Source organism: Hetaerina americana, unplaced genomic scaffold (genome assembly GCF_022747635.1).
Source record: "Hetaerina americana unplaced genomic scaffold, ioHetAmer1.1.p SCAF_13, whole genome shotgun sequence".
NCBI classification, from domain to species: Eukaryota; Metazoa; Arthropoda; class Insecta; order Odonata; family Calopterygidae; genus Hetaerina; species Hetaerina americana.
Genome location: NW_027286403.1, coordinates 3159575 through 3303753, shown reverse-complemented (window position 1 = coordinate 3303753; position 144179 = coordinate 3159575). Strand labels below are relative to the sequence as shown.

Sequence of the window (144179 nt, the reverse complement as noted above, 5' to 3'; positions counted from 1 at the left end):
CTAATTCAAAACAGAAGTCATGATAAAAGTGGTTAAGAATCTTGTGAAATATGAACCACTGAAGTGATGCACATTCATATTTGGTGGTTTAAGAATGTACTGTTGTTTTAATTTTTATATTTTATGCATTGATTTAAAAGAATATTTTAGCGATTGGAAAATGTCTTAAGGATATGTATATCTTCAAATACCTGTGAGAAAATAAAAAAAATTGCACGAGATCTATAAACACAAATCATTCATTAACCAATTAATATTAACAACCTGGTTATTTACAATTACTCCACAGCCAATAAAAAATAGTGTCCAAAATTACTAATAGCACTTTCTAATTATGAACGGCCGTTAACATATCAAGTGTCAGAAATTGTCCACCTTCACCATGTGATTTCAGACTCTGTTTATGAGCTAAGGATGAGCTTTCTTCTATAATTATAATTTTTGCAGTATGGCATGCATTGCTGTGCAATGAAGAAACTCAAATTCTTCCACCAAAAAACCTTTTTATGACTGAAAACGTTCTCTTATGGTACTTGTACACAGATGGGCTCTCTTTTATTCCTAGTATTATTCCTATTACTTTATGCCCAGCCCTCATACAAATGTAATGCATGATATATCCTAGGTCGTGCCGTCAGGACTAGGCTATGCTTTAGCATCAAACCTACAAAAACTGCCCTTTTTGAAAAGTTCTGGGCACTGGCTTACAAGTGTCAGCTTCAATTCAGACAGATGTCTTTCAAATATATATCACATTTCAATGTGAAGCTAAAGTAGTATTATACCAGCAGTCAATTATTATGTAAAATATATCAATTATTTTTCTACTATAAAATATCATCTAAATAAATTTACCTGAGGATGATTGGGCATTGACGTCAGCTTTATGGCTAATGAGTAGCCTGACAACTTCCACATGGCCCGCAGAGGAAGCCTCCATCAGTGGGGTACAGTCCCCCTTCATACCTCTGTCTTCTACATTTGCGCTCATTGCTAACAGGACCTAATTAAAATAAAGCCACATGTATGAGCTAAGATACAAATTTGAAAAAAATTATTTTAAGGAGTTACACCATCCTTGAGCTAAATTAAAAATCACTCTTTTATAGCAGCCAGTATTTACAATGAATACTGCAACAATGAGAATACTTAGTGCTCTTATTAATGCACACCCATATTAAGTTAACTATTTGGTTATTGCAGAAATGACATTTTCCAAAATGTACATGTCAAAACGTTCACTTTAATCAATTTATACGGAAATGAAAGTTAAATTCAATTAATTAAATTTTGATTGAAGCCCCATCAAGCTAAATATGTATATAAATATATTATAAGGCTTCTTGCTAGTTATTTTGAGGGAAATCTTCTACAGGACTGCAAGAAATTTGTGATTTGAATAAATTATAATTTCATGCTAGCAAGCAATGTTTGCAAAATTAAACTGATATCCCTTAAAGTCTAAAAATAGACATCGAGCAAATGCAGGAGATTAATTCTAATAAATAAATCATAAATGTAAGGAGCCAAAAAATACTAAGATATGCATGCCTGGTTGATATGCAAAAACAATTCATCTGCTATTCAAAAATTACCACCTTTTAATTTGAATGAGTGTCAATATGAGTAAATATCAAAATGAATAAAACTCCATTGTCTAGGATGACGATCCTCAACTATTTTTCATACAAAAATCCTCATTCAACAACTCATAGTAGGCATTACAAAGTATATCACCAACATATTAGGCATAAAAAAATAACCCAACAAATGAAACCGTTAAATTACCAGATATGAAGCATTACAATAGAATAATGAACACATTACGTAACAAATAACAAATGAAAGATTCCTTATTGACATGAATCTGAACCAGTACTGATAAGGATTGCCTTTGTTAGTTAACATAAAGTTGATTTTATATCTATATACAATATTCCTGCTATTAATGACCATAGAAATAAAATTGACAGCAGATTTGTGACACCTCCAGGGCTAATTGGTCACTCAAGCAAACTGAGATGATTTTTTTACATTGAATAAGAATGTGCTGGGCTTCCTTAAGAACCTGGGACATAAAGCAGTGGAACCAAAAGTGGGGATAAGTAATTTGTCAGAGAACAAAACTACCACTTCTACTCTGATTAACATTAAAATACAAACCAACATTACTACTTATAAATAAATTAGTTCCACATTAGCAGGCACAAACAACTGATAGCAAACATTCAGCTCTGCCATTTGATCCATGACGTCAGAGAGGGACCATATCACATAGAACACAATTTTTACTGCCGAACTTAACATACAGACAAAAATAAGCGGGAATAAAAACAATGGTGCGACCTTTTTTAAAGTGAACTGGTAAATTTTTTTCAAAACATTCAATGCACCATAAGTCACAAAAAGTGAACTTCAAACAAAAGGATCATATCCTAAAAAAAAAGACATGAACTCATCAAATAACACAAACTAATAAATTGCATACCTGTGCCAGCTCAAAATATCCTGCCGAACATGCAAGTGAAAGGAGACTTTCACCTTCCTCAGTAGTCTCATGAACACTTCGTCCTTCCCCTAGGAGTTTCCTTACAGTCCCGACATCACCATCAGTGCAAGCTTCTACTAATGACCTGAAAATTTTCAAAATTTTCAAATCTATTAACACCTCAACATTTCATAAAAAATGCAGCATTACTTGTCAAAGAAGTTAGTACATAAGAGATTTGTCACAAGTTTCTTTGAGTGACATATTCGCCTGCCACCATGTTGGTTAAATGGAAGAAGGGACCATTTGGTCTCAATTTCGCCCAAATAAAGACCACTATCTATCCATCTATCTATCTATCATGTTGGGTAAGGAGCTTTCAATGTCATGACAGATGACTCTGCTAGCACTCCATTGTAGCAAGTAAAGAAATGAGCCATCAAAACATCAAAAGCATCCTCGACGAGGCCCCACCACAACGTTTTCACTCACAGCATACACAGGGAAAGCACTAACTCCTCACACATTCTTTTAATGTTGCTATTTGACTTGAAAAATTATGCCAAATAAAAGACAGCATATCAGAACACTATGACTTCGTAATCAGTGAGCAGGAAAATTGCAAATGATGCATAAAAGATACAATCTACATGCCAAAGGTTGGGAATCTTAAAGGAAAGTGGATCACGTGTAGCAATCCCTTACAACATCAACGCTTTAAACAGTTTCCCCTAGTGCTCAATTCTGGATGCAACCATATCATTTCTTTAGATATTTTTCTATCATTCAAATGCAACCATTTCTCTATTTGAAGAATGATACGATCAATCTATCAATCAAGGAATTCTCTATCTATTTCATGTTTAAGTTTTGGATAGTCCCTAATGATTACCTTTTTCAAAGCATAGCTTGTGGTTTTTTTTATTTCTTCAAACCTTTTTTCTGCCTGGCTCCTCGCTGACTAAAAAGCCCACACTCTTCCTTCCTCTAGTTCCCCTTTCCCAAGATTTTGCCCCCTTCATCATGGCCTTCAACATCCCGCTACCTTTTAGGCCTTCCTCCATCAACCACCACCACCTTTTCTGAACAGTACCCAGCAAATTCCTTTCTTTGCCCACCATATTTGTATCCTCAGCATTTGTCTCCCTCTAACCCAATCAAGATGTGTTGAGAAAAAGAAGGATATTAGATTTTGTGACTTTATAATCCATCGCGCCAGGATATTTTGCCCTACTTGAAAATCAATCAGGTCTCCATTTAAGCTGAGAGGTGTCATGTTTTATGCATCTCTGAAAATATGCAACCTCACCTCTGAGCAGTCCAATTTCAATGCCAAGAATTTCCTGATTACAAAGGAGATAACTGTAATAAAACCTGTGAAAAACTATCATATGTATGGAGACAAAATTGTCAAGGATTATGAATACAAATTGCTTAAACAGGAACACTGGGTAAAAGAGGAATTCCACATCAAACATTCCAAAATCCCTCCTCTTTAATTATAGATGGAAATATTTTCCATTTTGCAGGGCAAACTTGGAGATAAGGGATTTGAAAATTTTAGTAATTTGCATATGACTACAGCAATAAAATATTAGAATTTTATGAAAGCATACATTTGTCTTCTACAAGTATCATTACAAATCACTCTAAAACAGAACATTACAAAAGAATATTCAACTTCAAAAGATAATCCAGGTTTTCTCCATTCCAAAAACATATTGCATCATTGCTTCACAGCATAGGGGTAAATTGTTTTCCCTGTTGATCTCAAAAAGCAACCAGAAAACTGCAATATATATTAACAGAGATGATGACTGTTACTATTTTCCACTTAAAAAGATTTATTCCAGACTAGTGTCAATGTACTACATCATTTTCATGCAATATATATTCCTTGAATAAGACTTTACAATATGGCAGCATTTAAAGGAATTTCAGCTATCATGCCTGTCCAATGATACATTTGTCTAATGCTGTACCCTAAAACCAGGTCAATGTCCAGCTTAACCAAATACCTTAAAGAAGATTATATCATATATGTTCAACATTTAGAGCACATTTTCATTTCTACTCATGTCATCCCCCACCCATGCCATAGCCCACCTGTTATCCCATTCCTACTCATCCCATCCTACGTACAGCCACTAAACTATTTCATTTATCAAACAAAGACAGTAACAACTAAGGATTAAAAATAATTTAAATGAACCATTCTGGACTACACTAATGCATTATGCTACTCAGTAAGCACAAAAAAATTATTGTTAACTTATATGAAAATACTGAAGATGCGCTTTCATCAATTTGATACTTCCTGAGTCAAATTTATAATACTATTACTGTCATTTTTTGTTTCCTCAACACTTGTCAATTCTTGCATTTTTGTGTGACTTGGCTAATATGTCATTCCTTGGCATCAATCACACATTCTCAGTTGATTATCTCCCATTATCCCATTTTTCATTATTTTCACAATTGCCTGAGAATTTTTAGCAAGAAACTTAGGTCAATTAAATCAATAATTTTAAATTTAGCCCTTCATTTTGTTTTGAGATTTTACTGTCAAGTTCATTCAACAGGATGGAAATAAGTTCATTTTTCATTAATGAAATCATGCATGGCCACGACAAGAACATTACCAATTATGTATAACATCTAAACTATAGAATGTAATGACTTTCCAAAAACCCTACTACCAATGGCCTTATTTCACAAATATATTTCCTTACACATGGCCAGTTAAAAATTGACTTCTGAAAAGCTTACTTACATTTTGAGAGCTACCCATTATTAAAATATTATAATTTATCTTCAATTTATTCACATAAGTAGAGCTTTATACTCAACTAACAGCATATAAGTTAGCAGCATAGGGTAACCCTTAATTACTAAGCTTGACCTAAATTTTAAGAGCTTATATTTTAAGGCCAAACATTTACAGGCTAGAATAGTACTCCCTTATAATAATCAACCTTTATGCTATATGTCCTAGCTTTTATGCTCAACATTCGTTTTCTTTTCAACCATTGGATTAAAATTTGTGATGACTTTATGTAACAACTTGGTATAAACTACCATGGGCATGAATCCACAAATCAAAAGATGTTAAAGGCTTATTGAAATGATTTCCACATCATAAGGGATGTCAATGTTATATCCATGAGTTCAGCATGAAATTACAGAATGTTTTGAATTGATCAAACATGAAACTATTTTTGTAACAATATGAATAACTACACAAATCAGGAATTCCAACATAAATTTGGGGGAGAGGTCTATAAGACACGCAAAACATTCACAACAAAAAATCAGATATTTTACTAAGCAACAGAGAACTCTTCCAGTGCAAAATAAAATTCTTTTGAAGGCTCAGAATCACTTTACTGAGTTTTCTCCTAAGTTTTAATGTAGGCTACTTTCTAAAAAAAATAACAGATGGCAATTAACTCATGTAATAGTTAAATAACAGAGACCCGTAATATCATACAATTAGGAATGAGGCTACCTTACAAAAAATTAGGACTTTGTAGCTCAAAGGAACAGCTAAATGAAGAGAAGAGAATATAAGTTTTTGACTGAAATCAAGTCAAACATTGAAAAGTTATTCAGATGTCAATTTTTAATTGCTCCCAAGAAACAAAACTGCCCTTTCTCCTAATTCACATTCTTAGAATAAATATTTTTCTAACTGCAAGGTCTGACAGCATGTTCCTGATATAATCCATCAATTGTTAAAAAATGGAAACAGAATGCAAACACTCATACATATTTGTAAGCACATTTGCGAGAATAAACATTATTTTCTGCACAATTATGGCATTTTAATAAGTTGTCACTATTTTTGTTAAAATTGCAATCACTACCAATTATAAGCAATTCTTCCTATATCCTAAATGAATTAAATTTACGGCTTTTAATGCAGGAGAGAAAAAGTTGCTACTCTAAAGGATGAATGGTAGTTCCCTTATAATGATGGCATTGACAGGAATTAACAACATGCCTTTGGCTCTTGAAATTATCCCTTATAACATCTCTGAGCAAGAATAAGTATATTTTATTCAGTCAATAGTTACAGGGGTGACAGCCAGATCAGAAAGGCAGGAATTCTGTATCACTTCACTAAAATATGTAACTGAGATTAGTGCTAAGTGGTTGCACTTTTCAGGCAAAACTGCTATAGCACAACAGTTTCACAATACTGTCTCCCTTTATTGCTACCACATAATTCAAAAGTATTCTAAGAAAATATTCTCTCGGTTTATCCTCCATACCAAAACATAACTACACAACAAATGCATTGCAGCATTTATTTTTCTCAGTGCAGAAAATATCAGTGCCAGAATATGGAAAATAAATGAGCAGACAGAAATGATTGATTATTGAGACTGTCATTTACCCTATCCATGATGAGCTGTAGTTTGAATATTTGAAAATGTGTGCCAATATTGAGGATGCCACACCTGGTAAACCAAGAAATCAATATGCATTCCTGAATGAACACTTAGTAAATAAATGCCAATGGCCCCCAATAGTTCATATCGCAAGCTATATTTTTATTTACGTGTTAAACAAAATTCTTTGATGCCAACCAAATAAGATATGGTTCAAGATTAACCAAATTTTGGGAATGGTGGCAGCACCTTCCAGTTATAGGATACAAATTACGAGAAATGAGAAGGTGGCTAACCTTGAGCCACCCACCCCTTAGAGCCATATTCAATGGAGATGGCCGATAGGGTAAAAACATTGAGGCAGGGCCTGGCACAGTTTGATTCAATAGGCAGTTTAGCAACCCCAATATAAATTAGCGTGATAAGTTTTAAAAGCATTAAGCATCATAGGTAACATAAGTAAATTCACTGGACTGGTTCTGCTGGAGGCTATGGTGTTCACTTTGCAAAGCATATCTAGTCATCTGACTATTTCTTTCTTCAAACTAAATTATTCCAGCTGTAAGTTTTAAGGAAATAGTAAAATATAAAATTACTCAGATTAAAAAGAAAATATTTCATCAGCTACTGAGGTAGGAATGCTGCTAAGATTTTCACATTTAGTAATCAAAATTTACCTCACATCCCTCAGTATTCACCACAGATGACAGCAAATGAAATAAACTAACCTGGTTTCTGCTTGAGAGCGAGGGTTTTCGTTTCGCATTCGGGTGAGAGCAGCCGCAGCTTCGTCCAGGGCACAGGATACACTTGAAGTGAGACGCCTCAACACCTCCGGATCAGCCAGATGCTTCCCGTCTCCTGTTGACAACTTTCCTATTCCTAAAAGAACATTTTTTAAATGCATATGAGCACATTTGAAGATTAGAGCTCATCTTCAAAACATTACACAGAATTTGCCCATTCCCCAAAAAAACATTATACATCTCTTACCTGCAGCTTCTAGGAGGGCCTCCAGTCTTGCCTGGGTTTCCGGACCAACGGAGTGCTCAGCATCCTCAGAAGAGAGAAGAAATTTAGAGGTTTCAAGGCGGGCCTCCTCATCCAATTCATTTTGGTCGATGACGAAGGACTCCACCTTAAGTGACACATTTGCAATTGGAACATTAAAATTATTAATTTCTCTTATGAACTAAGGGCTGCGTGTTTAAGACCTAAAAGGAAAGAATTAAAACTGTAAAGGAACTTCTTTCTTGTCTCTTTAAGCTATCCAATTGATCGAACTTTTCTTTACTTTCTTCTCACTCTTATCATTTAAAAATCTTTCCAAGCCTCGGCTGTGTGCTCCAAAAATAAAATGAAAACGATGCTAATCAAACAAAATATGGTAAATAAAATCGCTTCAACCAAAATGCGCATTTGTATGTATTGGGATCTAATTTGCTGGTCGAATTTCTATAGGAATCAATTATTAATTAAAAATTTAAAAGCCAAAACCAAGTCTCAAGCATAAAATTTTACATTTAGCCGGGCATTAAATATAAAGTCATACAAATGGAGCAACCAAACAACGAAAATGAAGTAGCTCCACATGATTTACGAGACCGAATCATTTTCAACTATAAATTTAAATATTTGCACTATCCTAACATCCTCCTCACTCGATTTATTATATTTGAACAAAACATTTCATGCAAATTGCGTATGCCCTGACCCTACAGTAAGTTAATCCTACTCATCTCCACATATTGGCTAAGGGTTATTCCTTATCAAAGTAAAACCCACGGTTTTCATGCACACTGATTTTAACTATGGAAATATTATTCCATTAGAATCTAAAACACATCACAATCAATTCGCTATTGCTCAGACTGGTTTTATCACTAGAGCTCAATGTTTTCATTCCTCGCCCTATTTCGACAAGAGTACAAGAAATACAACAGTCGAACTCACCGGAGAATTCAGGGAAAACATCTATTATGGAAATTTAAATCTTTCAACGAAACCTGTAAAATGAGCTGTAAAAACCACAGTAAAAATTATAGAGCCTTTAAACAACATACAATGACTTAACGTTTTAAAGTGAATGCTACGAGTTTTAATGTAATTTGTTGATCAAACGTTGTAATAGACCAACGGCATTTTCACATAAAATTATACAAAATTACGTACTATATGCACGAATTCAGGATGTACAGTGCAACCAATTCAGTCCAATTCACGGGCTACGAGAACGATATTTTTCACAGCTGTGGCAATGTAATCATAACATTTTCCGCACGCAGTCATAACATCACTCCATTAAGAGTGAAAATAGTATCAGCACTACTTGGAATCTAATCGTGCGACAGCACGGAGATAGTTTTCTCCTGCAATAATTCCAACAATGTAACTAGCCCGGAAGTGGAGCCTATAGCCATTTAAATGTCCTCTGTTATAAATTACTTCCTGCACAAATCAGCTTCAAAACAAACAATATGAAACAATAACTTAAAATCCATGAAATCAACATAAGTGGATGTCTGTTAGCATAGATCTTTGAAACCTGGATACCCTCGAGGCCACACGTAATACACTACGTGTTTTAAGTATTCATTCCTACCTCCGATCCGGAGACGTCATCTTCTTCATTGCCTGATGAGTCAGACATGAACCTCGGCTGTAACTCCGAATATGTTTCAGTTTCGGACTTTGTAGGGCTGGAGTTCGAGGATTGTGGGGTCGAAGACTCACCCAAATCGTGTTGCACATTACTTCTACCTAATTTCTTGCTATCCGAAGTCGAAGTTTGTGACACGTTCTGCATCTCTATACGTTTCAAATTTAATATACCATTTGTTTAATAAGTATCTTGCACAAAAGAGCACTTTGAGCACCAGTAATTTGAAATTACTTCATCAGGTTTACGGTCATTGATGAACACTGAGGACCGCCATATCTAATGTGGTGCAAGATACCCGGATGTTCAGAACCAGAACTTGAATCCCGTCCGCTAGCGATATCTGCCGCTTACGCCTTTTACCTCTTCGAAATATGAAAAGGAATAAGTACGAAAGGCTCCATCTACTCTAAAAATTGCCAACTTATAACAAAATTATATAGCCCGGTGTCGGTTAAGGACATCACTCTTTTCAGAAGAGGGAAAATACGGATTGAAATAATTACTAACTCGGGCCCAAGTGTCGTTGCTGTAGCAGTGACGAAGGCAAAAATTTTGCGCCGCCGTTATTTTGCATCAATATTAGCACCTACGCCGAAATCAAGCTTTCACTTCTGCCACTACCCTTATGCACAAAGTTAACGAATGAAAACTTGTTTATTCTAAGTGCTTTTAAATTCCTAAAGAAAGTTTAACACTGGATTAAAACTGTATGTATTTCCATTTGCGACGGTTATTTTATCTTAAGCATAGATATTGTAATAAAAGCTTTCATTCAAAATCCGTCAACGCGTGGAACAATGTAATACAATAAATATTAATGCTTCCATGCAAGGAGAAAAATTGTTCAAAACTCAACTCTTAATTGATAATCCAAAAAGAAAAATGATCTCTTGAAAACAACGTCCATTGTAAAGAACAGAGGTAATTATTACTTGGATCAGGAGAGATTTTAAACATAAATACAAATAAAAAAGTTGCTGTAGATATCAGGAGAGTGGACCTGCGGCACGAAGTAAGGCAGGGTCACTCACTTCAACTGTGTCTTATAACAAATACTTCACTTTTTAACTGAGAATGATGTTACCAAGTTTAACTGCATAGAAATATTTAATAAAAAGGTGTCATCTAAGAATCAATTATAAATGGAAATTTAATTTTGCTATTGTTATATAATAATTTAAATATTGCCTTAATTTCTCCCTCTTGGCTTCCTTTCTAATGCAAGTGTGAATATAAATAGAAAAAATACTACTCTCCTGTAGTAAATTACTACTTAGTAGTCACAGTAAGAATTTGCCCCCATAGAAATGCATTTTCCATAAATGACAATGAAATCTGTCCAACGAAAATTAACATATATCTTTATATATCTTTGAAATTCAAACGCTCGTTCCCCCAATCACATTGACCAATCAAATATCATGCAGAACCTTTCCAACATTCAGCTGTCTCCCTATTTCTGATCGACTGCGCATTGAATGTCGTAAAAAATATGACTCCGCGGGTATCTAAGAAATACATAGGATTTAAATTTCAAACCGGAGAGTAACTCGCTTTCAGGCCATTAGTGTTAAACTGAGTTCTAAAAAACCTACATGGAAGAAAATAGTGCCATTAATGCATGAACATCAAAGAACTTCCTCAGAGACATAGATACACCCGGACGAAACGATTAAGAGGCTTAAAAGCAACTTACTAAGAAGCCCTAATTGGTTTGGCTGAAGGATTGAGGTCGAGCATTGACCCGTGTCCAGAATGTCCGCAACTAGAGATTTTTTAAAGTTTAATTTGATAGGTATATCCATTATGACCCGGTAGGGCAAATCTATTAATAGTTCCACGAACATTAAAACCATTATCGGGGAAAGATAGAAATTCCATGCCAACCTGACAACAATCATCCAGATATAAGAGAAAATAGATCAAAATTCACTCAAATGTTATAGCTCCTTAAATGCCACCACCTGCCACACGATCGCCGTACTTCATCCCGAGTACGGACCTAACTAGCCTCACGTCAAGTACAGACCTGGGTCCCGAAGCACCCGGACAGATACAATCGATTTCTAGCTACAATATTTTCTACCCAACTGAGAAATGAATGAATATTGAATAAGGATAATAATTTATACAAAATATAGCGTTAAAATTGTTTATATTCCATAAACGAAATAAATAATTTTACATTGAAATAAAAAGTGAAATATTTATTTTCAAGGATAATATTTGAATTAAAAACATAAATTTTTGAAATATTGAAAATACAAAATTCAGTTAGTATGATTAAGTTAACTTCAAGTTAGTTTGATGCACTCGAGTTTGAAATGCAATTAATACACATTTTCGAGTTTCATGGCGTGGTTTTTGCATACAAAACTGCTGCATTTGTCACAATTTGAAATGTATTTATTGAATTCACCAGGGCAGAATCGAATCTAAAACTTTCTTTTTTCACCTTTAATTTCTTCAGGCTCCTCTCATACCGTATAAACGTTTTTACCTGTCAACTCAATACCCCGAATAATGGTTTTCTGGTTATTTTTAACTTTGAGATTTTCGATACACCTAGCACGTCTTATCAATTTTTTCTTTGATCAATGCCATTCCTATGGTTTCCAAAAATTATTTTCTGGACTTGAATGGAACTTCACTGGAATGAGATTATCTAACATATCAACACTAATCTTGCAAATATTGTAGAAGGGGATCGAGATGGTGCGGGGGCTAACGTACTGGCTTCCCACCCTGAGGGCCTGGGTTCAAATTCCGGCGGTGTTGAATATTTTTCAGAGGCATCTCGATCCCTACCTGAGGTGCTTTGTGGAGGGCACTTTGAGTGAGTACGCCGTCTGTCGGATGGGACGTTAAGCTGCGGACCCCTTGGCGCCTTTCGTAAAGAGTAAGCTAATTCCGACGCCGGGTTTCTCTCCACCCTTCATCCCTTCCTGTCCATCCCCTATGGCGCAAATGACCTCCGCTGTCGGTCTCCTCCCCTAAATACTACTACTACTATTTTGTAGAACACATTTATTGCAGGCTTGAAGCTAGTTTCCTCGACTGAAATATCATGCTCATGATGCATGGACGACAAAAGTAAGACACACTTTTTTGATTTCGGAATATATGAAACCTAGTTTAGGTATTTGGTTAATGAGAACATAAAAGAATTCACTTCTCTGCCACAAGTTGAAGTCAACGATGGGGGCAAGACTTTCCTATTTTTTCTCACAATTCCAAGCATTGTTTATTTCTTTTTCCAAAGTTCTTTTGCTAGAGACAAGTTCGTAAAGAAAGTGTCAGTGGTAACGTTAAGGTCATTTCCATTCCAAAACTCGCACAGTTACCTCACTACTCGCTGTGACTGTTGCTTTTCCGCCCCATTACCAACCTTGCCTAGGTAAACATCAAAAGTAAAACAATACAATTTTTCTACATTGCACGCACAATACCCAAATTTTTATTCCATACTTTTTGAGTTTGTTTTGCATATAGACTCTGAAAGGACACCGTCCACGGAAGGTCAAAAGCTGTTCGTCGGTGGCGCAAATCCTGACGCATCAACGCTTTTCGACAATGCTCTGCAAACATATTGGAAACTTCACGAAAGGGAACAAATTTATCTTTTTGATCTCGTGTCTTTCGGGTGTTGGTACCGTCGAAACGAATGAACTTCATAATAGCAATGAAGTGATCATTAGACATGCCCGCTAGATATACGGGTCTTTGTTCCACAAATTTGAACGTCTTCATTGGATTCACGAAATCGTCCTGTCAATAACAAAATGCGAATGAACGCTTTCACTTCAACACTTTCAATATCAGTCCAAGCCTTTTGATGTTCCGTACGTGGTTGGTTGCCGAAATGTACTCTTGATCTTATACAGGTATTGGCATTGGCTAAAATCAAATTTGTGATATCATTTGAAATAAATGGTTCAAAAGTTTCCAAATGTGTTTTAGCGTCTTTTCTGTAGTCAGTTACCTTACTAATATTTCGAACTAAATTTTCGGGTCTCGTTCTTGCAAATTGTGGGGAAAGGTACCTCCGAAGCCTCCCTTCTGCTTCTTCATTACGGCCAACCGTTACATCTTCATCCCTTTCACACACAGGGATCACATCTAAGTCGAATTCGTCCTCTATATCACACACTTCAATATCGATATTAGCTAGTTCTTAATCACTTTCATCAATATTGATTCCAAAATCCTCACAAGCTTCTTCCATTCCTTGGCGGATAAATTCTGCAAATATTTCTTTTTCACTTGTAACTATATCTGTCCCCCATTTCAGAATAATTAGGGCCAAAACAGATAAAAATTATGTTCCAATAAGATTCGGGAGGAATTCAACGATGTGAACGGTGGAGACACAACGTTAAGACTGAAAACCGTGGCGTCTATAATTCGAGAACATTTACAATGTGTTACAGTGGCGAGCTAACTATGTCTGCACCTTGAACTGTCCCGTCAAAGCAGCGATGAAAAATGCAAGACATTGAGTACGCATCTGGGTCCCCGAGGACCCTCAGTGCTGTGAAGCCCGGTGATTCCTATTAGTTAAATTTCGTTATACGTTTGTTTTAGACTTTTAACTCCAAATTTAATTCTCAAGGAACACGTGAATCATTAATTACAGGAAAACATCGAAAAAAATATTTTCGAAAATGTATTTCTTGAGTTTCTGGAAAAGCTTATGGGGCTATATGCTGAAGCTGTGGCAATAAGTACGTGGCCACTATCAGTAACCTTTATATTTATAAGGGAAGATATTAAAATCCTGGATGATAATTGGACATGATTATCAATTTCAGATAAACACAGAAGCAGGCAAATGTAAAAATGTTAAACATGGAAGACAAATGCATCAACCTAACAAAAAGGTTTATTTCTGATATGCTCATAAGATTTTTAAATTTTTTATTACAAATATTAAAATATTAAATATTCTTTTCGAATGGCTTGCGGAAAAATGTTTCTGCGGATATGGATATCCAGTGGACTCCGGGAATGCGGTTTGTAAACTTGCCATTTAGGGATGGATGCTATTTCATTTGAGCGCGGGGGCAACTCTCTATGACGTGTAGCAGAGGGAGGGGAAGGTCTCTCCTGCTTTCCTACCGAGTTCAAACCTCATTAAAGCATATTATATATTCGTGTTCCTTCCTATTGATCTCATATCTCCCGGTTCGCATCGTTCCAGGTTGCGTTTCCAGCTAAGTATTGGAGAGATGATGCCAGGGAGACTGGAAGTATGAGATAAGATGAGAATAGAGTAGATATTCCGGAAATGAAGCAGGGCTTGGGGGACAACATCAGCTAAAAACTCAAATTAAAAACTGTGCAAACGAATAGAACTTGAAGTAAAACGATGCAAGGTAAAGGATGACTCGCATCCCTTGGTTCTAAATAAATTGTCGATTCTCAAGGAAGAGCATGACGAAAGGTGTAGGCATAGGTACGTTCTTGCCTGAGCAGAACGGACTTTTGATATCATCAAGCTCAAGCTGGTCAGTTTCAGGCACGAATCGATTCCCAAGAGGCTCGTGGGAGCCCTTGAGACCAATTTGAGCGAGCGGAGGGGCGATGGGAAACCTCTAGATTCCCGCGTTTGCTGAATCATTGCGCTTAACTTGTGGTTAGAATAGTTAATACGGAACTTGACTGTCCATATGACATATATTTCGACGAGGAAAGCCTCTCGGAGGAGAGGGGGGGGTCGGAAAATTCTTCCCCCATGAACCTTCTCATGGTCCCTTACCGACATATTATTATTTCAATAAAAGAAGGTCGGCGATATTTAAGCGGCCATAACCACTATTATGTATTCAAAGATGAATTTCCACCTAACAAGAATCCTTTGCATCCATTGGGTCTAGAATACCAATCCCAAGGGCCATTATTTTGACGGACGTGGGAGGTGTCATCTCTCTGGGATTTTCGGTTTTTCCCGGTTGGCCCTCGATCGCGTTCCGCTACTTTTGACAAAGCCATATAAGCATATGGGTGTTCTTTCAGGAAAAATGGCTGCTTTATAATTCTTTTTTGATCAAATTATCGCTCCTGGAAATTATTAAAATCAGAGTCATATTCTCAGCTGGCTCGGTGAGACATGTTAGAAAGAGTATATCCTCTAGATTTACTGTGAATTGAAAATTGGTATGACGAGAGTGAAGAGCCCATCAAAAACTCTTAGTTACTTTCCACGAGATAGTAAATCAATGAAATTGGTAATTATCAAAGCCAAACCAAATTATTTATGAGCGACCTGTGAACAGCGATCAGTAGGGCTATTCAGAAACTCGTTTGGTCGCGCCTTAAGTTTAAATCGTCGTTACATAACGCCTCGGAATGATCATATTGGCCTCTGCCGATTCCAGGTAGGTGGCGGGCTTAACGTTTGGAGCTTCGAAGGCCGCAGAACGTATGACCAACAATGAGGGGAGCAAAAAGTTGGGCCTTACGAATAACAAGCATGGAACGAGAGCTTAGGAGAATGAAGTGAGCACATATTAATAATAGGGAAGGCTAATTATGGAGCGACGAACGTTGAGAGACACTCAAGATCATTTTGTAATGATTGCTCATGTTTTTATGTTATATTTTCGAGTCTTATAAGCCGCTTTGTGAAGCGTTGAAGCAGATGCTGAAGAGAAAACTAACAAGAGGTCTTGGCAGTCATACATATAACGTGTGATTTAGAGTTTCAAGAAGTTAATTAAAATTCTTTTTGGTAATATCAGCTGCCCAAGGTAGTTAGGCCTTCAAAGAAAGTTAGTCTTTCACACCTTATTCTCAAGTACGTGAAGTATCAAATAAAGAAAATGAATCGATATTTTACATATGCATAGATATGCTGAAAATGTATCGATACACTGCAACAGGTATGTGGAATTGAAGAGGGACTTATTGCAGTCCTCGATTTCAGGTTGTGGTTTTTGTTAAGAGAAGCAAGTAAATATATTTTTCTACAATTGTTTAGGTTGTGTCCATCCAAAACCTACCCTACCTTGTAGAATACCAATAAAAATAATAATCTACAATATTTGAGTCCTTGACGGATTTTGTGATCATGTCCGACCTGGAACCCTCGCGAGATCCAGATCTGTTCTATTCCGCTGAGGATTCGAGCAACAGACTAACATCATAATGCCAAAAATTTACATTCGTCAGTTCTAGCAATAAGAAATGATGTCCGGCGTCATTTGTTGGAAGCTTTCTTCAATCAATACGAAGAGTTAAAAGCACTAGGTAGACTTCCTTGGTATACTCGGAAGTTTACCAAATGGCTTAAAATATTCATTTGATTTCTAATTACCCCTGAGTATTGCATCGGTCATTCGAAATCACCCGCAATATAAAATTTTGTCATCCTAGAAGAGAAGTTAATGTCATTACATAAACAGAGATACAAATTATTTTCTCTGTGAAACTTCCGGCACAAGGGGTGCACGGTTCAAGAAGAGCATTGGCGAACTTCACCTGAAAAGAAGGCATAAATGGTCGCGGATTGTGGCTGCGGTAAATCTAAACTTCCGTCCACCCCCGGCAAGCCAAATGCGAATTGCGGTTGATGCGGTTGCAGTTCGCAATTAAGGCTGGAAGCAAATTTACATTAAGCGAACAGGAATTAAGTATAGCTGAATGAGATATCTTCTTGAGAAACTATCAAGATAAAAGTTTTATCCTGAGATAAATGTAATGGGATAGTGCACAGCAAAACTGCTGTAAAGCATGTTCTGAGGTAGCTGGCGTCAAATGAGATAATACGCCATCTTAAAATGAGATACTCCACTTCCAATGCAGTAAAAGAATGAACTGTTAATTTAAATTACTTACATCTTTTTCAATGATATCCAACATGTGTTCCATTTTCTCCAGCTCCTTTCTCACGGCATCAAGGCGTTTAAGCGGATTCAGTTCTTCGCCTCCAAAAGCTTTCCCATCACCTCCCACCACGAAGAATGGATCTTTCTTAGAGCGCTGATACCCCTTTTTGGACACTTGTTTTCCCACTTTGAGGGGTGCCCCTTTGACCTCGCCAGAATTAGTCTCATCAACAGCAGGAGTACTGTCAGGGATGTTTGAGGTGGAGCTTCCCGTTTGCACACCAGAAGGCCCAGGTATTAATCTTTTATATATATTGACTGATGTCCTAACATTTCGCTTTATCGATTTTTTCAGCCTTCTCTGCTGGCGTTCCAGATCAATTCGCACATAGTCAATCTCCATGGAGTGAGTGTAGATACTCTCCAGACGCACGAGTGCCTCCTCTAGCTTCTTCTTGATGCCCCTGATGTGCTTATTCTTTCCTCGCGCCATCGCTCCCGCTTGGTTGCAGAATGTGCAAAAAAAAGAAAAGAAAAGCATTAGTTGCACCAGGGGAAAGAAGTTCATAATTCTTATTCAAAATGATTACACTAAAACGAAGTTGATACACCAAAATAGCGGGGAACACACACACCATGGGGGCCCATTGGGACTGTTGTCTTGGTGTGGTCAGGGGTGGGGAGCAGGAGCTGAAGAGAGGAGGGAGAAAAGGGGGGAAGGGGATATCAGTTGAAGGGCAGAGGAAGTGTAAGGTATTTTAGGTTTTATTTTGAGCCAAAATCCATCAAAGTGGTCGACCCTTGTCCAAAGGCGCATACAATTCGCATCCTCAGGTGAAGTTCCTTTCCCTAGGGGACCTCCGGTTTCCCAGAAAGTTCTGGTGCACGGAATACCATATCACCTAGCATGGTGTCCTCAGGGATCACCTAAACTTGAACCCAGGACCTTTCGGATGATAGCCAAACGCTCTATTCAGTAGGCTACCATTCCGCATGAGCACAAATTTTAATAATTGATGGCCACGGTTAGGGTAAGTATGCATGCTGCCCTAGGCCAGCTGGCAGCCTTACACTCGAATAATAATATTAACTCATTACTGAGTACTAGGTTATCAGGCGAAGATTGTGAATGCTTGGCGTACGATGATCTAAATTTATTATTATTATTTTATTTAACTCTTGGTAGGGTCGTTCATCCTGGATGCATAGGTTGAAGGGTAGAAGCGAGACGAAAGATAGTGCAGCTTGCAGTGTCTGTTCCTCAGTGATGCGGCTGAAAAGGCGCCAGACCCCAGTGGGGCGGCCATCTGAGAGATGACGTCGTATGTAAAACATAATTGAGGAAGGTAACGGGAAGTGAACTGAATTAATTATCCCATGCACATTTTTTTCATGAAATAAACAGACATATATTTCGAATGTAAATTAGAGTTAGGATAGCCACGAGCAAAGTTACCACGGGAAAGGATACCTTACGAGCAAATTCAGCTATCAAGGGTTTTACAACTTAGACGAAGGGAACGCACAATGACATATGCTTCTGAGGTTTTTAAGACTCCTCGCGCTGAGAGGAGAGACTATTCGATACGTAAGTTACTCGAGCCCTCTGTTCCCCACAAATTATTCACATTTCATTAATGTGCTTAGTGATTCTACTCTCATCCATCCCCTGTATATGATCAGACCAGTAGAGCATCTATTTGCTCAACATTTTAACATTTAGCACTCTACTGCAATTGCTATTGTAATTTCGCCATTTAAGATCTCTACTTATCTTTTTTTGAACGTGTAACCTTAATTTTATTCTCTCTGTTACATCACAGAAGCTATCCCGTAATTCCTGGACCTGTTTGCCTCTCAGCCAGCAACACTACATCGCTTGTTAAGCATTTATCTCTATAAAGCTTCAACTTTTTAGATATTATTTGTAAGTGATTGCGCAATTTGACAAAAACTCTGTAATTTAAATATCACAGGGTATAATTCTAATAAATAACTCCTTAGCCAACAGGAATTTTCCACTATGCTATTTGGCAAAAATCGATTAATCCTTGAATTCTCGTCCTCTTCAATTGCTTAATTGTTCTGTAACGGCATTTAAATCCTCCACAAAAACTAAATCACTGATGCTAGAAAAATTCAAACAAACAGGTATAACAAAAACTCACAAGAAATTTCATCTAAGTAACAATTCCACCGATCAAAATGGATATTAATTCCAAGAGATAGGGTCGAATGTGCAATAGACAACTACCTTGTAGCAGAAGAGAAGAGAGAACTTGGATGGTGGATCTCGACTTTACTGCATTCAGAATGAAAGAACGATATCATTAAGTATATACCTGTATGAATCCAGTTTGCCTAGAAAAAGAGATGAAAACCACTTCTTTTCTAAATTTTACATTTCGCATCTCACCGTAGTGTTAATCATCGAAAGGATACTTCATTTTATAGATAGAGTAGGCGTCTGGGATTGCGTGCGTTGGGAGCTTTCATTCCTACAGTCTGTGTTTTTTCTGCATTCCTCCAGAGGATAGGTTATTCGAGTTCTTCTGTGGAACATCAGTTATGTGTAGAGGGCAGGTTATTCAAATACCGTTGGTCCTTTTAGAAAAGAAAGTAAGCCATTGTGTAGGTAAATGCGCATATCAAATAGCAGGTCTCTAAAGCCCTCGTTACCAAATTATTTAGCTTTAAATGAAGTGAGGGTCAATGCAAGAGATGTACGCAATAAGTGAATAACGTTAATTATATCGCGTCGGAAGGAAATCTATATACGGAATTCAATAATAATAAGAAAATATTATAATTAAGCACTCAAGCTACCGTAATGACAAGGAAATAATGTCCGATTTAGTAATAAAACTGCCGAGGTTTCAAAAAATAAAACCGCTGAATATCATCACCTCATCCAAAGCACCGGCGCAGGCATGATTATTGGAAGTGAAAGCAAGTTGTCCACTGAAATTGCCGATTATTAATTTTCCCAAATTCATTTCTATTTATGACAGCCGATGCGATGGTGCTCTCATCCGACAGCAACTGGCACTGGTTTTCGCGGGGATGTGGTCTGCCTCCGCACATTCCAACACCTGACGTAGCGAAAACTTGCTTTTTCTGCAATAAATTATTCCTCAGTCGTTCGATTTGCAGAAAGGCGATACTCTTTAATTGGGAGATGATTGTCAGATAGTTCTGCGATGGCCCAGCCACTTCTGGTGTTCGGTTGAATCCGTATGCTCAGCCCTACGTATTGACACGGCGGGCTTTTGAATTACCACCCCGAGGCCAACCCCCCTGGGAGTGGAAAACCCGTCATCGACCTGGGATCGTGGATTATAAGAGCCTCAAATGTATTACAAAAGTTTGTTTTAAGTTTTACAGACTTCATTCGTCAATTTAAAAAATTTGGCATACAGCGGAATACTAAGAATATGTAGAGGCATTCACATTGCATCATTCACTTCACGGTCAACAGGTCCGTTCCAATTAAATGTATAAAAGATAATACGGAACCGAAATGGTTCGTAAAAAACACAAGAGTTAGGTAATTGTTAAGACGTAAGAGGCATTGTCAAGCCAAGATGAAGAACACACATACACAGAATAATATATATATATATATATATATATATATATATATATATATATATATATATATATATATATATATATATAGCGACGAATAGAATGAGATTATTCAAAATTATAAGACATCTACGGTGAATGCCAAGAAATAGTTTTTAAAGGTGTTTAGCGAATTCGAAAAAAAGCTTAAACTGAAAATTTAAACAAGAATTAAGAAGCATTTGGATCCTATACCAGGGAGGTTTAGGATAATAAATCAACAGTTTATTCACTGAAAAACGATATATCTGAAAAGATTGCCATCAGTGCAGAAAGTTCGACTTATTAAATTCCTTCTTTCAAAGCGTTTTCACAATTTCTCACCGAATGCCTCGTTGAAATTTCGCATAGTGAAATAAAATATTTGCTGAAAAACATTAACCTAAAAAATCCTACAGGCTTGAATACCAGCTTACATATCTAAGGAACTACCTTAGGAAATTGAACCGTTCCGACAGATTTTATTTAAGAAGACCTTAATAGACCAAGAGGCTACCAATAACGAAAATAGCTAATGCAACAAATATGTTTAATAGTTACGACAGGGACGAACTGAGTAATTACAGAACTATCACCCTTAATTCCATTTAATGCAAGAAAATGGAAAGTATATTTGTAAGGTCGATAGTGAAGCACCTCAATCAAAGAGTTATTGATGAAATACCAGGACGGTTAGATCCTGCGAGAAACTACTTGAACGTTTTTCATGATATTTTGGATTCGGGAGAAAATAAAGTAAGGTTAACCTTACTCACGACCTCTCCTGGTTACGACATATGTTACATACGCCTATATGGAGAATATGGGGACGATCCAGCAATAGATTAGGATTGATGTGAAGAAGAAGAAGAGATGAGTCTAGAAGGTCAAAGAGCAATATTATTTTTCGCTAATTAGTCCTCATTTAGAACATACTGCTAGTATATGGGATCGCAATGAAGTTCATTTGATTGGCGAATTAGATCGCGTGCTTCGTATAGGAGCTAGATTTGAAAGACGTTGTTATGATGAGTTGCGTATCTACATTCTTAGAGGAGCTATGTTTGGATTCACTGAAGAGCGAAATCTCTAGCATACTACCTTGATCAAAAAGTTCCCGGAATAACCACCGTGTGGCGCTCCCATCGTTCCGATTTGAGTTCTGTTTTTTTTGTTAAATTGATACATCTGTTGTTGATATTCCCTTTAAATCTTAGTGTCATAACTTGACATTTGCAAAAGTTACGTAGGCAAGAGTACATCTATCTCTGTGTGTGTTGGCGATTTTTTACAATTTCAGAAATGGATTTAAATTTGCAACAACGAACTTGTATTAAATTTTGCGTAAAAAACGGATTTAGTGGCGCACGGACGTTGGAAATGTTGGAAAAGTGTTTCGGCAACGATTCTCTAAAAAAACGGTCGTTTACCAGTGGCACGAGCGGTTCAGAAGTGGTCGTGAGTCAATCGAAGATGATGAACGCAGTGGCAGACCATCGACATCGAAAGTCGGTGAAAAAATTGATAAAGTAAAAGAAATGTTGGTCAATAACCGCAAATTAACCATCAGAGAAATAGCGGAGGACTTGAACATTGCCTATGGATCCGCCCAAGACATTGTGGTTAATGATTTGGGTTTCCGTCGTGTAGCAGCAAAGTTGGTGCCAAAATACCTCAATTTCATGCAAAAAAGAGACCGTGTTGACGTCGCAAAAGACATGATTTGCGAGGCTGAATCCGATCCCACATTCATCAAAAGGATCATTACTGGAGACGAGACGTGGGTTTATGAGTACGACACGCAATCCAGACATCAGGCAAGTGAATGGCGTTCACCAAATGAGCCGAGACCAAAAAAACCACGTCGTTTTCAGTCAAAAAAGAAGGCAATGCTGACGGTTTTCATGGATTACAACGGTGTAGTGCATCATGAATTTTTGCCACAAGGCCAGACAGTAAACAAAGAGTATTATTTGGGCGTTATGAGACGTTTGCGTGAAGCAATTCGCCGAAAGAGACCAGAAATGTGGGCAGAAAACTCGTGGATTTTGCACCATGATAACGCACCGTCGCACAGTGCTATCATTATTCGTAATTTTTTGACGAAAAATGCAACAAATACCATCCAACAGCCACCGAATTCACCTGATTTGGCTCCCTGTGACTTCTTTCTGTTCAATCGAGTTAAAAAACCATTACGGGGAACGCGTTTTAGCAGCCGAGAGGAAGTAATGGAAAAATCGCAGGAAGCACTGATGGACATACCGAAAACCGAATATAAAAAATGTTTCGAGGATTGGATCAAGCGCTGGCATAAGTGTGTTGCAGTCGATGGGGATTACTTTGAAGGGGACAATATAGATTTAGATGAATAAACTTGTATTTTTAATTTTCTGAATAAATTCCGGGAAATTTTTGATCAAGGTAGTATATCGTAAACAGGCCTTTTTAGCGTTGATGTCGGCGATGTAGCTTTAGCCCCGTCGTTCTACGGAAGGAGAGGTCATGACAATAAAATTAGAGATCAAACGTAAAATTAATAGATTTGAGATGTAGTTTTTTCCAAAAACGATAAGGGTAATGACATGACAAACTGTAAGCATCCGCACTTCTAAAAAGTATTTTACTTTTATATTATAAGTAGGCTAATATGCTGTCTTGTTCCATCCAGCCTTAGTTTGCAGTCCTTCTTAGTAGCAGTTCGTCTCTTAAGTATAGGAAAGTGTATTACTCTTAGATGCCCTAGTTCATGTGCCTGTAGTTACCATGACCTACGTCATGTGAATTACTTTATTCATATATTGTGAATAAAAATTAAGAAAAACTTAATTTTTGATGTTTTATGTCTGGTGTTCATTCACCATTCCACACACCCTAGTGGTGGCTTGCAGGGCGTTCAAATTCATCATCTGTCGGTTTGAAAATATTGATCTTTCCGTCTGATAGATGAGAAATTTGAACTTCACTTATTTTTATTTTTTCCACTGATTCATGTTCTGTGGATAAAGAGCCGGCCGATTGAACCGGTGGTGAACGTGAGAAGTCAGAGAACTTTGAAATGATGTGATAAAATAACATGCATCTTTAGGCATGGATATACTGCTCTCAGAAGCATTGTTTGATTTGTAATCATTAGCATTATCTTACTTGCTAAAGTCAATTGAAATATTAGGTTTGAAAATTTGGCGTTACAGCAATGTTTAAGTTCGGAAACGGGTAACATTTTTATATTAGGTCTACTTGGGAATTGTGAGCATCAATCCAGAACACACATGGGGCGAAGTTGCATTTCTTTTACAATTTCTGGAAATGACCAAACGACTGCCAACAAAAACATGTCTCTGGGCTGCACTGCAACTGAATTTAGGTCCACTTATTGAGGGAGAAATTTCTATTTTGCCAGAACAATGGAATCTCATGGACCCATGGCGAAAGAATATAATTATTCAAAGGCGATCATCAACTGCATATACAAATGCCACAAATATGTTACTTGATTTGATACATCTGTTTCGCAAAGTCACTGACACGGCCATTGACTGGAATGAGCACAACCCTATGTGGGAATACAGACCGTTACCATATTCAAAAAAGTCAAATTACTGAGTTCAAGTCAGCGTGCGGACAGTACAGTCTACGAAATAGTATATGAGTACAGTAAACGCAAAATTCATTATGTGGGAATCCACCTTTATTATGCATCAAGTATCTGACGAAAAAATCTCCCAAATTCCTTTTTTTCCCGTCAAATGAAGCCTAATATTTTATTAAATTCTGTACAACCTTTCTGCGCGAGTTATCAACTTAGGAGTCGTGATTTTTGCTACGTTAAACATGTTATCTATAGGTTAATATCGTCATAAAATTCACAGTCGTTTCACAGGGTCCTCGATCTTTAGTTAAAATTATGGTAGGATAAAATTATTTAATAACTTCTGTTTTACAGCAATCGGGTTTAAGAACAGGTCTTACAGTGTCGTTTTCTTGACAGGTACATCTACATCAATGCCCTGCGAGCCACCAAAAAGGTGTGGAAGGGGTTTCAGCACCATGAGGAAACGGTAAGGGATGAGGGGGTTAGGGTTTTTCAATTGGGTGGGGGAAGGTGATGGGAACGTACTAAATATATATATATATATATTTATTTATTTATTTATTTATTTAAATTTACGTAAACTGTTCTACCTGCAAAAACTAGAGCAGGTAGAACAGTTTACATATCTCGGTAGTGTTTTGGACAAACACGGTCAAAGTAGTAGGGACGTAAGGAGAAGAATTGCGCTAGGCAAAGAGGCTTTCACAAGGAGGAGGGAGTTGATGACGGGGACGTTGAGTAAGGATGTTAAGAAAAGACTCGTAAAAACTTTGATATGGAGCGTAGCTATGTACGGAGCGGAAACGTGGTCATTGAAGCAGGAGGATAGACGTAGACTGGAGACTTTTGAAATGTGGGTGTGGAGAAGAATGGAGAAGGTAATGGACAGAGACGAAAACAAATGAGGAAGTACTTCGTATGGTGGGCGAAGAGATGGGTTTGTTGGGAGAAATCCTATGGAGGCAGGAGAAGTGGATGAAGGGGGTATTGACCGGCAGTGGGATGTTGAAGACTGTAATTGAGGGGAGAATGTTAGGCAAACGAGGAAAGGGAAGGAACAGGATAGGGATGTTGGACGGGATGAAGGGAGGAAGAAAGTACTCAGAGATAAAGAGGGACCTGATATAGAGTAGGATGATGGATTTTGTGTTTTGTTGGGAGTAATAAAATGTTTGTTTGGTAGTTGTGTCCATCCAAAAACCTACCTTAACCGGTAGATTACCTTAAAAAATATATATATATATATATTTAAATAAATATTATATTATATAAATATATTATATATTATATTATATATATATTATATTATAAAAATTATAAATATATATATATATTATATAAATATATTATATTATATATATATATGTTATATTATATATATATTATATTATAAAAATTATAAATATATATATATATATTATATAAATATATTATATATTATATATATAAACTATATACACAGTAATCAAGCCAAAGGTCGGTTTGGCAGGTGATGGTAGGATTCACCCAGTACGAAGCCCGACGGCGCGTGGCATTCACACATCAGGGTAGGGGGGGGGCAGTTATCCTGTGCCGGTTTACTTTTCCCAGGAAGACCTGGTACCCGAAAACTCACATAGCTTGGGTGGAGCCCAAAGTGTCTTACCCAGGAATCGAACCCGGGTCCCTCCGGTCAGCAGTCCAACGCTCTACCCCCTGGACTACCGCGACCGACTGGACTTCCTAAAATCTTGGTCGGGTAATAGGTTTTTCTCATTGAGAATTTTCACTAATTTTTATAATACTTTGCGGTCAGTCATCACAAAGTTAGCTAGAGGATAGAACGTATAGTTAGAAAATACATTTAATTATATTTATGGAATTTATGTCCAAAATGCATTACCGAAGTTGGATAAAGATATGCACAAAGCATTGTGGACTATTTCAGTCAGGGAACACAAAAGGTTCTGATTTAAAATCCTGAATTAAAATTTTTTCACTGACTAGTCGTTCAGTTAGCAATAAAAGCCTCAGATTCTTCGTCACACCCCCTCCGAAATCTGCCAGCAGCTGAGTCGGTAAGCGTCATAGAGTGCAAGTTGGCGAAGAAATGGTCGCGGGCCCAAAAAGAGCGGGAAAGGCGAATGGAAGGGGGAAAGGTCTAGGAGGAGGAGGGAAGAGAAAAGATTGGGCTCAGAAGTGGGTGCTGTATTGGCTTCAGGAAGGAGGGAGAGCAGATAAGAATGATGGCGTGATCGAGAGCTTGATGGCTGGCCCCTACTAGAATGTTCTCTCCTGCCGCCCCTCCGGCCAGGCTCTCCGCGGTGATGGTCGGAGGGGAGGAAGCGTCGGGCGTGTGTGTGGTCCCCCCCTTCCCTCTCTCTCTCTCTCAAGGCGTCAGAACCTCACTGCGTATTCGCCACCGCGTCTTTAACGATGCTCATCCACTTCAAAAGCTATCCCGCGAAAGTCATCTCGCCATTTCACGACTCCTGCGATTCCTGAAAGCTACCGACTGATTCGGAAAGGATTTCAAGCAATAAAATATGGAAACAACTCTCAAAATAAATGGCTAAGGGAAACAATGTTTGGGGACATGATCTCTGTTCCATAAAGAGTGAGCCTAAAGTTTATATTCTCGTCATTGTGCAAAAATTTAATCGTAGTTTGTGAAGGCGGACTGATGTTGGTTGTTAATTCGGAATGATAGGGTGACGGCCTTATAAAATACAGCCCAGCAGTCTATTCCCTATGGTTTTAGAATTTCCTTTCATCATCACCATTAATATTTCAATTTGAAAATTGGTTTACTGCAGCCCTTTATTTTTCTCTAGTCAGTGTTCATTCCCTTCCTCCTGTTGGCTTCTCTGTATTACGTCCTTCAGAATTTGCCCTATTTTCTTGTCTCCTTTCCTTCCTCGCAGGATCTTCCCCTCAAATGTCCCTTCTGCTGTGCTTCTAACTAATCCATAATACCTCAAAGAGTGTCCAAGCCATCCAGTTCTTCTTTGAAGAACTTGATATATTTCTCCTAATGACCTCTTCTACTCATCTCATTCCTAACGTTTTTAGTCCATTTAATCTTCAACATTCTCCTCCTGCACCATTTCTTTGCTGGTTCACTTTTTAATGTTCCATGGCTACAATCCGTAGAGTGCCATGCACCACGCGAATGTTTGAAGTTCCCTTATACACAGTAAAATGCAAAATGCTTGTTTGGGTTTTCATTAAGTTTACCATCAACTGCAAGTAGTTGATGAAAAACAAATGAGTTGACAGAATACACAGATTAGTCGTCACCGCTTTTTAAAGCAGGTTCGAAATTCCCCCAAACTTGAGCATACAGTTATTTTGGACTATTCAATAACTCGTTTCCCTAATATTCCTAACGTCTTCATTGAGCTTACTCAAATTAGTACTAATTCTCTGAATTGCCGAAACCGGGCAAAACAGGGAGAGAGACACATGAAATGCTCGAGGCAGCTTATAGTGATAACGCAATTGGTAGATCGGGGGTTTATAGTGGCACAAGCTGTTTCGAGAGGGTACAGATGATGTTGAATAGGCCGTCAAGACGCCCTTCGCCTCAAAAAGTGACGAAACTGTTGCAAAAGCAAAGGATTTGCTGGAGATGGATCGCAAATTACGTATTCGTAGGGTTTCTTATGAACTTGGCATCCTTAAAAGTGATATGCGTGGACTTGCGACCAAAATTATGGGCATGAGAAAGATGTGTGAGAAGTTGGTGTCGCGAGTGCCCTCGGACGAACAAAAGGAAACTCGCACGCAGATCTGCTAAGAGCTTCTCGGCCCTGCCTCCGCCACCCTACAGCCCTGACGTTGCCCCACCAGACTTCTTCGTCTTCACCCGTCCAAATCTGTCTTGTTAGGACGCCACCATGGCTCGGCGGAAGTGTTATAGCGGGCCGTGACGGGGGGGCTTAGTTGTATCCCAGGCGCCGCCTTCCAGAAGGCGTACGAGGCGCGGGAAACCCGCTGGCAGCGGTGTGGGGACGCAGAAGGGTTCTACTTCGAAGACGTTTGAGTGAATGTACCAATTCTGGCAATAAATTGTTTTTAATCAACTCAGTTTTACTATTTGGGGACACACTTTGTACTCCTCGGTTCTGGCATTAGCCATTATCCGGCTACCATGTCTTCAATGTTTGAATAAAAATCATTTATAAAGTTAAGAAATCCTAAACTAAGAATCATTTTTCCTATGATCAGAACTTGCTCAGAGCAGCGTTTATTTACTAAAATAAGTTGCCAACTCTGAATAACAGGAATATTACTTTTATGCACCTAATGAACTTTGGGTCTTTTTAAACCTAAAGTTAAGTCACGTTCCTACGATATGAATTTTCACAACTTTTGCATGTGCATGTATATTCCGTGTTTCGGGGACATGCCTAATACCAGACATTGCATTTTGTATTATTTTAATGAACCTTAGGAATTTTGAGAAAATCAGGGAATATAATTAAAAAAATAAAAATACACATGGGTGTACGTCATATCGGAATCGCTTTTCCCGTAAGTTAAACCAGGGTCATGGTCTATGACGCAGCAGTCTGCCTTTTAGGGTACGTTTGGGATGGACTCATACTGAATATCATTACACTTGTCCGTCTCGCCCAAAAACACTCACCACTACAGTGAGCTGCTCTTTCATTCCGCGTTATTTCTGCCCCTCTTAAATGCGAGAAACATTTCTTAGTTTTTTGCATCTCCCTGCTTCGCCTGTCTAACGCACTCCTCTGCCAGTCTTCAGCAGTCCAGTTACTATTAAAACACTCTGCACCCACCTTTCCTGCCCCCTTTCCTTTCTCCCAACTATCCTCTTCCCGCCCCTCACTATGCCAAAAGTTCCTTTGTTTTTCATTCCATTCATGTCGCCTTTTCCAACCTTCCATTTTTACCCAGCACACAACTCAAAAATCATCAACCTACAGGGTTCGTCCGGAAAATAAGTGTACTGACTCCTGGGCTGGGCGCGCCGCTCCAGGCGCGCCCAGCACCGCTCTGACGGGCTGCGATTGGAGGGGGGTATGTTGGCAAGCGACGCTGAAACAGGCAGTCGGCTCTGAGCTGTGGTGTAGTGAGGAGCTCTGTTAACGCGAACCTCCACGCTCGACCCACGTCACGGAACGCGATGCCGAAGTTTTTGGAGCAGCGTTATTCCATCAAATTTGCGGTAAAGCTTGAGAAATCGTCTACCGAAACTGTCGGTATGATTAACCAGGCTTACGGGGAGTCAGCCATGTCCAGAAACATGATCTTTCGGTGGCACAAGATGTTCGTGGAGGGCAGAGAAGAGGTCGACGACGAGTCTTCGAGAGGTTCCCGATGATGCCTTCGCGGGAGCGTTCCAGGAATGGGAACGCCGCTGGAACAAGTGTATCGACTCACAAGGGTCCTATTTTGAGGAATATTAGCTTAAGATATGTAAAAGTGTAATAAAATTTTTTTCCTGAGCTCAGTACACTTATTTTCCGGACGAACCCTGTACGTCTGCTTTCATGCTTCAAAGAACTTTTTCAGTGCCGTTCCAAAGAGCGTTCTAATCAAAGTTTACCGTTTAGTTAAACAAACAAATATTTATAAATTTTGCAGTAGCATTTTAAAATGGCAAGTAGAAATATATTTTTTTATTTACATCCATGCATATAAAATAAATATAACGGGAAATTAATGCTGATCAGACAGCGCTGTTTAGCTCAATAACAGGCAAAAAACATTTCCTATGTCTTACACACACGACCGGCGTAAATGACTTGTAAGTAACAAATTTCACGATAAAGTATTGATTCCAATTTATTATTATGTTCAAATTACTTGACTCCTATGTATCTACAGAAGGCCGGTGCGTAAAATATACCGTTACTACTTTGATATACTGTTCAATTTATATACTACCCCGGGTCGTAAGTCTGGAAGCAGAGAGTTGAAAAGGTTGGCGGGGATGTTTGCAAAATTAAAAGAGACACAGATTTTCATTACAAAATATGAAACATTCACAATTTATGGCTGTATATGGAGCTTCATATAACGTGATATAATATAGGTTGGACTGCATGCGCAGAGCATTTTATTGAAATTCTATAAATTTGTATGAGAATCGAAATCAATCTTTGGCATTTTGTCAATCTTATTCGCTGTTGTTACTATCGAACGCGCAACCTCGTTCAATAATTTGAACTTTTCATATTGAAGTAATCGTGGTGCTGCGTATGGATTACGTAGGTTTAAACTGGATCAGTAGCAGCGATTCTAAAATTATTCTTTAAAATCTTGACGACTTCTTCCATGAAAGCTTGTCACGTGTTTGATGTGCCGATTATGATTTACAAAAATCCAGAATTACACAAGTTATTTGCGAAAGCGATGACTGCCCGTATTGTAAGGGATTTTTGGAACTATTAAGATAAGAATAAAGTAGTAATTTATTTCCGCAGAACAAGCCAATGGTTCATTCCATGCTAAATTTATTTCAATATCTATCCGTTACGTATCCCCTTGTCAAGACAAGATGCGACAGCATTAAAAAAAATTTTTTGAATATGACTTCGCGTACCCCTAAATTTACTGCATAATCATAGGTAGTTGTAAAAAAACTCGGATATTTTGGCAATGACCAAAAAAGGCCACCTGGGATCGAAATCAGAGAGAGGAAAACTGAAACATTGGAATTGGTATTTCATAAAAATAGTCAAACAGAAACAACACTATGGAAGATAATATGGAACATGAAGGTACAATTAAAGGGTGTCATGGAAACATTGAGGAAGTTTCAGCAACTTCACAATTTGTAAAAATACATTAAGGGAATATTTTACATAATGAACTTCCACCGGTCTCAGCATCGCAGCCTCCTTCCTATTCCCCCTAAACTTTCAACTTCAACCCTTCAGCTGTCTTTAGACCCTGTAAAAATGCAGGTTAATCAAGGTTGAAAATTGAGTAGGAGCTGATCACTGAAGGACAGGTAATTCAGCAGTACACGGGTAAGCGGTGAAAAGTTGGAAAGAAAGGGTTCTTTGTAAACCTTGTCGCATCTTCCTTTTTGGTGCAAAGATTAAATTATATTTGTAATTAATGGATTTGATGACAGTTAGCAGTGGTTCATGTAAAATGAAGAAAAACGAAAAACATGATATTTACTAGACTTGTTAATTTTTCATCAACATCCATCTCGAGGTACGCCTTCATTTTCAATTAAAGCAACAAACTTCCGTTTAATTAGAAAAATGGAAAAGTTGAGCTTCTTGCGGTTATTAAAAACTTCTTTTTAAAATTCTTTACACGGAAAAAGATCAAAGCCGAGTTGAATGAAGTTCATTGAACATCTACTCCTGTGTTCCCGACGGTTTGCAAATGGGTAAATGAGTTTAAGCACATTCACAAATGATGAGCATCGTGGCCAATGAAAGTGATTCCCTCTCAAGCGATTGACGAAATCCACAGTTTCGACTAATCCAAAATTCACGGTATAGTTGATACTGCAAGCATATTAAATAAGTGTTGAAAGACAAAGTGAGGAAAAAATCTCGACTAGTTAGGTGCCGCTCTCAGTGAAGAATAAACGCAATCTTGTGGTAGATTTGGAATTTGGTTTTGCGCTACTGCATCGCAATGATAACGGATTTCTGCGTCGATGCATAACTGTGGACGAAACATGGATACAACACTTCAGAGACGAAGTAACACTGACTTTCTAAAGGAAATCCGGTTTCGAAGTTGCCGAAGAAATTAAAATCGGCCGACAACGTGATGGTCACTTTTTTTTGGGATGCACGAGGAATCATGTACACCAATCACTCTGAAAAATGACGAACGAAAAATGGAGGATTCGCGTTATGCGTCGCTATTCTACCTATTGAGCAAAGAAATCAAGAAAAAACTACCTCATTTGGCAAAGAAAATCTCTTCCACCAAGACAAAGCATACACACGCATTTTCGATGGCGAAAATTATGGAACTTAGGTTTAAATTATTACAACATTCACCATAATCAACACATTTAGCCCCTAGTCACTTTTTTATTTCCATACTTGGGAAAATGGATCAGGGAAAAATGATTCACGCTCCACGAGTAAGTCCTAGTCAACACAGAATCCTATTTTGTGGAACTTCCGAAATCCTACATTTTGAAGAGCTCCAAAAAGTTGGGGCCATGCGGGGAAAAGTGTAAAGAGCTAAAAGGAAAGCCTGTTGAAATATAAATACAATCTGCCAAATTGACATTTTCACCATTCATCCCAATCAACTTATTGAACGACCGAAGTATCTTACGTGATATTAAGGAAAAATGGAACAAATATTGGAAGATTGATCAAGTTTTCCTAACGTTGGTAACGAAGACTATGTAATGTTTGAATTGACTCTCAAGACTGTACAGGAAATCCACCTGGACATTTTTAAATGTCGTGGCAAACAAGGCAATATAACTAATATGGCTGGTGTTCGGGTCTCTAGCCAACAACACTCGAAGTTTGTCCCCTTTTATCTTCCATGCTCTCTGCAGGACACTGGCTTATACATTAGCGGAAGATTCATGTTGTTGACTGTTGCATCGAATTAACATTTTTTCAATTTAACTCAAGTTTCTTATGATTACTTCATGCATCACACTGAGGTGGAACATATTAAAGAAGCACTTACCACAAGGCGCCTCTCCACTAAAAGATTGACGGCAAGATCAGCGTGTGGGTCACTGAAAGAAAATTGGTTCAGTCATTAGAGATGCCCGAAAGTACCTCAAGAATAACAAAAGATAAAAATTTATAAATTGAGCAGAAGCTACATGTACAATCGTCAAACTGTGAAGACTAAATAACGCGTAAATTGCAAAGCTTTAAGGAACATTTCTGCTCAAGTTACATCCAGAGAACATGAACGTACAAAACATAACGATTGACAGTTTTCACGAGAAAAATGAGTAAAGCATTTTATTAAAACTTATAATTTGTTATTATGAATAACTGTCTGAACACCAGTAACGAATTCCTCCATTGAATATGCTTTACTTTCTCTGAAAAGAATCAATTATCATTCATGATCCAAGAAGCAGCAAAATAAGCCATACAGGTATGTCGCTGGACTTTTTTATGGATAGAGACATACATTTATTTAATATAAACTGTGGGCTTTTATGACATAGCTGAAAATTTGCCATGGACAAAAGCGAGAAGGAAGATATTTTGGTAGGTACATAAGAAAACGATGAAATCCGTTGGTACATCTTTTTGTTGACGTTAACGTTATCACATGTCATAAGTAGCGCCCTTTCGAAACAAAATATATTGTTATGCAAAGAAAATATATGTATTTCGTTTTAAGTGCTTTTCTGTAACACATTTACCTATTATACATAAAAATGAAAATTGTAGATCAATATTTTGAGGCGGATAGGGGCGCATAATTATGCACTTTGGACCAGGGTGTACAAATGTGTAAATACACCCTGAGCACTTAAATTTTCTTTTATCTCGTCGTCGTCAAGACTTTCGTGCTGCAGTGGAAGCGCATTCCCTTCCAGTCTCAAACCTTGACCGGAGTTTTCTAAAAAAAAGGCCATCAATGGAGATGAGTCATGGGTCTACGGCTATTACCCTGAAACAAAAGCTCAGTCTTCCTAACAGTCGGTTGACGAGATTAAGGAGGATGCGACGAGGCAGCGGACCGTGTGTGTGTGTATGCAATCAAGGTCTTTTAAAAAAGTGACGCGACTCGTGTGTTATTTCAAAAATTATAAATTTGTTCATAAATGTCTATTTTGTCCCCTTCAAAGTAATCCCCATTAGATGTTATACACTTGTTCTATTGTTTCAGGCTTCAATTCGTGGAAGTATTTAATATCCATACTAAAAAGAAAAACTCGTACTTTTCCACAGATTTTATTATACGGTACAACGCGTTTCAACGGCATCATTAGTGTGTTGTTTCTGGCCAAATATTCGCGCACAAGTAACTAATGTGTGAGCAGAGGCGTTGTCATGGTGCAAAAGCCAATTTTTGTTTTTCCAGACATCCGGACGTTTGTGGCGGATTTCTTCGCGCAAATTGCCCATAACTTGAAGGTAATATTCCTTATTTACCGTTATACCCTGTGGCAAGAATTCATGTTGCACCACGTCCCTGCAATCGAAGAAAACTCTGAGCAAATCTTTCACATTCGACCGAACTTGGCGCACTTTTTTCGGTCTTGGCTCGTGCTGCAGCTTCCATTGGGATGATTGAGCTTTAGTTTCCACGTTATAACCAAAGACCCATGATTCGTCACCAATTATGACCCTCTGAAGCAAATTTGGGTCGTCGCGGACAGTCCAACCCCTCATTAGCAATGTTTTCATAGCGTTGCAGTTTTTGGTCGGAATTGAGCAATTTTGGTACGAATTCCGCGGCGACCAGTGCCATGGCCATTGGTAAATATCGAATGGCACGAGCCAATTGATATGTTTAGGTCCTCGGCAACTTCTCTAACGGTGATTCGACGATTGGCGAATCCTATTTTCTTCACTTTATCAATGTTTTCGTCTGTTATTGACGTTCTCGGGCGTCCGGTACGCTCTTGGTCCTTCACATCTTCTCGGCCCTCTGAGAACATTTTTTACCACCGATAAACGTTGATTCGATCCAAGGTAGCTTCTCCATATGCCACAGTCAACATTCGGAATGCATACGCGTACTTAATTTCGCTTTCACACAAAAGTTGATACAGATTCTTTGATCCATTTTTGGGAACAGACAAAAATCGAAGACAAGCCAAAACACGTCCAAGCAAAACAGCTGTCAACCATTAACTGAACGTTCAAACTGGCCGAACTTTTCGGCATAAGTGAGAGACATAAGTACCAACATAACGTCACAAAAAAATCAAATATACGTAACCCGCGAAAATTCAAAATTTGCGATACTCTTGGGACAGAGCTTGTACATGGTCTGTCCCAAAAAGTAAAACGATTTTTCGTAACGAAGCGGGCGACTAGAGTGGGACGATTTGTGGAGGAAAAAATGGTGAGAGGTTTTGGGAAAGAAAAACGACCCGCGTCGGTTGTCTTTGGGCCGTTACAGTCTGCGGATCGCTGCTACACTGAAACCCTGTTCAGGGGTCGCGTCACAAATTCACGATTCCAATTTCTATGGAGCAATGATATGCGATAAAAATTTTGTGTTAAACTTGATATCATAGTTAATTAAGATACTTATGGAGATGGACAAATGTCCAAAGTGATGGTTTTCTGCTTGCACAGAATGTTCTGGGAGGGTAACGTGGAGGTTGACGATGAGGAGTGCCCTGCATATCAATCAAGAACACAGTGCGATGAAAATGTGCAAAAAGTGAGACACATGCTCAATTCTGATTGAACCCCAAGCTTTGTGATTTTTCGGGCACCAGGTCTTCCTAGGAATCCATAACTGGCACAGGGAAAGGAACTGGCTCCCTACCCTGATGTGAGAATTTCACACGCCGGATGGGGCTTAGTACCGGGTGAACTCTACCATCACCTACCAAACCGACCTTCGGGTTGATTATTGTGTTTATGGTTATATTAATATATATATGTATGTATGTATGTATGTATATATATATATATTAATATATATATTTGTATATAAAATTAATATGTATATGTATATTAATATATATTATTACAATGTATTATATATTAATGAATATTTTTTTAAGGTAATCTACCGGTTAAGGTAGGTTTTTGGATGGACACAACTACCAAACAAACATTTTATTATTCCTAACAAAACAAAAAATCCATCATCCTACTCTATATCAGGTCCCTCTTCATCTCTGAGTACTTTCTTCCTCCCTTCATCCCGTCCAACATCCCTATCCTGTTCCTTCCCTTTCCTCGTTTGCCTAACATTCTCCCCTCAATTACAGTCTTCAACATCCCACTGCCGGTCAATACCCCCTTCAGCCACTTTTCCTGCCGCCATAGGATTGCTCCCAACAAACCCCTCTCTTCGCCCACCATACCAAGTACTTCCTCGTTTGTTTTCTTCTCTGTCCATTTCACCTTCTCCATTCTTCTCCACACCCACATTTCAAAAGTCTCCAGTCTACGTCTATCCTCCTGCTTCAATGACCACGTTTCCGCGCCGTACATAGTAGCTACGCTCCATTTCCAAATTTTTACGAGTCTTTTCTTAACATCCTTACTCAACTTCCCCGTCATTATCACCCTCCTCCTTGTGAAAGCCTCTTTGCCTAGGGCAATTCTTCGCCTTACGTCCCTACTACTTTGACCGTGTTGGTCCAAAACACTACCGAGATACCTAAACTGTTCTACCTGCTCTAGTTTTTGCCCTCCTACTTTAATGTTAAGCTTAGCCTTTTTCTTTCTAGAAAATCGTATAACCTTTGTTTTATTAATATTGATTCTCATCCCATACCTGTCGCACTGAATTTCCAATTCACTCAGCAATGCTTGCAGCCCCTTGGCTGACTGACAAACTAAAGCTTGGTCATCAGCAAACCTAACAGATTTTACGAATTCCCCGCCCACTTTCATTCCTACCTCCAGTTCTTCCCATGCCTCTTTAATCATTTCCTCTGCATACAGGTTGAACAGCAACGGTGATAATGGGCAACCCTGCCTTACACCTCTTCCTAACACTGCCCATCCGGACTCCCCGTTCCCCACCCGCACCTGAGCAGTCTGAGACATGTACAGGTTGCGGATTAGCCTCCTTTCCCTCCAATCTATTCCTATTTTCTGGTATATACTCATTAGGTTTTCCCAATTCACTCTATCAAACGCTTTTTCGAAATCTACGAAACAGGCAAATGCCTCCTGGTTGTATTCTATATTCCTTTCGATTATTGATCTTATTACTGCAATGGCATCACGCGTACCTCTCCCCTTCCTAAAACCAAGCTGATCCTCCCCTAAGTAATCATTTGCCCTACTCTCTATCCTTTTGTTTATAATCCTGAGAACAAGTTTAGCTGCAAGGGATATCAAAATTATTGTCCTGAAGTCCTCATATGATGTAGCCTTTACCTTTTTTCGGAATAGGAACTAACACTGATCTCACAAAGTCTTCCGTCCAGATTCCCTATATGTGGGTCGCGGTAGTCCAGTGGGCAGAGCGTTGGACTGCTGACCGGAGGGTCCCGGGTTCAATTCCCGGGCAAGGCACTCTGGGCACCTTCAGCTCCACCCAAGCTAAAGTGATTTTTCGGGTACCAGGTCTTCCTGGGGAACCATAACCGGCACAGGGAAAGGAACTACCCCCCTACCCTGATGTGTGAATTTTCACACGCTGTTTAGGGCTTAGTACTGGGTGATCTCTACCATCACCTACTAAACCGACCTTCGGGTTGATTACTGTGTTTATGGTTTTATATATATATATATATATATATATATTATATATATGTTTTATATATATAAAATATATATAACATATTTATGTATATATATATATATATATGTATACATATTTATATTTCATACATATATATATATATATATATATATATATATATATATACATATATATATATATATATATGTATAAAACATATATTATATATATATATATGTTATATATATATATTTTTTATAAATATATATATATGTTTTATACATATATATATTATGGTTTACAGTTCCTTTCCCTGAGCCGGTTATGGTTTCCCAGGAAGACCTGGTACCCGAAAAATCACATACTGTAGCTTGGGTAGAGCTGTAGGTGCCCAGAGTGCCTTGCCCGCGATTCGAACCCGGGACCCTCCTTTCAGTAGTACAACGCTCTACCCCTTGGGGTACCGCGACCCACCCACACACACACACACACACACACATATATATATATATATATATATATATATATATATATATATATATATATATATATATATATATGATTTCGTCGAAGTAACAAGGAAGTGTTGAATAAAAAAACTTGGACAGCAACAAACAATATAAGAACGTATAAAAAGAACACTCACGGGTATGAAAACGAACTTAACACTGAAATCACTACAACCAACACACATAACGTCGGGGTCACCAAACGTAGTGGTTTTTGTGCCATATATAACGCAGGTCAACTGCTAATACGTTACACGTTAATTTCACTTCGAGTCGATTAGTAATTGGTCCGTCTTCTCTTCCTGCTCTCTAACACCCCTTAACCTTATGCCCGTCTGGATGCTATTTGGCGAGACCTCTGCCGGCTGGAAGATGAAAGCATCCAAGGTGGTCCCCGAGCGACCAACTAAGATGGTGGCATATACTCTACGGTTTCAAGACTTCACTTCGTGGAAGTATTTCATTTTTATATTAAATGAATTTGTACTTCACCACAGGCTTTAAGATACAACTGGATCCGCCGACTTACGGCATCATCGGGTGCAAATTTCGTAGCAGCACTGAAATATATGTATTCGCTTTAGATGGAGGAAAAGGGGAAAAATACGTCAACGGCACAATTATCTTCCTTGATTCGTCAATTAACATAAGGCAAAATAAGTACGAGTTCTCAACTTACAGGAAAGCAACCTGTGCTGGTCACGTATTTCCCAATGATTCCGCCCGTCACTTTTGCCACAAACACCCAGCCCTCCACTCGATGAGCCACCGGCTCTTACAAACCCCTTTCTCCCCCATATATTTCAATAGGGAACTTCGGAAAATAACTATGGGGACAACCCAATCCTGGTTGAAAAAATACTTCGGAAAAACAAGACACAATGGCCATAAATAGAATGCCCTCCTCTCAACCCGCAAAATTGAACTATTTCGAGCGGTGCTTGATCCTATCCCACAGAGATGTCTACTCTACGATCTCTAATCATCTACGTACCTCACTTCAAGCAGCCTTTCACCCACCCCTTACTCTCTCCAAACTCATAGCTAATTACAAAGACGAACAGGAAATACTTCTCAAATCAGGCATTAATAAACTGAAATGCGATAGTTGCAAAATATCTTATATCAGTCAGACAGGAAGGAATTTCTGGACAAGCACCAAAGAATACCATAAGTTACACAAAAATCAGAATTCCGATTCCCTCTTTAAAAAACATCTCATAGAGTTAAACGAAAACAGTAATTTTACCCCGAAATACGGCGTATCCTCCGTAAAGGATTAAAAAGGATGCTCTCGACCAAATCGAGGTAAGAAGGCAATTGGCAGACCCCATAAAGATCGTTTTAACGAGCAATTGTACACGCAACCCTCCCCACTCATCTCCGAGAAACAAACTTTGAGGAGAAAAAACAAAATCCAACCCATCTGCGCACCTATTCGCGCCCACCCTTCCCATGACCTTCACCCCACCCATGCCACGTCACAGCCACGGCAACACCGCCCCCTCCACTGACCCAGATAAGCCTGACTCCAACCTTCAGGATCCCACCCTTCCTCACCCCCCAACCATAGTCTATCCTCTGCACCTCACCTCCCCTCTGTCCTAAGCGTATCCTATATTCCAGGGCTGCACGCGTATGGTATTTGTGCCTGATGACACCGCAAGTCGGTGAAATGCGTCATATCTTAAAATAGTTTCAGTGGAAAAGAACAAAATCTTTTCATATGGCTAAGGTTGTAGCCGTGCGCTATATCACCCTCTGGCAGTGGTTTCCTACGTGAAAAAAAATAAAAATTAAGAAAAGAGATTAAAGTAGGGGAGTGAGAGAGGATTGGAAAAAGGTTAGGGGATGCATTGGCTATGTGTGCGGGAAAGTGGACTCGCCTCCAGAAGCGGCTGGTTCTTCCTGGTTCATCAAAGTTGGTGACCACTGGTGCTCCTTGGTACCTCTCCGGTGTTTCCTTGGGCTGGGTAAGGAACTCACTGGAAGCTGTTGGAGATTTTGGATCTGTTTGTCCAGCAAAGTAATGGCCTAGTTTAAGGCGGTCAATGAACACTGTGGCGTCACAGCCCCTTACCCGCACCACAAATTACCTCTCGTTCCGGTGGAGGACTTGAAAGGGCCCTTCGCATGGCGGCTCTTATGCGGTTTGACAAATGTCTACAAATGAAGACGTGGGTTGAGAGAGTCAAATCCTTAAGCATGAAAGTGGGTGCCTACCCATGCTGCATATTCCCGTCATGTAGATTCGGGCGGTAAACTCAAGAAATGGTTCCTCAGTCGCTCGGCCAAACTGGTAGGGTTCCTATTGGCGCCCGGAGATGGTACAAGAAATTCCCCGGGAAGTGGTAATAGCTACCCGTAAAGGAGCCCAGCTGGTGAGATTTGCACGTCCTTCTTCCATGCAGACCGAAGCTTTAAGAGTACAACGGGAAGGATTCCAACCCATTAGTCCGTGTTGTGGCACAAGAAGGAAGCTTTCAAATGCCAGTGGAACAGTTCCACTAAGCCGTCGGTAGTAGATGGGGGGCAAGCTGTTGTGCGCAGGTATTGACTTGGGGTCATTCGAGCGAGCTGGTGGAATAGCAGTGACTGCGTGGGAAAGGGGCCCTGGTCTGTTTTAATGCGCAATGGTATGGCTAGCCATGCTACCCAACCCCAGAGAGCCCTACAAGTCAGTTTCCACTGTGAGTCCTTCTATGGGTAATTCCTCCGCTAAATCTGAGAATCGGTCTACACACGTGAGGCAATATATTTTACCTAAAGACACAGTGACGGGGCAAAAAAGGTCGAGGTGAATGTGGTAAAACTGCTACTCGGGTAAGGTAAATTTGCCTACAGGGACGATACTATGGCTCACAATTTTCGACAATTGGATCGGGATGCATTCTCTTACCCACTTTTTCAGTCGCTGCTCTCACGGCTTGGTACAAGTTGAAGAACGTAACGCGCCCGTACTCTGGGAAGAGATCTGTAGTACGGACGCTTCTCTCTTGCTGTTCCCGTGAAGTGATTTGTGAAGGCGGCAAAAATTGAGATTCGAACAGTGATTAAAAACTTCGTAAGGCAAAGTATGAAAGCAAAGGAAATTCATGCCGAAATTAATAACACTCTGGGGGGCTCTGCTTCTTCATATTCAACTAATGCCAAGTGGACAAACGAGTTAAAGTTTGACCGGGACTGCTTAGATGACGATCTGCATAGTGATCGGCCAAAATGTGCCACTATCACAGGAATTATTGAAAAGTGGAAAAAATTGACATGGAGGATCGAAGACTGAAAGAGCGAGAAATCGCTGATGATGTAGGGATACCATCTGAACGGGCATATCACTTTTTAGCAGTGGAATTGGATATGACAAAATCAGCTGTTAGATGGATGCCGCGACTCTTGACGCAGGATCAAAAACGCATCAGGATGGAAATTTCCGGACAATGTTCAACCCGTTTTAATAGCAACCAACAAGATTTTCGGTACCGGCTTGTGACCACAGATGAAACTTGGATGAAAACAATTGAAAAATTACTATCCCCAGAAACAAAACAGCAGTCAAAGCAGTGGAAACATGTTGATTCACCACCACCAAAGAAAACAAATACAATACGGTCGGCCGGCATCTCAGTTTTCTGGGAAGCGAGAGGGATTCTGTTGATAGATTATCTTTCCATTGGTCAAACAATTACTTGATAATTCTGCGCTAACCTTCTGGACCAACTACAGCAAAAGATACACGAAAAAAGGCCAGGTTTGCAAGGAATTAAGTCATATTTCATCGAGACAATACACGCCCTGACACAAGAGCCGTTGCCTTAGCAAAAATAAGTGAACCAAGATACAAATTGTTGCCATATTCGCCTTATTAGCCTGATTTGGCTACATCAGATTTCCATCTCTTCGCCAAGCTAAAAATTTTCCTCGATGGACGGAGATTCTCTTCAGACAAAGAACGAACAGCCGAAGTAAACGGGTATTTTGCAGGTCCGAAGGAATCTAGTTTTTGAGATGGGTTCAAGGCATCGGAACACAGCTGGACCAAATGCATTAGTGTATGTACAGGGAGACTACATTGAAAAAGAAAAAAGTTTCACAGAGGTCAGTCATACAATCCCATCTCGAGAATTTATCAAATAACACTCGTATCTATCAAGGCACTTCGAATTGCCGGCAAGACCCTTGACGTGGTTGCCTGGTCCGCGAGCGATGATTCCTGAGGAAGAAATGGTAGTGGCGCTATTAATGAGGCGAATATTACGCATGCCGATAAGGAGATCAAAATACTTGATGAAACCGTCTCTCACTATTGGCGCACATCCTCGACGACCAAACGCCAGATGAATTACCGCCGGACACCGAAATTTAATATCAGCATCAATCAAACGTAAGTACTGATAGGGGTGTCGTTAGCCGCGCACAGTTCGTAAGACTTTTTACTCCTGGGTCCTTTTACCCGGGACCGCTGAAAAACGCACAAATCCGGCCCGGTGTCCACGAGGAACGACAACTTAGACGTCGAGTCGGTCACGAAAAGTCCTTCCCGCACAACCGCATACGGCTATCATATAATTAACATTATTCACGTTACAATATTCCCTACTCGTTTTTTACTGTTTTTTCATACTTCCCATTCCATCCCTCGCCCTCCTCTGTGGGGGTGACGCCTCACCCCGTCCGCTGCCTACAGCGGGGGTCACACTCTCTACCTGTGACTTAAGGGGGTGGGGACCATGAGTTGCTAATCCATGAATTAATAGATATCCCCCCTTCTTACTTCCAATTTTCGCATGATCTGTCTTGAAATGGTGGAGATCTGTCATAGAAATATTTCAATCATTTGCCAATCATTTTCAATCCCTAATTTTTCGTATGACAAAATAAGTATGTTATTTGGTGAATTTAAAACTAGTATTAACAAAGTATTTCGCCAGCACTTATATAAATTTGCACTTTGGTTGAGGTTTTCAGCGAACATTTTTTTCCCTTTTCTCTTCCTCTCCCTTACCCCTTACCCATACCAGCTGATGCTTGCACTAGTACCACACACCTTATTGATGGATCAAGGCGTATTCATGTAAAAATTGCGGCTGGTGAGCGGGCTGGAGCCGTATGCCGCGCCCACCGACCGCCCGTTTGGTTTCCAGCCGATTTTAACATGGGTAAACACACTCGCGTGCCGCGACGCCATAAAAACCAAGAGTGTCTGCCGGGCGTCTAGGGGACTCTTAAGGCTGGCGACTGCAGGATCGCGTGCGGGGTCAGTTGGATGAGCGGGCGACGGAATCTCCGAGGTTGCTAGGTGCCTGATGAGATCATCAACGCGTTGAGTCATGGCGTCCATGGCAGCGGAGCAGACGCGAGCTACAGGGGGCTAGGGGGTCACTTCATGTACTCGAGGGACCACTTTGTTGGCCCGGTAGGCGAGCACTGGCAAAGCACTGAGGTCACTTCCACCTAAAGCCGTTAAAATGGCGTGCATGCGGTTGGGAAGTCGAGGTAGCCACAGCCAGCGAAGGAATTCGTCAAGGACTGATGCGTCAGCAATATTAAACAAATGGCGTACACATTTTCGATGAACGTACGGAGGACGTACACGGGTTTCCAGTCCCCCAGTTCCTTATTTTCTAATAGGAGCTTACTGAGGTTTAGTTCATTACTTAGTAATGTAATAAACTTTAGTTTAGCGAACCACGGGGCTGGCTTCTCCGGCCATAATGGCGGAACGCGCACTGAAATACGATGAACGTCGAGCGGCGCACTGTGGAGAATTCCAGGGTCAGCCATCTTTGAAATTACACTGTTATAATTATAATTGGGAGCACTTCACAATGCGAGCGTGCCAAAACGAACGAAGCCCGAATGGGCGCAGTATGGGTGCGGCGGAATGAAAACGAACTTTCCACTGAAATCACTATAACCAAAACACATGACGTCGGAGTCACCAAATGTAGTGGCTTTTGTGCCATAAATAACGAAGGCCAACTGCTTACACGTAGCACGTTAATTTTTCCTAGGGTCAATTAAAAATTTATGCTCAGCTATACAGACGTCTTGGCGATGCACACCGTCCCTCCCCACAGCCTGTCCCTCGTCGTCTTCCGCCCCTCAACCTTATGCCCGTCTGAATGCTGCTTGGCAAGACCTCTACCGGCTGGAAGGTGAAAGCATGAAAGGGGTCGCCGAGCGACAATCTAAGATGGTAACAATGCGCAATATGTTCTTTATTCTCTCAAGATACTTTTGCAATCTATTTGCACAATGTAGAGCCGTGACTGGTTCGTCCAATTATTTTAAAATGGAGCAATAAAGAGAGATTGATTAAAAGCGTTTGCAGACGCGCGATGCATATTAGAGATGTTAAAGCTACAAGTACTGGAATAAAGTACGTATACGACTTTCAAAGGTACAAATTAGAAAAAAAATATCGTAACATTCGAGGTAATATGGTATTTTTCTCGTGGAATTCTCAAAACTTTTATTGCTCTCTTAAACTGTTTGAATACTTTTAAAAGTGTATCTATTTCATTCTGTGCACTTATATCTGAATCGCATAAATTAATAACTAATAATTTATCCAATACCTAAGAAAGGAGGGAAACATCCGCTAGTAACCAAATATGGCATGCATTACTACATGGCGATTCAACGGATACTCAACTTTATGAAAATAATGTTAGATTTTAGAAAATTGAGTACATAAAAACTAGTTTTTATAAATAACCTGTTAAATTTTAAATAGTATTAACCGAAAAGATAAGAAAGTAGTATAGGCAGGTTGTAGCTAAAATATATATAAGGAAAGGAAGTTGGATACCATTTGAGAAAAGTATATTATGCATGGTACACTGCAAGACACCGCTAGGGTTTGTGGCAGGGGGTGATTAGATACCAAGCTACTTTGACAAAAAATACTCTCCCCGTGGCACAGTCAGGCAACGTTTTTCTGATCCCTAATCGTTCGTGGGAAAAATTACATCTTAAAGCTATCAGTTCTACACCTAATCTCCCTAATTTTATTTACGTGATTTCTCCTACCGTAGCACGATGGAGCTTATAATACATTTTCAATATCAACGCTAAAGAGATATCCATCGAATTTACACAAGAGATTAAAGATATTAATAAACTTTTGCTCCGTGAGTGCTTTGTCCTTTTCCAAAAAAAATGGGAAAGGAGTATAATTTGAGGATTATATGGCATAATATGGCTCTAATATGGCGCAATACGTTTGATTAAGAGCGAATCAAGAGTGAGTCTCAGAATCTTCAATACATTTATAATTTTAATAGAGATCGGGGAAAATATTTTTTTGAAGAGAATGGGAGGAAGCCGACATTTTTGAAGAAGGGTGGGAGTAGGATATGAGGGGAAGAGCCGAGGAGTATGAAGAGGAGGTATGGTGAGTATTTCAGGTTTTATTTTAGGTCAAAATCCGTAACCGGGATAGGCCCGCGTCTTAGCCCAATAGCGCATCAAATCCACATATTTGGGGGAACTTCCTTTCGTTAGGGACTCTCCGGTTTCCCAGAATGTTCTGATGCATGGAATATCATATCACTAGGAATTTCTCTGAGGATGTCCTCTGGGATCACCTAGACTTAAACTCGGAACCTTTCGGGTAATAGCCAAGGACATTATTTATTAGGTTATCATTCCGCTTGAGCACGCATTTCAATTCATTCTGGCAAGGGTTTGTGCAAGTGTGCATGCATCTCCAAGTCAGCTGGCAGCCTTACTCCCCAATAATAATAATATTTATTCATTTCTGAAAACTGAGTTCTCTGGCTAAGGTAATGAACGTTCGACGCGCGAAAACCTACCCAAAACGATTTTCTATTATTCTGAATGCAATAATGAGGGCTGCTTTCAAAGAAATACTTTTCTTCATCTAGTCCAATGTTAATTCCAAATTGTGTACATGGTACAGTAATTTTTGCCATCCACAGCTCTCAAAGAGTGCCTTGATAAAGCGTCTCTACTGAATGTGGGGTCCACCCAACTGACCAATTGTAGATGAGGGTTTTTTCTCGAAATCCTTCACGCAGTATCGCACAAATTTGAAAAAAAGATCAAACTACTTTTTAAAAAATTTGATGTAGGTCAGCACTTAAATTACCTACATGGCGTGTGAGTTCGCAGGACGGGGGGAGCATAAAAAAACGCGATTTTCCGACTAATCGGCGCGATTCATGTCAATAGGTACCATAAGCAGGGCTAAAATCATAGGTTTTTAATTTTAGATTTGTAGGATTCAATTATAGCTTCTAGAATAAAGTCATACTAGTCCTCAAATCCGTTCAACTCAAATCTGTCTTAAATCGTACCTATTTCTAATGAATATTTGTTTTTTATTTAAGTCGTGTGTTCTAAAATAATTCTATTAAAATTAAATAAAATAGCAAACTCACCACAAGGCAAGTCTCCACTAAAAGATTGCCGGCACAATCTGCGTGCGGGCCACTGAAAGAAAATTGGTGAACCATTAGAAATGCTCGAAAGTATCTCAAGAATGTCAAAATACAAATATCAGGAAATCGGACAGAAATTGCACGTACACTCATCAAGCTGCGTAGTCTAAAAAACAGCGTTAGTTGCACAGTTTTACGTGAATTTCTGGTGAAGTTACACCATAGGAACATGTACACGGTGTGATAAAAAAAAGAACGGACTGATTTTATTCTGCGCAAACCGTTCAACAGATCGAAACGAGACACGGTGCGCCATCTAGCGACACATTTGACGACTAAAACGAGAGGTGTTGCTTTTGTTTACGTCCAGTCGTTACGCAGCAGCAGCGGTGCGTGTTTTAACCTGTTCGTCATCGCGTGTAACGGCAGCAATGAAGGAGCTAGAGGAGTAGCGCTCACACGGCGCTGATCGTGACAGTTTTTCGCCAGAACCGTAACCTTCGTGATCCCGCAGCAACCCTAATCTCCGAACGTGACTCCATCTGACTTTTTTTTATCCCTAGGTTAAAATTAACTTTGAAAGGGACCAGATTCAACTCTATTACGGACATTAAAACTAACTGTACGGCGGACCTGAAGAGGATACTTATGGCGGCTTACCAGGCAGGGTTCAAGAGCTGGAAGAAACTTTGGAAAAGGTGTGTCGTCAGCCAAGGCATGTGCTTGGAGGGCGACAAGTTCGATTGAGCTGTATCCGTGGAAATAAACAAATTTTAAAATCAGTCCTGTCTTTTTTTGATCACACCTTGTACTATTAAAAATGAAACCTGAAAGTGACCCCAAGAAAAACGACAAACGAAATTTTAACTAACTAAAATATTTTTGGAATTCAATGCCGCACCTGAGCGACGAATTCTTCCTTTGAAGATGTTTTTTTTTCTCTGAAGAGAAAAAGTATCATTCTATTTTCACGGAGCCGAATTCCCCTGCAACTTTTTGCGCATGAATACCTGTATATTTATCATGAACTGTTGATTCAATGAATTAGCTGGATCTCAACCATATGCAACAGGTGGACGAAAGAAATTCTCGCAGGCATATCCGAAGGAAGGTGTTTTGGTAATTTCAGAATAGCAAGAACCTTGAATAATTCAATGGTTTCATGCCCAAATTTCTAAAAAATCATGATCACTGAAAAAGCAAACTTTGTATTTTTTTCTCAGAGGGTGCCCGCAGCAGTCCAGTGGGTAGAGCGTTGGACTACTGGCCGGAGGGGCCCGGGCTCGATTCCCAGGCAAGGCACTCTGGGCACATGCGGCTCCACCCAAGTTAAGTGATTTTTCGGGTAGCAGATCTTCCTGGGAAACCATAACCGGCACAGGGAAAGGAACTGGCCCCCCGACCCTGATTTGTGAATTTCACACGCCGTCGGGCTTAGTACTCGGTGAACTCTACCGACATCTGCCTAACCGACCTTCGGGTTGATTACTGGGTTTATATATATAATCATATATCTATATACTATTTTTTTATAGAATTTTGCTACTCTAATGTAATTAATAATCATTATATTAACCGTTTTCTAGGGAATCGTAGATCTGACAGAATCTTTTGAATCATAGTTCAAAGAATTCGCTGACACTTAATTCCTTCAGTGAAACAACATTTCCATTTTGGTCTCACTTTTGCATTTGAAGAGCAAAACTATTTCTTATTTGTTAACATAGAGACGCTATTCACAATTCGTCAGATATCCAAAAAAACTTGCTAAGGCACACGCGTTTCATTTTCTGCGTTTTCCTATTTTAATATGACCACAATGACTATTCCTATTTAATAACTATGATTAAAAATGTTAAAAAATAATTTACAGCGTTTTTTTGTTTAAGTGAGTGAAGATATCTAAGGAGACGTTTTCACTCAACAAGCAAGACCATAGACATAAATATTTTGAAAAACACACACTTCGGAAGTTACTGCTTTTCTTCTTTTTGAACTCGTAAAGAAAACATTCGGAGAAAGAAAACAAATATCACACAAGATAAAGGTAGATGCATAAGATGAGAGAAATACATCTTGAATCTCTATAAAGGGCCCATGCCAATTGAATATTGCTTTAAGAAAGAAGATACCTTAAAAAACAAGAAGACCCCGCAATGATAGTTTGAAAGACCCGTGTAAATCCTTTCACTGCTGATACAACCTCATCTACACTTCTATCAATTCCCATGTATTTAATTGCCCTACCTATCCATTTAAACACTATTTTAAATTCCCATACGCCTGAAACTATTTCAGCCTTCAAATATTCCCTGTTGATACAATTTCACGCACACGTATGTCAATGTTCACGCATTTATTACCACCACCAAACTATTGCGACTCACACCTTCACAATCTACAACAGTCTTATAATAATCCCTCCCTCCGAAAATTTACTTTAACCAAAGGAAAATGTAAGCACTCCCTGCCATACACCCTAGTGTTGGAATAAAGTAGCAGTAAAGATAGATAAAAAAAAGGAAAATAGCAATCTGATCACTCAATCTGATTAAACCGGACGAAACAAAAACAGTCTTATTCCTCACGTGAAAAACGGACCAAACGTTTACATTCAGTAAATATATAATTAATATTAATAATTTCGTCATTTAAAAAATGCGCGTTAGCTTCATTAAACCTAATGACTTTACCCAGCTAAAAGCGAAATTTTCTCTAAACACGTATCCATGATTATGAAATGTCCTTAAGGGCTACATACCTGTAATACTCTGCTCTCCGCCACCACTTCCCCTAAAGCTGGCAGGATAATTCGAATAGACGTTGAAAGAGAGGGACCACAACGATGTACCTACACCCGCGATGCGGGCGGCGAGGGATAAATCACCCCCTGGCGTTCCAGAAGAGAACCCGCGGAATGAAAACTGCACAGAAATTCCAATAGGATAAAAATCAAAACGGGGACCGGGAGGGGTTGTGACCGGGCACTTACACCCGCGACGCAGGTGGGGAGGGATAAAATACTAGCAGCCGTTCCATAGACCACACGCGGAATCAAAACCCAGCACAAAAATTCCAATGAACTACACTGACCACAGTCTCAACGTAAAATCGTCCACGGAGACCCACAAGTATCAACGTGTTCCGCCAAAGATTCATCACGAACTGCTCGATGCCAGCGACGCCAACCTTCTAGCTGTGCCTCCCCCACGCCGACTGTCATCGGGGAGGGGTCGACCGGACGCTCGCTCTCCCCTGCCGTGGAAAGAATGATATCACCCTTAGCTGCTCGCGAGGGTTCGAAGAAAAACAAATAACCAGAAGCCCGGTCCCTGCGATTTCGTTGTCACTTTCGGTTACGACCGCAGTGGGTATGGGACAAAGACAAAGAGGTCTCTGATATGGTCCCTTTAAATAAAGAAAAAACGGGGCGCTTGCAAAGAGATACCATTTGATAACTGTTACCCTCAGAGCGAGTCGCTGCTTAACTGTTGAATCGTGACTTCACCTCTTCCAGGGTCCGTGATTATCATCAGCCATATCTATTCGCTCCTCTCTTTAATCGGCCTTTTTGAATGACTAGAATTAAATCTTAGTTAAGCCCATCGTAGCACAATTTCAATTCCAAATGCTAACTCGTTCGAATATGAGAAGATATCTGGTATACATAAATTAATTAAGATGAATCTTAAGGGAACAAAACGTTTTTATCTAATGAAGAGCTACTCCGAATGATACGCAACCTATTAAAGAAGAATTCAGTACGTAATAAATCGAAAATAAAGCATTAGAAAAGCTTTCAAAACCAGAATGAGTTAATATAGTGATAATCAAGATGGCAGTTACAAGAATGTAAGTAATATTTTATTGGACATTAATAAATATAAATTAACAATCACGTTTGAAATAAAATTTAAAATACCACTTCAAGCTGCATTGACGGTACGAGTTCTCAAAGCAATGCGAAAATCATGCGACTTGACCAATGTCCATCACATTGTAAGTGGACAACGAACAGCCGGGGAAAATCAAAAATGTTCACATTGTATTCGGAATTCAACGCTGTATTGCAAGTATGAACAGTATTAACCCATGCGACAAAGGATAACATGAAAAACTCTTCAAATTTCCAACAAATAATCCCCTAAATACCATCTATTAACCAGTTTTTAATTCATTCTAGTTTCCTTCCACCTTCCGACCCATCACCCGGCGAAAATAGGAATAGCACAAAAGTGAACGAGGACGCACACCGATAATTCCAGACGGAAGCGCGCGATCGAAGTGCTGTGTCTCTTGAAAAACCGCGTATTTGTGGAAATGGCAGGTGGTACTGTGGCGCGAATCGTAGCGGTGACACCAATTGTTACGCAATCGCTGCTAATAAGGGTCAGTTCCCGCACCTTTCCCTGGGTAAGTGGAGGGGAATCTAAACAAAATGAACCGGGCATTTTCGAAATGCTCGACTTAATGCTGGTTAAAAAGGGTGGAGCCCTAGATTAAATGGATTAGAATAAGGCATAAACAAATTTATTTTTGGATCATTGCACTTTTAATATGGTCTCTAGTTAAATATAAGATCTCTTCAAAGAGTATTGACAGCGTTATTTCATTATAGTGACAACAGATAACTCATGAGAAGTTTTCAATTGACAAACGAACATTGAAATGCACCCATTTATAAAATACTCTTATCTTATTATCTAAATATTTTAAAATTATTATATGATTTAGCAAATTTTGCTACATTACTTGATAAACACCTTTCCTCCATTAATGGAATAAAAAACGACAAATTTGCAGTAAAATAAACGGGAAATAAAATAAGTATATGTTTGGGCGGGTAAATTTTTTTTCACAACCGAGACTCGATTTTACATATTCACATTAGAAGAGGATGAAACTGCATTCATAAAATGTTGAGTAACCATGTCGTGTTAGAGTGCAAGAACTCCAAGTAAGTGCGGATTGAAATCTGTTGCGAGGATTAAAATCATAAAATCAGAAAAACGAGAGAAAAAAACGGAAAAAGCGGTTCGGGGGATAAAATGGCAATGAGAAAATTCGGACTAAGATAAAATAATACCAACACGTTCAAGATACAAATGCAAGAAACAAATGGATTATGATGGATATTGGAAATAGATAGAAGGAATACAAAAAGTACTTGTTGACCCTACCGACGTACTAATCTCCCAAACCACTTAGTAGTAATATTATGAAAGTAAAAATCTGGCAGAAGAATAAGATCTTGCCCGGAGGACACTGTGAACCGAATTCGAGGGATCCGTGAACAACATAACAAAACTGATATAAATTCGTGTACAATTGTCGATCTCCACATATTCATCATCACCACCTAACGATTTGCACATGACTTCATACACCACTATCATACAAATCTCTCACTCCGAATATTTCAGATTTCTACTTCAACTAATTTTAGACCCAGTAAAAAATTCAGGTAAATCAAGGATGAAAAGGGAGGAGGAGGTTTTCATTGAAGGTTACTTCATCCGTACATTAGTAAACGGTGAAACGGTGGACCAAGGTTGGCTAGTTGACACTGAAAAGAAAGGAAGGGTAATTTGTGACCCCCGTCAAATCATCCATTTTGATGCAATGACTGATATATCTTTTGTAATAAATGTAATGAATGACAGAGGGCAGCGGTTCAATCTAAAATGAAGGATAACGAAAATTATCAAAGCCAATTGACTGTTGTTAATTTTCCAGCTACAATCGTCACGTGGCTACACTTTCATAATCGATAGAAGCAGCAAAATTTTGTTTATTTTTATAAAAAAAGTTAAAGAGATGAGCTATTAGCGGTTTTTAAAAACTTCTTTTCAAAAGGTCATACACGGAAAGAGATGAAAGTCAAGTTGGATTAAATTCATTTCATATCTAGTCCTGTGTTTCCGACTGTTTACAGCTAAGTTTAAGAGTTTAAACATGGCCGTGCATCCACAAATGGTGAACATAGTCCGGTACATCAGTGGAAGTGCCCTCCACGGAGATTATTGCTAATATCCATGATAAATTCCAAGAAACTGCGGGAGATGCCGCAACAGTAACTTTTAACGAAGTCGACCGCTAATATGTATTTCAATGCTCCAATTTCAAAGTGTAAACATTATTCGCATTGACCGGAATACGAACCTTGACCCCTCGATGTCCGGCCGAGTATTTTGACCAGTTAAGCTATCGAGGGGTCCTCTCAAACTATAAAAGTTTGGGGACTTTCAAGGAACAAGATGTTGTGACGAAATACATGATTACAAAGATGGATGAGCGGAGAAAATGGAAGAATGTAAATACAGAATTAGGCAAAAGGAAGTACAAAGAATTAAACAATAAATTGAGGCGGGCAACAAATAAGGCAAAAGAAGCATGGTGGAAGACGCAGTGCGAGGATTTAGGAAGTCTGCAGAGGAAGGGTGAAATCGGTGCGCTGTACAGCAAAGTTAAATCTCAATCGGGGAGTGGAAAAGGAAGATCTATGCTAACCATTAGAGATAAGGCGGGTGTGGGAATACTTGACGCAGGAAAGATCCAAGAGAGATGGAAGGAATACATAGAAGAACTGTATAGTAAAGAACTTTGGCCAATAAAGTTAGACATACAAAAGGAACATGATGGAGAAGAAGATGGCTTAGGTCCAGGCATACTCGACGATGAGATAGAAAGGGCACTAAGGGAGATGAAACTAAATAAGGCCGTGGGGGTGGATAACATTCCCGCGGAACTATTAAAATGCTTACGAAAATGTGGGAAGAAGAGGCTATATGGGCTGATCCGTAGTATTTATGAGGGAGGAATCTGGCCGGAAGACTTTGTGAGATCAGTGTTAGTTCCTATTCCGAAAAAGGTAAAGGCTATATCATATGAGGACTTCAGGACAATAAGTTTGATATCCCTTGCAGCTAAACTTGTTCTCAGGATCATAAACAAAAGGATAGAGGGTAGGGCAAATGATTTGTTACGGGATGTTCAGTTTGGTTTTAGGAAGGGGAGAGGTACGCGTGATGCCATTGCAGTAATGTGATCACTAATCGAGAGGAATACAGAATACAACCAGGAGGTATTTGCCTGTTTCGTTGATTTCGAAAAAGCGTTTTATAGAGTGCATTGGAAAAAATAATGAGCATATTGAAGAAAATAGGAATAGATTGGAGGGAAAGGAGGCTAATCCGCAACCTGTACATGTCTCAGACATCTCAGGTGCGGGTGGGGAACGGGGAGTCCGGATGGGCAGTATTAGGAAGAGGTGTAAGGCAGGGTTGACCATTATCACCGTTGCTGTTCAACCTGTATGCAAAGGAAATGATTAAAGAAGCATGGGAAGAACTGGAGGTAGGAATGAAAGTGGGCGGGGAATTCGTAAAATCAGTTAGGTTTGCTGATGACCAAGCTTTAGTTTGTCAGTCAGCCAAGGGGTTGCAAGCATTGCTGAGTGAATTGGAAATCCTGTGCGACAGGTATGGGATGGGAATCAATATTACTAAAACAAAGGTTATGCGATTTTCTAGAAAGAAAAAGGCTAAGCTTAACATTAGAATAGGAGGGCAAAAACTAGAGCAGGTAGAACAGTTTACATATCTCGGTAATGTTTTGGACCAACACGGTCAAAGTAGTAGGGACGTAAGGAGAAGAATTGCGCTGGGCAAAGAGGCTTTCACAAGGAGGGAGTTGATGACGGGGACGTTGAGTAAGGATGTTAAGAAAAGACTCGTAAAAACTTTGATATGGAGCGTAGCAATGTACGGCGCGAAAACGTGGTCATTGAAGCAGGAGGATAGACGTAGACTGGAGGCTTTTGAAATGTGGTTGTGGAGAAGAATGGAAAAGGTGAAATGGACCGAGAAGAAAACTAGTGAGGAAGTACTTGGTATGGTGGACGAAGAGAGGGGTTTGTCGGGAGCAATCCTATGGAGGCAGGAAAAGTGGATGGAGGGGGTATTGACCGGCAGTGGGATGTTGAAGATTGTAATAGAGGGGAGAATGTTAAACAAACGAGGAAAGGGCAGGAACAGGATAGGGATGTTGGACGGGATGAAGGGAGAAAGAAAGTACTCAAAGCTGAAGAGGGACCTGATGTAGAGTAGGATGGTGGATGTTTTTTTTGCTAGGAGTCACAAAATATTTAATTAGTAATTATGTCCATCCAAAAAACTACCTTAACTGGTAGATTACCTAATAATAATAATAATGTCACAGGCACTCGTGTATACGTATATATATATATATATATATATATATATATATATATATATATATATATATATATATATATATATATATATGTATATATATATGTATATGTATATATATATGTATATGTATATATATGTATATATATATATATATATATATATATAGTGTATATATATATATATATATATATATATATGAGTCGCGGTAGTCCAGGGGATAAAGCGTTGGACAACTGACCGGAGGGTCCCGGGTTCGATCCGCGGGCAAGGCACACTGGGCGCCTGCAGCTCCACCCAAGTTATGTGATTTTTCGGGTACCAGGTCTTCCTGGGAAACCATAACCGGCACAGGGAAAGGAACTGGCCCCCCTACCCTTATGTGTGAATTTCACACGCCGTCGGGCTTAGTACTGGGTGAACTCTACCATCACCTACCAAACCGACCTTCGGGTTGATTACTGTGTTTGCGAGCTTTACCCAGCTGAAAGCGAAATTTTCTCTAAACAGTATCTATCATAATGAAATGTCACTAAGGGCTACATACCTGCAATACTCTACTATCCGCCACTTCTTACTCTTAAGCTGGCAGGATAATTCGAATGGACGTCGAACGAGAGGGACCGCAACGAGGCACCTACACCCGCGACGCGGGCGGCGGGGGATAAATCACCCCCTGGCGTTCCAGAAGAGAACCCGCGGAATGAAAACTCTGCACAGAAATTCCAATAAGATAAAAATCAAAACGGGGACCGGGAAGGGCTGTAACCGGGCACTTACACCCACGACGTGGGCGGAGAGGTGCACTTCATTTACCCTCGTTCCATAGGGATACACCAGTAATAAAAACCCTCCACAGAAATTACAGTATACTAAAAATCAGGACACGGACCCGGAGGGGCTGCTGTGAGACACCTACACTCGCGGCAGATGCGGCGAGGAATAAATCACTCACCCGCCTTACAATAGAGCAAACGCGGAATCAATATCCTGCACAGAAATAACAGTAAACTAAAAATAAGAATGACGACCGGGAGGGGCTACAAAGAGTCACCTACACCCGCGACGCGTCTGTGACAGTGGTCTGAAAGACACGTTAAGTGGCGGAAACCCCCCCGAAAAATTTTCAGTTTTCCCCGTTCCGACTCCCCAGTCCCATTTGTAGCGGTCCCTGGTGTATTTTTCTGATTGGAAGGGTTACCTTTTACTTAAAACTGCGCGTTTAAGTCATCTCAAAAGTGAACTCATGACTGGCTAGGTGTAATATCTCTGTTGCTCCGTAAATGTTTGGCCGAAGAATAAGACTACAAAATCCCAAACCCCCTAGATTATTATTTATGCATAAGATTTTGGCAAATAAAATCAGTTAACCAGTACAAAAAGTCCAAAAACTTTAGCTACTCATTATAGTTAATTAAAATTAATAATGGCTTGTTAAAGCCATAACTTTTAGCTTTAATTTAAAAAGTAACTGCTTGCGACTGCAACTTTGGCTCTATGGCAAGTGATTTCGGCAAATGATTTTGAATAGCTGTTTTATAAGCAGGAGGATCCGCGCGGCGGTTCGGCTCGTCCGTGGGGCCCGTGATCATCAACCGCCATTTTTTTACGTCATCTCTTTAATTGGCAATTTTGAATGACAAGAATTTATTCCAAGTTTTCCAAAAGTTAATACGATTTGAATTTTAAACGCCCGAGTATTTGAAATTAAACATAAAGCAAACGCACATAAAATAATAAAAAAACATCATCAGAGGAGGGAGCATATATATGTATGTATGTATATATATATATATATATATATATATATATATTATATATAATATATATATATATTATATATATATATATATAATATATATATAATATATATATTATATATATATATATATATATCTATTAAGTTGCTACTCCAAACGCAACACACCCTATGCAAGAAGGCCATTGTGTATAAACATCGAAAATAAATTAGTAGATGAGCTTTGTAAACCAGGACAAGTAACCAAAGTGCTAATCAAAACGGCAGGTACACAAATGTCCGGGATATTTTCTTGACACTAAAAAATGAAAATTAACTAACAATTAAAAATACAAATTCATTACAAACAACACTCGCGATACAAGTACTCGGAGCAATGAGGGAAACATGCGACTTGAACAATGTCATTACATAGTGAGTTAAATCCAGCAGCTGGAGAAACTCAAAAATGTTTGCTTTCAATTCGAAATTCAATGGAATATTGCATATATTTACAGTGCTAACCTATGCGATAATAAAAACATGAAAATGTTTTCGATTTTCCAACTAATATCCACGAAATACCATCTATGGATCATTTTTCCACTCATTCAAGTTTCCTTCCGCCTTCCGGCCTTTCACCCGGCGTCCAAGAGAATGGAACAGGGAACAAGGGAGACAGGGAACGCGGACGCACATCGATAATTCCTAATGGAAACGCGCGCTCGAAATATTATCTTTGTTGAAAAACCGCGCATTTGTGGAAATGTCAGGCGGTATTGTGGCGCGAATTCGATCGGTGACACTAATTGTTTTGAAATCCCTGCTCTTGAGGGTCAGTTGACGGACCTTTTCATGGGCAAGTGGCGTCCATGCAGAGGTATCTAAATAAAGTGAACGGGGTAGTTTCGTAATGCTCCACCAAATGCTGCTTCAAAAACGGGTAACCCTAGATAGCAAAAACGAATCAGGGTGAATTACCTGTTGGTTGCTCCCAAAAAGTAAATTTATTTTATTTACTTATTTACCGAGTTAATTGGTCAAGATTAGGACATGTAGTCACTTCTTCCATCTAAGCAGGGAAACAAAGAGTCAGTCAATTGCAGGAATGTGAGAGCTCTATAGCCTAACTGGCTAAAGCACTCGGCCAAATATCAAATGATCAGCATGCGAATAATTTTTACACTCTGTAATTCCTGCATTGCAATGCACATTTCGCGTATGATTCCGTTAAAAGTTACTTTCGCGGCATCTCCCAAAGAAAGAATTCATCAAGATGGTTGCCACGTTGGCTCTTAGTGGAGAATAAATGCCAGCGTGTGAACGATTTTGAGACTGGTCTGGTAATTTTCAACTGCATTTCTAATTATTTTTTGCGTCAATATGTAACAGTGAACAAAACATGGATGCACTCATACAAGTAAGGTAAAAGGATATTGAACTGAAATGAAATTATTGACTTTATAATTTCACACACTTTATTTACAAAATGATCCAGGTTTCGACGTTGAACGTCATCATCAGTGGTCCTATAGAAGCCAACTTGGGATAAATACCTTCTGATCGAGGGAGGGGGGTTGGTCAGAGAGGTAGGGTAAGGAAGGGTGGAGGGGTAAAAAATATTGAAATGTAGATGGGAGAAAAAAAGAATCACATCTTTCGGCGTCATTCGTTGACTTCGAAGAATGGTAGGTCTAGATGTGGGAGTGGGAAATTGGAAAGATACAAAATTTCGTTGGCAAGTTCATCCTTGCAACGGACACATTTCAACATTTCCAACTGCTCTAGAGCATCGGGGCTTTGACCTTTATTTTCAAAATGAAGAATTTTAATCACGAAGTCACGTTTGTGGTCACTTTCGATGAGGTGCTTCACAAATAGGGATGTTCTGTTCTTATTTTTTTACATTTGTCTGGTGTCCTTTCCTTAATCCTTTCCTTAATTTTCGTCCTGTTTGCCCAAAATACTTCGTGTTACATTCCGAGCACTTTAATTCATACACTTCACCCCCTCTCGTTTTTGGGAACTTTGTCTTCAGTGTGAAAGATCAGGTTCTTTAGGCATGAACCACTGTAAAAGGCATATTTAATTTTTTCCTTAGGTAAAATTTTGATTGCTTTTTAAAAAATAATCCCTAGATAGAGTATTCTCCGCTATTTGGCAGTGGGATCTTTTAAATATTCGGGGTTGTAAATGTAACTTAAGATTATTTTCGTAAGTTTCTTTCGGTTAAGTTTATTAATTAGATCTTCTGACTAACCATTGTTTACTGCTAACGTTTTAATTACATTAGGTTTCTTATATATATTGAATTTTGACATAGGGATAGAGTCTAATCGGTGGATCATTGCATGAAATGCCGAAAGCTTTTGGGCGAAGCAATGCCTTGAAGAAATTGCCATGCAAATTTTGAAATGCGTCCGTTGCGAGGACGAACTTGCAAACGAAATTTAGTATCCCTCCCACTTCTCACTCCTAGACTTGCCATTCTACCAAGTCAACGATTGACACTGAAAGATGTAATTCTTTTTTCCTCCCAGCTAAAGTTTAACTTATTTTCCCCTCCACCCTCCCTTACTCAACCTCTCTGACCAACTCCCTTCCTCGATGAGAAGGTATATATGCCAAGTTTGCTCCTATGAGGACTACCTGATGATGGCGTTCAACGTCGAAACCTGGGTCGTTTTTTAAATAAAGTGTGTGGAATTAAAAAGCCAATAATTTCATTTAATTTCAATATTTTATGCAAATTTCATAAATTTACGCCGGAGACAACAAGAAAGATACAAATAAACGAAGTAAACATTGGGCTTCTAAAGGTAACTCGACTCGGGATAAGCAAAGAGAGTGAAATCAAGGACAAAGTGATCGCCACGATTATTTGTAATGCATGAGAAATCATCTACATTGTATAGTTGCAATAAAGACAAACGATAGATGTAAAGTACACCTAATGCGTTGTTATTGCACCGGTTGAGCAAAAAAATCAACAAAAAACGTCTTCATTTAACAAAGAAAAAACTTCTCTTAAACAAACTTATTCTCAGTAAATGTTACCCTAGTTTCTTTTCCATATCCGCATTCCCAAGCCGATAACAGATTCAAGCAACAAACAAATATTTGTACAATATTCGTAAATTTACAATTATAGCTTTAAAACTTAAAGATATTAATCTTAAGGCCTCCACGACGTCTATCTGTTGAAAGTTCCATGTTACTCCCGGGAATGACCGTCGCGAAGGTTGCCTTGTTAGACAACAGTTGTCTAACAAACCAACCTACGCGACGGTCATTCCCGGAAGCAGAATGAAACCTTCACTTAAAGATATTGATTGCCTACCCTACAAAGAGTCCCGATATATCTTAGATATAAAAAATATTATGGGAATTGGAGCCCTCATGATAGAAAATGTGATATTTACCCTGTACCGGAGTCGGAAATGAGATTACCGAAAGAAAAAAACAAAATTGTTCAAAGAAGATAATTACGATGAATTAAAGCGCGTGTTACAGGTTTACATTTAAAATTTCTACACCAGGAATTCTACAAGAGAAAATGTAAGCCTCATTTAATACATCAGGCGTTACCCTCACTCATGACTTCTCCTGTGTAAAATGTATTCGGGGACTATGTGGACAAGCTAAAAATTACTAGCATTTATTGGAAAGCTATTGCGTGTACTTTCAGAAAAAGTTAAAAACAATGTTATTTTTACTGGTTAAGCCATTAATCCAGGTATTTTTACTGGTTGCTAGTCTTTTCGATTCTCATCAAGGTGCATCGATTGCCAAATTAGATCACCTGCGACGTAGAGCAGCTAGGTTTCTAAAATATTTTCAATTATAATCCGAGTAGTGTACCAGGATTATTACAGAAGCTTGGTTGATGACCACTCATGGAACGAGGGTAAGATTTCGGACATATTTGCATAAAATGAAGGGATACATCTTTTGCAATTATGTTGGAAATATATTATTTGCCCCGTCGTCATACCGTGGAAGATTCAATTTTTTTAAATTTTAGAGGCCATATGAGCAAGTGATTTATGCCATTTTTCTCACGATGAATAAAAACTCAAAATAAGGTTGACCGACCACGCTGATAGGTGGGAGAATTTTGTGTAAAAAACCTAGTGTATGATCACCCACGGCCACAAGTCCTAGCGGTTGATTGTAAGGAGTTATGTATGCAATGCTGTAATTATAAATACATACGCTATACATAAATTCCTTTTTTACCGTAAGCATAGATCATGGTAATAACCTTTGTTCTGATGTCGTTAATAGAATATTTTTAATAATGGCTCAAATGATTGTCTGTAAATTCTTTCCATCACTGTAAAACGTTTCCTTTTCGGAGTCACGTTCGCAAAAATATTTCTAGCTTGTCCATTCCAAGAAAAAACGTGCTTTCACAATTTGGAGACATTCACAAGACTTAGTAAGGCACACTTGTTTAAAAATCTTCGTTTTCCTATTTTAATATAGTTTCTAACTAAATATAAGCATATGACGCAAAATTTACAACATTTTTTTTCATTTAAGCGCGTAAAGACATCTTAGACCTCACCCAACAAAAGAGAGGTTAACTATAATTATTTGGAAAATTACACACTTCTGAAGCTATGGCTTATCTTGGTGCTGACTCCGTGAAAAGGCAATTTGGAGAAAGTAAACCCAAGCCATTCAAGATAAAAATTGATTAAAAATATGGAATAAATACATTTTTTTATTTAAAATGGGCTAAAGCCACTTGAATATGACTTCTTGAAAGAAGAAGAAGAACGGGGCTCGAAGTCATTAGGGCACTAATTCGAAAGACCCATGACATACATTCCACTGCTCATACAACCTCATGTACAATTTTATCGATGACCATACATTCACTGTTGCTACCTAAACATTTCGTCACTCTTTTACATTCTAATTCGTGTAAATGAGTCCCTCGCAACTCATCATTTTGCTTAACATATCAACAACGCCTGCCACATTTTTAATCCTCAAAACAAACACAGTTAATACTACTTCACGTAAACATGTATTCATTTTTAGGCATTCACTGCCACCACACAACAATCGGGACCCACCTTTACACTCTGCATCAGTATGGCACAAATCCCTCCATCCAACCAATTTACATTTATAATAGGAATGATAATCATACCATGCCATACTCCCTAGCAGGCAGCCATGAAGGTAGATGAAAGGACAAAATTCTCATAACCCATTCTTATTCCATTGGAGGAAAACTGAAAATAATTGTATTACTTACGTGAAAGACGGACAAACATTTTCATATTTTTTCATTATTCAGGCATATTTAATTGTTTCTTCGTTTAAAAAATGCAACTGAATGTCAATAATGCTAATATGTTCACTCAAATTCATGAGAGAACGTGTTTCCCGTAGTTGCAGTCGAAAGAAAACTATTGGAGCACTCACTTGGAAAAGATTCCGCGTTTCTTAAGTTAACTAAAAGTTGTTCTCGGCTAATAACGATTCGTAATGGCATGTTACTCAAGACTACATACCTGTAACACTTCACCATCCACCACTTCTTCCTCTCGTAATAGCAGGAAAGCTCGGATGAAGAGGAGTACGAGAACCACCGGCGACGCGGGCGGTGAGGTATGAATCTCTCACCGGCCTTCGAAAAATCACACGCGGAATCAAAACTCGGTACAGTAATTCCAATGAATTACACTGATCACCTTCTCCGCGTTGGATCGCCCATAGAGTATCAACGTGTTCCCCTGAGGATTCACAGCGAAATGATCGATGCCAGCGACTCCAACCTTACGGCTGCGCCTCCCCTATCACGACTGACATCCAGGGGGGGTCGACCGGACGCTCGCTCTCCCCTGCCGTGGAAAGAATGATGTCATCCTGAGCTGCTGGCTAGGATTCGAAGAAAACAAACAACAAGCAGCCCGGTCACCACGATTTTGTTTTGACATTTGGTCTCGGCCGCAGTGTACATTCGCAAAGACAAAAGAGTTGTCTGATATGGTCCTTTTAAAGAAAGAAGGGGCCGGGGCTTGAGAAGAGATAGCATTTGATAACTTTCACGCTCAGAGCAATTCGCTGCGCAATTGTTGCTTCGAATTCGTACCTGTTCCAGTGCCCGTGATGATCAACTGCCATATTAATACGCTTCCCTCTTTCGGAAAAATTAAATAACTTGAAATAAATCTGAGGTTAGATAAAAGTGACCAAATTTCAATTCCAAATGCCCTGTATCCCTTACGTTAAAGACAGACACCCACAGTGACAACTCACCCACCGGCGTTCTAAAAGACCTCACGCGGAATCAAAATTCTATACAGAAATTCCAATTAACTAAAAATTAGAAAAGGCACAGGGAGGGCTGCAACGAGACACCTACACCCGCGACGCAGTCGGCGAGTGATATATCACCCACCAGCGTTCTAAAAGAGCACATGCGGAATGAAAACAAAAATCACGCTGATTTGTAAAACTAACTAGCTAAACTTAAACTAAAATGCAATGCCGGAGTTTTTTTTTCTAAATTAAGTTACAAACAAAAAATGCACGCGCTTATAAACATCGAATAGACTTAACACTTTAGAGTTTGCTTTTCATAAATACGTCATTACGCTGTGACATCATTACTTAGATGGCAACAGCATGCCATTTCTCTCGAAACATCTCGCTGAAAGCTGACACTCGAAGGGAAAAGCCGGAATTTTTCGCAATCGAGTTGCAAACAAAAAGAAATACACCATATATATTTTCGAATATATTTATCGATTACGGGTTTGCTTTTCACAAATAATTCGACGCGCAGTGACGTCATTATTTATATGGAGATAAAATCTAAGCGCTCCAACAACCATAATGTGCCTCCACTCACATGTGCCAAGGCGATCTCATTTCGGAATTAGATATGCTTATCATTGGATTGATACCGTTAATTCTTACAACGAGGAGTTGTGAATCATATATTTTTATCTGTTATCCATATCATTCGCATTTGCAAACACCAACAAATATATACACGTTCCGCAATACAATGTTGCGAGAAACTTTTCCACCCCCCTTGAATGGTGGAAATAGTCAAATTACAGGGTCGCACCCAAAAGTGGTAGGACTGATTTTTTTACAAGAATTTTATTGACGATATACTTACATCGACTTAATAATCTTCAAAGCATGCTCCTTGAGCTGCTACACACTTAGTATAACGTTGCTCCCATTCCCCGTACGCCCGCTGGAAATTTTCTTTGGGGATGCCGTTGATGACCCTCGTCGAAGCCTCTTGAACGGCCTTTATCGAGTCAAAACGTCGTCCCTTGAGCTGTCTTTTCATCAGGGGGAAGAAGAAGAAGTCCGGTGGTGCCAGATCGGGAGAATAGGGCGGGTGCGGCAACGTGGCAACGCCATATTTGGCCAGGAGCTTTCTGACGACGAGCGCGCCATGGCAGAATTTTCGGCATTATCTTGGCGCACACCTTGCGCAAGGCCAAATCCTGTGAAATAATGCGTTGGACGTTGGATGCAGACATACCCAACTGGTCTGCAATTTCTTCACTGGTTAAGCGTCGGTCTGTGTTCAGCAGTGTCCTCACTCTGTCCACATTCGTGTCGGCCGTCCGGAGCGATGGTCGTCTTCAACGAGTTTCGCACAAAACTTCACGGAATAACGTTGCTCTAAATTCAGATTCATTTTGTTTTTCGACGCGGACAAAAAACTTGCTTCACTAAAAATGGTGCCCTCACTCAACGCCAGCCCGCAGGCGACTGAGGTTGGTGTCGGTCTGTTGCTAAGAGCCCCCTCCACCTTACCCTGCCAGGCAGACCCCCCTCCACCGCTCCGTTCGCGCCAGAGAAAATCAGTCCTACCACTTTTGGGTGCGCCACTGTATATGCATTGTGGGCGGCGTTTTGCCCCTGTAGTTTCGTTTGAACCTTTCCTTGGGTTACTTGGAGCACTAAATGACTGGATACTTTGTCAGAACCAAGAGTACTTGCAGGGATGTTTTTTCTTAACTAGTTAGCAAAATAAAATGATATTCAATCATTTTCTATCATATTTATAAAAAAAAATTTGAAATATTTATTGCGAAATGGGAAAACCTCTCTTTCTTTTTGTGTAATTCAACTATTGTGATGACAAGGACGTCCTTTGAGGCCATGTCATGCGATTCGGTATCATAGTTTTCGTGACTCTAGTGGGTAGACTAGTTGTTCTCAGGATCATAAACAAAAGGATAGAGGGTAGGGCAAATGATTTGTTACGGGATGTTCAGTTTAGGTTTAGGAAGGGAAGTTGTACGCGTGATGCCATTGCAGTAATTAGATTATTAATCGAGAGGAATATAGAATACAACTAGGAGGTATTTGTTATTTTATATGTATATATAAAAGAAAGTCGTAAATCGTGTTAGTTACACCATTTATAACTCGAGAGCGGCTGAACCGATTTTAATGATGCTTGGTTTTTTCGATACGACTTATTCCAGAATAGCAAAATGACCATTAAAATATCGTACCGTAAAATATCGTATCGTATCGTCTATTTTAACGGTACATGGTTTTTTGGATTCATATCACCCCAGAATAGCAGAATAACCATTAAAATATCGTGAAAGTATCGGATCGTAATATCGTATCGTAAAATCCTATCATATCGTAATAACGTATCGTAAAATATGTCATGGTAACGCTTCATTAAAGAAATTTCAACGTCGGAAGCAAGGTGACGCGGTTCATGGTGATCCCGGGGTGCGTTCTACTGACGCTCGTCTTTTGCATCATTCGTCTCGGAATGAGAACTAAATTTGTTGTGATGGTTTGTGGGAAAAGAAATTGCACGACAGTGGCTGACCACAACCTCTCAAACAGAATTATATTCTGTCGTAGTTTGCGGGAATACTACTTCCTCGCCTGTGACCAACTACAGGTACAAACACTCAAACCCAAAGTGGAATCCCTCACGGGGTTACAGGGACTCCGTGAAGGATATCTGGGTTAATGAACACATTAGAAGTGTCGTATCGTAAAAGTCAGATACGCACATAATTTGCTATCATCCTTTCGACATGCTTCCCATCCAATTCACGTGACCTGTCAGAAAACGTTTTACATCGAATTCGTGTAGGTTCAAGAAATCTTGGTATGGAGTAAAATAAGGAGATGCATAACCAGGCTTTGCTGTTGATTGAAGACATGTATTATCTCATGAGGGGCAGTTTATTAGTGGAGTTAGAATGGCTGTACTGATTTCAATTATATTTGTTTTTTTTTGGATTCGTCTCAGCCCAGAATAGCAGAATAACTGTTAAAATATCGTAAAAGTATCGTATCGTAATATCGTATCAATGATTTGTTTTGTTTTTACCAATTTAATGACTGAGCTTCGTAACAATATTATAAACATAAAGAGAATTGTTGAGAATTCAACTCGAGAAAATTCGAGCTAATCCCAGCTCGAGTTGACACGCCACTATAGTGTCTGTAAACAAATCACAGACAACAAACAAGCATTTAGGTTACCGGTCAATTTGTTTGCTTCATATTATTATGCCGCGACGCAGATGATCTAACCTTCCCAGCAAACCCATAATGCAATTAGGCTTCGGAACATAATCAGCTCAAACGAATATACCCCTGCTGATCCCCCAGCGGAAGGAAGTATATGATACATTAATGAAGGCAATTGATGATGAAACTGGTGGCTTATTTTTCCTGGATGCCCCTGGTGGAACTGGGAAGGCATTCATCATATCATTGCTTTTGAACACTGTTCTTGCGAGATTGGACATTATCGTAGCAGTTGCTTCTCCTGGCATAGCGGCCACATTGTTGGAAGGATGCCGTAAGGCTCATTCAGCGTTAAAGTTACCGTTAAACCTACACAATTCTGAACAAGTGACATGTAACATTTCGAAACAGTCCGCAATGGCCAAAATTTTAGTAGCATCTAAAATTATATGGGAGGAATGCACGATGGCGCACAAACGCGCATTGGAATCACTTGACTGGACATTGAATGATCTGCGCAATGACTCGAGATGCTTTGGTGGCGCCATTATTTTACTGTCTGGCGATTTCGGCCAAACACTACTATTCATTCCAAGATCAACTGCTGCCGATGAAATAAATGAATGCATTAAATCATCAAATCTGTGGCGCTATGTGAAGAAACTTCAACTGAGAACAAACATGAGAGTTGCATTGCTGAACGATCCATCTGCTGATGATTTCTCCAAGCAATTGCTGTCTATCGGTAATGGCCGTCTTCCTGTCGACGAATCGAGCGGATTGATTTCATTTCCTCGGAATTTTTTCAATGTCGTTTCATCGAAAGATGAGCTCATCAACAAAGTGTTGCTAACATCATTGATAACCACAAAAATCACAAATGGTTGAGGGAGTGAGCAATTTTGGCGGCTAAGAACAAAGATGTGGATGACTTAAACTTCGTAATTCACTACAAATCGTTGGTCCTTTGCATTCATTCAAATCTATTGACTTTGTAACAGACGAATACGAAGTCACCAAGTATCCACTTGAATTTTTAAACTCCTTGAATGTGCCTGGCTTACCAAAGCTCAATTTAGAGCTGAAGATTGGCTTGATGGTCATGATGCTTCGAAACCTAAGCCAACCAAAACTATGCAATGGAACGCGTTAGGTGATTAAAAAAACTGATGATCAATGTTATTTACGCTACTTTACTCAAAGGAAAATCCAACGATGAAAAAGTTCTCATTCCGAGGATTCCCATGATCCCAACCGATATGGCCTAAGAGTTTAAACGAATACAATTTCCTATTCGTGTTGCATTCGCGATGACGATGAACAAATCACCAGGCCATTCGTTGAGTGTTTGTGGTCTGAATCTAGAAACCCATGTTTTTCTCATGGTCACTCATTATGTGGCATGTTCACGTGTTGGTAAACCATCCACTTTATTTGTTTTGCACCTGATAACAAAATATTTTTTTTTTATATCTGAAGGTGCTTGACTCAAGAGAATAAACCCGAATGTATATATGTATACATTGAATAAAGAAAATGTCTCTCTGACAAACCATTGTAATACTTATTTTTGTAGTTTTATTGAATTTTTTTCTTACATTATCATAACAAGTTGAATATAATTAAATTGGGTTCAACCGTTCTGGATTTATAAATGTTATAACTAAACTGTTCATTGATTGTTTGGCGGTACGAAGTTCGCCAGGTCAGCTAGTGTATACATACCTATATATATATATATATGTGTGTGTATATATATATGTATATATATACATATATGGGAGGGAAAGGAGGCTAATCCGCAACCTGTATATGTCTCAGACTGCTCAGGTGCGGGTGGGGAACGGGGAGTCCGGATGGGCAGTGTTAGGAAGAGGTGTAAGGCAGGGTTGCCCATTATCACCGTTGCTGTTCAACCTGTATGCAGAGGAAATGATTAAAGAGGCATGGGAAGAACTGGAGGTAGGAATGAAAGTGGGCGGGGAATTCGTAAAATCAGTTAGGTTCGCTGATGACCAAGCTTTAGTTTGTCAGTCAGCCAATGGGTTGCAAGCATTGCTGAGTGAATTGGAAATTCAGTGCGACAGGTATGGGATGAAAATCAATATTAATAAAACAAAGGTTATGCGATTTCTAGAAAGAAAAAGGCTAAGCTAAACATTAAAATAAGGAGGGTAAAAACTAGAGCAGGTAGAACAGTTTACGTATCTCGATAGTGTTTTGGACCAATACGGTCAAAGTAGTAGGGACGTAAGGAGAAGAATTGCGCTAAACAAAGAGGCTTTCACAAGGAGGAGGGAATTGATCACAGGGACGTTGAGTAAGGATGTTAAGAAAAGACTCGTAAAAACTTTGATATGGAGCGTAGCTATGTACGGCGCGGAAACGTGGTCATTGAAGCAGGAGGATAGACGTAGACTGTAGGCTTTTGAAATGTGGGTGTGGAGAAGAATGGAGAAGGTGAAATGGACCGAAAAGAAAACAAACGAGGAAGGCTTGGTATGGTGGGCGAAGAGAGGGGTTTGTTGGGAGAAATCCTATGGAGGCAGGAGAAGTGGATGAAGGCGGTATTGACCGGCAGCGGGATGTTGAAGACTGTAATTGAGGGGAGAATTTTAGGCAAACGAGGAAAGGGAAGGAACAGAATGGGGATGTTGGACGGGATGAAGGGAGGAAAAAAGTACTCTGAGATGAAGAGGGATCTGGTATAAAGTAGGATGATGGATTTTGTGTTTTGTTAGGAGTCACAAAATATTTATTTAGGGGCTGTGTCCATCCAAAAACCTACCTTAACCGGTAGATGACCTAATAATAATATACATATATAAACCATAAACACAGTAATCAGCCTGAAGTTCGGGTTGGTAGGTAATTGTAGATAGAAGGCAAATTATTTACTCAAGATTTACCTATTTCAAGATCAATTTCATTTATCTGATGGAGAGAGGAAATCTTTAAAAAGATTTTGTATTTTTCTTGCTCGAGTTTACATTCGAGCCTGGTTTCTATCACCAGAGGCAATTAATACACCTTATAACGATTTCTTATTTATGCGGCAATTGTTGAATTATCAGGATATTGATCCAGAAATCAGTAAGACCGCTGTTAAACCATTTTCAAACCATTTGTGGTACTTAGCTCCCAAAACTGTGGCTTTATCCTTATTTGATGACAATGTTCCTATCACGGTTAAAAAAATATGACCCAAGTTATGCCAGAAGCAGATAAAGGTGAAGAGAGTAAGAAGAAAAAATCAACTAAAGAGGTACATTGTGCACCAAAATGATTTTAATGATTTTTCTTCCTTTACAAACATAGCGTTTTCGTCTTTTGTAACTTTCAGGACAAAAAACGTTTTTCACGAGATTCTCTATCACCACCGATTTCCTCGACAATGACCCCTCTACATGGAATATTGATGCTTGTTACAAAAGTTCAATTAAAAAACTGGAGAAGACAGTTGTGGTGAATGATTTTGCAGAAATAGGTGTCAAACTAATTTAGGAATGCAATAGCGTTCTCACAAAAGATTCAAGTGAAAAACAATTTGTTTTGCAAATCGTTGCCGAAGACCGTAAAAATTACCCAACTTCTACTAAATCTACTCTTACCAAAAATAATATTCAATGTTCGTTCGTTCACATATGTATGCTTTGATTCTATACAAAGTATTCGTAGTGTTCATTCCCTCACCCTCTGATAGGTTCCCTGTTTTACATCCTTCTTAATTTGCCCTGTATACTTGTCTCTTGGCCTTTCTTGCGGGATCTCTCCTTCAATTGTTCCTATTATTATGTTTCTAACTAATCCATTGCGCCTCAAGATATGTCTAATCCATCTAGTTCTTCTTTGCTGTAGAGCTCTCCATATGGTCCTTTCCTCTTCTGCTCTTCTATATTCTTCATCGTTTCTCACTTTTTCTGTCCATTTAATCTTTAGCAATCTCCTCTACCGCCATGTTTCAAATGCTTCTATTCTCCGTTGGTCCACTTACCCAGTATTCCATGTTTCCGATCCGTATAGTGCTTCCTTGTTTGCAATCTTATGTTCTTTGAACATAGTAGTTGCCTCTTCTCAATGAACGCATTCTTTGCTTGGGGTATTCTTCGCTTGATGTCGGTCGAGCTTCTTCCATCCCAAGTTATACTGCTGCCCAAGTAGATTAAGGATTCCACTTGCTCTAGTTTCACTCCTCGAATTGTGATATCTGCAATCAGCTTCTCTCTTCCGCACACAAGGATTTTCCCACTGCGCAGGTCCTCACGCGTCTCTGCTACTACTTCGATGTCGTCTGCGAGCCGCAGCATGTCAATTTCTTCGCCATTCACCTTGACTCCTTTGATGCCCAATTCTTATGCTTCCTTTATTGCCTCTTCTAGATATATGTCGAATAGTTCCGGCGAGAGTTTGCATCCTTGTCAAACTCCTTTGCTTATTTTGGCTTCTATTTTTCTTCCATTTTTCGTTTGCATTGTTGTTACCTGATTCTTGTAGAAGTGATGGAATATTCTTCTGCTGCTGTATTCCATTCCAAGCACTTCTAGTGTCTTGAACATTTTGTTCCATTCAACATTGTTGAAGGCCTTCTCCAAGTCTACGAATGCCACATATAATGAATGGCTTGTTAACATGGATCAATTTTCCGGCCCTCAAGCTGAGTATTGCCTCTCTTGCTCCTCGGTTTTTCCTGAATCCGAATTGGTTTTCCGAGAGGCTTTCTTCTAGCTCAATGTTCTATGTTCTTTGCATTTGTCTGTTCTAGGATTCTTCAGTAATGCAATCATTACACTCTTCTCCAAGTCCTCAGGTAGTCTTCCACTGTCATAGATATCTTTCATTATTTCAAATAGGGCATCCTTTGCATTGGCCCCGAGTGCTTTGATAATTTCTCCGTTTAATTTATCCCGCCCGGTGCCGTGTTTTTCTTCAGATCTTTCACGGCTCGGGCGAATTCACTTCTCGGTGTCTTCGGGCCACGTTCGTCTTCTTCTATCACGCTTTCTTCTATAATTAAGTCACCTTCAAGTGGTTCGGTCCCTTGATAGAGAACTTCAATGGATTCATTTCATCTCTTTCCAATGTCTTCATCATCTGTAAGTATCTTTCCATTAGCATCTCGGACGTTGAGGGATTTTGTTTTTCTTATTCCGAAATGTCTTCACCAGTTTATAAGCAGTTTCCCTTCCTTATGTTGCCATTGATTTACTCGCAGAAACTTTCTATCCAGTCTTCCTTGGCCTTCTTGCACTCTCGTTTGACTTGGTTCCTTCAATTCTTGTAAAGGGCTTCCTCAGTTTCATTTCTTGGATTCTTGTATTTTCTTCTTTCCTCTATGAAGTATCTTATTTGAGCTGTTATCCATGGCCGCTTGGTTGGCGCCTTCTTCGTCATGAATTGTTCTTCTGCTCCTTCGGCTTTGGTATTCCTCATTTCCTTCCATCGTCCTTCTATGCTAGTCGCTTTTATTTCTATTTTTTTGCCAATGGTCGTGGTGAACTTTTCTCATGACTGATTTTCCTCCAATATTTTTGTGTTCCATCTCTGTTTCTGTGTCACTTTCTTAATTTTCTCGTATCGCAGTTGGCTGCCAATGACCACCATGAGGTTGTGATCGCTATTTATGTCGTCGCTGGGGTGGCGCTGCTTAACTTAATTTCTGTATCTCGTTCTCACGAGGATGTAGTCATTTTGGTATCTTGCCCTGTCCCCTGATTTTTTCCAGGTGTAATTTCTTCTCCGATGTTGCTCGAAGAGGGTGTTTTCCACTAATATGTTCTTCTCGTTGCAGAATTCTATCAGTCTTTCTCCCGCGGGGCGCCGTTTTCCCAATCCGAACTGTCCCACGCGCCTTCCCTCTCCGCCCTCTCCAACTACAGCGTTCTAGTCTCCCATCACGATTACGAATGTACACCTGCCCTATCCCTGTGTCTGTAGGCTCTACCTTCTGGATCTGTAGGCCCTACCTTCCATATCCCTATCCTGCATTTGTCCACCTTATCATCAGAATCCTCTCACCGTATTGCCAGCACGATTTGACTCTTCTTGCCCACTCCTTATTGAATATGATGCTCACTCCTGCAATTCTCTGTTCGTCTCCTGAGTATATCACCCTGTATCCGTCGCTTCAGGAGACTTCGGCCCCGGCCCACTTAATCTCGCACACTCATAGGATGTCGATTCCCAATCTGTTCATCTCTATCCTAGCATTTTCCAACTTTCCGAACGCTCCCAATGATCTCACGTTCCATATCCCTATCCTGCATTTGTCTACCTTGGCTGATGTTCTCCTCCCAGCGGTTCCAACCCAGAGATCCGATTGGCGGACAATTTTACCTCCGGAAGATTTTATCGGAAGGAGTGCCATCACGTCATAACGTGAATGCAAGGCTGCATATTTTAGGGAGACTAATACCGTGGCCTTCAACATTAGGTTTGCATTAAGAATGCAAAAAAATAATAGAATCATTTCTTTCCTGAACAGTCCATTGCTTTAAATTATTTGACAGGCTACTTTTGTAGCACTTACAAAACTGCGTAGTAATTCATGAAATCCGAATCCCTAACGCCATTTCTGCGCAAAATTTTCACTCTCGGACACAAATCCAGAGTCTCTATCCTCCGTTTCTCCCTTTTCCTTCAGAAGTTCCATTTTCTAATATACACGTGAAGGGTGTGGATTGCACTGAGGGTAACGCCAGGGAACAACTGCGGACGAACCTCTACCACTTTTTCAATTCTCCGTCCTTATCATATATTTTTCAAATAATCGTTTGGCTACGAATAATGTCACACTCAGTAAAGTACTTAATGCAAAATACTGCCACTGGAGATTGATTCCAGTCCTTCCTCAAATTTTTTCATCCGCTCTTCTTTAAACGTTAATTGTTGGGGCATTTATATACACACTTTAACGTAACCCAAAGCAGAATTTTTATGCGTTTTGGTCCAGATATTCTTAATTAAAAATTTTGAACGCATTAGGGTTTTAAAAAATTCATAAAAAATATTTCGTTTTAATTTTCTTAGCAACAAATTTGCAGCAAAGGTTCTAGGTGCGACACATTAATTATTATCTCAAATTTTTAAACATGTACACGTCAAATGCAATAATGCCTAATTCCAATTATTAAGCCAGATCAAATCAACTCCAGTTTTAAAACAGTAATGTAAATAAATGAAATGTATTTCAGCCAGGAAATTTCGTTATTTATAAAAATCCCTAGTAGGTCTAACTTAAAAAATTCAAGAATCAATTTAACATCGAAACGAATATCCATTTTTAGAAATAAATCGCACTACATTACTGATAATATTATGCTGAACTTTTGGGGCCAGAGAAATAAATTAAATATCCCATATTATTATATACTACGTAAAGCATTCCACGTTCTGTTGCCTATGTTGAGATTCCACATAAATGCCAATTAAAATACAAAAAAGTGCTCAAAACGATAGTTTTTGACACCGCAATTTTTTCCGCGAACGTTTTTCGTTCTCCACCATTCTCTGAAAACGGCACATGGCCTCCTTTACACACACAGACATGCGCACACACACACACACACAAACATGCACACACACACATACACACACATTCACGAACACATGAACACATACACATACGTGTGCGCACACGCATGCATGCGCGCAAATACGCTCGCACGCACGCATACATGCATGCGCGCAAACACACGCACGCGCGCAAATACACGCACACACCTAACACATTTCACAGGGTTGTCACATTTCCACGCCATTGTCTCAAGGTCGAATTTACTGATGAAAAGTCAACCAGTAGAGCAGTTTCATAGTTCAAAGTTTGAATCTTGAATGTGTTTACATAGTTGTTTTTCGCTTCTGTTTATCGTATTTACGTACAAGGTAGATTTTCAGTTTCAGAAGACACCCAGTTCTTTGGAAGAAAAGCATGTCGTTGTCAATCTGTCGCGGCAGTTAAATAACATTGACTTGCTCTTCAAATTTATGTATTCCAGGAAAGACGATCTTTAACATTTTATAAATAATGCATGTATAAATACGTTATTAATGTTGATGGCATGCTTTGAAAATGTCTCATTGGACGGATGCCATTCAAAAATATTTTAAATCCTGCTACTGACGTCTCATGAGATCTCACATTTGTCACAATCATATCCAAACCTACAAATAAAAATAATGCTTTTCTCACGGAAAAAATGTGGTGATATATGGCAGTGATGACAAATAAATACATTTTTGTCGGGGAAACGGATATAGCCACTGTTCTAGTCTTTTTCATCATGAATTGAGGCTATATTATTTTTTTCTAAGCATTATATTGATTTTTGTTTTAATTCTAATGTAATAGTTATAAACATAGGTGATATTGCCATTTGGTGGTTCAAGAAATTTTCAGTGTTAATTAAATAATAGTTTACTGCGAATATAATTTACAATCGTAACGTTTTATTTCATCCAGTACTCATTATTATTCCTCTTTCAACCCTTGAAAACTCCATCTGCAAAAATAACCTTAGTATAATCTCACTAGTGGCCATTCTGAGATTGAGTTAAGATTTATGGGAGTTGAGAAATATTTTCCCAATTTTGCATAACTAATAAATAATGATTGTGAATAAAGGAATGTCTTATAACTTCTGAAATCTAAAAATAAAATAAGGAGCGTCTTATTAGGTCTAAAATACAAAAATGAAAACTATTAATATTGGCAGAGCATTGGCAATTTAATGTCCTGCCATTTCAATCTTATGTCAGCCCAGCAATGAGTGACGCTGATTATGAAATTAGGGTGAATAATGTGAATGTAACATTGACTTAGGTTCAATATTGGACAGATATTCAAGCCATTTTTTTGCCAATAGTGTTAAAATACTTTCTGGCTTTCAAGGGTAGATTTTGGGTTCTTAATTTTTATATTTATGCGTGAATAATGCCCAGGGGGATAAAGAAAGAAATATTTATAAATTGTTAAGAAAACCACAATATCCAACGCTCTACTCCTGGACTACCGTGACCCACACACAGGTGTGTATAGATATATACATATGTATGTATATATATATATATATGTATATATATATATGTATATATATATATATGTATATATATATATATATATATATATATATATATATATATATATATATATTTATTTATATATACATATATATATATTTAAAAAAACCATAAACACAGTAATCAACCCGAAGGTCGGTTTGGTAGGTGATGGCAGAGTTCACCCAGTACTAAGCCCGATGGTGTGTGAGATTCACGGATCAGGGTACGGGGCCAGTTCCTTTCCCTGTGCCGGTTATGGTTTCCCAGGAAGATCTGGTACCCGAAAAATCACTTTAGCTTGGGTGGAGCTGCAGGTGCCCAGAGTGCCTAGCCTGGGAATCGAACCCGGGACCCTCCAATCAGCAGTCCAACGCTCTACCCCCCGGACTACCGCGACCCACATATATACATATATAAATATATATATATATATATAGTATATGTATGCATGTATGTATACGTGGTTCGCGGTAGTCCAGGGTCCCTGGATCGATTCCCGGGTTAGTCTCTGGGCACCTGCAGCTCCACTATGTGATTTTTGGGTACCAGATCTTCCTGTGAAACCATAACCGGCACAGGGAAAGGGACTGGCCCCCCTACCCTGATGTGTGAATTTCACACGCCGTCAGGCTTAGTACTAGGTGAACTCTGCCATCACCTACCAAACCGACCTTCGGGTTGATTACTGCGTTTATGGTTTTACTATCCAAAGTGGACTAGCTATAGCAAATTTTAGCAAGTTTAGCAAATTTTTTAAAGAAATTACAACTTTTGATATTCAACAATGTTCATTGCACACACGTGTGTAGATGCCAGCTTGAAAAAAATATTTTAAAAAAGATCAATAAAAATTTTAACCCTTCCAAACCCCAAGATAAAACCTTTCCTATTAGTGAACAGCTTCCTCTATGTTTCCTTGGCAACTAATCACCCTTAATACATTCACCTATGTTCATCCCTCCCCACCCAATCTTCTAGTTTGATAAGTGATGGTAGAGGTCACACAATACTAAGCCCAATGGCATGTGAAATTCATACAACAGGGTAGGCGGGCCAGAGTCTTGCTTATGGTTTAACCAGGAGTTCTGTTACCTGAAATACAGGTATCACTCAGCTTGTGTGAAGCTTAGAGTACCCAGAGGTAAGATTTAGTATATTTTTAAAGTTAAGTATTAGAAAAACCTAAATAAATAATGTATCTGAGATGGATTTCAACATAGTGATATCATTTTACCTTATTTGATAAAAATTAGCAAGGGTTGAACCCCCAGCGCAGCTTTTCATTACCAGTGGCTGATAGTCTACCAAAATAATTATTTATTTTACAATTACCTCTTTCTCCTAACATCTACTCAACATATATGTCAGAACTAGCCGACTCAAGGACTCCTTCTTCCCACGGACAATACGGGATAGCAACTGCAGGGTTATAGATAGCAAAAATTCCACTTGCCACCCTCAGCGTCTAAACAATAATTAGTTCTACTTAAATGCATGCTCTTCCAATAACCTTATGTGTTTTGTTATAATAACCCATTCTTTCCGAATGACCTCATTCGTGTTCTGTACATCTGTTTTTAAGTTTCCCTTTCAGTCCCTCGTCCCTCTCCACGGGCGGAAATTCCTCCTACCTGCAACATTGGGTCGCATTCCCTGCCTTTTACAGACTCTTTGGGGGGTAGAGTGTTTTGTGGTGCATTTTCATGTGGTAGTGATGTTTCAATTTCTTGCTTGTTGTGTCCTGGCTTGCGTGTTATAGGATGGCTTTCGTGCTGCATCATGGGGTGCAGTTTTTAGTTGTTTTGCGGTATATGTGTTTGCATGAGTATTGGATGAAGGGATTTTTGCATGAGTGTGTGCACTGCTGTGGGTGTAATTTTCTGTGTTTTTTTTGCATGTGGTATTTTTCCTTTTTACGGTTGGTGACCTAACACCCCCCGCCACACGCCCTTGCAGCGGCTTGCGGGGTATTATGTAGATGTGGATGTAGATATGTATACAAATTGCAGATCAAAGCAAAGGCTAGAGCTCAAAATCATTTTATTTCTTCCTTGGATTTACTTAAGAAAACAACATATGATACTGTAGGTTGGCATCTTTATTGCTTTGCCTTGATTTAGTTGCCCTCTTTTTTTTCAATATATATCTTCACATTTCCGAAATTTTTCAATCTACTATCCAAAGTGTGGGTCGCGGTAGTCCTGGGGGTTGAGCGTTGGGCTACTGATTGGAGGGCCTGGGTTCAATTCCCGGGCAAGCCACTTTGGGCAACTGCAGCTCCACCCAAGCTATGTGATTTTCCGGGTACCAGATCTTCCTGGGAAACTATAACCGGCACAGGGAAAGGAACTGGGCCCCCTAACCTGATGTGTGAATCTCACACACCGTCGGGCTTAGTACTGGGTGAACTCTGCCATCACCTACCAAACCGACCTTCGGGTTGATTACTGTGTTTATGGTTTTACTATCCAAAGTGGACTAGCTATATTAATAAACAGTATCCAAATTGACCAGATTACCTCTCTCTTTCACAAACTTTTTATTCTACTTCAGCATATTTTTGGTCATGTTCACCCTACCTCATTGAATTTGTTAATCTATTACAATTTACTGCTCCTTATGAATAAAATTAAAAGTCTTGCAATTAGTGATTTCTTAGATTATTGTAAATCATTAGATAAAGTAAATCACAACATACGCATTCATTATTTCAAAAATTGCTTAAAGACCGCATAGCTCTTTGTTTAAATTAATACAGTGCTCTTTATTCAATTAGTGAATGGTAAAAATAAATTAAATTCTCTCTATGTTCTCTGTCCCTCATCTGGTTTTCCATAAGGGTACCTGAGGAATTTGTTGTTTAACTTAAGGTCAATGGCCTCAACTCCTTTTTAACTTAACTTACACAAACTCATCTATTATATACTGATTATATAAACATTTTAGTGATAAATACAGTAAAAGGCTTCAAGGCAGTCTTTACCAAGTTAATGACTGGTGTTCCAGAAATCTGATGGCCTGGCATATTGACAAAAATGTCTTGCAATTCGCATAACAAACTCCTCCTGAACTTCTAAACCCAGACTAGCAACATAAAACATCCTTATCCTTACACTAAACATAGCAAAACTTTGTTCTTTTGCTTTCTCGAATATTTGCTACCTCCCTTAATTTCATTGAAAATACATATTCATTCCTTCCCTTCCCCAAAAAACCTCCCCTCTACCAGTCTACAATGTCCCACTAACTCTCAATATCTCCTGCCATCCTTGAATTACTCACAACTACATACTCTCAATTACTATGGCTGGAATTTCATTTATTTTCCTTTAATCCACTTTATTTTCTTTCCATTTGACCTTTAATACAAGAACCCCATTTTGCTGTCCACACATTTTTATATACATCCCAGAAGGTTCATTAAACTAGTCTTGGGTCAATTATGACCACTTGTCTGTTTTGACTAATTCAAAGTAAGATTCATGATATCATGGTGGTAGAAAACTTATAATATTTAGGGTTATATATGGACCAACATCTAAATTAGTTGAACATATGAATTCAGTTTACCACCAAGTAACAGTTTTAGAACATTCTGTAAGTTTAGATGTCCAAAAAACGTTATATTAAGGCTTGTTTTTCTCTATAACTTCTTATAGCTTAAGAATAAACTCTTTTTAACAAGTGAACTCTTATAACTTCTCTTCTTTAAGAATACAAACAATGCAATAAATAACTTAAGAAAATTGTTAAAAATGAAAAACGATCTTTTAATATTTTGATAGCAGAGTAAAAAATAAAAACTAAGACTTCTTGGTAAATTATACATATGGAAACAAGTGAAATTAGTCCTCACAGAAACATTGAACTTATGACAGCTGGTGATATGCAATCATATCCTGTCATTGCAAGTACTTTTAACGACTTTTTTTAATGAGGCTCCAAGGAAAATTGTTTCCAATTTCATGAACCAAACTTCTATTTTGGAATCTGACACCTATCCGCAAATAGTTCCACATTCCATACATTTATATCCTGTGACCAGAGATGAAAGTATCAGATTGACCTCTTTTTATGTGATGTATACTGAGAAAATTAATGCACATATTTTTGTTTTATGACAAAATCATGCTGAACCTGCCTATGGTGAATAAAGCAATATTATTATTATGGAATTGTTATATGGGGAACATTATCCTCAATAAATCAGGTATTTTTTGCACCTTAAAAAAAAATTGACTCCTATGTAATCAACCTTGTCATGCACATTGTTGACTTCTTTTAAATATCTGGAAATATTAGCCATACCTTGTGTATATAGCTATCATGCAGTGACTAATGCTAAGAAAAACAAGAGTGACTTTACAATAAATAACAGTTATCACTGTCACAATATGAGAAGATGTAAAGATAAATAAGTGGAAATACCTAACCTGTCTATGGTAGCTGGACCAACATCAATATGCACATTATTGTTTAACAATCAGCCAAACCATTTAAAATGAGAGAGGTATTTCACTATTCAAGAAGAATCTATTTGCATATCTGGTTGATGGATGTTATTATATTATAAATGAATATTTATGTAAAGCCAAAATGTATATTAATTCCATTTCATAATTGCATTTGTATTTCTATTTAGGAATAATGTCATCTATATCCCCATTGACGTGCCTTATAGACCTGTTTTGTATTCTCTGTACTTAACTGTACACTCTCTCTCTCCTGAACAAATAAATATATGATTAGTTTTTATCCCATCCTGTGACAAACAGTCTTCCTATTTTAAGCCTCTCAACTGATGTATACATACACACAATGATACAGGGTTCGTCCGGAAAATAAGTGTACTGACTCCTGGGCTGGGCGCGCCGCTCCAGGCACGCCCAGCACCGCTCTGACGGGCTGCGATTGGACGGGGGTATGTTGGCAAGCGACGCTGAAAAAGGCAGTCGGCTCTGAGATGTGGTGTAGTGAGGAGCTCTGTTAACGCGAACCTCCACGCTCGACCCACGTCACGGAATGCAATGCCGAAGTTTTTGGAGCAGCGTTATTCCATCAAATTTGCGGTAAAGCTTGGGAAATCATCTACCGAAACTGTCGGTATGATTAACCAGGCTTACGGGGAGTCAGCCATGTCCAGAAACATGATCTTTCGGTGGCACAAGATGTTCGTGGAGGGCAGAGAAGAGGTCGACGACGAGTCTTCGAGAGGTTCCCGATGATGCCTTCGCGGGAGCGTTCCAGGAATGGGAACGACACTGGAACAAGTGTATCGACTCACAAGGGTCCTATTTTGAGGAATATTAGCTTAAGATATGTAAAAGTGTAATAAATTTTTTTTCCTGAGCTCAGTACACTTATTTTCCAGACGAACCCTGTATATCTGGTAGCATAGATTTTTCCAATCACTCCCACCATTCATTTAAAAAACATATGCTCACTAAGAACTGATTTGGCATGTTTATATTTTTGTACTCCTCCAAATTCATTCTTATCTAAACACAATTGTCTTTTTTGATTTTAAGTCTCTGTAAGTGTATGGAATGCATTAATGTTGCAATTACTTTAGCTCATTTCCTACTGTATTCAAATGCGGCAAACCTATAAATAAATATATTATTAGTACATATGTTAAAACATACATTTTCAGGGTTCAACTTTTTAATTAGAAATACATTGGGTTTTTGTGATAGGAATTGCTTTTTTTTTCAAAGATTTATTTTCACACCAACAATCACATTACATTACAAAAAGCAAAATATAAACCGTTATTATACCAATACATTATAAACAACACCTGGAGGAATATGTCCCTTGCGCAAGTTACTAACCAAAATTTTGATCACAGTTCTGCAACCTGTGCTCCATAATTTGAAGAAATAGCACATCATTTAATCAGCTCCAATTGAAGTTTACCTATTATTCAAAATTTAAGCGACCATCAACAACACACTTGATATTTCTATTAAAAACACAAATTGTTTGCCATCCAGACATAATTTCTTTGCTTCAATTCATTCTGAAAAATTCAGAAAAATCATGAAAAATATATCAGCCTTTTTCCACAGCTTCAATATATTTTAGCTCATTGAATGATGCACTTGTACTGCCACCTTCACCACCAACCTGTTTCCTCATTCTCTCTCCCCAGTAGCTGGCACCAGTATACATTAAAATCACCTTAGATTCAATCATCCAATTGACTAAATTTTAATCCTTTATGCTTTGCTTTTCTTTGCTCTGAGACATTCACTGAGAAATTCTAAGTTTGTCTACTTTAATGTATTTGAAATAAATTTCTAGCTCTATTGATGAATGTAGACTTAATGTGTATGGGTACATTAGCTATCACTATTAGTCACATTCTTACTTCCGATTAGTTTTCTATGGGGGCCCTTTTAATACTACCTTAAATTCTAGCATCCAATCCACCTGATTTTAATCTAAAACTCATAATTGCATTACTTCCATAAACAATAAAAATAGATAAGGGCACATCGACTAATTGAAACAATATGTAAATAATAACAATTGCTTTCCAGGCTTACGGTAAAAATACAAAAAAATCACGAGACATTTCAAAACATATAACAACGCTAACTTTTGAATGATCAACATAATACGTTCATACCTTAATTAAAGCAATCAGTACCTTCATAATAACTGAAATCACATACTCGACAAAAAACATGCTGAATGCATAACACAACGACTTCAAACAACAACCAAGAAGTTTCAACAATATTAAACAGACCCTTGATAAAAGTCGAATAAAAAACATTCCTTCACACAAGGGTTGAGAACCATTTAGTCTACTGTAGGTATCACATAAAACCAATTCATCACCACATAATGGCATATTCTGTTAGAGGGTTCCCTCTTAAATTATAATTGGATTATTAATTAATAATTAAATGATGATTCAACATCAGCCATTATTTTCTGGGAAAGCAACCAAATAGTGGCTGCTTTCCAAAATGTTTCAGTATAGGAAACCAATTTTTCACCACATAATTGCATATGCTGTTAGAAGAACCCCTCTTGATGTATAATTGGATTATTAATTAATAATTAAATTATGATACACTATCAGCCATTATTTTTTAGGAAAGCAGCCAAAATAGTGGCAGCATGGGCTGGCATGGCCCCAATTTATTATTTTTTTACTTTAAGAGAAATACACATTGAATAAATGCTTACTGGGGACCCTTTGTAAAAAGACTATATAAAGTCATCAAAAATAGGATCCCATTCAAAATGTATTAATCTGCTATATAGGATGCCCGCAATATCTGAGTACTTGCACATATAATAGTAAGGGGCTTAAGACTGAAATGTGAGTTAATAAAAATCTACAAATGACAGTCACGAGTCCACGAAATGAAAAGGTATGTAACTAACAAACTACAACATTAGCACAATGAAAATTTGACCTGTATTGTTAAAACCATCTGAGGTAGACTAGAGTTCAAATTTTGGATAAGAAAAATAGTCACTCATTTCTACCATGAGGGCATCTAAGATACCGTATTTCCCCATCGATAACGCACACCTTATGTATAATGTGCATCCAGAAATTTGCAGTTATCATGAATTGGTATAAATACCGCACGCCCAGAGTTTCATAGTTATGTTGAACCTGTAGAGATGCCACGCATCTGCATATATACGTATATATATTGCGATTAAAAATACGTCTATCTATCTATACACTAATATATGGTAACAATCAATGAATACATGGAATCTTAATTGTCTGTGGCTATATCTACCGTAAGTATGCAGAATATTAGAGCCAGATGATGGTAATTAACTGCAAACAACAGAAGGATCCAAAAATACACAATATTTACAAGCCAACACAATATGCCGCCTTATTGCTTTTTCGCTGATTCATAGGTCGAAACGAGACATAGGTTTGTGTGCCCTTTTATTTGCTACATAAATTAACTCTCAGTAAATCAAATATAAAAAATAAGAGAAAGAATGAAATGGAATTTTGTTTTGTTTGCTTTCCTTCGCTTTGTTAGTATCACCGCTCAGCTGTTAAATGAATTGAACCCTCCAAGTTCTACATGGTGGTTCAATTTTCATTTCAAAACGTGCATCGTCATTTTTTTCTTCGATCATATGAACATTTTTCTATAGATAACACGTGCATTATTGATGGGAAAATATGGTGAATGTGAGAAGTACATACGAATACACTGAAACTTACAATACTAGCATTGTGTCATCTGTTGGTAACATTTCATTTTGTACTCCATCACTCATCAATCCAACATTTAATTTGAACATGAAGTCAACAAGAACATTCCTACTGCCCATAAATACGAATTTCAAAAAATGTTATCAGAATTAGAGTAAGCTAAGGAATGATACAAGAATAAGGGTGACTCTGATCTTTGTCATTCATAGATATAGTACTTAATGGCCAGAGCAGCCAAAAAAATCTCTGGTTGAGGGGCATTTCTACCCATTCACATAATTACAATTCTTCCTGAATTTGCTATTATATTTATACCTACACACCAAGTAACACATAAAAATTAAAAATGCATCTTTGAGGTTTCACAATCACTAAAGCAATAAAAGTTAACCATTCATTCTGAGTATAATTTTTCTTAGCAGGCAGGGCATGCCAAGATACCCTCTTTTAAAAACTACTGCATAATTATGCATCATTGGGATATTTCACAGCAAAAATCATTTCCATGCCTGTTTTAACGCTTTTCTTGCTGACAGTTTTCTCGTCAAATAAGATGCTACAGTTAACCCTAGTAAGACAGCTGAGATAAGGAAATGGTCGAAGTCTTCTTTGAGGAGATCAAAAGTTTTTGATGGAGCCACTCTTGTGTAAAAGAGATCTGCAATAAAAAGTAATGGGAGGGAATCAATAAGAGTAACCTGGAACCATGATAGAACCCCAATAACATTACAAAGAAAATACCTTTCCTTACAATAACAATGTACATAATATCCATCACACAATGAATTCAAATGAATGAGTGATGGGAAGAAGAATATAAAGCGAATTATAACATACTCTGGGTTTATTTAGCTGCATTTTCGCTTCCATTCATTGCCAAAATATACAACTAAATAAGACATTCACGAGATAAAACAGTTTTAATAGATATAATTGCTAAATATGGCCTAGGCTATAACCTAGGCTACTTATATAGTCAGTCACCAGACTCATGACTTTTGAATCTTGTCAATTGCTTCCACAAAACCACCCAGTTTATGAAGATACTGATTCCAATAAATATGCTCAAGAAATTAGGTGATATACATGCAATGTCTTAGGTTTCATCTGTACATTCCAACATCTATCTTACACCTACTTTAAATGGTAGACTACCAAAAATAATGCATCACAGAGAAATGTTGGCTTTTATCAAACAAATGTTTTTCATTCTCTTGACTGATGATACCCAAAGCTGCTTTTACCTGATTATTTGATAGTAAAAACTTTTAATTTGACATATATCAAACCAAAAATTACGCACAAAATCTGATTTACTTCAAACCAATGTTTTGCTTCATTCTCTTATTATTGAAATTACACACAACATGATTACACTCAAAATGCATATAAATTTGCAAGTTCTCTATGTTTTCCCTCCAATTTTTGTTGTATTTGTTAACACCTACATTAGCTATTTTCTTAGGGTTACACTCTTACCTTTGATCAAGATTATTTACTGTTCCTTCATATACCATTCAAAACCTTCCATTTTCTGTGTTTCATATTGTGATGCATGCAGTCTCTAATGCCCTTGATGAACTTGATAAAATGATTGCAATATTTGTTATTAATCATAATTATTATTTTACAGCAGACCAGAATGGATATTTACCTAAGCCATAAACAAACACCAAACAAGTAGATTCCAATCCACTTGGAGCAGTATGGATTCCACTAACTTGCATCACAGTTTTGTTGTAATTAATTATGGCATCCATAGGTATTGGAAGTTCTGGAATGTAAGGTATGACACCTTCATCTCTCATTTCTGACATTGCCATAATTGGACGACGTGGGTCCACGAACATCCAAGGCAGCTCCAAAATTCCACCAGTTGATAATGCCACTAGTAAAGATAAAATTTTTAATTAGCATTTAACTATGCCACACTTCTGCATTACTGGCAGTTATGTTACAATACAAGCAAGAAAACTTGAACCAGCATGACCGCTATTCAACCATCAAATGATTCCGCCATTTATCCATGGCCTTTCACATCTATTTATACATGTTTATTTTAGGGAAAATATCAAATGACAATAATCATTGACTGTAGGTGCCAAAAATGATATGGAACAGTTGGTAGCCACATTGTGACAATGGACATCAGGATATCTTGTTGTGTACAGTAAGCATATGTGAATACATGAAAAATATCAAGTAAGCACAACATAATACGATGAAATTCTTCTGTAATCACAAGTTAGACAGTTGACCTTCCCTTAGAGGAGCATGAAATCCCTGGAAAATGAAACCAATATTCCGAAAAAAATGTTAAAAGCTTCATTAAAATGAAGAATGATCATTTACTAGAATATGAAAATCTCTTATTGACACCTGGTTGCTTGAGGAAGAAAATGAAACACTAAACTTCAAAGTAACAAAAATCTGCAATATGTAGATACCACGGCACAAATGAACAAAGAAAAACTGTTAGGTCATGCAAAAAAATATCCATTAAAAACTGATGAACTTTTTTCCATTTAAAGCAGAACCCCTTTTGTGCAATCTACGTGGGTCATTCAAAACTCATATCATTTCATGCACCTCTTTAGACTACAAAAATGAGCAGTAAGAATCCTAGGAAAAGTTCCTACGGCAAGCAGTTGTAGACCTTCCTTTAAGAGATCCAACATTCTAACTCTTCCCTTTTTGTATATATTCCATACTAAAATCTTTGAGGGGATCAAGACTGGTTATCATGCTGGTTATCAAGGTGGCTATCATGCTGGCTTCCCACCCAGAGGGCCCAGGTTCAAATCCCAGCGGTGTAGAATATTTTTCAGTCGTATCTTGATCCCAACTTGAGGTGCTTCGTGGAGGACACTTTGTGTGAGTATGCCATCCGTCGGATGGGATGTTAAGCTTGCGGACCCCTTGGCGCCTTTCATAAAGAGTAGGCTAATGCCGATGCCAGGTTTCTCTCCACCCTTCATCCTTTCCTGTCCATCCCTAATGGCACAAATGACCTCAGCTGTCAGTCGCCTCCCCTAAATACTACTACTATAATCTTTGCACAGCAAAATTAAGCAATGTTCACTCTGAAAACCAATGCAGATGCACATAGGTATAGCATAACAGGTTGTAACAACTCCTCCATGTTTGCTAAGATCCCAGGATATGCTGGTGTGAAATTCTTGAAAGCAATGTCGAGAATGTTCGTTACTTAAGTCTTAATTATATCAATTCCTTTGTGATCATCAATGCTAAACACAGTTGATGAATTCATGTCCCTTTCTCTAGGTAAATGATTTTATTCATAAATAAATCTACGAAAATAATCTTTTTACTGCTTCCGACTCCTGATTTAGGTTTCCACACTGTACAGCTACTTAGATTTTTATTTTTTGAGATACACGCTGACTCTGTAATACACACCCTGTGATGTCTGCAAAGAATATGAGCAGACAATGTGACATGTTCCATACCTGTTACAAACATGTTTAGTAGGAACCAATAAACAATATAATTATCTCCTCAGAAAATCCAAGAGATAGTACTCGTAATGTAGGAAAAGATTTTTAGTAAGCCTTAATTCTTTCTAGACTGCTGTTAAAATTCAATTATATCTATCATGTGGTTTCATTTTCATAGTTGAAGCAACACACTTTTTATCATTTAGAAAAATGGGTAAAAAATGAGTTTCATGACATGATTAAACACTTCTATTTAAAAAGCTTAGTACCAATAGAGTTCAAAGCTGAATTGGATGAAATTCATGCCACATCTGCTCCTGTGTTTGCCACTGTTCACAATTTTATAAATGAGTTTAAATGTGGCCTAACATCCACAAATGATGAACATCGTTCGGGACGTCCAGTGGAAGTGAATTCCTCAAAATTCATGATATGGTTTTGAGTGGTCAACAAATCAACGTTTGCAAAATAGCCAAGGCCACATGTATATCACAAGGTATTATAGTGTTTTCAATTTTGCATAAAAAATTGGGCATGAAAAAAACCTCATCAAGATAGGTGCCATGTTTGCTCTCAATGGAGAATAAACGTAATCATGTAGTCTATTCAGAGGCTGGTTCAGTGCTTCTCCGTCGCAATCCTGAAGAATTTTACCTGGATACATAACTGTGGATGAATTAAAGTTTGAATCATTACAGCATCCACCACAATCACTAGATAGATTTCAGCCCCAGTGACTTTTTTTCATTTTTTAGCATGAAATAATGGATCGGTAGAAAATGATTCACGTTGAACATTGAGGTCATTGCCGACACAGATGACTATTTTGAGGACCTCTCTCTTTTTTGGTGCCTTAAAAAAGTTGGAGAAATGCTCAGAAAAGTGTGTTGCACTCTGGTCAAAGAGAATTACATTGAAAAATAATTTTTTAAATCTACTCTAAATAATTAGTCTATTTTTCCCTAAAGACTATTGAATGACCCAAGTAATTACAGTTTCTCTCAATTAAGAGAGGTAGGGCAAGGACTACAAAGAGGAGAAAAGATATCTCGGCATAAATAAGTAAATCTGTCAAATGGGTCTCAAAATGAGAAGCAGGGAACTTTCCTACATAAATTGTAGGAATCATGCAAAGTTTCGACATTTGATTTGATCAGCCAATCAGGATAAATGATTTGATCCGAAGTTCAAAAATTCAATTACTTGAATTTGAATATTACCCATGTCCATTAGCATACTATTTTCTATTTCCAGTGAGGTCCGATTATGATTTTGATAACTGACTTTATTTTGCACATGCCATCGAAGCACTCGATGCAAACCCTGTACATAAAATGAAATAACTATTAATAGAAAAAATAATATCTCAATAGAAATCTTACATTTTAATTACTGATTACCAGGATGGAAACAAAAATAAAAAGCATTCACTGAGGATACAACATATTTTAACACTCCAGAAAGATTTGAGATGTTATGAATTCTTCTATGTCTTCTTTACTTTCATAAGTTAATAACAATTATCCATCAATATTTTGCATTCCATAGGCCAAATTGAAGAGTGGACCATGTAAGAGACTCATTCATATCTATTTCCACTTCACAAGTTTCCACAAAGATAGCAAGGACTACCTGGGTAGCTTGGAGGGGAAACTTGGGTAAAGAACAAGGGAGAACAATGTTAACATTAAACAGAAAAATGATTATTGATTTGAATTCTGTGGAATCATACAGGGTTTATGAAGCTTCTAGATTCAATTTGCTAATCAGTTGAATCATTTGATTAGAAAGTCACAAATTTGATTCATTGAATTAGAATATCACCCATTGTCACTAGCATATTGTATACAGTGAAACCTCACTTAACAAGCACCTCGCACAGTGAATAATTCACTTAATGAGGAAAAAAATTGTGCCCAAAAATGACTCCGTTAAGGAGCAACTTTAACGATTGATGGGAGGCCGGAATTCCTGGAATGATTGTGTGCTTGCTCCTTCAGCTTGTGTTTAGCACTCATTCTGCCAGCATATTAGGGCTGCTAGTGATTACACATTTTTCTAAACTTGCGTTCAGACATTATTTGTGACCTTTTTATACAAAGTTCAAAATACTTTGAGCATAGTTTTAAAAATATCCCCGAAGAAAATGCCGCAAAGAGACTGCCGTAAGAGAATAAACATAACAGTAGAAATGAAAAGAAAAATCTTTAAAAAGCGAGGACAAGGTGTGGGTGTAGCTGATCTAATATGCACATACAATCAGTTGACTTCAGCAATTTGCATTTTCTTCAAGAACAAGGACAAGATTAAGGAGATATATGCTTCAAAGGGAGTGAAGGGATACCTACAAAATGGCATTTATTCTCAACGATGTTGAAATGTTACTTCTCATATGGATGAATGAAAAGCAATTGCAATGCATCACCATTAACGAAATTGCCATTTGTGAGAAGCGAAAATGATTTTCGCTGACCTCATTAAGAAGATGCCAGGATCATCAACGGTCGAAGAAGTATTTAAGGGGAGCCGTGAGTGGTTTGAGAAGAGAAGATACAGCATACGGCATGGCATTGTAAGACATGGTTAAGCAGCAAGTTTTGACTCAAAGGTAGCGGAGAACATCATAGGTTGACTTCAAGAAGCTCATAGATTCTGAAAGTTACCCGCTCCAACAGGTTTTTCATTGTGACACGGTCTCTTCTGGAAGAAGATGCCGAAGCAAACCTATATTTTTACACATAACCGTACAAGAGAGTGGATAGATCGGCCACATGCCCACGAAAGGTTATCTAAGCCAACGAAAGGTCACAATGCAACAATTTCAGAGTGTAAAAATCATTAGCCTTGACCGGGATCAACCAGTCAAGGCAAATGATTTTTACACTTCGAAATTGTTGCATTGTAATGCATGTTAGCGGATGACTTTGTCAAAAGTTACTGCCGTGGCATTACACCCAGTTTCTTGCAACAAAAGGTCGTCTTGCACTACTATTTTGTTCCAATGAAAGCAGTAATTTGAAAATTAAACCCCTACCCACCATTCTGAAACTCCACGAGCCTTAAAGAAGTGTAAAGTCCCAAACAGCAGGCTAAATTTGTTGAGGAGGTCATGGGAAACTTGCATTACCCTAATAAGGCAGTTGCTATTCGAACCAGAAATTTATTTATGACAATACTGAGTAGCATTTTTACATACTTTTTAAGTGTCAGCGAAAAGAAAAATACCTCTAGCCTGCTTTCTAGTAAAAAAAATTAGGTCCACAACATAAACAATAAATTATGTATTTAGATTCTTTTATGGGTTTACAAATTGAGCTCACATTCCCTTGCTTCATTCTATGATAAAAGAAACAAATAAAGATGATTTTCAATCCTAAACAATGAATTATTTTCGCTGGATAAACCTTGGGCATGAATTATTTTTTAGCATGGAATGCATTATCGTATTTTACACTAATTTATATAACAAAATTATAACACTAGGCAAATGTTTTGCTTTCTCAGAAAACTCGTGGAATGACTGTACACTTAAGCATTAAAAGCATATTCAAGTACCCATGTTTTGCATGTCATTATGACTTGTGAAAAGAGTTAACTGAGAGTCAATATGTTTTTCATAAGTCCCTCAAAATACAGATATTCAATACACCTTCAAGTTCAAGTAATTGCAATTTTCAAACCTTTCTTCAAGATCTAAGTTGATTAAAATGAGATCAATTTATCTTGACTTGATAGGCAAAAGAGAGACAGAAGTTCAATCCACTGGGCTTTCTTCAGACAAACAGAGTTAATTAAATTCTATGCATAAATGAAAGTGCATGATAACTTGTTACTTAGGGCATGATCAGTTTTTTCATGGCATGCATGATGCCATAGCAGCAATGAGGTCATTAATACAAAGGAGCAATGAATACAATCAGGGTGTTTGTTCCTTAGAGTTTGAGAAGGAATACAATTGAATAATCAGAAAAAAATAATGAATGTATTGCATAAGACAGGAGTAGACTGTAGGGATATGAAACCCATTTGAAAGCTGTACATGTCTTAGACTGCTCAGGTGCTTGGGAAATTAAAGATTTGGGGTGGGCAATTTTAGGAAGAGGGATAAGACAAGACTGTCCATCATCACCCCTCCTTTTCAACATACATGTAAAGGAAATAGTAAGGGAGGCAGAGGAAGAATTGAAGATGAAAGTTGTTAAAGTTTGGTTTACAGATGAACGATCTTTACCTTGCCAGTTAGCCAAGGGGTTAAAATCATTACTGAGTAATTGGGAATGTCATTGTGATATATACCCAAGGGAAGAGATGTAAACAAAACCAGGTTATGAGATTTTTGAGAAAAGGTAAAGCTAAGTTAATCATTAAAATAGGAGGGCAAAAACTAGGATAGGTGGAACAGTTTACCTACTTTGGAAGGGTTTTGGGTCAATATGGTCAAAGTAGCAGAGAAATAAGGCAAAGAATTGCAGTAGCCAAATATCCTTTCACAAGGAGAAGAAAGTTGTAGACAGTAACAATGAGGGAGGACGTTAAGAAAATACAAATGAAAACTTTGGGTGGCCAGCAATTGGTTGGTATTTGATTCCAGGTTTTCAAGGATAAAAATTCATCTTTCCAGATTTCGTGCTGCCATTTTTATTATCTTGTCTTCCAGATGTAATCTAATATATCTGATCTGCACCTTTTACACCTTTAAATCTGTAACTTAATCGGTGTCATGTATTCTTCATTCTTGTAACATAGGTTTTCCTCACATAAAAAGCATTATTAATACTATTATTCATGAGTAGCAATGTTGATTTATGTAAACTGTAATTAACACTACTGAGAAGAATCCTTTAATAACAAGTATTATTCTTCTGATGTTAAAGGCACCATAGTGGAATTTAAGTTTATATTAAAATATAACTCTCACAAAATGTTTTCAAGGAATACATGTAGTTTGTTGATCTTTCTAACAACTAATATTAAGGAAACAAAAAGAGAAAAGAAATGTTGTAACTATCAGCTTAGCTTTAGCAAATAAGTTATGAAAAATTACAATACAAAATAAGATGAGAAAAATAAATATGTGTTCCTTACTTAGTATATGCTTGCTAGTGATTCCCTTCTCTGTTATGGTTTCCTTCATTGCATCAACAACGGCTGGCAAAATAAATGCTTGCCTTTCTACAATGGGCTGCAATGGTGTAGTTACAGAAGAGAATGCTAAAAATAAAAATATTGTTTGTAAATGCAATAACAATAAATTCATAAACTTTCACTTCTGTTTATAAGCATAATAAATTCATGTAAGTACATTCTAGAAATATTCTAATTGATTACCTGTTGAATTGCTTTGGACTTTTCCTTCATACAGTTCTAAGCTGGCAACTTCAGTGCGGCGTGATTTGTCATTATAATAACTATATACGACCCAGTTTTCAGAATGAAGGATATGCACTGGTCCCTTCGCTCTTTTGTGAGTAAGTGAAAATACAATTGCTCCAGAAACAACATCAACCAGGTATACATTTAAGAAATCTGAAATGGTAAGAGAGCTACTAGAATACATAACATTCGTCAACTGGTGCCAGAAACACGTTAATAATCATATGGCCATTAATTTAATATGAATGCAGTAAACTATATGAACACAATACATGGTGGAAATAATAGAATGAAATGAGGATATTTCCAAATTATAGTGCAACACACTAGTTTTTCAACACTTTCTTAAACTTTATATTAAACACCCTTTATCTTTTGGATAAGAGATAAAATAAGAGAAGAGAAACTACATCAGTGCGCAATTGGTCAACGAGAATGTAGGAATTAATTTTTATGCAACTTTTTTTTCTACCAAATGTTGATCTTATACAGTTATATCATCAGGGTCATTAACATGATTAATGAATTAAGTTAGTTTCAATACAATGTAAATGATTTGATAATTTGACTAAATTTTAATTATTATCAAAAAAATTGGCTACCGTATTTGAAGGCACATATGATGCAACTTTATTCCAAAACTACGGTTAAAAAAAATCACCCGTTTCTAGTAAGTGAAGGATCAAACACCACCATAGGTTCATTACTGAATGTTATTTTTATCCCTGATGGCCAAAACTACCTATTTTGACTCCATTGTATTTTGATTATTTCTGTGGTTTGCTTTTGCTCTGACTGGTCATGCATGTAAAATATCTCTATGTGAGACTACCAAGATTCTTACCTAGAAGCCACTGAGAATTAAAATAATAATAATCAATTAATAATTTGATTCACTTTTAATAAAAGAGAACAATTACATGAATAACTATAATCTATCCATCTAAGTTATTTCTTCTGGGCAGTTTTTACAAAATGGAAATGTAAAAGTATTAGTATCATATTATATAAGTTAATGAATCTCAGGCTTTCCGAAGACCTTTATACTATCATCAAGAGTGCTTCAACTTACAAAAGAAATTATATGAAAAAGCGGCAAATTACACTAACTGAAGAAGTATACGAGAAAATTGTTGTTCAAACTCCATTTTTATGTCAAACTTTGGTCATATCTACATAATTTTAAGGTTATATTATATTTTATGACTTTGTATAGGATAGTTTCTTTGACCATATGATAATTACAGTCATTATCACAGAAGAGCCGGGATTTTGAAATTATTTTTTTCCACTCAAGGTTATTGTAAATATATTTTGCCTGGAAATGTGGAAAATTGTACATAATTACAAATACATGATATAGTAATTCCCTGATATTTATCAATTTCCAGTTACCAGTCTCACCCATATAGCATATAGGTGGTAAAATATGGAAATTTTTTAAAATGCTCACGCTTATGGATAGGGTCAAATCCTTGTGCAAGAAATGCCACCAAGTTGGGATTGATGTATTTGTAGAGGACACTTCGGTCAGCCAAAACTCTTCCTTGCGAATTCACTCTTTCCAGTGGATTTTTGCTTGCCACAGCTGTAATACGTTGAGTTCCAGGAGGAAGAACATTATCCCAAACATGTTTCACGGACACTTCCTAAGATGAAAAAATAATAACAATTAATAAATAATGATGACAAAATGCAATGACAAAGGAATTAATTCATGTTGCACAGAAGAAATGTATACTATTATTACTACATATAATTATAAAAGTTTCAAGGTGCCATTCTTTTTTTTAACTGCTCTTCTCATCTTTGTAGCAGCAGTATAGCAGGTTAGCATGAAAGGAGTAATTCCAGCACTTTCTCTAACTTTACGTCTGAGCTAGATGCAAATGTACAAATATGATGCATATAGTAAAGATAATTTATAAATTGATCTGAGAAAAAGAAAGTTCTGTTTCCTCTGCATTCTCATTATTATTGTCTGTTCTGGCAAGGAAGCTACACTTTCAATTCTTAAGAAATATGTGCCGCCAACTATTTCCACCTTCCCAGTGGTTTCCCATCAAGGAATGCCAAAAAAAAGTATTTCTAAGACTTTTTGCAACTTCATTGACTTGACTTCCAAGTCAACCCTGAACCTGATTGCCAGATCAATCCTGAAGCAATTGACAGTCAGAGGGAAGAGGAAGCACGTAGCCATCAGAGGAAAAAAATACCCCTAGTCTGAAAGTGACAAACTATACAAAGCACAATAAAGGTGCAATATTCCACATCCATTAACACTGCAGTTGTATCATGGGTAATTAAATGGTGCATTGTGATTTTAAGTGGTAGCAGGTGAGTGTGATATGTAGAATCTAGTATCATTGCTATTTTGTGAATGTTCTCTGTCCACCCCACATTCATCGTTTTTCCATCTGGTTTTCAAGCAATAGACAGGGTACTAGAGTGCTTAGTCTTGAACTTGATGATAAATTGGTGAGCTAATATATTATATTACAGCTTACTATTTGATGGGTAAGTGCGATATCTTTAACTCTCCAAAATGAAGAGATGAGTACAAATCTGGGTCTTCATTTGAAAATACATAAGTCAAAATTTTGAAATGTTGGTTTCGATTGATTTTCATTTTCAGAATGCTAAACAAGTAATCAAACATTTATCCCTTATGTCAGAACAAAAGTACTGCCTGAATATGTATAGTTCATAAAAAGTTTATTGATTTCAAGCACAATTTTCCCATTCTCCTGCCCTTGTGCAATTGATCACCTGTTTTCAAAAATGTCCTGATCTCAAAATTAAAATTTTTTCTCCCAAAGAATACCTACTTGATTTACACAACATATTCCTGATACATTTATCCAAATTGCCAAATTTAAAAATAGAATCAACTCTTTTCACCATAGTTTCCCCAACTTTTGAATAAATTCAGAGATTCCTGACTTTTTCATAATTTTCCCAAAGGGGTGGCCACCTCCTCAAACATTTTACCATTGAGCAATATAACTTTGGGAAAAATTTGATAAAATTGTTAAGGAAACAATGAATATAATACAGTATTATATTACTATACAATGAATTGTAAAAAAATGAAACTTTGTGAGTTCCACTGAACTTTATGCAAATTAGAAAAGAGAAGATAACCCTCTGCAATTCACCTTATTTAATTCAAAATTAAAGAACATCACAATTTTGAGCCAAAAATGAGTTGAAAGCAAATTGTTTTTGGCAGTTACTAAATTTTTCAACCTTTGCTTCATATCATTTACTTCATTACCTCATGCCATCCATAGAAATAGAACACCTTACCTGATCAATACTTTTGGCAAATGAGAAACCAGAAAGGACACCAGTAGAGGGATCAGCAACATAGAGAAAAGTATTATGTGCATGTTCCATGAGAGTGCTTGATATCCATTTGGGGTACAGGTGAGCTGAACCTTTGGAGTCCAATATCAAAAGTCCCTTGAGGAAGACTGTTTCTTCAGAGGCTTGGTAATGTAGCATTGAGCACTGGGTTACATTGTATCCCAATGGGTAATATCCTGTACTAGTTGCTTCGTCAAACCCATATTCAGACATGTGCTGGCCGCTCATGGGGTTGAAAATGTAGAGCACACCTTCACCAGTGTCCTATGGGAATAAATTATTATTATGAATAGTTACATATCAGTAATTTTATTCTAAAATAAATTTTAATATTGAACACTAAAAACACAACTGTAGATATTTAAAAAAAATTAAATTTAGGACTGTGTACTTATTCCATGCCCTGAACAACCTCAGAGAGAAACCACTTCACAGTCAACTAAAACAATAAACTCACAGTAGCAAAGGTACTTCACAAGTGTTGCTGCCACCACACCTACCATCAATGAAAATAATGTTTAGTATCCCATTCAACCTTTCGGGGACCACATTAGGATTCCATGGGATTGACAAGAAATTTGGGAAATTAGTGTCACCACTTTTATCTATAGCAATGAACATTATCCTGCATTTAGTTCAATACGTAACTGAAAATTCACAGTTAAGGATTGATACTTAAGAACACAAGAATGGGCCAATATTTTATAGTAAATCATAATCCACTTTGCCTTCAGCAATGGCTCAACCATTTTAAACTCGGCAGGAGCTAAATTGTACTCAAGGTGGTCATAGAAATCAACCACACCATTATCCTACTTTCCTAGGTTCACCCAAAAAAACTCCGTTGCTTTTAAAACCACCATAAAATGCTTGCAAACACACCATTTTAAGCAGATAAACTTTGTGTTACATGCTGTGATAATAGCAAAAATAGGGTTTCACTCATATGATGCAATTTAAGGTTTATCGATGTTCCTTTAGTAGAGTTTTCTGACAATGACATGGTTCGCTTCAGGAAATTCATAGGTTTTTGGTACCAATTGCAAACATAAATACAGCATGAATCTCATAAATTGCTTCCAAAGATAATCTTAATTCAACCACAGTTATCAAACTGAAGGTCAGTTTGATAAGTGAAGTTATAACTCACCTAGTACTAAGCTCAACAGCGAGTGAAATTCATACCCAAGAGCAGGGGGCCCACTTTCTTTCCCTATAATCTTCATTAATCCACTGTTTAAATGATGGTATAAATAATACTAAAATAAATTTAGTATTTGTACAAAGATAAAAGATACGAAGAATTTTGACAAGTGTGTTACTTTATTATTATCATTTATGTTTATAGATATCCTCATCCAAGTCTTTGACAAACAGATTTCACTGCCGCCAAAATGACTGGAGACTCAAGACTACACCATGGTTACCACATCTGCCCCCAGCAACAAGTGGTTTCCGCTCTTTTAGGTCATGCACCTGGACCAGATACAGGCACTCCAGGAGAATGACCTCCATACCCACAAAAAGTCAATCCATCTTCTGGGGTGCATGTACAGCTTGTTTGCAGCAAGATGCTCATCATCACTCAGTGACCACCAAGGAGCACTATTAAAATGACCAAGTCCACACAGCAGACTTACATATATTCGAGAAATGCAACATCTCCATGGGCATATGGGAGAACTGGTGTTCTGTTGATACCGTTTTGTTTTCAAGATGATAATTTAAAACATGCAGAACAGCATTGTGCTGGTGGTCATAAGCTGACCTTGTACAGTGACTACTGCTGGATAGGAGACAACCTGAAGTATTTGGTTGGCCTCTGCCCACACTGTCCTTAATGTTTGCCATGCCTGCCCTGAAAATGAGCCAATGGTATGCAAGCATGCTTGCAACATCAGCCTGGTTTGTGACAACAAAACCCTTGGTCTTGGGATTTCAGACCTGTGGAACACATGTGGTGTGATAAAAGGGGGTCTCTACAGTGGAACTCTCTGCATGCTACACGCAAATCTACCCTGTTGTGAAAACTCTTCAAAGTCACCAACCCACTACCACCTAGATTTTGTAGGAAACATACAAAGTCAGTCTCAAAAGTAGTATGAATTATTTTGTCCCAAGGAGACTGGCGTCGGTTTCTCTGGATGGGTTTGAGGGAGGGAAGCCTCAGGAAAGGCTGGAGGCTGGTGGAAGTTGGCTCCCAGCCTTTGGAATGTGTGTGATGTAATGTGACCTTGTTACACTCCTTCATTAACCGGTTATTGGAACAGAGCTACTTCATCAAATATTGCGTGATTTTGGGCAAAACCGAGAATGAGACTCAAGGCATGCTCAAGGCAGCTTATGAGGATAACGCCATGGGTAGGTCGGGTGTTTTTGAGTGGTGAAAGTTTTTTTGGGAGGGTAGAGAAGATATTGAAGATGCTGAACGTTATGGAGGCCCTTAAACCTCAAAAAGTTAAGAAAATCTTGCAAGATTGAAGGCTTTGTTGGGCAGGGATTGCAGATTAAGTGTCCGCATGGTTTCTGATGAACTTGGCATCCCTAAAAGTGATGTGCATCAACTTGTGACTGAAAACATGGGCAGGAGAAAGGTGTGGGCGAAGTTGCTGCCACGAGTTCTCTTGTCACAAGAAGAGAATCCTATAGCCAATAAAAATAATTAAGAAGAACTCCAATACCGGTATTTCGGTCACCTGGTGACCATCTACGGGGAGAATCAAATGGGGCCTTGAATTTGGAAGACTATGCACTAGGCACTGTCAAAGTCACTTGACTAGTGCATAGTCTTCCAAATTCAAGGCCCCATTTGATTCTCCCCGTAGATGGTCACCAGGTGACCGAAATACCGGTATTGGAGTTCTTCTTAATTATTTTTATTGGCTATAGGATTCTCTTCTTGTGACAATTTCTTCAACAGCCAATAGCTCCACATCCTCTATTACGAGTTCTCTTGAACAAACAAAAGGAAACTCGGACATGCATCTGCCAAGAGCTTCTCGACCATGTGAGCGAGGATTCAAATTTTTTTACTATGCCCTATCAGACCTCTTTCTCTTCACCCATCTCAAATCCAAACTGAAAGGATGTCTTATGACCAAGTCCATACAATTACACAATCCAAATGAAAGGAAGATGCAGACGGGACTTGATGATCAACTACTGCATATTCCTGTTGCAACTTACTCAAATAGGGACCATGATGTTCAAAGGACGTTAGCATTAAAAAGAGTTTAGCAAGTTCAAACTTCACGTTTGTAAACAGTCAACGATTGAGGTAAAAAGGACAAACTTGAATTGCTACTGCAAGAATTTCATCGTGATATGGTTGGCCCCTCAGAAGAATGGCTATTCAATGATTAAATGTAACGTCAAAGGACTCAGCCTAATGTCTTCTTTTTTTTTGATAAAGTGCAAAATGTGACATTAAAACAAACACACGCTGGTACTAATATCAACATTGCCATCCTCAAACTTTTCTTCTGAAGGAGTCTTTTAAGCATTGAAGAGCTACATAAGAGGCGTTTTATTTGCTATTTTGTGTGTATATCACCCACCATAAGGTGTTTTTATTGAATTTTCAAATATTTTGCATGATACTTTAGATAAAATGTCTAATGGGAAGTACCATCAAAAGTTTTGTCATGTGTTAGATTGCAACATCAATTTTCTCTCAGAGATCCCCAATAAGATTGGGCTTGCATCCTTCAATGCAACTCTTGTATAACATTAATTCTAATACTGAAACCATTACTGACTACATCATCTCCAGTCTTCCATATTCCAAAATAAACTGCAGAACTTTTGACTCGGCCCTTTTTGATCAGTACGGTCAGTTGCTAATATGATATTAGAGTCAACGTCTGAATTTCAGCCTATATGAACCTACCACAGAAATTTCTCAGATGATAATTCAAATAATTCTTATTCCCAAAAATTCCCAGGTATCCTGGCAGGATGTTCATGGTAAAAATGATGCTCCTCTTAAATTAAGCATTTAAAAAATATATTTTCTGTGCGCTTTAATGCAGCCTTTCTTGCTGGGCATCATAAATAACCCCATGGAAGAAGAAAATTTACCCAGACACTGTAATTACCTAATCTAGGCATATACATACATAACCTTTACCAATGCATTAAATTTGGTGATTAGGATTGCTGCTGGCTCTTTAAAAAGCTTGTTTTCTTAAAGAGGTCCTAGCAAAGGAAAGGATATTGGAGAAGGGAAATCAGAGAAAATGAAAGAGGAGAATGTAATTTGGTGCTCCATTACATTGCCAAAATTTCCTGGAAGGCAATTATGACTGTACCACTGCTTGTTACTACAGTCTTAGTCCCTTGCACAAAAATTAGAAATAAGACAGTCTCTCTCTTTAATGCTCACTTCTGCTATCTTGGTTCAATGAATCATTGTCATATGACACCCACTCTTTCCGCCTTAATTATTCATTCTCCATTTTCCCATCAAATCCTCCGGAAGTTACAAATGGGAATGGGAAGGGACCCCCTTTCTCCTGCCATTCCAGGATAGGAGGAGGAAAGGGCAGGGTCAATCAAGCCTGTGAGCAGTGTGGTCAACAGGCGTTGCCGGGTCTGCAGTTCATTTATTGCCTTCCCATCAATTCTTAACACCCATCCTTTCTCCTGATTCTTGGAATTGTTTCCTTTCCTTTAGTTTGTGTTTTATGCTGTGCCTCATGGCCAGGTATTGGTTACATGTGCATACAAAATGTGTTATTGGGTTCCCTTCGTGATAATTTCACAATGCAGTTGGGCCTGGTAATGGATTAATATCAAAAGGTGGTGGGAATCACTATGATAAGAGAGCATTAAAAATGCATTGAAGGGCATTGAAATTACCCGGTTTTTTAGCAGCAACACACAGTGAGCAGGCAAAGGGAAGTGGCTGGTGGTTCGTAAAACAAAGAGTGGCATATGCTTGGAACTGGTTGACTTATCCTGGAGGGGCACATACTTTGACTCCAAACGTCTCTGCCAAATTATTTCTCCACTCAAATTGTCAATTCCAAATAACTGCAAAGAGAGAAAAAAATATTTCAAATGCTTAAAGTGTATAACTAACTCTTTAAAAGTATTCAGTCATAACTTTAAAACATATACACAAAAAATGCTATTAGTTATAATCTACGATTTTAAAGATACTTCCATGAAATAACTTTCATTTCTGTAAACTTTAATCACCCATGTGACCACTAAGGAGCTATACTCACTTCCCTTGTCATTTGCAAATGAGGGTCTTTTATACTCACCTTCAACTATGTATTTTTTCTATTGAATTTTTGTACCTTCTTTGGCTTCTGTTTTATCATTATACAAGATGAGAAATTTGATGTTTATGAAAGTTACTTGGAGGAAGAAATAAGCTCATCAGGATTAGGTGATAGTGATTCTAAAAATGCTAGACTATTAGCTCAAGGTGACAACAATTTTGGAAGCAGCATTTTATATTACATCATTATATCATATTTTAAATAACCATTAATAATAGTATAACACATTTAATTCTTCTTTGTTCGATTTTATTGCATCATAAAATATCTTTTGATGTATAATTTAATACCCGTTTCAACTTGGCTTCCTCAAATCCTTCCTCATCAATAGCCACCACTGCATCTGATTTCATTCTAGTAATTTATATTGCTATCATTGAAAACACAAGGGTCAATGGTCTTGATAAAAATTCCAGTGATTCTGCCTATCCGTGATATGTGTGAACGTTCCATTACAGGAGATTATTTAGTGCACGGAGAAATATAAAAGGAATTTTTTCCTTACCTGAAAGATACAATGGAGAAAGACATTACGCTTCAGAAGTGTGGAGGTCTGAATCCGACTGCAATGCTTCTGAATAAAACTGAGAGAAAGGTTCATAGTACTGACTAAGAACTGTATTAATTATAAATTTACATACCTTGTTATATCTGGGCATAGCAAATTGATCAATAGTGGCTTACTTTAAAGGGTAATTATACAATTCTATATTCTCCTGTATTTGAAATGAAAATTTGTGCTCTCATTGCATTTTCAATGCATCATTTCAATTGCTCAGACCCCTATTCCAGAGGCATCCTTAATAGCTATTTTTTTAAGTGCCATCAATGGCCATTATAAAGAGTTTCTCTTCATTTCAGCTGTTCCTAAAATTTTTGTGACATGCCTGAAATGGTATTTCTTAATTTGTGAACACATCACTGATATTCGCTAAAATCTGAGAGGTTGAAGGTCAATCTTGCGGTGGAATGCCCAATAATTGATTTGCAATGGAAAGGCCACAGAGAGTTCCATGCTCAGTTTTGTATCCAGCAGTCCAAAGGAAAGAATAATTCCCAAATACACATAACCTCAGGATAGACTGGACACTAAGCGCAGTGCTTTCTTGATTTACAAGTAACTCGTGTTGTAATCATTACTACTAATAAATAATATCTACATAAATACTTTTCACTGTGCATTGAAAGGGCCAAGTTTATAGTAATAGAGAATGGGATTAAATTAATTGATTTTGACATTTTCCTTAATAATTTACTTCTGAATCCTGATTACCAAACACGAAGACGCAAGTGGATCACAAAACTTGAGTGTATAAAAAATCATTTTACTTCTTAATAATTAAAACTCATAATTAGATACCCACCACAATGATTCATTTACAAGCGAAGAACATGAACTGGAAATATGAAATGGAGTGGACAGTGATTAATGAGTGTAATGAACATAAATCTGAAAATGGATTTTATTCATTAACAAATTCATACCCACAAAATAAGTTTGGCCACTTAAAGGTCAACAACGTTAACTGAATTCTCATTTGAACAACTCAAAAGAAATGAATCATTCACATGAGCAAGTTAATGTGGACTGCTCCAAAAAATGATCCAGCTCTTCCCATCGCTATTAAATACACACATACATAAGAACATGAAAATACACTAATTGGCAAAAGCAATTAGCAAGGGACATGATGATGGATTAATTAATTTGGAAAAAATGGCTAAGAGAAATTGAGTTTTCAACTGCCTGAACAATTATTAAAATCAAACAAGAAATACCTCATTTTGCTGTGGTCATGATAGCTGATGAATCATAACAGTTGATTTTATCAACATAAACAGTATAATTTTTTATGAAAATGCTGGAAGTTCATTAAATAACAACATCACTTTTCCTATACACCTGAAGGATATTGCTGCATTTTGATGATGGAACAATTACATTCTAAAATATTGGCAAAGGGAAAGTGAGCTATCGATTGCCTGATCAACCTTCATAGATAAACAAAAAGTACATTATATTTATACAGTTGCTTCTGCTAGTAAGGTTTCATATATACTGACTGCTTGAGAAAAATGATAGCTATGACTACTGGGTGTAAAGATCTGGGCAAAATCTGTAACTTTAGTATAAATATGAGTTTTAATTATTAAAAGAGTAAAATGATTTTTTATACACTCAAGTTTTGTGACCCACTTGTGTCTTCGGATCAGGTAATCAGGATTAAGAAGTAAATTATAAAGGAAAATGTCAAAAGGAATCCAATTTTTGCCATTAATTAAAATAAATGGCAAAAATTTATCTACCCAGGTTTTGCAAGAGAAAGGCAGTATATAAGCATATGCTACACTTGGAACGAGTGAAATTTACACAATTTCCAGTCTTTGTGAAATTTAACAAAGCACACATTTCGGGATAACATGTACACATGCACTTCATGCACACAAATATCACTCTACACTTCTACATACACAATTACATTCCATAAATACATACTCATAAATACACACATACATTCCATAAATGGCACATAACCAGGTCAAGTTGATTATCATTTAATCCCAATGTCACAATGAAATATTACACAAGTAAACCAACATTTTATGTGAAATCCATGATAATAATAATAATTATTAATATTTACTAGCCATCTGATTGCCGTTTCTCTGGTGTCCCATGGAACATAGTGAGGACCTAACAATGGGAATGGCATTAAAAACTAATGGATCTAATGGGCATGAAAACTGTCAAAAGTGAACGTTCAAATTTCCTGCACAGTCCCTCTGGAATTACTTGCTCGGAAGGTTAACTGCATCAAACCAACAGATGATTGTCACTTTCAAGTTTTATCACTATTCTTCATTACTGATTTTTAAAAAGGACAATAACTTTTATTCTTTGACATAGAATAACATATATAACTTCGCCATAGAATGATCCATCTGGTAAAATGCACAAAAAAGGATTGGTATGATAATTAAAATCAATATTGAAAAAATAATAAGACATTAGTGTATATTTTTATTAAGCTCCGGAGAATAACATGCTACCCACTCATTTAAAGTGCAATCCTGTCTGAAATTTCAGAAAAATAGGCCTAACAAATGTCGTGTCACATCATAAATAACTATGTGGAATGGTTTCTTCACAGTTTTGCATTTTTTATAACAATATTGTTAATTGTATGAATTGATTTCCGTAAGGAAACAATGGCATTGGAATTGATAGTCAAAATTTGAGATTCAGGACCCGAATTGGCATTGTTTAAATTAAGAAATGGACCCATCATTAAAATTCAGGGGTAGAATAAATAGTGTGCCTCATTTCATGAATAATGAAATGAAACTCCCAGATATATAAGCCTGGAATCATCATATTAGAATACAGACATTCTCTTGTGTCCAAGGTGTCACCTCAAAGAAAGTACCCTTCACAAGTCAATTATAGATTGTCTATGAAGCTGCAAGGGACAACAAAAATAAAATGATGATTATGTGGTCCTCCTTTTCTTATTCTCTTTACTGGAGCTAGTTAGACTAAGAACTATAAAAAATAAAAAATCATTATTAAAAAACAGCTTCTTCAGAACAGAAAATGATGTGGATTTAGAATTACACTTGTCTTCATGGTCCACAACTGTTGAGTAAAAATCAAGATTCTACCACAGTAAAACTGTTTTCTCCAATATTTCATAAATCATATATTTTTATTCTGTGAATGAAAATGCTATTCATTGATATATTTACCTTTCCAGTGGCTGATGCAGCAACAATCATGCGATGTAAACCAAAACCATCCCTTACTGGTCCAGTTCTGGGTCCACCCGTAACAGGATCTTCCACTCCAAGAACTTTCATTACAAGAGCTCGCACTTGCAGCGCTTGACTACTCAGACGACGCCATAGCATCCCCATAAATCCAGTTGCTTAAGAGAAAAATTACACTAAATTATTGAAAATCCAAATATGATACACATTTAAACGAGTATCAAACACGAATGAAAACAGCAGCAGGGTGAATAAAAACACAGAGGGTTAATCTCTAATTTCATTCTTCATGACATAATATAAATGCACAATTTAGGACAAAAAAGAGGATTATTGAATGCATACGCTGACAGCCATTTTAAGCATCATTACATACACATAAATCTAAACTGGTATTTGCTATGGATGTAAAAAGATTAGTTATCATCAATTTTGTGATTCAAATCAGTCACAATTTATAGGAAATGAATTATGCATGAAAAGATGACCCAAAATCAGGATCATCATGACTATAAGCTTCCTTTCAGCCATAATTTATACACAAAAAAACTTATGCAACTGCTATGTTTGTTCATAATATCAAATTATGAAATCATGTGGTTGTAAAGGTTTCCATGGTGGCTTTCATATGACTTCTCAACCTGAAGATGAAGTCTTTCAGGTTGCTCCCACACAGATCAATTTTACTGGCATGTCAGGTTTGGGTAAACTGTCATCTAACAAAATGGATCAATTCAGGAGCAACCGAAAAAACTCTGAAGTCCAATGGAAATATGCACTCCACAATTAAAAAAAGCATTTTAAAGAGGATTAACAATGCTAACTACCCAGTGGCATCACACATGTAGCTATGTTAAAAATTCCAGCATTGACAATGAATAAATTTACTGCATAGATTTCATAGATTAAGTGATTGCAAAAATCTGATTAGTGTCATAATATCCCCAAGTCTCTGGTTCAATTTTGCAAGGCCATATAAGCAACTCTCCTCAACCTCACTTGGCATGAAATGATATTGAGAAATAATTACAAAAACTACAAATTGAGAAAGAAGAAATATCAAAATGAGTACATGAAGAATGCTCAGTGAAATCCAATCATAAAACTCCCTAACTTGTCCAGGTACACCCGAAAAATTTTCAAAATGCAAATGCTTTAATAAAATGCTGGCACGTGATACATATTTTTTTATTGGAATCAGCTTCCATAATACATTTTAACATCAGCAAAAATTGGGTTCACTTAAAATATAAGAGTAAGTGGTTTCTAGGAGTTCCCTTTGTATTGTTGACTGACATTCACATGACCTGACAGAAAAGTTTTGGCAGAAAAGAGAAAACAAGTAGGGAGATGAAATCTCTAAGAAAACTGAAACAGCTTCAATAGACAATCTTCATTTTCCCAGGCCTAAAATGGGACTGAACCATGAGCTTGACTCATACGAGGAATTAAGCCTATCTTGCTAGAAGCAGCTCGAGTTTTTCTTCCAGGGCTTCTGGGGATGTCATATGCTGACAAGCTTTAACTGAGTGGCTGAGTCTTGACTGAGTCTGCTGACTTATTTGAAGAACTCCAACGGTCATGCATTTGTCCTATCTAAACTCCATCTTTATATCCTCACTGCATTTTTGTTGGACCTCCATAAAGAGATGGAGTCATTTTGCAATGGAATCAGGCAGCTCAAAGTCATCCGTGTAAAAGAGATGGGTTGCCGCTTTCTTCACCCAAGTGGTGACCTTGTAGGGGAGGCCAGAATTTTGGCCTCAGCATACACCATGAAATTCACCACCCAGAGGTCAGAAGTCTTCTTCATTGCCTCACATATGTAGCCATGCATTAAGGAGAGATATTTCCCTCTGAGAAACCTTTAGGTGTATATTCCTCTCCTCAAACTTTGTCTCAGTCAAGGTTTTCATCTTCATCAATCCCACTCAAAAAGTCAATCGTGGCCTACCCTACTCCCAGTCTCACCAGTTTAGTTTTCCGTCTCACCATAGATGCTGCAATCATGTCAGGGGTTCGAGTGGCTGAACATTTAAGGGAAGGCTGTATGGCCAGCCGTATACCCCTATTGGTCCACAGTTAGGGGAGAGGTGTCTTCTCCTGAAGGTTAAGTGAAGTTGCACAGGTTATGCAGTGAGAGGAGTGAATATTAAGGATACATCTCACACCACAAGCAGTGCATCCTCACCACAGAGCCCCTGCCATTTGGCTAACGGCCTGCATGGCATGTGAGTAGGCCTCTCCTTAGTGCCTCTGTCCTTTCCAAGATTCCTTTTCAGATTTTCACATTCAACAAACACAGTCAGCTCTGCTAGCGCAATTTTTGAGAGGGGGGACGGTTGGGGGTAGCATTATTTGAATTATTCTTCATTACCAAGCATTCTGGATAAGAGAAGGTCAACCAATGTATGGCTATTCACCAATGGCTAGATGAAACCATTATCAAATCCACCATGGCATGGCATATAGTCAATACTTCTTACCCCATATTATTATTATAACGTCATCTAGTACAATTACATTTATAGGCAGCACAATGTCATTTTCCCCTTAAGAAATAACATTTCTTAGTTTGCTTTGTCCATAATTCTTAACCATTAAAATGAATTTTAGAATTATCATTTTTAATCCCTGAAGAAAACCTGAATTTCAAAGATATTCCCAAACCTTTCCCTGATTTTTCCAAGCCAATGCAATACCTGCCACATATATTTCCCTGTCAATGATCACAATGACAAAACTTATTTAAAATCACAAAATATGGAAGAAAAAAATTAATTTCTGATGAATCACTTTCTCGTCACATCCAAATATGCAATATGCACAGGCACATATTCTTCATAGAAATTTACTTTTACGTGAATTCCTTAACACCTCATGGAGATAAGATTTCATGGCACATAAAATGCAACTAGTTCATGGCATACAGGAAAATGCACTAAACTAAATCCTATTAGGACTAAGTTTCCAAAGCATAAAAATGGCAATCACCCTTTATGACCAGGTTTTATAATTCAGGGTTCATGCAAAATTATTGCACAATTGAAATCCTGACAAATTACATTTCCAAAGTCACAACTAGAATGTAATGAAACTCTGCTAAGAAGTATTCTACAGACCACAGGTAATGTACAATGCGGAAAAATCTTTTCTAACAACCTTTTCAGAGTTTGAAAATACGATATGGAAAATGGTACTGAGAAGCTAAGATTTGAAGGAGAACTTCCAATCACTTAAAGGAATATTATTTGAATACTTTTTAACAGAGATTCACTGAAGTATCATGCGTGGATAGCATATTCCAATCAAGAAACCAAAATTACATTATGCTGTAATTTTTTTAAATTGTGAAATTCATTGAGAGGAAAATTGTCAATCATACACACTGTCAAGTACACACAATTTCAATGAAGCCACAATGCACTTAACATTAACATTAAATTTTAATTTCCACAAAAACTCAGCTAATTCAAGTATGTTAACGTTTTCAAAAACATTTTTACAATAAATCATTTTTCAGTCTTCAACCCACATTCCAAAAAGGTGAACGAAGAGATCAAGCAAATTCTAACATACTGAAGAGGATTTTACTCACATGAAACTCCTAAGTCAGCTGTCAGCATGTCAGGAGATAAGAAAATTTCTCATTATTTTATAAATACTTCTACCAACCTAATTCAATGGAATGCCCACACATATACCAAGAGCTCAAAAAAGTCGTCTACATAGTGTTGACGACTTTTAAAAAGTCGTACACATTACGTTGTGTATATTGTGTATGTGACTGCCAAGATATTATATGGAATGTTTTCAAAAACAGCTGGAATATTAAAGAGCATCAGCATTTGCTTACTGAGATTAATGAAGATAAGGAATTGGGTCACAAAAGCATGGAATTGGATTTGGACAGTAATTTTGTAAAAAAATCCCAAAATACTGTCAGATGAATTTTATAAATATTTTATTAGTGTCTTCAATGCAGTGGAAATGCATTCAAAACATGTCATTTTATTATCATCCGAAAGAAAAAAATTAGATTGGCTACATGCCTTCATCCACCTGGACATGAGAGTATAAGCTAAATTAATTAAAGATATAACTGATAATATGGATTCAGTGTTTGCACATGTAAGTAATATAACTATTATATCAGGTGAATTTCCTGCCTCACTAAAGAAACTTGAGGTTACAACTTCATATTAGAAATGTGATAGACATCATATACAAAATTTTAGCCCAAATTCTCTTTGGTTTGTCTTTTCTGACATCCTCAAAAAGCTTGTAAAATATTGTCTCATAGAACTTTTAGCATTAATCAATTTTAATGCGAGAAAAATATGAAGGTAGTAATAATGGTTCCTAAGCTGTCTGGATGATCTTAGTGTATAGGAATAATTAATTCCTGAAGTGCATATAAATGTGTAAGTTCAGATATTCTCAAAGGTTCGGTGCCCATACCTATTTTATTCATATACCTTAATAAATATTTTTAAATTATTTTTTAACTAATTGTTTTTCATTTATCCGTAAATATTTGCTTACAATATTTGAAGATAAATATGTTGAGTGTGCTCTTAATTTATAATACATTCTATTTTCACCTCCTTATTCTTATAATTTTAATTACCAGCACATAAATAATATTTGAAAAGCTTGTAACCAATACGCAAGGTGATCACAACTCTAAAACCAATCAGCTATTCCATCAACTGTAGTGTGCCCTTTTGTTATGAAGTGACTTGCAATCAATCAACCAACTAGTGACTCCTTAAACAGTTTCTGAGTTTCGAGAAACATTTACAAGGCATTTTAATGAGTCAAGAGAGGTAAAAATAGCAAAATCTTACTACGATGATTCTACGAAACCAGACCCACAGGGATCAGCTCAAATGCTGGTTTGATAAGTGTATGTGAATCTCACATGGCACAATGCCCAATAAGGAATGTTGAATTCACCCATTTACATTTAGTGCATGAAAGTCGGTTCCTTTCATTGTGATGCCTGCAGTTTACCAGGAATACCTGGTACCCAAAAAATCACACAGTTTGGGTGAAACTGAGGGTATCCAGAGGCATCACATGGAATTTAAACTGAGGGCTGTAGTTAGTAACCCAGCACCCTAGCCAATGGACTGTAAAGGTTAGTAGAATGTATAAATGAAATGGCTTTAAATCTTCTTTTTCTAAATGGAAACCATGTAAAAATGGCAAGAAATTCTAATACTGACCATAGAATGAGTGGCAGATTTTCTATGGCACATGATTATGACCACATGACCAAAGGATTTGAATTTGCATACAAGTATGCAAATTCAAATATAAGATTGCCTAAATGTTTGAACAGTGAGAAAATCCCTAGCCTCTCCACGAAATTCACAAAACCTGGACTACAGAATATTTTATATCAATGCACATGGCACCAAATAATATTTTAAAAACAAATCATCTAATCTACTACAACCATAACAATATTCCTTTTTCTAAAACTTGAATAAAAATATTTCTAAGTAAAAATTTAGTTCAACAAAAAAAGAGAAAAATAATTACCACTAAAATGTAAGTTCAAGGTGTAAGGTTTTCTTAAAAGTACCACTGTAGAAATAGAATGTTTTCCAGTTTAAGTCACTGCCACCAAAAATATGATTGGATACTTACATTTTGCCTTATAGAAATGCTGCCGCTTGTTTAATGCGTCTGAAATAAAAAAAAACAATTCAGAAACACAATGTAAATCATCTGTAATAGAGGGGAGAATGTTTGGCAAACAAGTAAAGGGCAGGAACAGGATAGGGATTTTGGACGGCCTGAAGGGAAGAAGAAAAAACACAGAGATGAAGGACTTGATGTAGAGTAGGTTGCTGGATTGTTTTGTTAGGAGTCATAAAATATTTATTAGGTAGTTGTGTCGATCCAAAACCTACCTTAACCGGTAGATTACCTTATAATAATAATAAATAACGCTACTACATCAATTACATCTGAAATCAGTATCTCTAACATTAAGGTAGAATTTAACTGAAGGAGAAACTGCATAATTTATTTATCCCCAAAAATTTATACTTTTGGCAAGTACAAATTCTGCAAAAATACACACAGAACATTACCTGAGTGGTTTAGACTCCCTAATGCAAATATTAATTTGTTTCTACTAAGTAAAAAATGGAAATCTTAATTCATCCTGGCACGTGATCTCTCAGTAACTGGATATGGTAACTGGTGTGTACAGAAATGATCAAGTGATTGAGAAATGCGTGGCACTGGCATGTAAGATGCAGCAATGCCAAAATCATTTTAAATACTTGTATGAGGAGAAATTGTAATTTTTTTCTGATTTTGAAATAATACATGATGTTTGTTCAATAAATAATGGACATTTGAATTTTTTGGAAAGAATTTTACTTTAATCATATATATCGATGTCATCCCCTTCGAAGTAATCCCCATTAGATATTATACACTTCTGCCAGTGCTTTCTCCAAACCTCGAAACACTTCTGGAACTTGATCTTTAGTATTGCTTTAACTCTCTCGGCAAGGCTTTTTAATCTCATTTATGCGTGTAAAATGACAGCCCTATAAGGTTCTATTTATTTTTGGGAACAGCAAAAAGTTACACAGGTGGATCTCTATCTGGTGAATATGGAGGCTGGGACATCATTACAGCACTGTTTTGGGCCAAAAATTCACAAAAAAGCAGTGAGCAGTGTGTAAGCAGGTGCATTGTCGTACTTAACCCATGAATTGTTGCACCCCAAATATGGGTGTTGTTTCACATTGCTTCATGCAAATGGTGTTGAACCTGTAGTAGTAACATTGAGTAGCACTCTATATTAATCACTTGACCTTGTGCCAAGACCATATTCTATGTGGAATTATAAAATTCTAGTTACTTTTTAAACACAATTCTCATACGAGGGTCATCCGGAAAGTAGTACCCGTTCGTGCCGCATGAAGTGCTGACGACGCGAGTAGCCGCTGGACGAGGTCAGATAGCTTCAGTGGCTTGTCTGCCTTCTCTGAGCCAAGTTGCGTGACGCTAGCATTGCCTGTGTTGTTTCTGTGATTGTTTACAATGTTTAAAAAAATTGAGAACGCCGCCAGTTGTGAAGTGAGGGCAGTGATTAAATTCCTCAATGCAAGAAACGTTCGCCCATGTGATATTCATCGCCAATTAAAGGAGGTGTATGGAGACAATGTAATGGACGAGTCGTCTGTTCGGCGGTGGTGTCGCAACTTCAACATGGGGAGGGGGAACACACACGACGATGAGCGTTCGGGGAGACCGTCTGTCATTACAGACCAACTGGTGAGCTCAGTTGACGAATTCGTGAGGAACGATCGGCGCGTCACAATTGATGACATCTGTGAGCATTTTCCCAATGTTTCTCGAACAATTGTTCATGAAATTGTTAAACACCATCTGCATTATGCAAAAATTTGTGCAAGATGGGTCCCTCGCAAGCTTACAGATGAGCACAAAACCAAGCGTATGGCTGCAGCACTGACGTTTTTGGGACGTTATTCTGATGAAGGAGACTCTTTCTTGACTCGCATAATTACTGGTGACGAAACATGGGTTTGTTATGCATCACCTGAGAGTAAACGACAGTCAATGGAGTGGCATCATGCTCATTCATGCTTTTTGGCAGGAAAAAGATTTGACAGCGATGAAGAACTTAAAGAAGGAGTGACCCTGTATCTCAATGAGCTGGCGGCGAAGGACTATGCAGCAGGAATACAGAAACTTGTCACACGTTATGACAAATGCCTTAATTTGCTTGGAGATTATGTTGAGAAGTAGTTTAAAGTATCCTCTTTCAAATAAAATTTTTTATGTTTGTTAATATTTACTTTTGTCTTTTTATTTCACGAACGGGTACTACTTTCCGGATGACCCTCGTATATAAAAAGGTGATAAAACACCAAAACTCTTAACGTTAATACATCATTGACTGATCCACAGTTGTTGCTTGAATACAAGAAGAAAAAAATATTTTTATTGCGGGCCTCTCTTAAGAGTATCAATTATCTGAATGAATAAATGTCCTATTCAAGAATAGAATAAATAAATCTACAGAACTACAAGCGGAAATGCACCAGATCGATTCTTGGTTGACGGCGACTGAAGAGACCCTATAATTAGGCCAAACAAATGAAATAACTGAATTCTGGTTTACCCTAAGTCTCCTACTTACATATCATGGAACCCTTAAAGAGACCATACACTGAACCTAGATTAAACACACAGAATGAGAGAGGTAGGAATATAAATTTTGATATTTTTAGCAACATAGCATTAGTAAAATAAAAAATGATGATGCCCATACATGGGTATAAAATACTTCCCTATAATTGTCTTCAGAACTGAGGACTGAGTGATTAGATGGTTTGCACACTCATGAGGGTGTGAACCTTGAATTGATGTAGTTATAATTTGTACATGAAAAGAAGGACTTATAAATTGTATCTCCAGTATTAAATATCTTTGAGTATAAGCTGACAGAATTATTACTTTAACATATCAATGAAATCCTAAATGCGACTTATAGCCATATAACTAAATAATATGACTTTTTCTGGGTCAATAGTTCAACATATGACTAGTATATTTGCTGCTACAATTTAATTTAAATTGATAAGCGTAGAACAGAAAGATTTAAGATATCATTTCTCCTTTGAACGATAAGGGATCAAAATAACATGCTAAAACATTAACCATAAATTCAAGACAATAGTTTCCATACCTTCTTTGCTGTCAAAACTATTTTCAATCACCGCATCCATATCTGAAACAGGCAGTTCCAATATTTCCACCGAAACAATGGATGCCAGGGCTTCTTCACGAGACCAAATCATCCCTGCTGTTGAATCAGTGCCAAAAAGTGAAATGTTATTAATTAAGGAGGTAAAGTCTTGCAGTAAAAAACTTAATATATTTTTAAATGTAACATCATTTTGTGATCTGAAGAATCTGACTGGTTGCTGAAGAAACTTCATATAATCAGTGATGTCACCAGGTTTTAACACAGGGGAGACCAAGTACACAAGCAAGCTTCAATTCTTGGTCATGGGAATTTCATCTACTTGGAATATACACCCTTCCACCTTCTACACAAACCCCCAGTTCATCCTACCCAGAAGGGTAAACAGAACTGCTCTAAGGCAGGATGAAAGAGAGAGAGAACTGAGAGGAGAGTGCTAGGGGGAAGTGCGGGGTAGTATGGTGCCTGAGAGGGGAGAGATGATTGAAGAAAGGTGAGCCAATGGAGGGGCAGTCCGAGAGCCAGATCATTACAAATGAGTAGAGAAACCAGATGTGGGCCATATGGATTCTCGCCTTAACAATTTCACTTTCCAAAGCACTCTCCAAAAGAGCTTTGATTGTGCCGAGGAAAAGGCATTTGATAAAAGTTTGGCAGCAGGAGGTGGTGTGTGATGGGATAGGATAGGTTTATTGGAGAAGGTAGGGGATACGGTGGAAAGACGACAGTTCGTCATGCAGATAAAGAGAGAGGGGTAGCGTAATCAGCAGGAAAGTTATTTATTGAACAAAGAATGATTCAAGAAAATAATACATAGATGATCCATATCATAAAGATATTAGACCAGCAAGTTTAAACATGGATAGAACGTATATCATAGATGGGAATAGCTTAGACCAAAGCACACTTAATTGTGAAATAGAAAGAGCATTAAGGGAATCAAAATCAAATAAGACCAAAGGGGATAGATAAAATCTCTGCGAAACTATTTAAGAGTTGAGGAAAACGTGGAAGGTAGACTATTTTGGGCTGATCCAGACCCTTAGAAAATTCCATGAAACTGCGGGAGAGGCCGTGACAGTAACTATCAATGGAATCATCCACTAAACGTGCATTACACTCTGCAATTGTTACACTGTGATCCTTAGGATATCTGAGGGAGGAATTTGGATGGAAGATCTTGTTAAAATCAGTGTTAGTTCTCATTTCAAAAAAGGCAAAGGCAACTGTAGGGTAAGGGCTAACAAACAATAAATTGGATTATGCACTCAGCTATGGTAGTACTTGGGAAAATCAACACGAGGATGGAGAGGAGGGTAAATTACCAGTGAGGGGATGATCAGTTTGATTTCAGGAAAGATAAGAGGTACTTGTGATGCCTTAGCAGTAATGAGATCACTAATAGGGAGGAAAATTGAGCACAATCAAGATGTAGCCGTTTGTTTTGCAGTTTAGGTATTGTTTGAGTAAACTGGGTAGAATTAATGAATTTTGTGAAGAAGATAAGAATAGATAGAATGAGATGGGGCTTATACATAACCTGAACAAGTCTCAGGCAGCTCAGGCGCAAGTGGCAGATGGAGACTTTGGATGGGCACGGTTAGGAATATAAGTAAGACAGGGTGTCCAATATCACCCCTGCTTTTCAATGCTACCAGGAAGGAAATGATAAAAGTGGCATGGGAAGAAATGGAGATGAGAATGAAAGTTGGTAGGAATTCATAAAATCAGGTTAGGTTTGCCGATGACCAAGCTTTGGTTAATAATTTGCTGAGCAAATTAGAAAATCAATGTGAAATGTGTGGTTTGAGAATCAATATAAAGAAAACAAAGGTTATAAGGTTCTGAGAAGGAGTAAGGTTATGTTAAACGTTAATATAGGGGGGCAAAAACTAGAGCGCAAGGAATGTTTTGCCTACCTTGGTAGTACTTTGGGCTCTGAAGATCATGGCGAAAGGGGCAGAAGAACTGCATTGGGCAGAGAAGCTTATACAAGGAGGGAATCGGTAGCAGGGACTTTTAGTAAGAAAATTCACAACATATTAGTGATATTATGCAAACTTTGATATGATGCAGGGTTTTGGAGGGGTGGAAACCTGGTCGGTTTGATGAAACTTGGTCGGTGGAAAAGGTTTGAAGCTTTTGATATGCAGACTTGGAAAAGCTATAATGGATTGAAAGGAAAACAAATAAAGAATACAAGACATAATTTGGAAAAGAGAGGGCTGTTGTTGCAATCTGAAGAAAGCAGGAAAAAAGGATGCACAACATTTTGATGGACAACGAATTGTCAATAGTGCAAGAGAGAGGAGAACATTAGGCAAGAGAGGTCTCAGATAGGCATGTTGGACAAAATATAAGGGGGTAGAAGGTGTGACAAATCAAATAAGGGTTCATTATGGTGAAGGGTGTAAGGATGCCTTGTTAGAAAGGCAGAGGTATGTGTCCATCTGAAACCTACCTTAAATGGCAGGCTACCGAATAATAATAATAATCAATATGATTAAAAAAGGTTTCTTGTTTTGGAAATTGGCATTATAATGAGAATCACTCTTCAATGCATACTTACTCTCCAGAACTTTCACCAATTTGCATCAAAACTGAATGAATATGGAAGCAGCTGCGGTCTGCTGTCATAAAACTTCATCAGTGGTATGATACAGCATAAATGCAACATTAACTACTGGGATTCAAACCTCAAGGATTTATTTTATGGATTTGATTTGAACCTAGAATTCATGCATTTGATAGTCCAAAATTCTGACTCTCAATCCCAATCAAGGTATTCATGAGGGTTCATCGAATCTTTCTTTAAAGTGATTCACTAGTGGAATTTTGTACATTGAATTCTAACCCCCAGGTAGTTTGCTATTTATGCTTCATACTTGTACACCACTTCACAAGAGCACTTTGCAATATGAGTAGTTTATTCATGATAACCAAACCCCTAACCTCCAAAACAGAAAATACTATATACCTCCACCCTTGAAATTTGAAAAAGACTTTACCTAACAAAAACCAAATATAGACATTTTTATCAAATTACACGTGCTTATTCCATAATTTTAATATGTAGAAATTATAACTGTATCACCAAGTTAAAATTTATTGCACATCTTATTACTTAAGAATGGGAACATGGCAAATATCAAATTTCATTTGACTACTTTTGCACTCTTAATTAAATTACAATAACATATAGCTTTAGGTTTTCGTGGAATTGAAGAAATTGCTATAACAATTATGGCAAAATAGCTAACAAATGGCTTTACCAGATAGCTGATATAGCATGATGGTATGATCCTCAGAAGAGAGAAACAAAACGCAGGTCTTTACTTTGCCAGGCACACAGTATGATGCCTGAATGTTTACTTTCCCCACAGTAGCAGGTAACTGAAGTTCAGAAGCATACTCATTGATACTTTCACCAGTTTCCAGGATGTGTGCCGCAAGTCCAAGGCTCTAAAAAGATAATTTTATGATCTTTAATGAAAGTAAAATCATTGCAATATATAAGTGGTAATCAAACATGCAAAAATTGTCTAAAAAGGTGTCAAAGGCTTCACACACATGATGTAATTGCCTTAACCCACTCATCAGTACATGATCGCAGAAAAAAGTTCTAACATGTATGCATTGATTTTGCCATATATACCTTTACTGATATATTCCAGCACCTATCAGCAAATTAAAGTTGTACTTTGAAAAATTTATTATACTTCATATAAGAATTCACTACATCTAAATAAACAGTTCAATTATAGTTCATCCTAGTGTTAAATTTCCTTTAGCTAATAAATAGTAACAGTTTCACAAAAACTATTACTGATGAACAGGCATTCCCAAACAATACTTACTCCGTGCCATAAATGAAACTTCACTCAACTGCATACATATTATAAAGGGAATCTGGTAGGGACAATAAAACAAAACTACCAAGTCATGAAATCATTTATACCAATGATGCATTTCATAAATCTCAATTTTTTATTACCTTTTTAAAAATTCTTTAGTCTGGTTGAGTCAAGTACCACACCTGGTCGTATACAATTCTATACAGATTATGAACATCCAGAGAATATTTCCTGCAAGTGATTAGATGATGAATTAAAAAGAGTTTTTGGGTTCTTTCCACATTGATACATCCTGGAGAACTACAATTTTACTATCATTCCAGTCACACCTTCAGATTTTAAGTCATTCTTCAGACTTTTTGCCCTCTACATATGCTCTGGGGTATTCTGGGGTGTTCTCATTGGCCGTAGGTCAGCTTTGTAGTGATTCTTTGGTCAAAGATATCAGGAGTCTTGGCAATTCCTTTTGCCTCCTGCATCAGTCAAGGAATATAGTTAATCCCAAGACAATGACCTTGCATTCCTCGAAACTGATGTTGTGTCCGGGTGCAACTCAGGCATGCTCCGCATTGGCGGGAAGTAAGAAATGCTTCTTTTAAGTTTGATGGTCCTCAAATTTGCACTTGAGGGTTCTGGAAGACAGGCAATGTTTGATCTTCCTTAGAAGCACTTCACTTCATACGCACCTCTGTAAATATCTTTTGGGCATTGATCTTTTTTGGTTTGAAGAAGGTAAGTAATCTTCACGTCATTTTTAAATCTATTCACATTGCTGCCCTTGGCATCTTCTCAGAAGTGATGGCTACCCATGGGGCGAGTGAGTATGTCATTGCTGCCTCAACGTTCCCTTCCCTAGGGCCATATCACATTTCCCTTCTTCCTTCAAGGTCTTTCCAAAGTCAGCACCTGGCTGTATCCTTTCTGCGGGAGTGCACTTGGGAGATGATCTCTATCTCTCTGGCAGGGAATCTGCAAAAGAAATGGCATGTGCCCTGTGCTATACAGGACACATGCCATTTCATGCCACAGTCCTAACCCACAGCCCCTACCTTATTTTTTTGAAACGGACACTACACTTCATAACAACTAAATTGTGATCAAAGTCCGCATCCACTTCTGGGAAGCTGTGCAATTTGATCACACTGTTCCTAAACCTGTGCCTAAACAGAATATAATTTAACTGATACCTTTCCGAGTCACCTGGCATTTTCCATGTATACCTATGCCTTTTGTGGTGTCTAAACCCATATGTTGGTGAAGACTAACCCCTGTCTCCTGCAGAACTCAATTCGCAGTCATTCCTCGAGTCTAAACTGTAGTGTCCCACCTCATCACCATCTCTTCCTTTGCCTACTGTCGCATTCCAATCCCCCATCACCATCAAATGTTTTCCTACAGGAATACACGCGATGTCCTTTAACTGATCGTATACTCTATCGACTTCTTCCTCCGTATGATTGCTTTATGGCATGTATACATGAATAATGACCAAGTTTGTGGGTTCTACTTTTATTTCTACAAGTAATATTCTATCTGTTGCTCGCTCTATGTTGACTATGCTTCTTTCTACCATTTTATTCATAATTATGGCAACCCCTGTAATGCTCTCATCCCCTCCGCTATATATTCCGTCATAACTATCACTTCAGTAATCCCCGCTATCCTTCCATCTCACCTCGCACACACCTAAAATATCTTTATTTCTTCTTCCCGTCACTTGCTTAATAGATAAAGATCGCAGAAGACTTGCCTCTCCCACTGCCAGGCATGGCACTCGGCCAATTTGGCTGGGTCCAGGACTCATATTCTCTATACTGTTTATCATTATATTCTTGGGAATGATAATTGTGGTGGTCCCCCGTTGCCTTCCTTAATAGAGTTTATAACGTGTCACCATCAATCAATGGCCACCCCACCAGGGTCAGATGCCATTACAGCTGCCTCCCTGAGGAACAAATGGTGCGCAGGCTACCTATCATCTGGCTCCTGACCTTTGACCTATCTGGCATGGGTGACCCTACCAGGAGCAATTATCATTTCTCTTACCAGCACAGCTCTAGGGTTCATTGGAATGCACAAGCCCTTCCACCACCTCAAGATGGTAGTCAATGGGAGGGACATACAGCTTGGGCAACTGATTCTTTTTCCTGTGATGGTGATGAGATTTGGAATTCAAATAGCTGTCAGAGTGGATTATTTTCCGGTAGAATGTGTGATAAGCGGGCAGCCTATTTTTGGGAGACAAGGCCATCTAAGAAGGAATGTCTGTTGCTCAAATATTTTCTGCTTCTCCGCTTCCCATTGTTTCAGAAATTTAGACTTCCTTACTTTAATATTCCTGCTCCATGAAATCATTGCTCAACTTAACTTGTATTAATTTGAATTAATTCAAGCAAATCACTTGCTTTAACAAATAATTATGATGTGCTGCCCATCAGTAAAAGTTCATTGATTACATTTACTCTTCAAACCCCTACACCCTGATTTTTTAGTATAACTTGAATAGAATGGCAACACAAGCATGAGGGTTGTCAAATAAAGAGTGCTTATTACATTTACAATTATGTGGAAATTGTAAAAGTTTCACTGCTTTGATTCTGGTATTGCATCTCAGGCAGCCATTGCAAGTTATTCAGTTCACCTACACTGGCTTCTGATGATGAAAAACACTTTTTATGAAGGCGTTTCTGTACATTAGGGAATGGTAAAAGTCACATGCAGTTAGATTTGCACTCTGTGGTCAGTGACAAATGCACTTCACATTCCTTTGCATGAGATTATTGAAATTTTGCATAGGATTTGCAAAGGACCCACCCTACACAAACATGTTTCATGCACAACTTTTCGGTTAGCAATGTGTGAATCACATCCAAAGCAATTTTTGGCATTTCTGATAGTACATTATCCAAAGATTCTCTCACATTTGCAGCAGTGGTGTTAACATTCACTACCACAAAGCAGCGATTCAAGCTCTGGGTCCACCTCCATTTGAAATTGATTGCCTTCCCTCTTCAAATATTTTAAATTATAATTGAGCTCTATGGAGGAATTGACTCTCCAGAAGCCTCCTGTAGGATTACATAGGTCTTGGATGATGATTTGTTCATACAAAAGCAAAATTTCAATACAGTGTATTGTTTGTACTATGTAACCTCCAATATTGCTGTAGGTGAACTGAACTTGTTACAACTTGTAATGCCACTGCTGGCAAAATGCTGACAACAGGTCAAAAAATCTTGCACCACATATACAATTCTCACTATGCAAACAATATAGCAAAAAATCTAATTTTTGCACAATAAAAAATAAACAACTTATCACTCTTGATTAAATAACCATTGTACCTTTCCATTAATGCCATAGTTGAACTCACAGATTCAAGTACACGTACATATTTCTAAGGATTCAAGTATATATAGAGTGGTGTAAACATGCTTTGAGTCAGGAGATTTTTAACTTGGATGGACAATTTTAGGCTGAATTAACTTCTTAAGTCACGGACTTACTAAACTTAAACAAGACCAAAGTCATCAAGCATCAATGGTTATGGAATACATACAAGTATGGAATACACACTTTTACATGGTCCACAGTTATGCTGCACATTTGAAAAAAAATGTTCCGTATTATTTCATAAAAGGGGATCAGTCTAACTTATCCCAATACGCTCAATGATCCATTACTAGATTATAACCCACGGGCTAAACCAACACTAGATTCAAGTAGCTAAACTCCTTATTTTCAAAATTTTACCTATAAAATTAAATGAAACATGAAAAATCAACTCACATGGTTAGACTGAACAGCACTCAGGATAACAAGTTGATTTTTCTCCCATGGAATAGCGGTAACTACAGTCTCAGAGGCTAAAATAAGAGATGGTTTCAGGATTTCTTCCGGGATTCCTTCTATCGAGAAAATAGCCTTTTTGCTTTCACTCAAACTTGTAATTTCAACGACCTTTTTGGCACTATTGATTAGATTGATGTCCAAATCAAACCACTGCTCAAGGAAAGGAAGACGAATAATCTTGAAAGTACTGTCTTCCTCATATAGATCTATTGCCCTCAATAATTTATCTTGCAGACAGGCCAATAACCCTCCTATCACTATACACCTGTAAAAAAGAATGAGATATTGTATCAAAACAAAAATTTAGCCATTGGATTAAGGTAACCAGGTTATAAGTCAAGTCTTCATAATTCAAAAAAGAGTAGGTCTTGAATAATTGGCAATTAAATAAAATGTATACAGGAAATTTCTTTGACAATGCAGACTTCCTTCAGGTTGGAGGAAGTAGTTAAAAATGTGAAATTAGTTACAATGAAAAATAACCTGATCAGGGGATAAAGGAGAAGGAAGCTGGTCTGAAGAGTAAATGATTACCCAATTTTTGCAGTTGTGAAATTCAGTGTCGTAAAAATTCTCCAAGAGACTAGAAATTTCAGTTAGAATTTATGAAGATTTGTTAATAGTCCAAATTACTTTTAATTTCATTTCCATTTATGTATTACAGTGTACTTTGTAATACTTAAAGACAAAGCCAAGATCATGAATGCTTAATTCAACAACAGCATGCATTAACCAAAAATATGGAACATACATGTACATCCCTGACTCCAATAGCTACATTTTTACTTTAACCTTTCGACAAGGTTTTACACCATTTCTTTATTACATGGTCCTGTTCTGCAAAAAGCTGCTACTTAAAAACATTCAACAAAAATTTCATGCATTTACATATATTCCAATTATAATATAAACAATATTTTCCTTGAAATTACTTTGAATTGAAAATTTCATAGGAGTGGTACCTATGAAAGCAATGGTACCAATGCTATGATGCAAACTCTTAAGTAAAGAAGAATGTGAGACTATGGCCTGAACTGTGATTACATAAAATTCCTAATCATCATCTTGTTCAGGTAAATATTCATCATAAACTCATTTTAGTTTAACAAAATAATAATAAGAGCTGAAAATTCTGTTCTACTTTACGAGGAGAAAATCATTCTGACTTGATGTGTTCAACATAGACAAATGGAATAATTTTATATGAAAGGTTAGAACTCCCATCCCGTCAAGGTGACCAGCAAATTGGAATGTTCACTGAGTCCAAGTTTTTCCCAAGGATAAAAATTGATACTTGAAGGTCTTTGTTAACATTTTTGCTTTCTCATATCCCTGTAACAAACCAACTGGCAATGCTAAATTATCATGCCCAAGCATTTCAACATTTTCCTCAGTAGCAGAGACATTTGAGGGTAATTAATTAATTAATAACAATTTTCAAAATATGATGACTCAATTAAATTAAAACTCCATTCATTGTAAAGAGATTACCTCACTTGTAGTTTTGGAGCCCTATAATAGAGTTTAAATTTTTTCCAAGCACCTAGATGAATGTTAACAATGCCATGACAACTTTTTGTACTTTGATTTTTCAGCATTCAGGAAATACTATTATACATAACTATTGAGCAAACTCATAGCTTCTTTGAGTAGATAGTCACCACGACCTTGCCAGGAATTGATATGTCCTCAAGAGTTAATTGTTAAAAACAGAATTATGAGAAATTTTTTATCTTATTATTCCACCCCTTTCTGATTACACAGGAGAAACCCATAGGCATTGCCACGTGTTCAAGAAATAAAACATTCCTATCACAGAGAATTCATCTGCCATAGTATTTTTACACAAAGAAATAAGTAACTAATGATTAATACTCTACTGTATGGAAGTGGTAGATACGCAGTTATTTCCCATTGCGACCTCCAGTTAGTCCAATCAACTCTACAAATTCTCCTTCAACATACACAGATGTGATGCACAAATCTTTACCTTCTTGCAGAATACGAAACGTATTACAAGCCACCAGGTTAAAAAGAATCCCTGGAACAGTTATGTATATTAAATTCAAATGAGGAAAACGAATAAGTCATTTCTCTTTCTGCGACCCACTATCTACTTTCCATTAAAGTAATATCAATTATCCAATATTTTAGATTTTACTACTCAATCATAGGATTTTTTTCAAGGCTTTTATCCTACAACCAGTTTTTAAGGATTCAAGGCTGGCTGGCTTCACCCTATCAGCCCATCCATCCATTTCCAGGTCAGTCATCTCAAATAATCAATGATTAACCGAAGAAAGAATTTTCATTACAACATCACAAAAACAGAAACAAAAACAATTGGAGTTTTCCAATTGTTTTTTACTTATTTCCACAAGAAAATTGCAAGTGTTTAAGTTTCTGTTTTTTACGGAATGGTTCCAGCATATCACACCTGAATCTGTATTGTATCTCTACCGCTCAATGAAAGTACACATCACCATTGCTTCACAGTAATCAAAGCAAGTCGACTAATATAGATATCACATTTCAAAGAATGATCTATTTTTGCATCTGCAGTCACTTTTGAACATTGAGAAAAATTGAACAGTGCCACTTTCTCCTTTTCCAGAAATTGCACTCTCAACTCTCCTACATCAACCATCAGAATTTCAGCAACCATGATTAACTATTATTATTAGCAGGAAGCAATAAATTATTTAAAAAAATTAGTTTTTACATTTAAAGATACTGCAAATTCTGGAAATTCACATTCACAGTCTTTAGGTTTCCTTTGTGTGGTTTGCAGTAAATATATTTTCACCCCTCAAAGACATTGAAAACTAATCCAGCTGTATCCAATGGAAATTTGACAACTGTTCACCAGAGAGAACTACAGCAACTGTAAAATTGCAGTCAGTACAAAAAACTAATAAAATCATAACAAAGCTTAATAAGCATCCCCACCCAGTAAAGATTGGATTGGGATTTGATGCCTTGGGAATTAACAATATTTGCTTTCAACAGAATGTTCTCACACAAAAAATCTTTTCTCTGAACTAATAGCCTAGGATGGCACAGTGGTAAAAAGGTGGACTTTTAAATGCAAAGACATGAATTCAAATGTGCGTCCAAACCTTTGACATTGTTAGTTTCCTTCTAGAACTCATCAATTCACTTTTTCTCGATAAAAATTATACGTAAATTATTTTTTTAGTGTCCATGTTTTAATGCAGAAATTCATATTTTTTCATAAATGCTTCCTCTTATTTCTCTTCTGATAGTTCAGACATGGCCACTGATTAACATGGAGGATGTTTTTATATCAAACAGCCGTTAATTAAGTGGCTGCTTATTTAGATCTCTTTCACCCACATAATTTCTCTTGTGTATGAAACCACCTGTAGATACTGCATTGAGGTGAGCATTGGTAGAAAATTCTTCGTTACATGAAGGACTAAAACACTAACAACATTTGAATTCAAATTGCAACTACTGCACAGCAACGCTAAATACTCTAGAGAGGAGTTCATCATTAGTAACCATTATAATCCACCTGTGACGAATTCACTAAGGATTTCTCATAGGAATTTCATGGAATCTTACTTAGATATTAATGATGCATTCTAGACCATTGTTGTGTCTCCTGACAAGAAAAAAATTATGAGCAATTAACCAGGTAACCTGGAACTAAGGTGAAAAGAATTACGATTAATAACTTCAAATACTAAATAAATAACAATTTTCACCAATAGCTGATCTGGAGCAAATGTTTAGACAGGTATGTAAGAGATATTTTGATATAATATTTATATTGTGTATATTTTACAAGACATGAACAGCACAATATTATCCAAAAAAATAACCATGAATAACATGAATTATTATAGTATTATAATAATTATTATTATATTATAATAATTATTATTATATTATAATAATTATTATAATATTATAATAATTATTATTATATTAAATTATTTATATTAAAATGAATTTCTGCAGAGCAGTGTGAGCAGCCAGTTCAGGATCTAGAAATAGAATCCCAGGTAAAATGACTATTGTGGATTATCCTGAAATTCGGAGGGGAATTTACCTCCTTTTTTAGGTGAGTTGTCCTTAAAGGTTAGAAAGTCGTGCTCATCAAGAACAGCTGTCCTATTCATAGGGCCTATCATACTACCAAGTGCTTTTTCTAAGAACACTTGTAAATTTTCATCCTACCTCAGGCTTCTAACTTGCCTGATCTCAAACCTAAATAGAATCTGTGGGATGATATTTGCAAGGGATTATTCCAGTAATAGAAGTAAGACCCTAAGTCAATGTCTAGGAACTTTGGAATACATGGCTTGGGACTTAGGCTCTCATAACAGAATCAATCATCACATAGTATGTTTCATGTAGGAAATTATAATGACAAAACAACTACATATTTAAAATATAATGACTTAGTGGTTGCATCTTCATTTTAACATCCTGAGGTCTTGCATTTTCTATAGTCTTTGGATACAAGAACACTTTCAGCAGAGATTAATTAATAACATATAATGCTTTTATTGCTCAAATGGTCAAATGGCATAGAAGTTGGCCATAATATTCATTTTACAGACATAAAAAAGGTTCAATTTAATTCATATAAAATGGATATCAATGAATAACTTTCTCCCTGTGGCAACAGTTCCATTTTGAGGGTAAATACTGACCACACAAAAAAATGTACTCATTCTTGCAAAACTTTGGTTGTTTTTGCTGTGTCATTTATCCAGCATTGTTGACATATACCGTAATATATTCTTTGATTACTACAAATATTTAGAACAACTACAAATATTTAGCGCAGCTGAGATTCAACATTCATTTTTGAATGAGAATGAAGAATTTGAATGATAAAGGACAACATTTTTGAATGAGGCTCTGGCATGCATAAGGATGTGCCAGTGCTCCAAGCTCATTATAGACAACATATAGCCAGGAATATATTAATGAACCTAAGAGGAACTTAGTGCCAAAATCTCTGTACTGTAGTATAAAAAAAACCATAAACACAGTGATCAACCCGAAGGTCGGTTTGGTAAGTGATGGTAGAGTTCACCCAGTACTAAGCCCGACGGCATGTGAAATTCACACATCAGGGTAGGGGGGCCAGTCCCTTTCCCTGTGCCGGTTATGGTTTCACAGGAAGATCTGGTACCCGAAAAATCACATAGCTTGGGTGGAGCTGCAGGTGCCGAGAGAGACTTGCCCGGGAATCGAACCTGGGACCCTCCGGTCAGTAGTCCAATGCTCTACCCCCTGGACTACTGCGACACACGTATTGTAGTATGGTACGCCTAATTTAAAATGAAACTGGATTATGGAATTGAGTAGGTCATGGTGAAGTAAGCTTGGTGAAGGAGACCTTTTTTACGAATAAGTCAACTTCTTGAAGAATGAAGATGCTTGCTCGTGGAGATATTGTAAACTAAACTGAAATTGTACACTCTTGCTAGGGTATACACGGCAGAAATGCTTAAAGTGTGCTTCTTGAACCAGTCGGTTATACACAAACAGAATATGGTATCCCTATATATACACATATATATGTATTTCTTTGATAAAGTATCATATAGTGATACCAGGTCCTATAGATCAATAAAACTACGTGACTTCCATTGCCCCGATTTCTTGAGCACTCACATCTGAAAGAAAACCAATCAGTACAGAATTTGGATTGTTGTTGAATATCATGGCTCCTAAAGAGAAAAACCTTGACAAAAATTAGTTAGGGAAAACAATTGATTTATCACTTCCTATAGCGGGAAACATTAATATTACAATATGCCTACAAATATTTGATTATACATGTGTTAAAAGAAGATAACCTTCAACCATGTTTGAGTTAAATTATAAAATATTCTTAAGTAAACTTTTGAAATTCTGAGAAATTCTCATCATTTGAAAAATTAGACAATTTGATATTGTATAATAAACTGGCAACTATAAAATGGGAAGTGATCACTAAATGTAAAGACATAGATTTGGTTTCGCATATATTTTACAAATACCTGTACCAAGCAATGTATATGGCTATCCTCAAATGTAAATTATCTAAATATAAATATCTTCTCTGGTACAACTCTACCTTTATTTATACAATAATAAGAAAGAACATGCAAAGAATGATAATTAAGAGAAATAAATCTATAGCCTTATCATTTACATATGTTTGTAGAGCAATCTAATATCTGAGGATAGAATAGAGTTATGATGGCAATCAATACCTATTTGAATGAAATAAATCATGATATTTGCAAATATAATATGAGTGGTTTGAATTTCCTGCTGAAAAAATAAAAATGCACCAATGAAAAAGTTTTTTTTTAATATTTAAGATAATTGCAATTTTCATGTTGTAATATCTGCCCATTATACAAAAATTATTAAGTATGAAGACCTGTTGACCAATTAAACTTTCAAAGCTTGAAAAGTAGATTTTCTACAATTTTTTTCTATACGATACTGTCAATGTTGGAGAAAATAAATTCCTTTTCAATAGTATTTACTTCTATGCTACCAAGGGCAAGGGCCTCACCACAATGACTCACCATTTCCCATTAGATCACCAAAGTTAAGCAATGTTGGGCCCAGATGGAGGTTCCATGGGTGATGGCCATACCTTTACCATGGCACTCTTGTCCCCTATCTGCACATTGCAGGCAGACTAAAGATGGTTAGGCAAAATGGACCAAGAGGACCAAGTGCCTAGGGCTCCTGTCAAAGGTCCCCTTTGCCAGCAATCAATCTATTTTACGACAAATATCAGTTTAAGAAAAATTGTTCCATTGAAATCAACGTAAGAGCGAGTATACTAAGGACCCACCACTCAACAGAATTTGTAATACTTATATTTATTGCAATTCACTAGACTTGTTAAAAACATTATTGACCACTACGCAAAATTGGTAGTGCTTAGCTCAGACTGATTTGTATCAATGTTATTGCTTTCCAGTTATGCATCCAGTAATTATGCAGAGGAATGAGTGGATCAGGACACAGTACCCCATTCACAATGTGATGACAACTTCTTCCTCCAACTACTCCTGATGGAAGAGGGCCACAGTGATATCAAGTCTGCAGTTTCTTTGGTAAAGTGCACTAACATTCCCTCAAGCTATTCATAGCTGTTCGGTTCAATAACTCTTTAGGTCTTGATCTGGAGCCAGCACAGATGTACAATTCCTGCATATCCAGGAGTCCAGATAAAGAATGCTATTTCAAGTCCCTTCTTGCATGGAGATGTGATTTTATTCCCCCGACAATTGGATGGAGAGGAGACAAATTGGAGATTAAACGGAGTGTTTTAATTCTGGCAGAGCTGTACATATGGCAAACAGTTCCATTGTGTAAATACCACATTGTGGACTAAAAATGACATTTATAATTCAATGGTGGATTGAGAATAAAGTAGAGGAGCAGGCAGAATCAGACCTTGACTCATCTAAGTACATTGGGATTAAGTTTCAATTTGAAGATAGGATTTCTTTAAATTACTGCTGGAATTCTAATACCTTAGCAATCCTAAAAGAAAGCCTAAATATGGTAACAACCAACGTGTATGGTATGAATGCCCTATAGGGTACATTTCCAGATGAATAAAAAAACTCTGCCCATGAGCTAGATTTTCTATAAATAAGAGATTGCAAAACCAGTGCTTCAAAGCATTTGTTAAAATTATTTATGGTGATGGCATAGTGTGTTCCAAAAGTAATGCATTTTTTTAAAGTAATTAATTGAACAGATTTGCACAAACACTAAAATTCTTCAAAGTGCTGTCCTTTGGCCTCTACACATTTTTTCTGGCAACTCTGCCATAACTGGTAAGCGCCCTGGAAGGCGTCTTCAGGGACCTCTTGCAAGGTCTTTGTCACGGCTGATTGGATATCTTCTATGGATAAAAAACAGGGCTGCCTTAATCCAAGGGAACGAAAAGAAATCTGCTGGGACGACGTCAGGACTATCGGGGGGGGGGGGGGACACAGCATTGACACTTGGTGCTTGGTCAGGAACTCACGGACTCATGGAACGTTGTCATGATGGAGTTGCCAGGTAGCGGAGAGGTCTTTCCTCGTCCTGATGACCCTATTTCGGAGTCTTTCCAGCATATCCACTTAGTAGGCAGCATTAACTGTCTGTCCTTGAGAAACAAACTCCTAATGGACCACTCCTTTACTGATGAAAAAGACAACGAGCATTGTTTTCACTATTGATTGGCTCATTTGATTTTGATTTGGGGGCTGGTTGGTGTGCCACTCAAGAGCTTTGGCGTTTAGTTTCTGGGTCGTATTAAAAAACCCAGGTTTCATCACCAGTGATCATGTAGTCCAAATAATCAGGTTCATTCAATACATTGCCAAAATTAACTTGAAATTTCCACTCAGTTGGTCTTTTGGTCGTTTTCATGACACGGCATGCAGATGTTTACAATAACTGACCTCCTGCCACTTCCACAGCTTGGAGAGCCCTGAGACCGGTTTTGCAGCAAAGCTTAGCATCCCCTCATCTACTCCAAGTGGTTTGATCCCACTCCCGACAAATAGGAGCGGCACAGGAAATTCAATCGCATTACTTATGGAACGCACCCTGTACATGAACTTGAAGGGCACTATTTTCCAGCCAATATGTACTGTGATAGCTAATTCTATATCCTAACCTTAGAAGTACTTGGTCTTAAAACTCCAGTCACACAACATTCTTTAAATCTCATGCTGCAAGAAAATGTTGCCAGCCTTCTCTTAAGCCAAGATGACTGCTACAACATGCTGGTGAAGATGGATGTCTTCCTGGATAAAGATATCTGCCCAGAAGAGTTGGTTGACCTACCCAAAGATTGCCACATTGGATATGTGAAAGACGGTTTCATCAATACAACCATCAAATGAGTAAAAAATTTACCATTTGTTCCATCACAAAGCATGGGCAACTCATGAGATATTGCTTGATAATTGTTGGTGTTCATCCTTTTATTTCTCTACTTAAAGACCAGCATTATTACAAACTCCTGCCAAGATTGTGTAAAAGCACTCTCAACCCTCACCTTGAGGATATTGCGGGACTCCAGCAATGATAAGCAATGATAATCAAAGAGTATGCTATTGTGGATAGCATCCACATCTGGAAAATTAGATAAAATACACCAGCCCACGTTGCTCTGAGCCCTTGAGTTTCTCCAAGAGGTATAAAGATTATTAGCATCATACAATTAAAGAGGACCTAGATAGATGAGACACGACAGAAGCAAGGGTTTTGAGATAGCACTTATTTTCTGGTACCTTTCTGGGAAGTTAATGTTGCACAATGTTAAAACTACAGGTGTATGAATTATCCCAATCACAGCCTGATCTGCAAATCCAGTTGCAATCAGGTGTATCGGAATCCATTAAGCTCACTGGCCTCTGTTGTCATCATATCTGAAAATTAAAATCTATAATAATAATTGTCTGCATTTTTTATTTTAAGAATTTTATTTCATACTACTTGCAACTTGGCATGTATTTCATGTAGTTCTGGGAGGCTATCATTGAACCCATGCTGGATGCTGATGTATCAGAGATAGCAGTTAATAACAAGAAATGATAATCATTTAACACATAACACATTAAATCTGGCTTCTTAGATTGAAGTGTGGATTTCCCGGATTTTCAGTATCTTTAAACATTTAGAAGTCCTTTATGACTTGAAGCTAACATGAAGGTTTATTTTGAATCAATTTCATTGTTTGCAAAACTTTTGAAAGTGAGTGTGAACATTTCCATCGCAGACAGACAAGGGGCATCAAGTGACCATCCTCAAGGTTTTTTTAATTTTAGTGTTTAACTTTACATTGAGAAAATAAATAATCCTAATTCTTTAGGAAAAACTACTGTTGGACTAATTATTTAATACTTGAAAATTATTAAAACGTGCTATATTTGATGAAATAAGCATGGAAAGTAATATTTAAAAATTTTGATTCATTAACTATTAGGTCTTTTATCTTTTTTTAAGCACTCAAGCATGTACATTTATATGCATGCAAAGTATTGGTATCGCAGAAAAAAAGCAATTATGAAATTATTACAAAACCCAGGGTTGGTTTTACATTGGATCCTCTAGTATTCTGTTTCCTCAAGTTCAAAAAGAGCCGGTTAGGCCTGTGGGCAATGATTATTGAGACCATTATTAATTCTTCCACCCATTTAGTATTCGGTTAAACAGTTTGGTATTCAAATTAATTGTTCGTACTCAACACAAAATCTTTCAGTAAAAATTTAAACAAAGAGTTTAATGAAATTTTTACAAATATAAATTGGTCATTACTTTTACACATAACTGTTATTAAATTAGAATGGGTTAAATATATATACTGCATTTCAATGATGACCTGAAGTGACAGCTCAAATCTAAGAAGAGTACAAGAAAGACCGGAAATATCCACAGTTCTATTAACTTTTAAGTCCAAGGAATAAGGAAAGGCAGTGTATTTACTATCCTATCTTTCCAAATAAATAATGAAGTACTTTTGAATGTCACTGTTATTCAAAGTTAGTAGTACTTTCAAAACATGATTAATTAAAATTTAAAGTAAACAAAATAGTACACTAATTCTATTTTGACACTTAGGCATTTCCTCATTTAATTCTGTCCTTTTCCTGGGTAAGTGAATATCATAAATTTAGCTAAAGAAGGGGACTTCGCTAGCATGATAAGGAATAGGGAAAACATTCTGAGAAGCTTGAGAAAACTCAACCTGTCCATGTAAGATACTCTATTTGTTCAACCACCTTCACAATCAAGTATGTTGGCTTGAAATTGGTCAAAAACACATAATTTCTATAATCCGTTGGCATCACACAAAATAAAAACACAATTCACGTCATTTCTTTATCAGCAACAATGTTCTATAGGGGCAAAAATAACAAATGTTTATCATGAAAAGCATCAACACTGTTCTTATTCAGCAACAGATTGTGAAATTTAGATAGCTCATAAAATGTATGCATGCTTGAAAATTAAAAAAAACTTACTCGGGAAGTATTAGTAGTACTAGCTGTCACCATTTGCCAAAATGTTCTTGTTCCTTAGTCTGTACATGCTTTTCCTGAAGAACTTCAATCTGTTTACTTTTCAGTTGCAAGCAATGCGTCCAAAAGAGGAAATAGGGCATTTATTCCACTCTGGATTCAGTTATTTTAATCCCAGGGTAGGAAGCCATGGATTAGATCTTTATGAGGACACAAATGAAATGTCATTCAAAACTTAGCAAGAGGTTACCTCAATTTCAGAAAAATTCCATTTAAAACAGTCCAATATATTTTCATATTCAGCAGAAATGCCTCTGTAAATTATGCAAATACAGTTCTGCATTTGCTCCCTTAAAAAATTGATTCCAAATCTAGTTGCTGGTAATTGCCATATCATTTATAATGCTGCCAGCTCCAAATGAAAATGCTACCAAAATAATGTTGACCCTTAAACAAATAAACTTTAGAGTGAATTTTCATCGTCTGCATACATTGTAGAGTCACTTAAAAACTTCGGTGGATTTGTAGAATTAGAATGAGCACGATTTCTCCATCAAATACCATTTTATGGTTGTCTTTATAACTGGATCTTGGCAGACTTATGAAAAAATGATTTCCTCTATTGGAATATTTCCTAAACCACAGTACGAAAATAGCAATAAATTGATGAGGAAATTTGCTGCCAATGGGGACAAATTAGGAATTGGAGTTCATGATGAAATATCTGCAGCTGGTACTTTTCATGAGCAAATGTTGCCATTAGAAAGCATGTCTTGCACTTCTCCAATGCTATACCATATTAAGGATTTAATTAATCAGTTTCATAGCTAATACTCGATTAAGAAGTACATCACAAGGTATTGTGATTTAGATAAATTTCCATTCAAATATTTAAGGATATTTGAGCTTCAAGTTTATACCCAATGGTGACTAATTTAGTTGGTTTTTATTGATCTTAAGTTAACTGACAAAATAAATGTTGATGCTTCATATTCAGAATATTCATTCATAAAAGTAATATTGCAAGAAATTATAAAAAAAGAGGAGCCTAGCTTTGAGAAGTGGAAAACCTTTTTTTCAAAAACACGGGAATTCATGTCACCCAAGGTACCAAAATTAATATAAATTGTACATTTAATGCCTTATGATTTAGTTCAATTAATTTTTTCAACCCAATAAGTAATACATACGCAGAAGGAGTATTTTCAATAATGGCCATTATTTGGGCGGTTTAAAGAAATGGATTAGACCTAGATGTGGTCAAATTACAAATTAAAGTCAATTTTGGTGTCATGTTCAGTATTTCATGAATTCATAGAAATGAAACCAAACCTAACCCAGAGGCTTTTACAAGTGGTCCACAATTTATAAGGAAAGATGTAAATTAAATCTTACTTTTGTTGCATATAATACTTCAAAAATCTCTTCTCATCAAGTTCAACTTATTTTATGTACACAATTCTGTGCCATTTCATTTTGGTTTTCTTTTCACTGCAACAGATTTCTTTTAATTTTTGATTTTCAATCAAATTTCACTCGCCCTATTAAAATACAATTATTGAGTAAAATGCCAATTGCTGTGTGGATATATTTAAATGAAGATATCACAACAATATAACTAACAGTAATCACCAGGGCAGTGGCTTGTGGGGTATTAAAATATCTAAAAAAAATCATTTTCTTTCCAGTGCCAAACAGGCTCTAGCGTTCATGATGATCCGAGGTATTCGTGAAAAATGGAAGTAGCCTGTGGCATTCTACTTCAGCCATGGTAGCACACTATATCAGACATTCTGGCTCAACTAATCAAGAAAGTACTGAGCGCACAAAAAGGCATGGACATAATAATTGTGGCTACTGTATGTGATATGGTTTCTGACAATATTAAAGATCTGTTAATGCTACTTTCTCTGATCCTTTCTTTGTTTTTGAACAAGACAAAATTTTCAGAGTTTTTGATCCTCCTAATCTTTTAAAATGTTTCAAGAATCCTTTCCTTAAGTATGATGTAAGGATTCCTGTAGACAATGGTGGTAAGCCAATTCCTCTGGTAACTAAATAGGATCCCACTAGAGCTCTAGTTGCTGATTTCTCCAAATTCTTACTTTTGAGGTATATTACTAATTATCCATTAGAATTAGCTTTAAAGACGGTATTCAACATGCTTTGTCACCTTTTTACACTACCATTGCACTGCATTGATTGTAAGATTAAGTTATGCTGTTTTCGATATATCTTTGTTGACAAAAAGAATTTGGTATGTGATGTAGCCATACCAAATAGATCAGATATGGTTTTTACCCCACCAGCTTACTTGTCCCCAACACTATTCCAGAAAGTGTATACAAATATAGCTGCGCAAGCATTTAGTAAGCACATAGCTGCATGAGAACATACACCAGTTGGAAAAGGTGAGATATGAAGTATTTTATTCTTTTAAATGATATTACTTATTTCACAGCATTATAAGTATCTTTATTTTGTTAACACAGATATTTGGTCATGGGTGGAATGGCCACTGCACAATTCCTAATGGTCATGGATTCTACTTTTAATAGCTTCAATGGGACAATGGAAACAAGTATAAGAAAACATTAAGTCGGCAGTCAGAAACAAGTCTTTTGGATCACTTGAAATCAGCCTGGACCAAAATCCAGTTATATTCTGCGTGCATCAAATACATCAAAGTATTTGGGAAGGATGAAGGTATTCCATCCTCCTTCACAGGATGCAAACTTCCATAAGAGCGGTCATGATGTTATTGTGGGCTGAACTAAAAACTAGAGCCCTATTGATTTTTTTTTCAACGTAATTAGGTTAAACTGTGCTATTAATCAAAACCTTAGTTTACAACAGTTCAGGTTAGCTTTTCAATATGCACTAATTATTAATTTGGGATCACACCAGGCTCAAGGGAAATGCTAGTGAAGATTGTTGCAATCTTTTGACTGATTTATCCCCTTTTTTTAAGAATAGAACATTGAATTCAATACAGAAGAACCTAATAACTACAAAAGAAAGGAGTTTATTTTAATATAACAAGAAAATGGGGTCAGTTGTTAACGCGCAAGTTCATTTAGTGGCGATATTTCTCAAGATTTATCCTTGTGGCCAACACAGAGCAGCTCTTACAACTAATCCTAATTTATTACCAGATGCCTTTTTAGATTTTCTTTCAGACAATGACAAACATAATAAAATTAATGGTTTCTGGCATAACTTTATGGAACCGATTCATTATAAATAAATGAAAGGACTAACTTTGTAGTTCCACACAAAAACGATTTATTCACACGACCCGGGTTTCGAAGTAAAACTTCACCTGATGATGAAGTTTTACTTCGAAACCCGGGTCGTGTGAATAAATCGTTTTCGTGTGGAACTACAAAGTTAGTCCTTTCATTTATTTATAAAACATAATAAAGCCTGCACTTCTGAACTTTTTTCAGCTGTTGGCTAGCGCATCACACTAACTAAGAGAAAATTAGCTCAATCCAAGCACAAGAAAACTTTGCCCTTTAATAACCTCAATATTGCCCACAACAGTCAACTTTCAATTTTTCTGGTATCATCCACATGATTGTGATTTTTTTCTCTCAGTTATCACTGAGGTATCCACGGAGCAGGTATATAGAAAGATGAAGAAACGGAAATTACCAACATTAAATATTGCTGGAACTTGATTAACTGTTTTTGCTTCCTATTCATATCAAGTTAATTACTGTCAGTTATATGCTCTCGAATACCTGTTCTAAGTTTTCTTATTCTCAAACTTTCAGAATGTTTCTAATGCTAATTTATAGCTGCATCAGCTGTTCAGTACAATAAGTATACATACTTCATGACTTGAAGTTTCTACATTGATTTTGTAGGCATTTATTTGTAATGGGCCATATTATACATGCAATTTATTATGTACCATACTAAATTTATTTGTTTCTTCAAGAGGATTACCATTTTCTTTTCTAATTTTCTATATTTATGGTAATAAATGGGCTAAATTAAGCAGCTTTCATTTAAATGCTGAGGTGATATCAATCGAATTAAACTTCTAGAAATATATTTTTTCCTTTTAGATGTCTATTTTTCATGGTGTTCACCGACTCTGCTTGCCTCAATAAGATGATTTTATTTGATAATGCATATATTAAAATACAGTATTAATATACTTTGTTCATTCTGAAGATTGATGCACTCATTATGAACACAGATGATGAGTAAGATTGATCAATAATTGTTATATTTGATCATTTTTTAAATTTATATTGTTCCCAGAATTTTACATTTATCAGGTTGGGCACATGAACTGATAGTTCCTCACATGTCCATAGTGGATCACTTTTCCAGATCACTTTTTCCAATGAAATTAGAGAAATGCTACTAAGGTGATAACCTCTACAGTAGAAGTCAAAGTTAGCCCTTTCAGTCAAAAATTACCCAAAAATTTACTTACTAACACATTTTTGTGTTCAAGTTATCATTATTTATTTCAATTGTGATGGTAGCAGCCATGACATTTATTTTCCATAAACATATGAAAGGAAAATATATGTCAACTGTATTTGCAACAGAAATAATCATTCCCATTTCTTATATTAGCATTAATTGAAAGTGCAATGTCAATATTATAAAAATTTCAAACTTTCCTGCAGATATAATACGAAAGAACTATGGCGACATCTTTAGAAGATTTTAGTGCTGCCTACCAAAAAATGGCATTTCTTTCACTAAAATTTATTGAAAAATGTGCATTGAATTGCAAGGTTGAATTTTGAAAGTATTCATTTATGCTGTCATTGCATTGATCTTGTTTTTTAATTAAGTTCAATAAATGTCACTACTTATGTAATTAACTTCAGCATCATCAAAGCAATTTGCCAAAATCAGCATTTTGGTAATTTCAAAGAATTATTATAATTCATTGGTAGTCTACCATTTAGATTAGGTTTTGGAAGAAGACCAAATGAATACTGCTACATTTCTTAATTCCATATAAAAAGATACAGCCTGATGTCACACACTCCATTAAACTGTTCATTAATTCCTCATGAATTCTACCTCCCCTCATTCCCTTCACGTCTTCCATCCAACATGTCTAACTTATTCCGACCCCTTCTTCATTTGCCTATAGTTTTCCCATCTGATACATACTCTTCAACCTTCTATCACCTTTCCTGCCTCATTTGGATTTCTACAAATACTCTCTCATTACAGGTATAATGTATTCAGGTGCCAAAATTTAATTAATTTCATTGACTAGGTAAAATGTATAACACCTTCATATAAGTAAATTGACAGAACCATTAGTTTTAAATATATCAATGGTGCAAGTTGGAAGATGGTAAAACCACAGGATTACTGAACAAATTTCATACAGATTTGGCAGAGTTTGCTAGTTTTCATGATTGAACCCTTAAGCTCATTTCCCCCTTCCACAAAATGACTTCCTCACCCACAGAGGCCAAGCCTTTTGAGTGAGCCGTGAGTAAACAAAGTGTAAGAGCCTTTCACTCCACTTTCACTCACAAATACAATTTGAATGGGGTAGTGCCCTAATAGTTTCTACGAAATTGAAATTTTGCTTTCCATGCATATTTCATTAATCATAATCTTTCTTTAGTAAATTTAAACGGTGTAATTGGTCAAAATAAACTTTCTCCAAACTCCTCTCGGAATAATTATTTTCTCAAGGAGGGGTAACGAGCATACTTTTTCTTAAATTGGAGATGATCACCCAACACACTGGCGGTAGCTGCCTGACTTGAGATGGAAATGGTCCTGTGCACTCTATCCTCATGCCATCATTCAAGTCAAACCAGGCTAGTTGGGTGGGCAACACTCTCTCCTGCTAACCCAAAGGTCACACGTTCAATTCCTGCCTTGGGCATGGATATCATATTAACTCTGGTGGTTTGGCCCCCGGGAAACCCGTTGACATTCCAAGGGGCAAACCGACCACCAAAAGCTGGAGAGCAAAAAAATCATTCATGTACCCCAACCCAAATCACAGGCTTTAAAATAGACAATTTAATACATGAATTTGTTTGTTAAGCACTCAGATTTTATGAACCTAATGCTTTAATTTGTCGGGAAAATTGTGGCATATATCATACAACATCATTACATGACACTTGTGATGTCTCATCACATAAATTGTGTAGTATGCTAGTTTATAATATGTCATTATGAGCCAATTTTCTTTTTCTCATCTCAGAGACAACTAGCATGCATACTTTTATGTTGTATGAATTTTTTCTCATCATAAGCAGATCAATTATGAGAATAAATGAATTCCATTAAAACTGAGGTATTTGAACAAAATTTTATTTTGTTCAAATGCAGAGCTTATTCTTCTGGAAATTAACATACATAACTATTGATTAATATTTTAACAAATGCAAATATACTTCTATTGTCATGCAACATATGCAAAGGGAAACACCTATAACCTGAGGCAGTATTTTTCCCATCATTAATTTTGTTAGTATAGTAATATCCATAATCACCATAGAGTATCCCCATTCAAAATATCTACCAACTTATATTTATTTTTTATCATGTAATTGTTATACAAAACCAACTTACATTACAAATATTATTCATATGCTTACTTAACTAAGGATTAACTTTGAATTACTGGTAAAAGATACAAAGTAAATTATAAGCATATTTGGGACTTCTTAGTCATACATTACCTCGTACTTTTAGAAGCCCACTGTGAGGGAATCAATCGATAACTCAATTCAGCTCCTCCATATGCGGAATATGTACTTACAGAAATTTGAGATGGCAAATTAAGGTGAACTTGGTAGAGTACTCCACTCTTTAGAGTCCACTTTTTGTCACCTGGACTAATTACGAAAAATATTTATAATTACATAGTAAATGAACAATCAATTTTATTATTTCCATCTAACATTCAAGTTGAAGCTAACCTTTCCAAGTGTTTCGATTGAATGGTGGCATCCATTGTTATAAATCCATAATTAGCATCCCACTTACGAACATACACAGGATTTGAACCAGAAACAGTCAGTATCTCTGGTCCAACATGGAGTAAGTTAATTACCCCTTGGTCATCTTTCTCTAAGACCTGCCTCCAGATCAAACCTAAGTAAACCATACAAATCATTGGCATTTTATTTTCTTTATATTACAGGGTGCAGCAACATAACTTGCTCTTTTCAAATGCAAAACACATCCAAAAAAGGAAGTTATGATGTCATACCCTGTACAATGGCTTATTCACCTCAACAAAATGGAATGATGACATTGATGAATCAGGCACATACAAAGTTTGCTGAAAGAGGCCTACCTAGGAATTAGTGGGGAACGGAAATTATGAAATCGCATTTTACCCAAGATATGTTTAGCAAGGGCCAACAAAGGTATTACTCCTACAACACATTGAGATGGAATGATATATATTCAAGTGTAGGGTCTTTGGCAGTGATGCATGGACTGTGCAGCCATCCAAACAAAGTAAGCTGGAAGCATGAGCCAAGGTAATGGTGATCATTGTTTAGGGTGGATGTGGATGAGAAGTTTGTCACATGCAACAAATATCACTTTTATTGAAGACTATGTAAAATATGAGTATCATGCAGAAAGAACTATTTATTTTAAGAACAAACATCCATCAGCAGATGGAAACCAGAGGACATAAACTAGTGCATAACTGTAGAAGCAAAAATATGCATGCATCAGTATTCTAACTTAAACTTGATAGAAAGGCATTTTTTGCTCTAAGTCATGGAAAAAAGGTTGATTTTTTTGGTGACCTGTGAAGAGATTATAAACCAGTATGTGTAGTAAATATACCGTAGGTAAGCAGATATTGTAAGGTAATAATTTATTTGGGTGGCTGGATAAAAATGTTGGCATGAAATCAATTAATATTTATTGCAGTGATATATTTATGGGCTCTGAATATTTTAAGGAAAACTTTCAAAATGCAGAAACTGCGGTCATAATACTAAGTTGCCACTGCTTCATTCCGGTTAGTGAAACAACAACTGAGAATACTTTTTCCACCTCAGCATAGGAGAAACAAATAAATGCTATGCGTGATGACATTTCGAAGATCGTGGCTTATAATTTGAATATATTTGATTCGGATCCCTTCAATCAGAAAAAGTATATGCAATGTTTTAAATTTACAAGGAAATTTAATGTAAGAAAAGTATTAGGGTTCACTTAATCAAAGTAGAAATACTTGGTTTTCTACACGCTTATGCCACTTTTATTCTATAAGTTGGTATTGTTCTAGTTTAGTTCTAGTTCCAATGACAACTGAATGCCTATCTAGGATTTGTTTTTTGAACTGGTTGCGATTTTCTCTTCTGCTTCCATGAGTATGGAGCAATAAAAATAAAATGCGACGTGAAATATAAATTGGAAGAGTCGGTAGATACAGAAAAATTTCAAGGATATCAAGGATTATGCAAAATAAAGCAAAGCAAACCTGTTTTACAGCTGAAAGCAGCAACAACATTCTTTTCGGTGGCTACATAAACCTTTCCAGAATCGGCTTCACCAAATTTTGAAAATATAGGCTGTCCTACGTATTTTTGTCTCCTATAAAAAAATTACACCACCATGAGATCAAACTAAAATCATTAAAACTTTACCAAAAGACATATATAGCGAAAAATTACCATTTTGCATTGCACTACCGACAAAAAACATGCTTATAATAATAATTACCAGTCAAATTTCCCGATTTGGTCTTCATATAAACCATTGCACACTGTAAGGAGCGAGATTTTAACAAACATAACTAGCATTGATAACATCTTCGGCGTGCTATAAAAATTATTAGGCGACGTCTTCGAATTTTGAATATAATTTATATTGGGAATCATTACGAAATCTGAAGATTCGTACCTCAGTTGTTCTTCAATTCGTGGAAAATGAACGATTATTTTTTAATTACTTACTTGGCTGTTCAGCGATACGGCAGTAGAAAAAAATGTCCTAGTACTTTTAATCGCGAGTCGTATGCATAAACATTTACCCATTGTTATTTATTTTCAAATGCATTTAACCAATGAAAATGGTATTGACATGCCCGATCGACTGCGCGCTGAAACTGTTTGAATTCGTGTTTAATTTGATATTGGAATTCGTTTCAAAATTTTTATTCAAGGATTACAGCCTTTAAAATAAAAACAAAGTGGATTATCTTTGGAATACTGTAATATAGATACGTAAAAAGCCATCAAAAAACTTCGAGTAGAATTTGATGATTGAAATACCGAAGAAACTCGGAGAAGAAAACACCGATTTCATAAGTATTGAAAATCTTTAAACGAATAGTTAGTCTAAGAATAGACCGAAGGATGTAAAAGCGCCTCACATAAAATCAATACGGACTCAGGAAAAACCGAGGGTTAAGAGAGGCAACACAGCTTGACGGTACTGGCTGAGAAAGTGATACACATACATAAACTATTATATATGGCATTCACGGATTTGGAGAAGGCCTTCGTCAACTTCGAGAAGAGAATGATGATGAAGACACTAGACAAGCTTGGAATGGATAGCAACGAGCAAACAATCCACCGCCCCTGTAAGAATCAGGTAAAAACCAGGAAAATGAGAAACGAAGGGAAGAGAGAAGTTAAAATAAACAAATTAGTTAGACAGATGCAACCTCTCATCTGCTTTATCCAACTTATATTTAGAAAAGGCAATAAAAGAAGAACAAGAGCTGATCGTCCAATGAGACAAAGTGACTGGCCAAAAAGTTAACATGCTCTGGTTTGGAGATGACATTGCAGTAGTAGCCGAATCACGAGAGGTCCTGTAAATGACTCTGAAGGCTTAGGGCCAAATACTTCAGGAACATAACTTGAGCATTAAAAATAAAATAACTAACTCTGTGCGTGAAAGATAGATGCCAAAGACAGATATAACAATACAAGGCATGTAACTAAGGCAAGCAGAATACTTCTCTCGCTTGGCAACAGTATAACATGGGTTGGAAGACGTTGACCAACATAGAGAGAAGAATAACTCCAGCAAGTAAGGTGTGCATGCAGAGTAAGCAAGTGTTATCTATCTTCTAAGAACAGATGGTTGCAAACAAGGAAACAGTTTATCAAAACGTTTGTTTGCACTCAACCATTCATTGGCACTCTACTGGCTGATTTTTATCCACTTTCAACAAGCTGTAAAACGATGGATTGTAGTAATTCAAAAGATAAGGCTAGAAGATCTATCAAGCCCTTTCAATATGTGTGATGAAGGTTTTGCCCACAGTTCTAGCACCCCATGGACATTGCGCTCTGTATATGTATACCTATGTCAACAATTTGAGGCATACCTTTGATTACATTAATAATTATGATATAAATGTAATCAAAGTACTTTATAGTAAACATATTTTTAAAATTAATATAAAATGAAAAATCTTCCTTCTCAAACGTTTAATAAAATTAGCAGCTCTGGCTTTGAGCATTGTAATGGTGGTGTAGAGTAAAAATAAAACTTCAGTAGTAATTTGGGTGTTGTGTAAATATTACAGGAGTGCATTTTAATGGTATTGGCAATAAAGTGATATGAAACTTCAGGCGATGCCCATTTTGCTAAAGCCAATGTCAATCCCTCTAAAAAAAAACTCCATTTCAACATATGAGGCAATTTGTATGATGGTTATTGAAAAATTCAATTCCTAAATAAGTGATCTTCATATTTTAAGAATCCATCCTATCAAAGCTTCTTTTACTAAGGATCTAGAATATTATTAAAAACTCCAAGGTCTATTGATATACTATAAGTAAACCCTGGTGGCTGTAGTCAGTTTGGAATTAGAATTAAGATGGAAGAAAGCTTTTATTTGGAGGGAACTGAGTGTTTTCAAGAGAAACAATCGGGTTGTAATAGGCAATAATTCCTGTGAATGAAAATGACTTTCTTACTTATTTCATTTATATTTCAGCAGCTTGTTCTTGGATTTAAAAGCAGAGCATAACTTTTGAAATTGCCTTTCTTCATTGAAAAACATTATGATTTTAATATAATGTGATGTTAATAGTGAAAAAATACTATTAACCGATTTATCATGTAGGATGAAACATTTAACATTATAATATCTCTGTCCAAAATTTTTAAAATTATTTATTACCATCACTATTTTCTATTAGGTGTTAGAGTAAATTTCCTACACAAAACTGTCTTAGAGGAGACTGTTGACTCAGATAAAAAACTGGTTAATGCCTGAAAAGACAAGGTGAGAAACCAAAGCCAGGCAATTCAAGTTTGTATTCTCTTGTCTTATTCAAGGAATATTATAGCTCTGTTTTTTACTTTTAAAAACAGATATTAACACAAATTAACACATAAAATTTATCTAATTGTTTAAGATCTCACTGTGACTATGGGTTAAATTGGTTTGGTGACGTTTGTAACTTTCCATTGACTCATCTCTACCATTTGGGGTGAATTCCTCATTCTTTGTTCTTCAATTTTAATCTGAAACCTGCAGTTGCACTCTGCTCAGCATTTATAAATTCATGCAGATCAGAATTAAATCCACTGGGCAGAAATGTGCCTAATCGGTGAGAATAATCAGAATCTTCATCCTTCTTGCAAAAAAATATTCCTCTAATTCTATATGAGTGGGCTTTGGAGGGGGACTAAGGACATAATGAATCCTTTTGATATAACAGGAAAGAAATTTATGCAGATATATAGCTTGCAAAATGAGAAGTGGCATTGATTGGGGCAATAAGACTTTATTTACCGTGGCCTAATTCAAAGATCAGCCATTCCCGAGCAATGGGGGAGGGGTAGATTATTCGTAATAATTATGTAAGCAAAAATGGCTTTCATGGTATTAATTTTTTGATGAGTTATTCATTTGAATATTTCATTCAACAAAAGAGGACCATTAAAAATACATAATA

At 37.3% G+C, this 144179-nt stretch overlaps 2 protein-coding genes across 4 annotated transcripts in view; both read right to left on the bottom strand.

The window, feature by feature from the left end:
- The window catches only part of mask (multiple ankyrin repeats single KH domain), a 106104-nt gene extending 96307 nt beyond the window's left edge, over positions 1 to 9797 (bottom strand). The window contains exons 1-5 of the mRNA XM_071583301.1: positions 9485 to 9797; positions 7876 to 8020; positions 7611 to 7764; positions 2489 to 2633; positions 856 to 1003 (exon numbers count right to left, since the gene is read on the bottom strand). Of these exons, the coding sequence (XP_071439402.1) occupies positions 856 to 1003; positions 2489 to 2633; positions 7611 to 7764; positions 7876 to 8020; positions 9485 to 9688 (796 nt within the window). The 5' untranslated portion in view covers positions 9689 to 9797. The remainder of the gene's footprint in view (positions 1 to 855; positions 1004 to 2488; positions 2634 to 7610; positions 7765 to 7875; positions 8021 to 9484) is intronic.
- Positions 9798 to 80998: 71201 nt separating this feature from the next.
- On the bottom strand, positions 80999 to 141259 carry EMC1 (ER membrane protein complex subunit 1). Of its 3 annotated transcripts, XM_071583148.1 has the most exons (18): positions 141210 to 141259; positions 140977 to 141019; positions 140735 to 140847; positions 139206 to 139380; positions 138966 to 139121; positions 121187 to 121514; positions 116816 to 117005; positions 113526 to 113642; positions 110438 to 110476; positions 108378 to 108395; positions 104759 to 104937; positions 100581 to 100754; positions 95661 to 95984; positions 93805 to 94000; positions 92307 to 92504; positions 92064 to 92189; positions 85175 to 85408; positions 80999 to 84178 (listed from the first exon to the last, which is right to left on the bottom strand). In XM_071583148.1, coding segments are annotated over exons 1-18 (2772 nt in total). In that variant the 5' UTR covers positions 141211 to 141259; the 3' UTR covers positions 80999 to 84017. The 3 variants fall into 3 exon arrangements, with proteins under 3 accessions (XP_071439249.1, XP_071439247.1, XP_071439248.1); XM_071583146.1 differs by lacking the exon at positions 141210 to 141259 and having other exon boundaries at positions 140977 to 141122; XM_071583147.1 differs by lacking the exons at positions 108378 to 108395; positions 141210 to 141259 and having other exon boundaries at positions 140977 to 141122.
- Between the last annotated feature and the right edge of the window lie 2920 nt (positions 141260 to 144179).

What these genes read in the sequence shown, in the direction of transcription:
- EMC1 (XM_071583146.1), bottom strand. Translation starts at nt 141,065, where the DNA reads ATGTTATCAATGCTAGTTATGTTTGTTAAAATCTCGCTCCTTACAGTG. An exon ending in CAAATCGGGAAATTTGACTG is followed by an intron (nt 140,848 to 140,976) that starts GTAATTATTATT and finishes ATTTTTTTATAG; the next exon opens with GAGACAAAAATACGTAGGAC. An exon ending in TTGCCAAAAGTATTGATCAG is followed by an intron (nt 94,001 to 95,660) that starts GTAAGGTGTTCT and finishes TTTTCATCTTAG; the next exon opens with GAAGTGTCCGTGAAACATGT.